The 121,896-nt window shown below is 49.0% G+C and overlaps 2 long non-coding RNA genes across 3 annotated transcripts; both read right to left on the bottom strand.

Annotated features, from left to right (window-relative positions):
• Window positions 1–2,617: 2,617 nt before the first annotated feature.
• On the bottom strand, window positions 2,618–37,535 carry LOC308185554. Its single transcript, XR_013943464.1, has 5 exons — window positions 35,904–37,535; window positions 18,886–19,822; window positions 18,623–18,762; window positions 2,928–14,282; window positions 2,618–2,739 (listed from the first exon to the last, which is right to left on the bottom strand). It is a non-coding gene; the product is annotated as an uncharacterized lncRNA (long non-coding RNA).
• Window positions 37,536–48,845: 11,310 nt separating this feature from the next.
• On the bottom strand, window positions 48,846–94,889 carry LOC308185268. 2 transcript variants are annotated; one of them, XR_013943243.1, is made up of 3 exons: window positions 94,758–94,889; window positions 75,863–89,569; window positions 48,846–49,043 (listed from the first exon to the last, which is right to left on the bottom strand). It is a non-coding gene; the product is annotated as an uncharacterized lncRNA (long non-coding RNA). The 2 variants fall into 2 exon arrangements; XR_013943244.1 differs by lacking the exon at window positions 48,846–49,043 and adding an exon at window positions 62,252–62,390.
• Window positions 94,890–121,896: the final 27,007 nt, after the last annotated feature.

Here is a 121,896-nt window from a genome sequence, read left to right as displayed (position 1 = left end):
TACTGGCTGAGCAAGCAACGAGAGCTGGGTCAGTGCCACCCAGGTCCATTGCCTTTTGAGACTGGCTGCTCTAGCTGTAGCTGTAACAGCATCTTTAGTTTGTCTGCCATGAACACCTCCAGAGCCAACCCTTTCAGTTTGTGTCCTGCCCCTATTCCTTCCCTTGACTGCTGCCGAAGTGCAGGGACATGACTAACCAGTAGGGAGAGAATCCTCACCCCGTCTTCAGCTGGCTGTGACCAGCAGTGACCACAGCAGATGAAACTGAGATTCTGTGCTGGACCACACCGCGTTCTTCATCTCCAAAGTGTCCTGAGTCCTTCGGAGCAACCGGTGCATCTTCTGTTATGGCATAAATATAGTGCATCCTGACATCATGGTTCAAAAAATGTTGGAGATTCTGCTTCTGCCTGGCTTCATGAAAGGCTTTCACTCAGCCTTTCTCCTGCTCATGGGCACTGAATAAATGCAGAGTTGCCACTTTTACATCAGGTCGGCGCCCCTCTGTCTTGCCATCAAAGAGGGCTCAGCGGCTTCCAGCTGACTCCATGCTAGCTGCATGCAAGGGCTGGAGCAGGAGAGGTCCTCTTTGGGGTATCTCCTCGCTGTGGGGACGAGAACACAAAGAGAAAGCTCTGCAGCAGCTGTGCTTGTGCTGCCATCAGGCACGGGGCAGGCAGTGCCGCGAGCAGGAGCTTCTGCACATCCCGCAGACCCCGGGAGTCGTGCTGCGTGTAGCTGGGTACCATCTGTTCCTGCCTCCCTCCCGACTGCTCATCCCTCTCACATCCATGGGGCTCTTGTTAACACAGCGCTCCGCTGATCGAACCCTGCCGTCATGCTGGCTTCAGCTTTCCTCTCCCTCCTCCTCCTCTGAGGAGTCTTCAGGGGGTTACTCCACCCCTGCTTTAATTAACACTGGGGAGAAAGTGACAACAGCTCTTAGCTGATCGTGGCGGGTAGGAGACCTAATAAACCCCAGGAGAGGAAGAGCGACTGCAGAAATCGGGGTAGTAAAATCCGAAGCCTCTGAAGCAAGGCTGGGCTCTGCAGCCGGTTAGTATTCAGCTGGAACACCGCGCTGTTACAGACAATGCATTAACATCAAAGCCGCTGGGTCAGCGGTTTTAGTTAAGTGATATATTTGGTATTGTGTTTTTATTGTGTGTGTTTTTTACACCGTGTTTTTATTTTTATGTTTTCATGTTCGAGTTTTTTGCAGGAATTTAGTGCTGCCGAATAGCACTCTATCGACAGAGCCGGAGATTGAAGACCTTTGTCTATATCCAGAGAAGGCATCACGTCAGCAGCATGCTGGCACCACGCTGGCTCTCTGCCCTGCTCTCAGGTTCCACCTGTAGAGTTGAGGCAGCAGTACCACCTTGTGCTGGCACAGCCAGCAGGGATGGAGCAGGATACATGTTTTTGGGGACCCGAGCTAGCTTAAGACACTCTGAAGCCCAGGCTTCCCAAAGTCCTCATTCTCCTATACCCCACTGTGCCAGAGGGAGTCAGGCACACCACGCTGGCATCTCAGGGCAGTGGGTGCCACGGATGCTTCATGGAGAGCAGCAAGTTTGTGGCATGCAAGCCAAAACCTCCTCTGATAGCAGGGTTTAGGAAATCCCATCTGCTAGGAAAAAGCGGAGACTTCAGTCCCCCTCCCGTAGGACCAAGATCTGTGCTGGGATCAGGCCTGGCTGGGCGATGAGCAGGTGGCATGATGAAGTCCCCTGTATCCTCCAGCACTGGTCAAGGGCGCAGGGTGAAGCAGGTCACTGGTGCTACTCAGTGTCCCTCCACTCTTGCTCCTCTCCTCCCCCAGCACATCACCTTCCCCCACGCTCATAAAAAGCTGAGCTGACAGCAGAGGAGAGGATTAACCTTTGCCACCTGTGTAGGCTGCAGCGTACAAATACTTCTCTCCAAAGCATCAAGTAGTAAATGAGTCTTCATCTTTGTCAAACACCTTGGAGTCCATTTGCCGTGCCTCCCCGAAGGCAGCACAGCGGGGCAAGGCAGTGTGTGAAATACGGGAGGACCATAAATTTCTCCAGCACTGTATGGGCATTTTACAGCTTGCAGTTTTCACTGAGAAGTGGCTGTAAATAATGGAGGGGGAAATCTGCCACCTGTCTCCAAGGGAGGATTTATTTGGGTGTAAGTGCCATAGATCTTCATGTGTATGCTGCCGCTGTAAATAAGCAAAGTTTAAGCAGTGACCGGAGTCTGTCTCCCTCTCTCTCGTACTCTCTGCTGTTTCACCTGTTTGTTCCCCTCAGTTTCCCTGCTGTTATAGACTACGGCTCGCTCCTGTGGTGGGCATATGCCTGGAGAGCCACTCGAGGAGGAAGGAAGTGGGTTACTGTGATTGATTATACATTTTGCTTTCACATTCAACCCATGCAAAGATTCAAGGGGAAGAGAAGCTGATAGTTAGGATTCAGGACCCGCTGCTGTGTACTCTTCAAATGCTCCTTTGAGTTCTTGGTTCAGTATTTTAATGATGCTGTTATTCTTGTGCAGAAGCATATGGTTTGCTCCAGCCTTTGCTGTGTTGCTGCACGCCGGCCCTGTTTCAAGTCTCTGTGCTCAGGAAGCTGCTGAGAGATCTGGAGGGAAGTTAACTCTTTGAAGACCTCTTGCAAGCATCGAAGCTGCCAGCCCATGGAGGGCGCTGGGGACATCTGAGGGTGCTGGGGACATCTTGCAATGCTAGGCCGGGGCTGTGCAGCTTTGCTTGTGGGGACAGCAAAGGACATAACGGAGTCACTGGCAGTGGACATAGCAAAGCAACATTTGAAGTAACAGCAGGTTTCCACCAGCAACCCACAACCCACCTTGAGTCCCGTGCAACCAAGACCCAAGCAGAATGTGACCTTTTCCTTAGCTATGTCTGGGAGTAGATAAGCAGATGTTGGACATACCTTGCTGAGAGTTCAGGAGGCTGCCCCATCCTGTGCACGCTGCATAGGAGGAGGAGCACACAGCCCTGTCACTAGGAGGTGGTGTCTGTTGCTGGCACTGCTGCAAGAAACCCACTCGCCATACGCTATCAGTCACTGTCAATTCAGAAGCATCCTTCTTCCACGCCTGGCTCCACATGTTCCTCCAGAGACTCCCTGGGCGCCTCTCAAACTCCAGAAGAGGAAATGCTGTTGTACGGCCAGAGTCTCCCAGACGTTCAGGGCCCCATCGGATCCATTTGCAGCTCTTGACAAGCCAGAAACCAGAAATCATGATTGTAAGTATGTCACCCCACTGACGGGGGGTGAGAGGAGATTCTCATCCCCATCCCCATCAGCTTGTCACTGCACACATCTGCAGTAAAAAGGCAAACCCAATTCAAAACAGCTCGTAGTAATCTTTGTGATTCAATATTAAGCTCTGCCCTTCCCTTGCCCTTCAGTATCTTTATAAATTCTACCCTCCCTTCCTGCCCATGCAGCATCTTATAGAAATCAGAAGAGAAACAAAGAGCCGAGGACAACAAGACCTGGCGTCCTGCAACAAAGGGCTCTGCGATTTCTTCTGGAGATCCCCATAGCGCGATTAGCATCTCTTTACAGCAACATCATCTCTCCTTCTTTTGTGTCCCCAGAGGAAGATGAAATTGTCACCAAGCGCCGGAGAATGGAACTTGATGAATAATGAAAAGATGCTCACCCGCGAACTGGATTGAGCTGGTCTCAGACGGGGACTGACGGGCAACTGCTCTTAATTAGAATTTTCATAAGCAGCCAAAGCATGCTGGAGAAGGCTAGAGCGAGAAGAGGGAATACTGGAGGTTAGAGGCAAAAGGGGAGGGCAAGCATACAAGGGTGTTTTTAAGGAGGAAATAGAAATGGCATGGTCTGAGGAGCTGGCACACGTCCTACTCTCTCTGCTGCCACAGCTGCAAAGCAAAAGTGGTCTCAGGCTGATGGACACGGGTGGTGGGACACAGCCCTGCCCCAAGGCTGTCCCTCTGGGCTCACACACCACAGGTTGCCCTAACCAGGAGCTTAGGTAAGGAGCTGTGGCTTTACCCTCTGCTTCCTTAGAGGCAAGGAGCTCTTCTTCATCTTTGCTTCATATTTCCTTCCACACGTCTCCATGAACCAGAAGACACCTTGCAAAGGAGAGGAGAAAATTGCTATTGCTAATTTTCTCCCTCCCTCCTCCCTTCTTTTTTTCAACCAGCAACTGTCAAAAATTTGTTAAAGGAGGTTGATCCTCATATGTGATTTTGTGAAATGCTGTTGTTCTGATGAAATTTGCAGTCAATTTACAGGCTGCTTAGACTCTGCCTTGTCCCTTCCCAGCGACTTCTCACATTGATGTTTCCCATAGTGACTCGTTGTCCTCCGTATAAGCATCCCTGGGCAACTGGAGTGAAAAGACTCAATTAGAGAAGGGTTCCTCTATGGGTCCCCTGAAATTGCAGTGGTTTAAATCGCTGCCCGGCAACGAGGAGCTAAATTACAGTGCTTCAGCACTTGTGGCAATTGCTCATTCTCCATTCATATGCCAACAACTGATGGGTCCAAACAAAGAGAGCTTCACCAATGGAAGGAGAGTGGGAGATGCGTAGGAGAGCCACAGACTTCCTTGGTAACAGCTTCCAGCCCTCTCACCACAAGGAGCAGTTGTGTAACCCTAACTACACCATGCTCGGAGTCTGTTAGAGCTGAATTTGGGCAGGTCCATCTCTGGCCCCAGAAGGAGAGGCAGTTTTATGGTTTTTGGCCATCTCTCATGGGTGAGGAGATACAGATCCAGAAGTCTACAGGGTCCATCTGGAGTCCCCCCCATGAAGGTGATCCTCCTGGTGGAACAACCTAGACTCAACATCTCAAAGCTGTTGGTCTATCAGTTCCGCAGTCACCTTCTCTCTGGTCTCCATGACCTCAAATTCATTTTCTGTACATATCTGGGGCCTATAAATTCATTCTGTGTGTCTTAAGTTGTTGTGGGCTGGGGCTTTTTGGTACTGTTGTGTTTAAATCCACGATGCTTCCTCAGTGTGAGCAGTTTTGGAAAGGATTTGAAGGGCAAAAATAGTAAGCAAAACACTAGAACTGCAGCTGCGTGAAGAATGACCAAATAGGCTAAGACTACAATCTGGCAAAGCAAACTGTGAGAACTGTCTGCAAAACTGTGAGTGGGAAGCAAGGTATGGAGAGGAGTTAGTCATTTGCTGTGCCTTACAATGGAAGAATTAGGAGGCATCAAATGAAAAGTGTAGGTGGCAGATTGGAAATAAATTAAGGTAGATTTCTTTAAACAACACATAATTTGCCCGTGGAACTCCTTAATGCATGATATTGTTGATACAAAACATTTACATGGGTTCAAGAATAAATGTCATGAAAGGTGCGTGGGGAAAATTTGTTGTGGTTGTTAGCTACAAGGATGCTGGCATTGGTTTGGGGTGTCTGCAGAGTTTTATTCTTTTCATCATCTTCCTTAGACTTCATTGTTGGCCACGGTCTGAGCTGGAAATGACATCAACACATCCCTGTGCAGATGTCAGCTTGTGCTCAGTGCTGAGCGGTGCTAGATCCTGGTGGGAACTAGCAGGTAAAAAGATGGGCTGGGGCAGAGCAGGAAGCCAGCTGCTGGTTTGGGGACATGAACCAGAGCCTCTGATAAGAGGGATGGTAAGAGGCTCTGATAAGAGCCTCCCTGATAAGAGGGATGTTGAGAAACTGGCAGAGAGGAGTTTGGTACAGAAACACAAGACAGTCCTTTCCATCACCAAGTTACCCCTGGTGGGACAGGGGTAGGATTTCCTGCACAAAGCTGGGTGACCCCTCCTCAAACCAGCAGGCACAACCTGCAATATGCTCCATTTGAAGGTGCCCCCTTTGAGCCCTCCGCTTGGTGACATTTCATCACATCCTCATTTCTCAACTTCTCCTGTCTGGACAGGACACCCCATGCTGTCACAGCACCGACAGGGAGGTGAGAGCTGGCTTTTCAACTTCTGTTTTCAACTCTTTAAAATATCTTGAAAAGTGCTCAAATACATTTTTCCAGCAACAGTTTATTTGCTTTTGCTCATAAAGCCATATTTATCTACAAAAAGAAGTCAAACCTCCCAAGTGCTTGAAACACAAGAACATGGGGCTGGCAGGGACTTCCAGACTTGCCAAATCCAATCCCTGCTGTTACAGCAACACATCACAACGCCCTTTTGGAGCTAGAGTCCGTGCTCTCTTAAAAGCTATTTGGATTTCTGCCCCCCTGGCTCCTGCTGGGCGGCTGCTCCAAACCTGATTTCTCTAATGGTTTGAAGCCCTCAACTAATTTCCAACCTAGTTTATTCATGGCCAGTTTATATCCATTTGTTCTCATGCCAGCACTGTCCTTTGGCTGAAATAGCTCTCCTCACTCCATGGTGCTTACTCCCCGGATGTATTTATAGAAAACCATCCCCAGCCTTTGTTAATACACCAGTTGTTTCTGCCTGAATTTGTGCGGAAGATATTGTCTCACAAACTTTCCCCATGCTTCAAATCCCCTGGTCATCATGCCACTGCAAGCTCACCCTCAGCATCTTCCCACCCTGGGTGGAAAGGACGATGGAGTTTGCAAGAGATCGTGTTTTCCCTGGGAGTAGGAGTTTTAGTGTGGTCCTAAGAGAAATCCCATACCCCTCCTGGGCCTGTCCCCCTTCTGGCATGTTCCTGGAAGAAGAAACAGTCTCTGAGTGAGCGTCTTTTATAAAACCTTACACCAAAAGAGCTCCAAGATCAGCTGCAGCTTATGGCAACGGCAATGGTATGAGAAGCAGTGGAAGGGGGAATTAAAAAATATTTGAAAATATGCAAATCTGCTCATTAAATAATTCACATGAATTGTCACACATGAAGGTGGAAAAAAATCTTGGCAGCTGTGTATACCCTTTCTCCATCAAAGCCACTCTGCACCAGCAGCTGCCGTCTTCTTTCATCCTCAGGTCTTTCTTTTTCCGCTCTCCACATTTGAACCTTCCTTTTCCACTCCATCACCTGATACTGGGACTTCCAGAGTGCCATCATCAGCAGCCAACATCTTCCCCCTACTCCTCTCCTTTATGTTTTGGATCATTCCCTACGTTTTTTCCATCCTCGGTGGGCCCTGTCTCAGGATCACCAGGAAATGAGATTCCCATGCAACTTGGCTTTTCTGCATCAGCAAGGAAAAAGCAAAAACCCCATGTTCTGAGGGTTATTTTGCAGCACTCTGCCCTTACTGGGTGAAGTGCCTGGTATAAACGTGCCTGGACAAACACCATCTCTGGCTGCAGCTGATGGGAAGGCTCCTGCAGGTTGCAGCTAAGGCTCACCCTGCACCTACCCTGTGGCATTCCCAGCACTGCCAGGACCGTGTCAGGATGGAGGGGCAGGGCACGTGCAAAAGCAAAAGCTTCACACTTCCCTTGAAAAAAAGAATTCCTCCAGCAAGAACTAAGAGTTGGGACTATAGGTCTTGAATCCCATCTTACTGCAGAGGAGCTCAGGGAAACTTGAAAGCAAACAAAGCACCAGCAAATATTGATTTTGGAAGCAAAGAGTTTAAGGGGAAAAGGGGTGTGAGAAGGCACTGGGTTCTCATTTCTGGATGATGGACATTTGACATCAATTCTCCTAAGCCACCCCACACAAATGCTTTATACTTATTGTCAAGTCAATAAATCCCAACTCAGTGCTGGACCACCCCAACAAGGACACACTTGGTTTAACACATACGTATTATTTCCATCTCTCCTGCTTCAGCAAGGGTTTTACCAAGTTTCCTGTTATTAGTTAGAGAACTTCTCTGTAATGAGGTGATCCTTTCTGTCTCGATCCTTTACCCTGGAGTGGTTTCCTACCAGGAGCATATCCTTGCAATGCCAGCACAGATCATAGGACTCCAACAGAACAGGAGCCTGGCCCACAGCTACTTTCCCATGCAGTATACGTTTTTAAGGTAGTAAAAAAAAAAAGAAAAAAAAAAGGAAAAAAAAAGAAAACAAACAAAATGTCTATTCCAGATTGGGCTAAAGCAGGAATAATAATCCTTCAAGACTGGTTTGGCACAGTCAAAGTATTTCACTCCTGTCCTTGCAGACTGTTCTGCTCTTGCCTCAAACATTTCTGTTACCCTGGGGTTGCATTTCTAAGTGAGCATTGAAAGAAGTCAGAGACCCGTAGTTTTACAATTCCAAAAGGTATTGGGAACGATTACCTTCTGAGTTGGGAAATCCATCAGACCCATCCATTTCCCAAGGCCAGTTTTCATTTTGAGAAATCAGAATTTATTTATTTATTGGACGGAAGAAAAAATCCTAAGATTTCCTGAACATCTCCACACCGATCCCCTTGAGCCAGCAGATTTCACAGTGCTGTTTCCTTGTCTTCTGGCAGTGAAAGGCAACCCTGGGTAATGAAATGGATAAGCAAAGTAAGAGACAGCTCTGGGATCTGATATCCCTTGTCTGGGCCACTCCAAACACACCAGATTTGTTTCTGTATGAGACCCAGTATAACCAGGCTATTCCTCTGCTGGCACCTGGCTCTGACAATATGTCATTTTCATACTCCAATCACCAAGGCATTGTTAACCTCATGGGGAATTGAGATAGATCTCTGTTTAGTAGATCTTCCTTCATTCTCAGCAGGTATTTTCCTATCTGCCCTTTTACCTGTCAGTTATGATGGCAGAGCCCAAAGTGAAGGGACTCAGGCACTTTTCTTTTCCTTTTTCTGGTGCCGTTTATAATTTTTACTGAGAAGAGGAAGACATGCTCCATAAATCAGCCTGCAAGTTAGAGAGTCACACTGCGGAGTATGCAGCGGGATGAGGCGCCAGCTGCTCTTTGCAGATGATAAAGCTGTAAATATAACACTGTTTTAAGGAGGCAGCCTGCTAGGTGGTGACACCGCCTGCCTTTGCAGCTCTTGCAGGTATTTCACAAGAGGTTCTCCAAATTGCTCGAACAGCCCTGCCGGGACAAGCCCATCACCTGCTTGGGTATGCAGGGTCTTGAAGTGCGCTCAGACCTTCCCGAAGGTCGGAGCAATCAGACATCGTGTCTGGATTCACTCAATATGCAGCAGGGAGCAGGAGGGGGCTCAGCTCCTCTCCTGTAGGACCTTGAGTTGTCTGTTGTAAGGCCGCATGCAAATCACTGCCCAAGGATGTGTTTGTCATATAATTAATATTAGCTCCCACCCCGGAGCACGCTTCTGTCAACACGGAATAAATATTCCCCATCAGACACAGGGCTAGGGAGATCAGGACTTCAAGCACCGGGATAGCAGTGTGCTAGCCACCACGGAAAGCATCCTCTTGTGCTTCAAGGCAACAAATAAGCCAGGAAATTGCTCATTTTTAGTTAAAAAAAAACTTTTTTTAATGATTTAACCCAATTTTTCTCTTGGAAGTGGTCTCTCCCTTCCCAAGGTGGTGGTTGAAAGTCTGTCACTTGGAGATCTCTTCACACTTATGGACAGGCAGGGGAACAGAGAGGCCGAGAGCAGGTCTGGCTCGGTACCCAAACAGGAGCACAGCAGTCTGGCATCGCAGTGGGAGACAGATCTGATTTTTTTTTTTTTTTTCATGGGGAGGCGGATAAATAGTTTATTCATTGGAAAACATACGTGGGGAGAAGGGGTAATGATCTTTCAGATGAAACTTGGCAAGTGTTTCCAAGCTAGAGCAGGGATGTTTAATCACATTTGCTTGCAGAGAAGACTGAACGTTGGGTTTCAGCAAAATTTCGAAATGAAATGTCTCCATTTTTTTTTTCAGCAGTGCTTTTGTGTTTCTCAGCCTGACGATGTGCCGAAGGGGCTTAGCGAGGGATCTCAATAGCTGGTTGAAACGCTCTGGCACAGCCTTCCCTCGCAGCGTCTCGGATTCAGCACTTTCTGATCAGGAGAAATACTGACTGAGCCAGAGCCCTGCAGATTTTGCTCTGCCCAGCACGTTTCCACCTGCACAACGTGGGACACATCCCCTGCCTGAACCCAGAACCCCCAGTTTTAAAACCAAAGAGACATTTGCTGGCCCTGCAGGGATGAGAGGAGCTGTGGATAAGTGCAAGAGGCTGCCCCAGGAGCTGGGGCTGGTGTTTGCCAGGCAGGATTTGCTCCATGGGGAGCATGGCTCCAGCTGGAGTGGGGACCTCCCTGTCCCCAGCTTGCCCCTCTTCTAAGACTTCGGTTGTAATTGTGCAGCAGGGCCCCCAGGCATGGGAGCACAATTTTTCTGATGACAGCAAACACAGAATATTTTGGTGTTGCTCAAACAGAGGCTGCCAAGGTAGCAAAGACAAGCAAGGTCTCATTAAAAAAAAAATACCTAAGAAAAATAAAATATAACAAAACCCCAGAAAAAGAAAGAAAGAACAAAAAGAGATTATGCAAATACTTCAGAGAAGATGAAAAATTAAGCAAATTGAGCATTCCAAAATAGGAAATAGTTTGGTCTTCCCAGTCTCTTTTTTTTTTTTTTATCTTCCCTTGCCTGCATGGGATCTGAAATTACATTTTACCACCTGCCTTGCTGAATTGTCCTTGTTCACTCACCTGCCATGTCCACCCTTCCAGGGGACACCAGCTCCCCGCCTCTGTTCACTCACTTTCCGTGCCTGGGGCTGCTGTGTCTCTCATCACTTCGGAGTGCTCAGACCAGTTCCAAACCAAAAAAAAAAAACAAACACAGGAAAGTGGGAAGGGGAAAAGTGAGAACTCTCTGGGATATTGCAGCACGCACTAGGTAGAGGAAATAAATCCTGCTGATGTTCCTGAGAACAGCAAGGTGGTGCCTTGCGAGCAGCAGGAGGGTCATCCCACCGAAATGCAGGACCCCTGGGTGTTGGTGTATCACTGACAGCACTGAGCTTACAAAGGCTGGGGAGGAGGAAGGACGACTGCGTGCTCCCATTTTGCAGAAGGGAGATGGAGTCCCAGGTGGAAGTGAAATGTCAAACAGTGGCGCACAGTTCGTAGCCTGCTAAACCCTCCATTGCCCTCTCCGAGCAGTAATTTTGGCTTAAGCACTTCTGCTACAGGACAGCTTTCAGAGCATGGACTGTCTGCACCAGCAGGTAGGAGGAAGCAGCTGTTTAGCTCTTGGCTGAGGTTTTAACCCCCGTGCTTGCAGCTGAGCAGCCACTTCTGGCTGCACTGCTGTGCTCCCTGTGGCTCAGCTGGCACAGGGAGCCCCGGCCAGGCATGGCACTGCCCCATGCTGAGCATGATAAAATGCACACAGGAGAGCTGTGAGCAGCAGGAACAAGAACACAGCATCCTTGCATCTTTGGCCAAAAAGCTCACCTACATCTGTCTCTTAGTAATGCTTTTGGCAATGGAAAAAGGTGTTTAAACTAGGCGACCTTCAACACCTCTTGGCGGTCCCTGTTGAATTTAGACTGCCGGTATAAAGCTTTGTTCCTTGCCTTTAGCATCACTTCCCAGTCTTGCTGCAGATCATTCTGCTGAGCTTTGCCTCCTGGCACTCCTTTGCCTCTACTCTTCACACATGTCTCCAGGGGTTCTCTCCAGTCTCCAGCTCGGCAGCCCAGCATGGGCTTCCCATCATCAGCCCCTGCCCCTGCAATGAGACAGTTTTGGCAACTGCTGTATTTAAGTCCGAGAGGATTTGTCTGAGAGAGCCGCTGCAAATAAAACACCCATTGTGTCCCAGCTCTCTTACACGAAGGGGGAATAAAAGCAGAGGGAGAAGTAAATTTATGCTGAAGATGAGGGAAGAGTGCTCTCAGGGAGAGATGTGTTTGGCTGTCGAATGCTCTCCATAGGAAAGTGCCAGAGGAGCCACTGCCTAAGCGATTTAAGGTCAGGCTAGGCAGATCAAGGTGGTTTTTCATGGAAAATGATGGAAATGATGGGAAAGCATCTCCTCGTTGTGATGCCTAACGATGAACCCATACAGGGAACTGACCAAAAGAAGGCTGCCTGGATAGGTGTATGCACAGAAATACAGAAACACACTTGGGCAACTATACATAAACCAGATCAGCCCCCTTACCAGTCCATCATTTGGCCTCACAACCAGCTGTGCAAACACATCTGGGGAAATGTTGCAGGGATGGGAGAAAGGACCACTGGAGGCAGAGAGTGGGTGAGAGATGTGTTCCCCCGTACGGCTGCGAGAGAAATGTTCGCAGCCTGCAGCCTGGCGCACTCCATGTACATCCCGGGGACTTTTGGGCTGCTAGGTGCTTTGTTTCCTTAAAGCCGCTGGCGACTGCAGGCTCGTGAAAAAATTTAACCCATTTGTTTTATTTATAGCCCCTGTGATTTCATGGCTGAGCTGGAAAGTGAGAACCACGCAGACTGAAAGGCCAGTTCCCTCCGCAAAGATGGGCTTCAGGGATGGGTAAGCAGGGGAAAGAAGGGAGGCTGCAGAAAACCCTCCGTGTTACATCTCCCTTTGAGCACCAGCAAACGTAATCATTTAAATGCAGCCTTGGTGCCTACCTCATGCCTACCTCAGCTGCAGAGGCTCAGTTTGACTCTGTTAAAAGCTTCATTGGCCTTTGCTGTTTTACACTGGTTTTCAGACCCCTCTGCTGGTGTTCACAGGAGACCAGGCCTCTAAAAGTGTGTGAAAACCCAGCTGCCGACCAGCCAGGCGAGGCAGCAGGGGGAAGTTTACAACTTGCAAATTCTTCAGGTACAGAGTGCTTCTGCATCTGTTTTATGTCAGCCCACACAGACCTGCAGGCCCCCAAAAAGCATCGCAGAACCCTGCTTCAGAGGCAGCCTAGAGAGGCAGGGGGAATAACACAGCGGCTGGGGGCTGAATTAAATGCAGCACTAAAGGAGAGGCACGCTGGGGCAGGGATGGAGCATCCCACACACAGCAGGGCCAGGGCAGTGCTGGTAGGTTTTGCTCTGAAGCTGGTGGCTACATCCTTGCCATCCTTTGTGCCACAGCAAGCTAAGGAAAGTCTCCTGCTTCCATCCTCCCAGCTGAAGCTCCTGCACACTGTGCCAGAGTTTGCTTTAGGCTCTTGAATACATACAGCCTTGCCTTAAGATGCTCACATCGCTAAATAATCTAGCTAGCAGCAGTAGCATGCAAAAGCAGTGGTGATGCAGCAGTGATAGCAGCTCGGGATTTTCAAGAAGGAGGTCTGGGCTGTGTTACCGCTGCAGAGCGGGGAATAAATACATTCTGCTACTGCAGCATCTCCCCAGGAGGTAAAAGCTATATATGGTGGCCAAGAGTATCTGCTGAGCTCTGGACTGCAGGGAGAGGGACGGCTGCACTGGCTCATGCAGCAGGACAGAAGGATGTCTGCAGACAGCCCAGTGGCACTGACATGGAGCAGGCTCCTTGCTGCAGTGCACACATGGAGCAGCAGCAGCACGCACCAAGCTGCCCCTTCCCATCGCAGGCTCCATGCAAACCTTCAGTGCTGCTCTCCCAGGCTAGGGAAGACAAAACCGTGCTGCTGGCTTCGGTGGAAAAACAGGAAAGAATACCCCAGCACAAGGAATGAGTGGGATGGGGGTGTTACAGGAGGCTTTGCCCCATAGTTAAAAGCAGAGCAGTGAAGATCAGAAATCACAGCGCTGCCTCCAGGGCTGGGCTGATCCTGGTCTCCCTGATTCTGGATCTGTTGGGAGCAAGCAAAGCTGTGTGAGGGCCTCTCAGCACCCACAGGAGGCAGGGCATCTTGCTTCATGCGTGGTGGAGGACAGGAGGAAAGAGTGGGGAAGGGCAGCCCAGAGCGTGTGGTCTTTGTCCGGAGTCCTCCCGCAGCACATCCCCAAGCTCCACACTGCCATCGCTGCCCTTAGCCTCCTGCCAGAGTTATCTCACACCATGCCCACCCAGCCAGCCCCATGGGTGAGGCTGGCAGGTCCAGGGGAAGTGCTTATCCCACCTAGGGAGATGCTGAGAGCCTCTGGTGAGGCAGGGAATAAACTCACATCCACCCCTGTGCTCCTTCCTTCATTGAAAGAGTTCCTAAGGGCAGAGGTGGGATTTACAGCATCTTCTACAAGGTAGTTTCTTCCTGGGGGTAATTCTTGGCTACTTCTTTTGGCCTTGTTTTTGCACAACACAGCAAGGACATTTCTGCCATCCCTCTTCAGAGTCTCTCTTGGTCTCCTCCTGCACCCCAGAGGAGGTGTCTCGTTTCACTCCATGCACACGGATTTCCTCAGCATGTTTCCCATTGGGAGCTCCTTGGGAAAGCAGCCCAGGTACGCCCAGGCTCCATTGTATCACCTCGCCAGCTCCCCTCCCAGGTTACACCACCATATGGGCAGACATCACTGGGTTTCTTTGCCAGCCTGGGAAGCAAACACAAAAGGCAAAGACAGAATATATTACAAATTCAAGCCCCTGGGAAGGGTTGTTTGTTTCTTTTTTTTTTTTTTTTTCACCACAGAATCCACCCACTTCTATGATTTTCAGTTTACTGTGCAATGCTGATCAGATATAAAAATACAAATACATTCTTACGTTCAGGGATCAGAAGAACTCGAGACTGCCAGAACAATTTTTATTAAGTCAGATCAAAGCCCAGATACCTCAGCTTTCTCACAAAAGTGTATGCACAGGGAAGACGTAATATCAGGGCAGGCAGGTATGATGTTTCTCCCCTGCACTCTTCCCACTCTAATATTAGAGACTTAGGGGCTTGATCCTTGGTGGATCTCACTTTCATGAACTCGTTCAGTCTTTCTTTGCACCCAGGTAGACTTTTAGCAGCCACAGCATCCGCTGACAAGAGCTCCCCAGCTAAATGAAGGCCCATCACCTCTGATTTGTTTTGAATCTGCTCCGTGCCAGCTTCAATTAATGCCCCACAGCTCTTGAGCTGTAAGAGCTCTGCAGATAGAGCCCATCTCCCAGTATTTTCTCCTATAGCCTCCTGTAAGTTCTGTCATTTCTGCTCTGTACAGAGCCTAGCACATTAGTGACCTCGGGCCATTCCCGTAATACAACAACCAAAGCAAAATTCTCTGCCTTTGTTCCTGTTCGCTGCAATAGACCCCATCTCTGCTGCTCATTGTTTTAAGACTCTTTTCTATTAATAGCAGAAACAGACATGCCATTTCAATAATTCTATTCAAATTAATGCCTTTCATTATACTCCAAACACAACATCAAAGGCTTAGATTGCACCCTGGCCCTTTGTGAGACAGAGAGTTCTGGTATAAAGATTTCCATCAGAATAGACGTTTGATGGGAGAAAGCTTTTTTGTCCATCAGGAAAGATAAGTTTCTTAATGGGATTAGAGTCTTTGGTGCTTGTGGATGAGTGACTGCAGCAGCCTAGGAGGTCCTTTCCAGTGGCAAATTTCATCCCACGATTTACTGTGAAGGAAACATTTAATTGTTGGACATGTTTTATTCTCACTCTGTCCTCTTCTGTGAGAGAAAGATCTCCTCTCCTGGCAGCACCGGGTGCTGATGTTGGCTGCCGTGGCCACAGATCTGCCTCTTGCAGGGAGCCGCTGCTGGGGGATGATTTGCACGGTCCCTTTGCTCCTTGGGTTAGGCACAGAGAGGCAGGGCTGGCTCAGTAGCTGTATGTACATCTCCTCCTGCAGCACCTACGGCTGGGAGGATGCCCACATTGGGCTCAGCTCTGGGAGCATCCAGATGCATAGCTCATTCTGCAGAGAGTCCAAAATGTGCACAGTGGGATCCCCACAGCATGGCCAAGGCTGGATCTTATCCCTTTGTAGCAGCACACTGCGTGTCCCTCGCCCTCCCAGACCCCATGCTCCAAGTGCACCCATCACACCAACCTCCCTGAGGGCTATAGGACAAGTGGGATGTGCTCCATCACCAGCCAGGACTGGTCCCTGGGTTTATGCCTCTTTATGCATGTTTTTGTTGTGCAAATTAGCACTAGATGTCCTTGGAGGCAGGAGAAGAAACTACATCTCAGTTCATTGCCAGAATGGGCTCACACATGATATGTATGGTATGCAGTAAACTGATTTTCCTGCTTTGTTGTTTTCTCCTCATCAGGAACCTTTGATTGGGTTACTCTTCCCCTTTTGGTCTATAAAGGCTCTTAATGAAGCTCTATTACTGAACTAAACAGAAACATTTACTCTTTAAAGGACTTCATTACACAATTGTAGCTAAGCAGAACCTGCTGAAATGCCTCTGCATGTTCCCACTTACAAAGTCTTGGCTGTGTTTGGAAAAGCAAAGGGGCCATGCAATCTCCCATTCTGGCACCCTGGTTACTGTCACCCAGGAGATGATCCCTCAGTCCACATCACCCATTTCCACCCTGCTTTGGATCCTTGTGGGATTGCTTACGGTGTCTCAGGCAGATCAGTATGTGAGCAGGGAAATGTGTCCCTGGGAAAGAAGCTACTGCTTCCTTCATTTTTCATTCCAGCGGTTAATCAGTCTCACAGTGAAACACGTGTGCTTTCCTTCTGAATTGAATTTTGCTTCCCTTTAAAGTCTACTTGCCGCTTCTGGCTGGTACCATCCGCTAGATGAAAGAGAAGGTATTTATTCCTCATGAAAGTGTTTACACAGTTCATTTCCCCATCTCTCCATCTCTTTTTCGATCACCTTCATCTGACCAGGCTCTTTTTTCTCCCAGCCCTCCAGCCTTGCTGTTCAAAACCTTTCCAAAAAGCACTTACTGGGTCCAGCTTCACACCGGGACCACCCTGGGAACCCCACTCACAGTCAGGGGTTTCATCCTGCAGCCTCCTACAACTTTGCCAGAAACCAAAGTAGTGAGTAGGAAATTTTTTATCCTTTCCTCATCTGAGGAACATTCATGAAAGCAAAGCTCGGTTAAAAGCTTACTGAAATAATGGAAAGATTCCTCCCGGTTTACATGGCCTTGAACATGGCCGTAATAGGAGGATCCTGTAGAAGCTGGCCTTTCTATTTTCTTGTTTTCCTTAACTTGAAATGAAGATGTTTTTTATCTGTTTTCTGGTCCATTTATTTTATTTTTTTTTCTCTAAAAGTCTTCCCATGGATCACCAAGAAACATTCCAGCAAACAGATAAGTCAAAGTTTAGTATTGTCTTTTAAAGAACAGATACTGTCCCTCGTTCCCAAACGGCGAATTCTCTGCTGTGCCGTTATCTCATACAGTAGTATGTGTGGAGGGCTTTATATCTAGTCTCACAGAGGTAATGCAATGTTTGTAGCCCTGGGAATCCAATTAAATAATCCAACACAACCAACAGCAGCCAGGAGAGCAAAGACCCACCCCACAAATTTCTGCACCGGTCACATAACATCTGTGTGCACCAGAGCACATCCCCAGTCTTGACTTAAAGATGAGTGAGGGACCCCTAAAAAAGCCCCCTTGATCATCCCCTTAGTTTTTGTGCTTTTTTTCCCAGTGTGACTGTATTTCTGTTTTTTACCACTGGATATTTATCTGCCTTTTCCCAACAGATCAAAGCACCATTTATTTCCCCAGACCTCTTTTCAATGCCCAGACCCATAGGCCATGACCAAATTGCCTCTTAATCTTCTCCTGGATAAATAACATAAGTGAATTTCTCACTAGAAGACAACCTTCCCCAAAATCAAGTCATTATAACGGCAATTTTCTCACCCTCTTCTAATTAATTAAAGCTCCTTTTTGAAAGTGGAAACCCAGAATTGAACACAATATTAAGTGAGAAGATAACAGCAATCTCCTAGTTCCTGCCTACCGTCTTGTTGCTGAAAGATTTGAAGATACCATTTATTCCCTTCCTTATAGCAGTGCAAAGACTCACTCAGTGAACTGAATATCTGTTATGAACCTTCAGTCATTTCAAGAGTCACTGCTTTCTGAGATATAGTTCCCTGCCTTCATTTTAAGGTTTGCTGGCCTGGATGTGAAATTCCTCAATAGAGCTTGCAATAGAAGAGGGCTTATTAATGGGAGCAGCAGTGATGCCCGAGGAAAGAGCATTTCATTGTGTGAAATTAATGTTACATCCTGACTATGGTGTAAGCCAGCTCCAAGCTGATGCAAATGAAAATTATTAAATACTTCTCAATGGACCTGTCCAACTGACACTCATTTTAGGTCTCAGAGCTGTCACTCAGGAAGATGACCTGGATATTGTGCATTCATTTATGCCAAGGCAGCGTGTTATTAGTGTCACTTGATACTGGGAGATGAGAGCAAACTGTTGCTGGCTTGCTCTTCCTACATTTATCTTGAACTGGTGGTTCACAGCCCTCTAGATTGATGGATCCTTCTCACATGTCAAGGTTGCTTATCATCAGACCTACAACTGGGAACATGAAAGGTAGGATTCATCTCCTCCCACTTTAGTTAGGTGTCTGGTCTGAACAAACCCTTTGGGCTTCTCTAATATCAGTGGAGAAAAGTGGGTGAGGTGACACACAGATCAGACACATCTATGAGGACGGGATGAACTGCTCTTCAGGATTTTTTGAGGGTTGTTAGATGACTGCCTTAGCTCAGACACATAGCTTTTACCTGCCTGAAGCTGAATAACGTTTTACCCCACTCTTCATGTTAATTTGATAACACAGTTAAACTGGTGGCCTGGATCCCCTGGCTTTGAACCATCCTAGCCCAGTTTTCCCAGTTCGGTTTGCTGTAGCCTTATTCTACGTCCCCAGACTTATGTCATGCCTGATCAGTAGCACAAAGCTCACACTGTACCTCCAGCTACTTCCTTCTGAGCCCATGAAGGAGATCCAGGTCTGTGCTTTTCCAGCAACCTGAGCCCACGGAGCCTTATGAGTTAAAGTAGATTCCGACCAGCAGCAGACGCTGCACCTCGCTCTTGCTGTCATCAGCATCTGGCAGAGAGAAAACGCCTTAAACTAGACTCTGGAACAATTAATTGCTGAAACCTTAGTGACAGAATAATAATTATTATAATTGCAATAATTGCAATAATAGATGGTAACAGTTCCTCTTACCATGCCCCCGAGGAACTTGCATTGCAGGCCGATTCTGCGGGCGCCCTATAAAGACACAACGAGGAGAGTTTCCCAGAAACCAGAGGCACCAGAAGCAAGTCCCCTTCTTGTTCTTACTCTTCGCATCCATTGTTGGCCACTGCCAGAGATGTGTTGCAGGAGTAAGAGGATCTTTGGTTTACCTCAACATGGCCGGTGGTGTTCATAGAAAAGCCTGCTTTCCTCATGCAAGACATGAAACACTAAAATGGGGCAGACATATGGGGGATGTGCATGAAACCAACAAGGCCACTTTCAGACAGTGGTCTTAGGGCACAGACAGCCATGGTTTGTCAGGATTTGGGCTGAGCAATATGGTAAAGGGAACTCACAACCCCATGCAGGGTGGCTGGTTTGGAAAAATCTTGGCTGGGGGCATGTTAGGATTGAGAGAAGACAGCTGATGGGAATCCACTCTTGGATCGCTGTGGGATCACCTTGGAAATGGAACATTTCCATGTTTGTGCAGTCAAGGCAAGAGCTGTGGGGAAAGGAGCCTTAGCTGATGGGCATCACTACAGTAGTCAGTGCTACCTCTGTGTTCCCAAAGGTGGAGCAGAAAGGAAAAGGACATGGTGGTTATTCTTCTTTTATGTCTATTTTCAACCTAAAAAAACTTTTCTGCTGTGTGGATGTTAACATGCATGTCTTAGAAGCACGGTGGAGAAAGGGCTGTGGAGATTCAGGGAATTTAAGTCAGACAGTGCAATTATGGTAATTGGTTTTGACCTCCTGCAGGATCTGATCCGTGGAATTACAGCAGTCCCGCATGGCACTCACAACTGGGCACTGACGTGGGATGTGCACTTCAGAAACCATCCAGTCTTGACTTCAGGACCTCAAGTGATGAATAATCTTTTCCATTCTTGTAAATTGCTGCAGTGGTTAATTGCTCTGCCTATTAAAAAAAAAAAAAAAAAAAAAGCTGCACCTTATTTCCACCTTTAATTTTTCCAGCTTCAGCTTCCAGCCATTGGACCTCATTTTGCTTTGTCTGGTCAATTAAAGAGCACTGTAATATCAAATACCATCATCCTGTATAGATACCTACAGGTCAAATTGCTTTTTACCCTTCACTCTGGTAAGCTAAATAGAATAACTTCCTTCACACTCATTTTGGAGAGGTTTTTTTTTTTTCCAGGCCTCCAATCATTTTTACTGCTCTTTTGTTCACATACTCAGTTTTTAACATCCTTCTAAAAGCTGAAATCCAGACTTTGAGATAATGTTCAAATAAGGGTCTTGCCAATATCTTACACACCAAGCAATTACAACGCCTTGTTTCAATTCTAACTGCAACTCGATCCCATGACAGCAAATGAAAAGATCAGCTGGTTTTCAAAATAATAATACATTTTTCCCTTATTCTTTAATTTATTTTATATTTGTTTTCAAATCTGTGATATTGAAAAAAGTTTAGTTTTTTTTTTTTCCTTTTTTTTTTATGATTGCCTAAAGGATCCCAGGATGAAGCCTAACAAAAACATGAACATAACACAGAAACTTAAAAAGGAAACAAAAACAGCTAACTGAAGATATAGAGAACTAATCAAAACCTGAAAATAATGAAAGAAAGTAATTTTCTTCTTCTCAATACACTTCCCATGATGAAGATTCAGGTTAATGAAAGTGAGAAACATCATCTGGACTCTACAGTTTTGCCCATTTTATAAAATCCTTCTCTGTGTTTTTACACCATGTTCTAGGGTCCTTTAGGTTTGATGGGATGCTGAGGGATTCAGCACTGGGTGAGGACAACAGAGCATCCCAGTCCTGCAGAAATCTGCTCAGGTCTGAAAGGATGGTGCACGGGGAAGAGCATGAACACGGCAGACCCAGAAAACTGAGATCCCTGAGCCTGTCAAAACCTGGGAAAGAGTTAATACAGCAAATGGGATAAAGGGCACTTCTGGACATAATTTACTTGGATTTTTCTAAAGGCTTTTTGATGGAGTCCCTCACAGGAGACTCTTAAGGAAAATAAATATCCACAGGGTAAGGGGCAGCATCCTGTTGTGGGTCAAAAACTGCTCAAGTGACAGGATACAAAGGGTTGGAATGAATGAATGGTTCTTGGAGCAGAGGGAGGTTAAATGGGAGGGACTTCAGGGAATGGCTTTGAGAGGGGTGTTACTGAAAATATTTGTTAATGGTTTGGAGAAGTGAGAAACGGAGCAAGAGGTGAAGTCTGTCCAAGTGGCATCAAACTATTTAGGGTTTTTGTTAATGGAAGAATGAAGGAATCCAATGAAAGGCATGAAGAAATACGAAGAATTACGTGAAACACTAGAAAGATTTAGTCAAACTGAGAGATGAAACAGCTGGAGAATTTTAAGTGAGATAAATGCAAAACTGAGCAGCCGTGGAAACCTGTCTGTACTTCACAGGGAAGAACTCAAGCTAGCAGAGTCCTCCTAGAAGAAAACAAGCTTTCTGCCATAGCACCCAGCAGAACAAAGAGCTGGCAGAACTCAGTAGCTGCGAGAGTTGGGAAAAGAAAAATTAAAAGCAATCTCCCAAAATCTAACATCCTGCTGGAAGATGAAGACCTTACCCCGGCTCCAGGAATGAGTCTCTTCTCTTTGCATCAGCAGAAGCAGGAGGGGATAGCAGGTGCCGAACACCTGGAGGGAAGTTGTGAGAGATGCTGATGTCATTCTGAGCATTCTGAGGGGATACCCTCAGAAGGATGGGAGATGAGCAGGTATGAGGCCCACAAGAGTTTTGGGTGCCTCATACTACCAAGGTTGAGGAGAGCTTGACCGAGGGGTATCACAGTGAGGACAGTTCTGCCTCCAGCTTGTGCAAGTTGTTGGAGAAGAGGTCACAGGCTGGGCTCATAAAACCCTTGGATACGTCATAGCATCTTGTCTGGGAAGAAAGAAGGGCTGTAACCCTCATTTTGCTGGATGTCCAGGGTTATTCAATGACTTTAGCAATTTATTGAACAAAGGGTGTTGACACTGATGAGATTACACCCCCACTGTCCTGAATGCTATGGTAAACCTCAGAGTCTGAACTGGCGTCTTTTGGCCAGTGAGGAAGAAGGCTGCAAAGTGAAAAAACATTAGAGACACTGAAAAAAAAACCAACACATTAGAGACACCGAAAAACTTAGTTTCAGTTGGTGTTACACGTTGTGCGTGCAGCTGTCTCCTGGCCATGGCATGTCTCCTGGCCACGGTGTGTCTTCTGGCCATGGCGTGTCTCCTGGCCATGGCGTGTCTCCTGGCTGTGGTGTGTCTCCTGGCTATGGTGTGCCTGTTGGCCAGGTGTATTGGCAGGCTGAAGCAAGGACAGGGAGCTGGCATTGCTGGACTAGCACTTTGCATGCCATTTTGCTGCATGCTGCATTTCCCCTCACTATCCATGAGGAAATGGTTGGTGACCTCCTACAGCACTTGGATGTATTCAAGTCAATGGGGCCAGATGGGATCCACCCAAGGGTACTGAGAGAGCTGGTGGAAGAGCTGGCCAAGCCACTTTCCATCATTTATCAGCAGTCCTGGCTATCAGGAGAGGTCCCAGTTGACTGGTGGCTAGCAAACGTGACGCCCATCTACAAGAAGGGCCGGAGGGTAGACCCAGGGAACTATAGGCCTGTTAGTTTGACCTCAGTGCCAGGGAAGCTCATGGAGCAGATTATCTTGAGTGTCATCACGCAGCACTTGCAGGGCAATCAGGTGATGAAGCCCAGTCAACATGGGTTTATGAAAGGCAGGTCCTGCTTGACTAACCTGATCTCCTTCTATGACAAAGTGACGCACTTGGTGGATGAGGGAAAGGTTGTGGATGTGGTCTACCTTGATTTCAGTGAGGCTTTTGACACCGTTTCCAACAACATTCTCCTCAAGAAACTGGCTGCTCGGGGCTTGGACTGGCGTACGCTTCGTTGGGTTAAAAACTGGCTGGATAGCCGGGCCCAGAAAGCTGTGGTGAATGGAGTTAAATCCAGTTGGAGGCCGGTCACTAGTGGAGTCCCCCAGGGCTCAGTACTAGGGCCATTTCTCTTTAATATCTTTATCGATGATCTGGACAAGGAGATCGAGTGCACCTTCAGTAAGTTTGCAGACGACACCAAGTTAGGTGCGTGTGTCGATCTGCTCAAGGGTAGGAAGGCTCTGCAGGAGGATCTGGATAGGCTGGAGCGATGGGCTGAGGCCAACTGTATGAAGTTCAACAAGGCCAAGTGCCGGGTCCTGCACCTGGGGCGCAACAACCCCAAGCAGCGCTACAGGCTGGGAGACGAGTGGTTAGAAAGCTGCCTGGCTGAGAAGGACCTGGGAGTATTGGTTGATAGTCGGCTGAATATGAGCCAGCAGTGTGCTCAGGTGGCCAAGAAGGCCAACAGCATCCTGGCTTGTATAAGAAGCAGTGTGGCCAGCAGGTCTAGGGAAGTGATTGTCCCCCTGTACTCGGCTCTGGTGAGGCCGCACCTTGAGTACTGTGTTCAGTTTTGGGCCCCTCGCTACAAGAAGGACATGGAGGTGCTCGAGCGAGTCCAGAGAAGGGCAACGAAGCTGGTGAGGGGTCTGGAGAACAAGTCTTACGAGGAGCGGCTGAGGGAGCTGGGATTGTTCAGCCTGGAGAAGAGGAGGCTCAGGGGAGACCTTATCGCACTCTACAGGTACCTTAAAGGAGGCTGTAGCGAGGTGGGGGTTCGTCTATTCTCCCATGTGCCTGGTGACAGGACGAGGGGGAATGGGCTAAAGTTGCACCAGGGGAGGTTTAGGTTGGATGTTAGGAAGAACTTCTTTACTGAAAGGGTTGTTAGGCATTGGAACAGGCTGCCCAGGGAAGTGGTTGAGTCACCATCCCTGGAGGTCTTTAAGAGACGTTTAGATGTTGAGCTTAGTCATATGGTTTAGTGAAGGACTTGTTAGTGTTAGGGCAGAGGTTGGCCTAGGTGATCTTGGAGGTCTCTTCCAACCTAGACTATTCTGTGATTCTGTGATATGTGCCATGCTCGTGCAAGGGCCAGCCTGCCCTGTCAGCAAACCAACAGCATTTTTGCTAAGACAAATTTTTCCTGAGTTGACCAGGGGATGTCCATGAAGCCCTGGTCCCCCTGGCTGGAGTCTCAGAGTAACAGCTTCAAAGCTTGCAACAGGAAGAAATCGAAGGCTGCACTGGCATTTTGTCTGCTACTGGGACCAAAGCAGTGAAGTTTTTCCTGAATTTCTTTCCCCCACTCAGCCTTTCCAAATTAATTTCCTCAATATTTAACATTTTGGGTTCTATACCACCTAAGAAAGTAACTACATTTTCTTGGTGATGCCTGGCTGGAAAGAAGCCAGCAGTTTCTTTTCAGTGTCAAGACTCTCTTGAACATGCAGAGCCTTTTCCTTATCCTTATGTTGTCAGGCGTGTTTTCTGCAACTGCTCATCATCCCTCACATTTTGCTGTTAGTTGAAATACATATTGAGAGAAACCAGCAAAAACGCTGCTCATTGCCATCTAGGCTGAAGATCTGTGCTGTCTCATGGCTGGAGCCTGCTTTCCAACAAATACATCACAAGTAGCAAGTAACCACCTCACCTTGGCCTTCGGAACTGCTCTTCATCCATCAGTATGACTAGCAACACTTGCTCTTTCACGAGCATTTTGAAACTTGCTGCTAGTGCTCCTTGCAGCATGGCATCCCTCACCTCCAGACCCATCGGTGCATCATTTACCATTGTTGCTGAGTTTGCTTCGACACAAAACCTCTCGATGCAGTGAGCTTCCAGCTGGCAAATGGCTGCCTCTGGGCAACAACGAGGCCATCTAATTCAAAGGTACGTGTGATTGCAATAGCATCTCAGCAGTTGCAAACACTTACCCTTGCAATGTGGACACGTATGTACAGCTGACCTCCTTTTATAGAAGGGGAACTTAGCCCCCTCTCAAACCTGAAGTGCATTGCTCACGGGCACCAGCAAAACTCCTGATGGAGCAGGGACTTGAATTCAAACCTCATCCTTCCTTACTTTCTAGCTCCTCTTCACCCAAGTTCCTTGCAGGGCTTGAAACACTTTAAATCTACTAATAAAAAAGTAAATACTCCAGCTGCTGCACTGGAAAGCATGTAATTAATTCTTCCGTTCTGCCTCTTGCTCTTCCCCATGTGACAACTTTCAGCCAGGGTGGGGGATGAAGGCAAACTTTCACCCAGCCACCGCGGTGCTTACAACATGTTGGCAGTCGGTTGTAAGCAGCTAGTTCGTATCTCCAGCAAGACACGGAGTTTGCCTTTGAACAGTTTTTCCTGCTGCACCACAGCTTCTTTAACAAGTTGCACGAGCCTTGCTCTTTATCCTCAGAAAGCCTTCAAAGTATCCTCAGAAGAAACCATTTCTTCCATGACATGCCGCAGCCAGCAGTGGCTTTCTGGGTTCAGCTGCCTTATCTGATAACTGAAAACAAGCAGTAACAAGATTATCTAAGCCATGGCCCCACTCTTCAGGTGTGCCACCAGGGACAGGAGCTCTCAAAACTCCTTTCTCTCCTCGATCTCTGGATTTCATGAGCGAGCAGAAATTCGGATTGCTTTTTTGGACGTGACCTCTAACAGCCAGGCTCAGCCCTCTGCAGCTTCCCACGTTGTACTGACCTTTTGGCCGTGGCAGAGCTGCCTTAAAGCACTGACATTAATTCTGAAATCTTAAGGCCAGATGGGAACACTGGATCGGTTCTGCTAGCCAGCAGTATAACACGTACAACAGTTTCATCCAATTATGCCAGCACGGAGCCTAGGAACATGTGATCGTTGCAGCTGGTTGAAAAAAATACTAATTACTTTTCAGAGGATATATATATTATATATCAAATACATATGCTAACATATGCAAATTTTCTCATGTGCAAAAAATAAAAATCCAGGGGGTTTCAAGATGTTTTTGCTGTCAGCATACACATCAGTTTAGAGCATTAGGAAAGAGTTCCCAAAATGAAAGGCACTTTTCCTTCCCTGGTGAAATTCCTGAAAAGGGCATCTAGGATGTATTTCCTTAGGAAAATGCCCACTTTATTGAAAAGGTGGGAATGTGAACCAGCTCCAGCTGCCTTTCTGCTCTGTGACCTGGGGGAGTGATTAGTGTATCTGTCCAGCCCCCGGGCAGATGTCCAGGGCATCCCAGCTGGCCTCCATCAGGGTGCTCGGGGCTGGGTTCTCTGTTGTGTCTGTCAGCCCTGTGCAGATGTTTCGGGTCCTTGGGGTGTCCCCAGGGGCGCCAGAGGCTATCCCTTCAGTTGTAATGCTGTGTACACATTACTGAAGAAAACACAGAACAGTTCAAGAAATGTGCTGTAAAGAGATACTTGCAGATAGATGTCTCCATCCTTGGCTCACAACTAATCTGGAGACGGTGATTTTAATTCCTGTGACACCTTCTATCCTCAGCCACGCCGCTCCCCACAAGTCATTCAGACAACAGCCTCTGCATGAGCCACATCATCATTTAGCACCCTCCCAAGGGAGCACAATTGCACACATCCTGCTTCTCCTCCCTGGGCGCCCAGGGGCAGGGTGCTGCAGCGGTGCCACTCTGCCTCGCATGGCAAACTCCCTCCTGGGGCTGCTGCACTGCAGGACAGTGGGCAACTGCAATTTCAAGCACGCATGGGGAAGAAAGGAACTCCATCATTTCCTACCCTTTGTGATGCAGAAGGCTGGGGCTTCTTCTTCCCTAAATCTGAAGCAGACTCCATTAGACACGTTTTTTTCCCAGTGAAAAATGTAGGAGTCTCCAATCCTATGTGGTCTCATCCCATGATCGTAATGCAAAGACTAAGGATACAATAAGAAAGAAGCTGGGAACGGAGCCATCCTGTGAAGGTAAGAGACTTGTCAGGTTATTGCAGCTATATCTTGTCATTTACAAGGGAAAAGTCTTCAGAGAAAGGCAGGGCTCCCAGCCTGCATGTTGGTGGGACACAGGAGAGGTGCTGGAACAGGGTGGCCTGTCAGTGCTCTGGCCAGAGGGCAAGAGAAAGGATCGCTCATTGTGGGGGGCACAATAGGATGCCCAGAACAAATATGACCCATCTCTCACAGAGCTGCCAACCCTGAGAGGCACTATGCCTCAAAAGACTAAAAAGCACATCGACATCATGCTGTGTGGTTTTAGTTCTTGGCCAAGGCGTTGGAAGCCAGGAGGGACACCACGCTCACCGTGCCAGGTCTCCTCTGCTGTATGAAACAGGGACTTTTGGCAGATTGTGCTGGTTGTGATCCATCAACCTGTGCTCATTATGGAAAGCTGATGTCTTCTCGGGCTAGCAGCAGGGCAGTGGCTCCTCCACATAAATCTTCAGACACCACCCCTTGAACCCTGCAGTGGTGCATTGGTGTGGCTGGGGGTCCGGAGAGCAACCAGTGCCCCTGGATGAGATGCCCGCACCTCCTCTGGACCTTCGTCCCTGGCAGCACAACGTTGGCACCTCGCATAACAATGCCACTGAGTAGATCAATTTCTGATGTACAGTCAGCTCTACCTGGAGCAGAGGTGAGATGCCCTGCAAAAACGTCCTCTCCCAGCTGCAGCCTGGTGTGGTCCTTCCTCCACCACACAACCCAGCGTGGTGCCTTCAGGGAAAGATGCACCTGCAGTGTCTGCGGAGGGACCAGGGTCACGGATGGACATGCTCTTTTGCAGCAGACGGAATGAGGCACATAACACCATCCAAAGCTCTTCCAGCCTCCCTCTAGCACTTCCAAACCTCACTTGCAGCACCACTGGGATTTTCTTGTACCTGCAGTCCTTCTGGCTGCATCTCAGGTGCACAACAATATGCTGGTGGTAAAGCAGGCAACCCAGAGAACTCCTTCTTCCAAGTCATGTTTTCTGGGTTTCATGTGCTTGGAGATTGTCTACAGCATTGCACTGCTCACCCAATTTCCCAGATACTCCAAGAAGTGGGCAGAGAGAGGCTCCTTGCTGGAGTCCTGGCCAAGAATACGGCCACCTCGGAACAGCACGGACCCAAGTGACTCCTCTCCTTCCAGGTCCCTGGGAATATCTCCTTTGATGGGAACAGCGGACAGCAAATGATTTTTTTTTTTCTTGGCTTGCAGTGCTGCTGGATGACATTATTTTTATTAATAACATATTCTGCCATGCTGGAGCCCACGGGTCACAGCCTGCTCCAGCAGAGAGTGGCTCAGAGCTGATGGCAGGTGTCAGCAGACAGGGAGCCGGTGTGAATGAAGTCATCAAAGACTAAGAGAGAGGAAAAGCAGACACAGCCAGGGCTGAAGGGGAAGGAAGGATTATTTTAGCAAGCAGGTGGGAGGGGAGGGAAGGGGGAAGCAGGACAGTCTCCATCCTAAAGCATCGCAGCCTCCTTCCTCCACACCCAGCTGCCTCTTCAACCTCAGCTGTTTGCAGATGAACAATTCCCTCATTTGCAGCTCCCATTCACATTTACAAGGGGTGGCTTCCCCCTCATCACCCTTTTTCACTTCCCTGGTGTCCTTTGGATGTTCTCCCACCACTACCCACCCCTCAGGTCCCCCACTTCTCCGCCTGCCCCGTGCCTCAGCTTCCCCAGCCGTGCAGCAGCAGCGGCCTCGCACCCTCGCAGCCAGCCACAGGGCTGGCCCAACCGATCCTTGCAAATTGCTTTCTAATCCCCGGAGAGAAAGGCAAAGTATGATTAATATGACTATTTATTTTGCAGGCGTGCGGGAGGTAAAGGTGGAAGTGCTGAGACATATATTTGATTTGGCAAATTAACACATCATAAGACATAACCATAAAAAATGCGCAGCCTCCTAAAATTGCTTTACTGCACCCCCATCCTTGCTGGATGAGCTGTAATGAGAGAATAAGGTAAGAGAGCTGTCAAGATAATCTTCCCTGTTATACTCCACGCAGTTGCAGGGATGGAAGCTGCAAAAAATAACACATTTTGCAGCCGTTTGGCCAGACCTCTCCATTAGCGAGCAAGGCTGTACATCCCCAGCGTTTCCAGGCACTTGCTCTGTGCAATAAGTGCCCCACGGTGGAGCGAGCTGTTTCCCTTCCTGCTCTGCTCCCTGTGATCACCACATCTGACAGAGATGTGCAGCAGGACAGGGACTCGGGGCAGGGCATCACCTCCCCGCTGAGCAAGGTTTGTCCTCGGAAGTCCCCCCAGCCAACGCGTGGGGCTGGTGGAAATCCTGGTTCAGCTGTGGATTTGGGACAGCTCTTCTCCCCAGAGGTTTGATGCCCTCCTTCTCATTGCTGTCGTTAGGTGGGAAGATGGTGAGTGGTTTTAGTGTTCAAGACACTTTGCTGGACATAGTGGTAGCCCTCAGAGGGGCAGCTCCAGCTCAGTGTCACAACAGGAGCATTCACACTTGCCAGCCAGGAGGTGCTGGGGTCACAACACTGGGACAAGTCCCACCTCCTTGGAGCTGGACACAGAAAAATGAGGAATTTAAACCAGAATCAGCCGCCCCCCACCTTGCATGGAGGGAAAGTCTTGCCTGAGCTTCCTGCTGTAGGGTGAGGTTGAGAATGGGACATGAGAAGTTTGTTTCTCTGCAAGGAAGAGGAAGGGGACCTGAGGTGATAGGTCAAGCTTTGGTGCTTATAAGCTGGAATTGCAGAGTTAGTGCGTACAGCAGGGGGAATTGCCAAAAGCAGGGCATCTCTCCATCCTGCTGGGCTGATGCCAGATAGTGGTTGGCACAAGGTGCTTCGGAGCCAGAAGGAGAAAGCTGAAAGCCGGCACCATGCCCCTGTCATGAGTTTTGGGACTCATCCCTAACAGGATGGCTTACATCCAGAAGCAACAGGGTTGCCATGGCTTTCTGAGGAAGCCCTTCACAACTGCAGACATCCTCTCAGAAACTTCCATGGCTTCCCACCTGCAGGTGGTCACAGCCCGCTGGGGCTGGCAGGGGTCCTGCAGCGGGACCAAAGTCTGGCTGTGGTGGGCGAGAGCTGAGGACATCTCTGGGTGAGCCTGCACCAGTCCAAACCCAGCGCGTGGCTTCACGCTGCAGTTATCAGTGATACCGCTGCCCGTTTTCTCGTGTTTCAAATCAGATTGCAGACATGGCTGTGCATTCGGGAGCTCAGCTGGCTCTCCCAGTTAACACTTGGCATTTCACATCCACCTTGCCGCTCACGGCTGGTGAGAACTGCCTTCAACCCCTATCAATTTTCCAAGTGCTGGTCAGGGCTGGGTGAGCAGCACCTTTCCTTAGTGATAACGTGGTATAAGCTTGGAATAAAATGTCAACTTAATTCTAAATCAAGGTTTTACCATTCACAGCCTGCTGCAGCTACACTAATAAATATATCCTACTGCATTTCAAGGCAGAGTGGGATGTGTTTTCCTTTGGATGCCCTATGTCCAAGCTTATCCTCCTAATGCTGGCACGCAGGAGGCAGCCAGATATAGTTTGCAGCCCTGGGAACACACAGGCGCCCAAAGGGGCTGGCTGGCTTGGCCACTGAGGAAGGATTTTGTAGGATCAGAGTAGGGCAGCAGGGGACTTTATGCAGCAAATGCTACATTTCCAACTGGATGGGCATGGCACCTTCCCCACCTAACACAGCACGGTCATTGTTGGAGAGGATGAGGTCCACTGGCATTCTGCTACCAGCTCCAGTTGTATGGATCCAAGAAATGATTATTTTTTTCCCATTCAGCCACAATGGGCTACGACAGCCCCAAACCAGAGAGAGGTCCCATCCTCATGCAAGCTGGGGACTAACCCTGGAACAAGGGAAAGGGAAACAGAATCAGAGTGAGATCTAGAGCCCGTCTGTAAGCACATGTGCTGCTGCCAGCAAGGAGGTGAAGCATTTTGAATTCAGTCAAGGCTTTCTCCAGCTCAGGGTGACCTTTAGAGCACCCACGTCTCTGTTTGCTGTTTCCAGCAGAGCTGGCGTTGCAGTCGGCTCTCCTTTCTCATCATAGCTTTTTTTTTTTTTTCAGCTGAAATATTTATGCAGGTTTTTGGGGATATATCTTTCATCACTCCAAACCAAGAGGAAATGGTCAGATCACAAAGCAGGCTACAGTATATGGCCCTGGGGATAGCCTGGCCTTTGGTAACGCTCCTTCCCATGGCCTTTCTCCTAGGAAACCTAAGAGCAGGGAGGTTTACGAAGCTGATCCCATCAGACCCCACGGAGAGACTTAGCCTAAACATCTGAAGGATGAGAGTTTCAGAGGAAAGGGAGTGGAGGGAGAGGGTTTGTAGCAACAGCTTGAAATAGGAGCAAAGATTAGGACAAGAACATAAAGGAAGCCAGAGAAATAACACCATCTCATTTACCACTCAAGCACGCAATGTTTGTCATATTGAAATAAAAGCAGTGGGGGATGATTTCCCAAGGAGGCCTTCTTATCTGGCTGCATTAATGCAAGTTGGGCCCTTGTGTGCACGCAGGCACTAAGGCAGAGGTGCTCGCACAGACACACAAAGGCTTGCCTTGAGAATGGCAGGGCAGCAAGGCACGAGAGATTAGTCCACACTAGTGAAACAAAAACCAAGTGCATCCACACCTCTGTGCTGCCCACGGGAGCGGACACCATCCACCCCACTGTAAGAAAGTGGCTCTGGGAGGGAAGGAAGCCTCACAGCCCGTCCTTGCACTAGCTGGAACTCAGCAGCATTTGGACTGGGAAAACACCTTGCAGGGTGGTGGCAAGAGAAACCTCTGGCAGAACTGGCCCTTGATGTGTCTGGCATCCTGGGAGAGCCCACAGGGCTGCTGCAGGTGCAACAAGTGCTGGTAAGGGAGATCCCCCTCTGAAATGCGAGGATGGAACCCAAGACAGGGGTTAGCAGCTCTGCCACCCCCGCAGCAGGACCTGCAGCTCTCGGATTTGGCTCTAAGCACCCTGAGCCGATGCCCTGCCTTCCATCACCCCCCAAAATCCACTGCTTTGCGCTAATTCTGCAGCCCTGGCTAGGCTCCAGCTGGCTCAGCCCAGGGCTTTTCCAAGCTGCCCCATCTCACCCTCAGCTGAAAGCTGGGGAGAAGAGCGAGGTGTTCTCCATGGCATGCAAATACAGGACCCTACAGGAAGGCTTGCCAAGGTTGCCTGCGTGCAGCACCTGGCACGGAGCAGCACAGGGCCCCACTGCTGATTTAACCCAATGTAAACACATAACTAGCAATAACCTTGATGATACAATGATGGATTTTTTTTTATTTTTTTTTAAACACAAGCCTTTAAAAAGCAACAGAGACCAAGCAAACTGGTGCCCTGAGAGTCTGACAAAAACTCAAATCCTCCTCAGGGGGAGATTAGCAAGCGCTGCTGCTGGCTGGATCCAATTTATTTAGGTCTCAGAGCAGGCAATCATGAAGAAAAGAGATAAATAATCTTCAGAGAGAACAATTGCAGATCAGTTGTGACACAATCAGGAGACCAGTTTCTCAGGGCTGGGGAGAGGGGATGTCAGGCCTTTTCCTCATTAATCAGAAATAAAAGCCAGAAATATGTGTCTATCTCCGCTCTACAGTGGCGCTGCAATTGATTGTTAATTGTTCTTTCTGAAGATTATTTATCTCTTTCCCTCAGGATCATTCCCTCCTCCCCTGGCTGCTCATTCCCATAAAAAAAGAATGACCCTAATGTGTCTTGAAAGGAGGATTTGCAGAGCAGGAGACGCTTTGCAGTGTCATTACCAGCTCCCAAGCAGCTGGGTGGGGAAAGGAGTCACCCATTACGGTCACAATTTTGTCTGTATAGTGGGAAAGGGCAGGTTGTAGCTTTAAGAGACGCATCAGAGAGTTGATAGATGGGAAATCAAGCTGCCTTTTCTTCTCTCCAGTTCTCGGTGCTCCTGGGTTAGGCACTGTGTGATGCATGGAGCAAAGTTTGGAGCCCTGAGATCACTGATACAGTAATGCTGGTAACAGCGGGGTCCTGGCAAAGACCTCCCCAAACCTCTTGCTGCTCAGCAAATTAAGCACAGCTGAGCCTGAGTGGGAGACTGGGGTGAGGGTATATGTATTCTAGGGTTATCTTATTTTTTTAAGATAAAATACTCAAGAGTATTTATTTCTAGAGCTTTATCATTCTGCAAAACTCTTATTTTGGCTGAAGCACATCATTACAGATGCCAATCCAGAAACTTTTAAACACTTTGCCGAGCAAGTGCTGGGAATGGGAAGATGCTGGATGTGAAATCACAGGTAGGCAGCGTGCAGGATGTTGTACCTGCAAGGGTAAACACCTGCCTGGTAGCCTGGGCTCCACAGCCTCACCGCTGCGTGGGGAGAGTGGGGTGACAGAATGTCACAAGGTGGTCCCCAAGAGATCTTGGGATGACATTCACACCCACGTGAGATGTGGGACTGAGCTGGGGAAGGGCACAGCCTGGCCAGAGGAAGGGGAAGGGACTGGAGAAGCTGCAGCTCTGCCTCATGCTGGGTCAGGAGGGCTTCATTGCCAATGCACAGCTCATTTCCAAGCACGGCTGCGTGATGTAGGGGAAATCACATTGGAGTGCATCAGCCGATGCTCACCTCACCATGAACAAGCTGGAGAGACCCAATTTGTCCCGGGGGGGACCTGGACAAGCCAGCAGTGGTGGGAAGAAAGACCCATCATTTTTACCCCGGCTCATCTTCCCTGTCTGTGAAATGGAGATCGTCTGCCTGCCTGCTCGGAGTTGGCAAGGCAAGATCTATTACTGGTTGGAGACCCAGAGGTCTCCAACTAGAAGCAGCTAGAGAAGGGCAAAGGATGGTAATTATTATTACAGAAGAAATTCCCAACTGTGGAATCAACGAGTCTCATTAGCCATTAAAAATGAGCACTCCCGAAAAGGAGAGAAGCCCTGGAAGAAGCCAGCTGTGAGGAGGGGCCTGGAAGAAGCCAGCTGTGAGGAGGGGCCTTCCCATCCCACCTGCTCCTAGCTGTGGAAAACTGCTTTCCCTGCCTTCAGCATCCACAGCCTAGGCCAGATTTGCTGGAAAAAAATAATAAAAAAAAATAACAAATAAAAATAAAAATAAAAAAATAAAAAATGCCACCTGCTCAGCACTCAGCATAGACACAACCTGTTGCATCCCTCTGAAAAATCTGCTTCCCTGCTCGGTGGCTAGCAGGAGCTGCTGGAAAGCATCCATGCTCCAGCTCTCCCGCTTCATGTGCTACATCCAGAAATGTCAGTTTGCAGGGTGCAGTGCTTGAGGGAAGGGCCTTCATCCTTCACTTCAAGCGCAGAGCACAGCCTGCTCACGGTAGTCTCTGCTGTTGAAAAAGGATGCTAACTTGATTTCTCTACTTGCTGCTTCCTGCCAAGATTTGGAAGAAGAGAAAACCCATTTAAAATGCCCCCCTTCTGCTTCTGTTTCCCTGCTTTAAAGGGTCATTAACTTCCTTTTTACTTGCAAAGGAAATTTTCCATTATTTTGCCTAAACAAACAAACAAACCAAAACAAACAAATAAATAAATGAAATGTATTGAAGCCAAAACACACAGTGGCAAAGTACCAATTCTGACAAAATTCACGACGAGAAGATTCAACAGATCTTTGTTCAGGTTTGTAATCAAAACCAGAGCCACAACGTGGGCAGCAGCAGAGAATTCAAAGTGCTCAGGGTGGACAAGAGAGAAGCAAACTTGCCGGGATTGAAATCAGCTCTCCTGCACCAAGAAGTGGTCACAGGACTTTGGACAACCTGGAGCACTGCTCTTCCCATTTCATTTCCCACAACCTAGAAATAGGTTAAAGATAAAATGAAGAATCCTGGTTTCATTCCAATTCAAGAGAAAAAATAATAATAATAATAATAATAAAGCCTTAACGAACTTATTTTCCCTATGAGATAAAACCAACTTTCCAGCTTTCTGACACAAGAGATGTCAGGGTCCTTGCGACTGAGTGAAAAGGCATGTCAGCCCTGCCGCACGTCTGCTGTGTGCAGAACATTTCCCTGTAACATCACCCAGAGTGCTCTGTACCAGCAAATATTTGTCTTCTGCACAGCAGTTAAAGGGATTCTTCGGTGGCTGTTGCTGCACTGGGGTCATTCGAGTGCCGGTACAACAAATACTGCGTCTAATGAGAGAGAGCCGTGCTTGATCTCTGGGTAAAGGCAATCACAATCCATTTGGCATGGCAAATTCAGAAAGGGAGGAGGAGAACAAGCAAGAGAAAAAAAAAAAAAGGAGCCTCAACAGCACATGGGTGCTGGAGAACAAATGCGGGTGAGACTTCAGAAAGCACTGCCAGGGAAGAGCTGAAAACATCACAAATAGCCAGCTCATAGCTCAGCTCATAGCTGAGGGTCGGGGGGACATTGGGGTGTCCCCTTGTCCCACCTGTTTGAAGGGAAAGCTGGAGCATGGGCAGGAGGCCTCCACACCCATCAAGCATCCCACGTCACCCACCACAGCTGCTTTTGCCCCACTGGGACCAGTCTCTAGGGCAAGAGACATGAGCAAGGCAAACCCCCAGCACACATCACATCAGGCTTTAGGGACCTGTTGCAGACCCCTGTTCTGGGAGCTTTTTTGGCTTCTTCTCTGCTGCAGACACAACTCTCTGCAGCTGCCCCTGGGTGAGCAAGCAGATACCAACCCTCTCCCACCCAGGAGATGCTCTCAAGACTTCAGTATGAGCAGCAAAACCATATTGGGATGCCTGGGAGGAAAAAAAGCTTCAGGAATGGCTGCGCTCCCCTCCAGCACAGGAGCTCTGACCACAGCTCGCCAAAAAGACACGGTGGTTGAATTTCTGCGGAGTGGAGCTGCAGGGAGAGAGAAAAATAAAAACAGCCCAAGCCCCAAACCTCCCGCCCCGAGTGCATTGCCCCAGAATAAACTTTGACACCAGCCCTGCTGGGAGTGCAACATCTCAGCACCCTGCAAGGGATGGCCAGGGAGGAAATAAATTCCTGTTAGAGCAAGGCATGGAGGCATTGCGTGTAAGGCATCGCAGGATCATTTGGTTTTGAAATGCCTTGAAGTTGCATTTCACAGCTTGCCCGAATTTAATAAATTCACACACACGGGTTTTATCGCACTCACACAGATCTTCTGGTGTGACTCCAGCCTGGGCACCTTCCAGTCAGTTAGCAAACATCTGCCTGACACGCTGCTTGCTTTTTCACCCTCTTGCGACGGGGACGGGCCTGCTCGGGGAGGCTGTGTTTTGTTCAGGTTTGGTTTGTTTTGGGGAGGAGAACGGCGCCGGGTCACTGCTTCTCCCTCTCTGCTGGGACGCTCACGCTGAGAAGTGACATCCCTGAGACGTGCCTCCCCTCTGAAGCTGTGCTTCCGCGGGCAGGGAGGGCTCCAGTCCGAGGGCCCTGATGTTCCTGCTGCTGTATGGGCGTGACGCTTCTCCATACAGCTTGACAGAGCCACTTCCATGCCTCTCCCACCCATCTGGGCCTGAATCCTGGACCAAACTGCGTGGGGCCTCAGCCCTGCAGGCGGCTGATTGCAGGGTACCAACTTGCCACATGGGTTCCCAGCCCGAGGTGGGTACGGCACCAGGGCACTTGGTGCACAGCTCTGCCCGCACAGACGAGGCTCAGCTGCATGGTGTCACTGTGGCACAGCTTGGCAAGCCCCAGGGACGTGGCTCTCAGTCAGAGTCCCTCTGGCCAAGAGCAAGCCCGCAGGCTGCTTGCTGGCTACAGCCCTGCATCCCGACCTCCATCCCGGCCAAGAGCTGTTTGCATCTGACAGGGGCATTTTAGACCCCATGGCTCCCTACTGATGAGACCCTCCACCTAACCCTGCTGGCCAGGGCAAGCATTGGATGTTGCCCCATCAGCTGGAAACCTGCAGGAGACCAACACTCCCTGCTGCTCTCCCCCTCTCTGGTCCCCAGCCAGCATCTGCCCTAACTTGTGTGCCCAGAAATTCGTGGTACACTGATAACCGAATGCAAACAGAGAAATCCCGGTATGAAAGGTGTCCCTGAACTCGTCAGGCATCCCCTCAGTGCTGTTTGTAATGAAGGAAGCAAACAATCCCACAATCCGTGCTGCCGAGGGCTCAGGGAAAGAGACCCACACTTCTTCCTGCACAGAGACAGACGCTCTGCTGATGGGGCACAGAAGGGCAGAGAAGGGGCTTTTCTCTCCTGCTCCTTCGTATTCAATTATCATGTTTCTAATTTAGCAGGCGGCGGGGCCAGGGACTTTCACAGCAGGCAGAGTTCTGTGTGCCTGGCCAGCCCTCCTGCCAGCGCAGGACAAGCCCAGGCGCCTTCAGCTGCTTTTTGCTTTGAAAATGAATTCATCCGTGTTGGAAGGTGGGAGGCAGACCAAGTGCAGATGCTTTGGCGCTGAAGCAGCAGGTACAGCGCTGTCCTGAGGTGCCTTTTTCCCTTCTGACCTGCTGATGCCAAGCCAGGAGGTAGGAAGGGAGCACAGGCCTGAGAATAATTTTGCATGAGCTCTCCAGATGCCCCCAGCCTGCATTTTCCTACACGACTCCAGCTCCGTCAGACCTTCTCACGGCATCAAAACATTTTGCTTCAGTCCAAACCTTCTGTTGTTTCTGATTTTGTTTGTTTGTTTGTTTAATTGTCATTCTGTGGAAACTTTCGAAACGGCGACTGTTCCAGCCCTTTTGGGGAAAAACAAGCAGAGGCTGAAATTTTGGGATTCCCCTTGGAGCGAAAATCCCACATCTCGGTGGGAGAGGTCAGCGCCTCGATGCAGAAGGGTGGCACGGGTCGGGGTCCTGCAATGGCATCGCTGGGCCCCTCAGCAAAGGCTGGGAGGGGATTTTTGGTGCCCTGGGCATATCCTGCCCTCGTCCCTCAGGAAATAGCTGCCTGGCACTGCAAGGCAGTCGGGTTGCTGGCTCCAGGCAGATCACTTGCAGAACAAGACCTGTATCCGGGTTGTTTCTCCGGGGCTCAGAAAGGAGCCCCCTGCTTCAGATGAAGCTTTTCTCACATCCGCCCTTTGCATGTCCTCCTGTTACTCCTGACTACACATCACCTAATTACAACACCTTTCTCTTCTTCCTTCATCCTTTCTGGGGTCCCAAATGATTTCTCCACTTTCTTGGCAGGGTTCTCTGCCCTTTCCTTGCTCCCAGGCTGCTTCTCCAGGCGTTGGGTGGGATGAAATAAGGAGGAACAGGAGTGCCTTCCTCTGCCACCTTTCTGCCACCTTTCTGAAGCAGGAGAGAGCGAAGCAGCAAGCCCCTTGCAGTGCACTGTGCTGATTTTCTATGCATCCTTGCCCTCCACCTAGCTCTGACCAGCAGCAATGGAGCTAGTGGTGCCCATTGCCACTCGACATGAGATGGGCTCTCAGGTGCTGCTCATAGATAAGAAAATGTGGTTGCAATCAAGGCTTCCTGTGGGAAATAGCACCAGGAACCAACCTCTTCAGGCTGCTTTTTTTCCTCTCAGCTTCACTGGGCTCCAGCATGCTGTCTTGCTTGGATGCTTTGAGACTCTCTCTTTCTCTAGACCATCTCCATCCCCATGGAAGCCCCATGTCCTTCTGCCATCCAGGGACAATTTTTTACCCCCTGCTCTAATCAGTGTCACTTAGGGCTGGCCCCGCTGCAGTTTCGGCATGCAGCTGCTAGCCTGTAGCTCCGTAACTGGCTGTCCTAGGACTCAGCAACTGCTCCTCCGAGAAGACAAATCGGTCATTATGCATCTGAACAAATAGATTTCATATTCCAAATGGAGAGATCTGTCAGCGGCCCCGTTCCTCTGGGAAGCTGAGAATGTCAAGCCATTTAAGAGCCCTTTCCTAATGATGCCCCTGGTGAGCAGCCATGAAGACGTATAGCCCCAGAGCTCAGCGAGAGTTTGCTGGAGACTATCAGGGGTAGAGGGGGAGATTAGGAGGCATTAGCGCAGCAGAGCAGCTCGTTCCAGCATGTCCTCCGGAGTCCTGTACAACAGAAAAGGAGCATGAGACATGGGCTCAGATTAATGGCTTCTTCACAAGCTGGTTTTGCCTTCTGACAGAGGAGAAAAATGATTTCACACACACACGCACATGAACGAGGGGAGATGGGCTGTTCTGCCTGACTTGTACATCTTGTAATGGAGAGCCTCGCTGGAAGAAGAAGGAGGAAAAGATGAAGTAGGGCAATGGGAATGCAGTCCCTCTCTGACCTGCCTTGGTATTTATCGACTGCAGATCCTGCCTGCAACACATCAACCTTTGTCCTGGTCTGAGAGCCTCTGCCAGCCTTGTCCCCCTAAAGGGCAGGTCTCTGCAGGGCAGGGGCAGGGTTACCAGGTCTGGAGACCTCTCCCAGGTCAGAAGAACCTCCCCCAACAGCACAGAGAGGGACAGAGCTGGCCAGGAGTTGGCCCTCGCAGCCAGGACCATGTCCAGGTGGTACTAGGCTCCTTGCTCCCAGCCCAAGGACGTGGACAGACAGCAAAATCTGGAGTCCGTCTGTTCACCCAGTCCATGGTTTGATGTTCTCCCTCTGCCCACATAGGTGCTCCGACCTGGAAATCCAACATTTCGTATTGGAAATAACCAGGATGCAAGTCCCCAAAGAGACATCCCCTCCCAAGCCCTTCTTTTATTTGGGCTAAATTTGTGAGTGGCATCAGTCACTCCAAACCAAAGTTTTTGGTCAAAATGGGGTTTGCCAAAAAATGCAGCTGTGCTGAGCATTTCCAAGCAGTTTGGGAACTTGTCCCAGAGGTGTGGGATAAGGCAAGTCCTTAAAAAATTATACCTGCATTTAAAACCAAACCAAAACAAAGCGAACCTAGTGAATCAAAGCATTCACACCAGGTAAAGGTGACCAGAATCAAACGCCCAGCTGCAAGGAAAAAAATCAGCATTCCCTGAACTTAAGCACCCACACTGATACCCACTCCCCGTACACAAAGTGGGACCCTATCTTCTTCTAAAAGTGTTTTCCAACCTGCGCGTTATCTCTCCAGATGAAGCCATTTATATTAAGAGAAGAAAAATGCAAGTGTCTAGAGGCCACCTTTAATAAAGTGCTTGATGCAGTGTCTTGCGAAATCTTACCTGGCAAATGAATTCAAATTGGAGCAGATACAAGCTGAGACACCTGACGGGAAATTGGCTTAAGGTGGGTAAACAACGAGCCATGATAAAGTACAGGGGACCAAGCAAGGAGGGAGGTGTCCGGAAGGTGCAACAGGGATCGATGTTAGAGCTGGTTTAGTTTAACATCTTTATTAATGATAGGGAGGGAGAGGTAAACAACACATTAATAATGTCCCGGGATGATACTAAACAGTGCAACTCCATAGAGAGCCAAGAGTAGGAATTTGCGGAGCAAGGGCTGCTTGAATTTTGTTATCAAGGTCAAGGGATAGGCTGGGGACAGCCAGTGGGGCAGCGGCTGTTGGAGAAAAGGGTTCTAGAAGAGGAACCCAGGCAGGAGACATGAGATGAATGCTCTGAGACACTGAGGGGAAGCCATTTTGGGGCAAATCCCATGCCATAGCCCTTGGAGAGCCTTTGTTTTAATGAAGGGGCACTATATGCACATCCAACAGGCAGTAGAAATCAGAAGCTGCACCAAGCTAGATGCTTCCTTCAAGACATCATGCTCTCCCAAGAAAGCTTTAGGCAAGTGTTTAAAATTAGAGACGCTGTCTCTCCTGACCCCAGGGGTACTGCACAGGGTCCAGGAAACGCTGTGCCAACAGGAGGGACAGATAAGTAAGCATGAAGCGATCAGCAAGATCACTGCTTTGGAAATTGGTGATTGCTTGATACCAGCAATCCTGGTTTGATGTCACTTGTGGTATCTTTCAGAGGACAGCCCTGGCTGAGGAAACACACACACACACAGTGCTTCAGAAAGACTAATTTTCCACATCTCAAGGAAATTATGAGCAAAACTGTTTGGGAGGAAGGTGAGGGCAGGTAAATGAGATATTGAATGTTGAATAAGCGGAGACGGTGCAGGAAAGAGCTGCAAAAATGACTGTGGAGCTGGAAGAAAAACAGCCTTGCAATGAGAGACTTAAAAACCTTGATCTGTTTAGCTCATCAAAAAGAAGATTGAGATATAACTGATTGCAGTGTGTAAGTACCTTCCCAGGAAGAAAATACAAGGTGCGAAAGGCTCTTCAATCACATGGGGAAAGGAATACAAGAGCCAGCAGCTGGAAATTAAGGTCAGACACATTCCAGTAAGATTTGCAGCATAAAATGTGACTGGCTGTTCAGTCAAAATCCCAGGGATGTGGTAACTTCTGGGACGTGTGATTTCTTCACATCTTTGAAGCAAGGGATGGTTTTCTGTAAGATGCTCTGGTCAGATCCATGCTTCTGGACTGCGTTCAGCAGAAACCAGATGCGACTCCTGACAAGAGGGCTGTGCTACAGAGGGGGTCGTGACAGACGACCTGTGGTTTATTTCCAGAATGATTTGCCTGCTTATTTGGAGGTTTAAATGCCTTATGCTGTGTCTCATTCCTTTCTGTTCCACAACTGCTGGCATATCCGCTAAGCAGTTTATTATATCCTCTCCACAGCCTTAATTCCCGGTCTTTGTTCGTCCTGTCCAGACACTGTGGGGTACTTGGGTTTGTGGTGCTTGCTATTCTGGTGTATGCATTTACCCTACACTGATGTCTGTCATTTCAAAGCACAGTCCCTTGCTCCCCATGCATTTTCCACACCTGTGGTTAAGATCTTTATGGGACAGCTCCTGTTTTATTCCCAGACCTGCAGGAGCCTCTTATTGAAGGAAGCTTATGCTGTGCTCCCTTTTAGGAAAGCTTTACACTCCTCTGTGCTTGTTAAATGTCTTTTCAGTCATGAAGCTAGCATCCTTTTTGGCAGAACAGCTTCATCTTCTCTTCAGCAGAGGCAACCTGATATCAGGAGGTGGGTAAGGGAGCTGGCTGAGTGTGCCTCCTGCTTGTACACAGGTATTGTGCAAGGAGACATCTGGATCAGCCCTCTCCTGGGGACAGTGCCTGTGGGTCTGCCCAGGCACCCTGACATTGCCAGAAACACGAAGGCACTTCAGAAATGGGCAGGAGTGACGAAAGGGAAGGCCCTAAAGGAGGGGTATCCGGGGGACTCGCCTGCCTGCAGGAATTTGGAAGGAGGGGGGAGGTTATTTAGGGTCCCCCTGTGGCTTCGCTGGGAGGAAAGGAATGAAATCAAGCAAGAAAAATTGCGTCTGAACATCAGGAAATGCTTTCTGTCACAGAGACGTATTAGGCTGGGGAATTGCCTCCGTGGGCATGGGCTGAGAACATGGTTGCTCAAGACAGACTTTGTGGGCCTGCGAACTCAAAGGGAAATGTCCTGCGGAGGTGTCAGCGTCTCGGAGCTGTGCCAGATGGAGACCATCTCAGCACTGCTGACATTCATGCATATCATGCTACTGGGTGCTCAGTGGGACCTCGAGGACCTCTCCCAGCATGGACTGGGGAGGGGACGAGCGCTCCTTGTGATATTCGACCTGTGGCCTGTCTCCACCTCTCCTCCTCCCATGGGTTGATCCCTGGGTGGCTCGTCCTACCTGCTCAGATGACACTAGTGGTGGAGATGGGCAGGAGGGAGAGGGCTCCCCAGGCATCCCAAACCTGATGTCCTCACCCGTGCCCCTGCATCACGGTGGGTACCAAGGAGGGGAGGTCACAGCTAGCTAGGTCACACCGTGGGTGCAAACTCACCTCCAGCAGTGGTCCCCTCTGCTTTCCCCACCAGCTTTCTCCTGCAGGATGTTGTCTGTAGGGCTTCGTGTCTTTCCTTTGCCTTCCCTCGCTCACCAACCCAGCCTCTTGGGTTTGCTTTGGCCAGGGGTGACCATGTCCCCCTGGGCAGATTGTCCCTACCAAACTGGCTGGCTCCCACAGAAACGCTGCCAGCACCATTTCTCTAGCAGATATATCTGTTTCCCAAAGAAGACCTATAGGTGGCCTGTCTCTTATCTACCTTTTCCTCCTTTGCAGTCGCTCCTCTCCTCCCTACTTCTCCCAGAGAGTTGTGTTGTTGCCATGGTTACCCCTTTATCTTTAAAGATACATTTTTTTCCCCAATGCAGACTGAAATTCCTGAGCTTCACCCTCCATAGAGAACTGCCTCCCTCTAAAGTGGCACTAATTGAGCATGAAATGCTATGCAGCTAAATTACACCATAATTTATTCGGCGTTAAATGATTTAAGCAGTTGCTCAGGAGTGCTGCGGACAAGAATCACACCCCTCTTCCCATCTTCTTCACCTTGTCAGTGCGTTGCTGGCATCCAAGCATTGCCTCCTTCGAGGAAAGGGGCAGCTGGCATTTAATTGCTGGATTTTTTGGGGAGCCAATATATTGTGGAAACTCATGGAAGCACCTGTAATCACAGCCCAATCGCTCCTAGGAGCACTTTGCCTGTGCTGGGCTGCTCTGCAACTCATCTCAGTGCCACAGTGTCCAGGGCATCACCAACATCCTGCAGGCAGCTGGGGGAGTTTCGCCTCTCAGACTGGGATCTGGGGGGCTTGGGTTCCCCCCTCCCAGTGGCTTTTCTTCCATGCAGAGAGACAACTTAAGTGCAGGCAGTTTGGCCAGTTTGAAACCAGCCACTGAATTATCTTACATTGGTGATTTCTTCACAGCCAGACTGCAGATTGTTCTCCCAGCCTGACAAGTGCCCTCCAGTGCCACGCAATAGCAGGTCCCTTACATTATTTCTTCTCTATGGGAAGGAGGTGCATGCTGTCCCTAAGCAAATAAGAAATATCTTTCTTCCCTTTCTATTTTTTTTTTTAATATAGTACAATATTGAGGAAAAATCCAAAAGTTTCACTTGGAACACATAAAGCTGACAAGTTCCAACCTTTCTGAAAGGTTTTCCGGTGTCTTGTCAGGCTGAAGCTATTTGGCAAAATTGATAAAAGTATCAGAACTACCCCCATCAGCCCAAGCGCTATTTTTGGAAGGAAAAGAGGGAAAAGTCACATTGAAAAAAAAAAAAATCACCTACTTAAGCTCAGAATGGAGGCAATTTTGGCATTGTGTAAGAGACTCCAGGAGACATGCATTCTCCTAAATAAGGAAGGAAGGAAGAAGTACCAGCATGATCAAAGGTACAGAGAGACAGAGAAGATTCCTTTTTTTTTTTTTTCCCAGTATTTGAGAACTATGGTTAACTGGGACTTCTTCAAGCTGAGGAGTAATTGGGGACAAGGAGCAGTCGCCCTGTAGAGCTGGAAGCATTGCTGCATGGACCAGCAGATTAGGGCACTTCAGACTGTGAAATGCCTAAGAGATGACTGAGGAGAGGTAGGTCAGGAGTCCAGCAAGCCTAAAACAGCATTGGCAAGATGTCTGGGGAAGGATGCTTTTATGCCTTTTCCAAGTCAGTAGAACCTTCTAGTAAAACTAGAAGGAAATGGTTTCAAGGGATTTGGCTCTTCATACATGTGGGTTAACTTGTGTAATTTCTCACCACAGGATGTTGTGGGTGGTTAAAGTTTATAAGAGTTATTTAAAAAAAAAAAAAAAAAAAAACTTTGCAGGGAGATAATTCATCAAAACCTGCCTAATCCTAGAGCTGTGTTTTGTTGTGAGCTTGAAGACTGTTCTGAGGAAAACTCATGACGCATTGGTTTTGGTTTGATACAGAAACTTGGGGACCTTTTGATGAGTAGTGCTGGCACAGATTATTTACAGAGATATTCGATATGACTCATTGTGGTCTCATGGTCCTGTCTCAGGGGTGATGCCCATCCTGTAAAAAGAGAGAGTGGAGGTGCCTGAGCCCCTTCCTCAGAGGTGCAGGCACCAACAGCATGCCGGACCTCCTTCCAAATCATGCAACTGCCTTCCCCATTTTTTTTCCATGGGAAAAGTTTGATTTATCAAAACCAAAGTGTTTCATTTAAAAGTCTTGCTTTTGGGACAAAACTTTTCTTGGAAAAAAAAAAAAAAGAGCACTGATAAAGGTGAAACGCTTCATTTGGCTCTTTCTGGATTGCAATCTTTCAGGACTTCTTCCCCTGTTTCAAAAAGGGAAATGCATTGTAAAACTAAATGCAAAATGTAAAAAGCAGAAACTGAAGCAGAACCGTTCAACTGATCCCCACATCTTCCCTTTTTCCCCTGCTGTTTTCCTTCAAGAACGTTGTTAATCTCTCTGGCTTTTGTTCCATTCCATAACAGAAAACCTTAAAATATCCCCAGGTTCCTGCACAACTGCTTCCTTTTTCCTGGGGACGACCTCTGCAGTGCAAAGCCAAGGCATCAAAGCCCAGGACACCTCTGACTCTCCAGCTGCCCCAGATAAACCTCCTAGCCCCAGTGAGCTGTGCTAAAGACAAGGCAGATCATCAGTTCTAAACTTGCACATCCCAAACTGGGCAGGAGCAGAAAACACCAGCTAAATGCCTTTCACTGCCCTGAATTTCACTGTGTTGCTCTTTCTGACAGATGCAGCGGGTGGTAGAAGTTGTGACAGCTCTGCCTGCTCAGGAGCAGCACGTGGACCATGCAGGGAGCCCAGGCCACACATGTCCACCCCACCAGGACACCTGCGCCCCCTGCAACCAGCTCTCCTTGGCTTCTGCTGTGGTCCTCAGACTTGCTTCTCCACCATCAACACCTGCGTGATGATAAGACACTTTTCCTAAGCCCTGGCTCAGATGGGTTGCATCTGCACTGGTGGCAGGCAGGTGAAGGACCACACTTTTTGCTACCAACCTTCCTTGTGAACTGAAGCAAGGTATTTCTCATGTCTTCTACTGCATTTGGGAGCCCTTCAAGGCCATGCTTTTCACTCCATCCCACCTTGTTTCTTGAGGACCTCTTTAGCACCTCTGCCATAGGGGCCGTGCTGCTGGTTATCATGCAAAGCCTCTGCCTGCATATAAATAATTACTTTAGAAGAGCTTGACTCAGAACTAGCTTTGGACAAACAAAACATTTTTTTCCTTTTTTTTTTTTTTAAAGCTTGCTTCATCAACATTGAAAAATGTCATGCAGGGGGATTCCCCCCCACAAAAAGGGGGGAAGAAGCAGCAGCAGGGGGGGCTGCAGCACTCTGGGGCTTTTTCAGGCAAAGGAACAATCCTGCAAGCATGTAAGTGCAGCTCTGGAAGACCAGATGTTGTAACTTATCACATTTATGGTGGAAACTTGAGGGCCAAGAGGGAATTGAAAGAGCAAATAGTTAGCAGCCTAAACCCAAATAACGGGAAATATATAACGTGTATCAGAAGGCTGCTGGGGCTGATTGGTCTGAGGGAGAGGCAGGGGGGTGGGAAAGAGCAATTAGAGAGCAGGAGGAAGAAGAGGAGGCGAAGAAGGGCACCGTGGAGGAGCCAAGGGATTCCTGAAAATCTACAGGGGCAAACCTTCAGGACATCTCATTAAAATCAGCTGCCAGCCTGGCGGACCAAAGTGTAACACATTATCCAACTTCTCAAAATGACATGACGAGCTGAGGGCAGGGTTACTGGTGCTGAGCTCTTCTGTAATTAACTGCCCCAAACTTTGTTAGCTCAGTGGGTTTGTCCTTGCACCCTTCCAGGGCACTGAAAAAGGCAGAAGCCAGAATCCTGAAGTGAGAGAGGTTGTCAGCTGGAGCAGAAACCCCGGGACACCCTGAAATAGGGTCCAATGCCTGCACCGCACAAGACCATGGGGAGAAGCACATCTCTTTGCAAACCCCCCGTGCTGCCTTACTAACAGCATATAGCAACTACACTCTCAAGTTTCGGCTCGCTGGCTGCCTCCCCTTTCTCCCCCTTGAACAATTTTGTTGACGTGAGAAATTGTTTGCCAGCTAAGCTATTACTTATCATACAGTTGGTTAGCCTCTTTATCAGTGGCGCTGCACGGGGGCTTGGTGATGTGAGGCTGAATTTTGTGAGAGGCTGCAGTGTGGGGCTGGGCAGAAGGGATGGGTATAGGAGGGGGTCAGGAGACGAAACCACTTCTGACAAGCAAAGTGCACAACTGCCAAACCAAGGGAGCCTGTAGTTAAGTGCTGGTACTATCCTGCCAGCCCCAGTCAGTGGCTCACTCAGATCTAGTATTCATTGCATGCTATGCCTTATGATAAGAGGAGAATGCATTGTGCAGCTTTAATAAAGGTTGTAGCTCATAACGCTGCTTACCGAAGTCTTTCATCTTCCCTCTAATTAATTCATGCTAATTTCCTTGCCGGTTGGATACATCAATTTGGAGTTTAAAATAGAATCCTGGTTTGTTTGTGGAGTTCAGCATGTTGCAAAATACAGGCCTCAAACTAGAAAAAAATGCTAAAATGAAAAAAAAATAAAAAAAAAAAAGAAAGGGAATCTTATGGGCTTCCCATGAGCTGCTGCACAGCCTGCATTGGGAGATGCCATTTCTTTGGGTTAGAATGTGGGTCATTTAAGTTTAACAAGTTTTTCTTACATCCAGCCCTGAGGGGCTGGGGATGCAGTGCAGTGGGGATGGCCTTCAGGTTGCACTAAGAAACTTTTCTTCAACACCACCAACTGCAACAATTCAGTTCCTGCTGTAGGCTGTGGTACATGGGGTCACAGCTCAGGGGACTGGAAAGGACCTGGAGCACCATCGGTCAACCCCTCCCCAAAACCTGCCTTTTGTAAAGCCCTTTCTGGCAGACCTGTAATTCTTGATGATTCCCCAAAATAGCAGGTCTATTTCTCTCCAGGCAGTCAGCAAACACTTAACTCTTGTCACTTCGATTTCCTTGTATCTTGCTTGACATCCCCTTCCTGCAGTTCAGACCCGCTCCTCCTTTCCTGCCCATGGGCCGTGGATCATTCCCACCCTCGCTGCAACCTTCTCCCTACAGGTCCTGATGGAGTGACATGGGTAGACTCTCAGACACAAACACGAGAGCAGCAGACACCCAAGAGACACTTTCCCATCCACTCACATACCCACACGTGTGTGCTTCCAAACCCATGCACACCAGCTCCAGCCTTTTTCCCTGCGAGCATCCTCACAGCGCCTGCAGCAACACGGGTTTCAGAGCTGATGGAGAATTAACCAGATCACCCAAAGCCGTGGTGCCATGGGCTGTTCAGATCTTGTGGGAAACTCTCTCGGCATTCGAGAGGGGAAATATTCGGTAAAAATGACTGTGATGTCTTCCTGCTCCTAACCTTCCTGCCCAGCAAAGGAACAGCAGCAAAACTGTCTGTGCGACTCCAGGCACGACAATGCCTCGGGTGGATTCCAGGCAATCGGAGGAAATCTTGCTAGAAACGTGGCGTGCAAAGAGGTACCGCGGGTTCCAGCTGGTTTGAATTTTCCCTGTATTTATAAAAAATAAATTGATACTTTATTAGCTAATCAAAGTAGCTACTCATGCGTTTTTGCCTCCCCCTCCCTCCTCAAATTTAGCACGGTTGTTTCAGATGCTAATATACAGCGTGCAAGAGAACAAGAGAGCCTTTCTGTGAGAGATTTTTAAGACATCTTAGAGGATGCTTAATAAAGAGGCAGTGTGGGGTGGTGTCTGGGTCAAGAGCACGACAATCAGGATCCTTGGATTCATTCCCAGCTCTGGCACAGCTCCAGAGCAAACACTGCTGCTCCATGACTCAGTTTCCCTCTCTACAGCATCATCTGCTTCCAAGGCCAGCTCTATTCTGGATTTCAGCAAACAAAGTGGTAAAAAAAGATTTTGGCCATGCTGGTGTTGCCAGCATGAAAAAAGGAAACGGTGAAAGTGGGTGACAAGGTCTGGTTTTGCTCACAGATCCCACTGGTGGCTGTGTGATACTGGTGTTGGGGTGAGTTGTGTTTTCTTCCCACGTGGGTAAATGTAGTTGAGAATAATATATATATATATTTTTGCCTTTGGCAGAATTTTCAGCAGACCATTCAGCTCCAAACCTGTTCGGAGCAGCTGTGCATTTTGCCTAGACAAAAACAAACAAACAAACAAACAAACACTGACAATAAATAAACCTTTATTTCCAGCAAGAATAAAAAATTTGGCCAGCATCAAAGAGTAAGATTGTGTAAAAGCAGACATAAACCCTGTGTTTTGTCTGGCTTCCCATGTAAAGCCAGCATGAGTGGGGACCCAGCAGCTGGCATTTTCGTCACCAGTTGTGTCCTTGTCCCCACGTCACAGGAGCAGGAGGTGGCGGTGCCAGCAAGCAATGCCCCCCTTTGCCAGCTTGGCGCACAGCACGGCATACACAGCTGCAGGCACAGTCCGGACCCAGCAAGTGTCAGTCCCCAGAAGACGTTTTAGCAGAGTTCTGTTTGGATTTTATAAAGAAAAAAAAGAAGTGAGTCATCCCTATGCAGAAGGAAAATCTGCAACAGTTCCGAAAGGAGCTTTGAGAGGAGCCAGACCAGGAGACTGTGGCATCTATCTGTTCATCCCCCACTGTAATATGGTGTTCAGCCAGCTGGATACCCCTCTGCATGCAGGGAAAGAGCAGTTCTCACAGCCTGTGATGTTGCTCTGACTGCATTTGATGGTCCGTAGGGAGGCCCCAATGCCATACGGGTTGTGCTCATGGGATGGAGCAAGCTTAAGGGAAAACTGGTTTTAACATTTATGGAACTGTGAAGGTGCTCACATATCCAAGCATTTTCAACCCTATAAAATATATGGGACCAGGGGACACCACTACAGACATTACATAAATAAGTAACAAGGACCAGGAGATTTGGGGAGGCCATGTGAGAAACTTGTGCCTCAACCAGAGACGTGTGCTGATGGCTGGACCTCAGCTCCATCCAGACCTTGAGCTTTCATGTCTTGGGACGACAGACCAGAGGTAGGCACAGAAAGACCCTTCCCTGAGGAGACAGGAAAAGGCCAGGGTCCATCAAATTAATAATAATAATAATAAAGACTTTCACCATTCCAGGTTTCTTTCCCTATCCTGTGAACTTACAAAGCAAGTTGAACACTTTCAACACTCAGATGAGCTTTGCGTTTCGTCTCAGGTTGGATCTGCTGTCTGGAGACATTTTCTTTGCTTTCATTTATTCCAAAGTCCTGGCCTAAACCTCAGAAGGGGATTTTTCCAGTAGGTGCCTGTGTGGCAGGGGAAGAGGAACGCAGCCAGTGACTCAGCTTCATACTAACAAGGAGAAATTAAAACCTAACGCAGCTTCATGCAACCAAATGCAGTGAAACAGGCCCTTGATCTAATCAGTGCTTTCTAAAGGAATTAAATGCCAATCTATTTTAAAATGCATTTCACTGCAACTTAATGAGGGCAACGGGGAAAAATCAATTGGTCGTGTAATTTGGAATTTCAATAATATAAACAATAAATGCTAATTAGGAACATTCTTATTAATGTCATAAAATTCTTGGACAGATTGTAGTCACGTAATTAAAGTTTGGTGAAGACGCTTGAAGAGTTTGAGGGCTGACAGCAGCAGTGAGCACGGGGTGGTGGCACCTAGAGCTTCTTTCCCACCTCCAGGACGGCGTGGTCCATGTTGACCCGGGATAGGAGTCTTCTCTCCTGACAAGCACCTAAAAATCACTGGTGTGAATGTGAGCTGTCACTTAAGTTTGGGGTCCAGCAGCTCCCCCAGGTGCAGTGCTGACTCTCCTGAGGTGGTGGGGTGTCCTCTCGCTAAGACATCTCTGCCCTCGCTGCCTAAGAGAGATAAGCTCTAAGACAATTCACTTTTAATGTCTAAAGGGAGGTGAGATTATCTAGCACTGCTAAGGAATAATTCATTTCCTTCTGAAATACTCTGATGAAATATTTCAGATGACTAGATACCTCTGCACCAAAATCATGTGTTCTTGCAGCAAAGCCCCATTTCTCGCGGAAGGGGGCCTGGGCCGATTTTCTCTCAGCAGATCCCAGCCCTGTGGCTCAAGGTGCAGAAATTTCTGCATGCAGCATCTGAAGAGGGCCTGTATCAGTCCATGCAGAGCAAGATGAACACATCTAGAGCAGAATCCTCATGCAACTGGCCCGAGACACAGTCTGCAGTGTCTCAGGGAAGCCGAGCAAACTGACTCCCTCTCATCTCATCATGGATTTTCCTGGTACCTATTTTTCTCTAATGCAAGTGGAAGAGTAAGTATAAACAGTGTGAGAATAAATAAATAAATAAATAAATAAAAAGCAGGATTTATTTTTTCAAAATTTCAAGCAACAGTGACTGTCTTCCCATCCACTCTCCTGGCTTTTATGCTCCCTTGAAAGTAGTGATTTTCCAAGTTTCAGAATCTCATTTCGTGACTGACCTTATGCTATTACTCTTTCACTTTTACTTTTTTTTTTTTTTACTTTTTTTTTCACAGTGAAAGAAAAAGAGATAGGAAAAACTGAAAAAAAATCAAGATTGACTAAACCAGATTTTATTATTATTATTATTAGTGAGGCATGAAAATAAACAAACAAACAAACAAGCAAATATTACAACAGGTTCTAGAAACTTCCAGGAAATAATTCATTGTTCAAAAGCCTGAATTTTACTTCCTCCCTCCATATATTTTCTGTGCTCAGGCAGATGTCCCAGTGCTGTCACCTCTGCAGCTCCCCTCTTGCCAGCAGGGATGTTTCTTTGCCTGTTCTCTAGCACAAGCTGCTCCTACACCCACATTCACAGTGGGCAACCTCCTGCTGAGAGTCAGCCTTCTCCCCTCAGACCTGCTTTTTCATTATTACACACGTCTTTGCCCATGCACTTGGGTTTGCAGGACCCAGCTTGTTCTGCGGTTGATTTGTTGTTTTGTTGCTGTTGCTCTCACCATCCCAGAAATTGGGAGGGATCAGCACGTTGTGTGGTGCAGCCTTTCCATCAGGGGCCATCCCCATCCCCGGGCATCACTCCCAAAAGCACTGCTGCTCACCTGTGAGGGGCAGGCACCCCTCTGAAAGGACAAATGGGTGACAGCAGGCGCCCGCCCCCGCCCCCAGCTCAGCTCCCTGCCTTCAGGACTGTGTTAAGGGACCAAAGTGTGCAGGAATTGGTACCATGTGCTCCCGCCGCCTTCCCGGAGATTAGCCCCATATGGGGAGAGGGCCGCATTCCCGTCCGCTTGGGATGGGGGTGGATCTGAATGTGCACCAGGCATTTTTCAAATGCATGTGACAACCCGGGAGATAGATTTCAAATGTCACCAAAATGTGCCCTTTCTCATTGATCTTTGAAATACATAGCATGGCTTATTACGCTGTAAATGTATTTTAATACACAGTGATGTAGTCTTAAAATATATTCGTACCTGACTGTAGACTCTGCATTTCCTGACAATGAGCCTCTTTGGCTGTATTTTAAATGTACAGTGTGTGGGTCCAGGTCAGTTCACCATTAACCCTGTGAATTGCCCCACAGATTTAGGAGTAGACACCGCATAAGCTGTAGGGCAGGACACAAAGCTATGCAGCTCCCTGCCTCAAGAAGACACGGACAGCAGCAGCTCAGCAGGATCCAAAGCCTGGTTGATGGGCTCCTGGTCTCACTCAGGGTTACTGGAACAGGTAATAAAACACCAGCTGTTCTCAGTCTGGGGGACAACATGTTTTGGGAAGGTCACAGTATCACACAGTATCACAGATTTCTAGGTTGGAAGAGACCTCAAGATCATCGAGTCCAACCTCCGACCTAACACTAAGTACTCCACTAAACCATATCGCTAAGCTCTACATCTAAACGTCTTTTAAAGACCTCCGGGGATGGTGACTCCACCACCCCCCTGGGCAGCCCGTTCCAATGCTTAATAACCCTTTCGGTAAAGAAGTACTTCCTAACATCCAACCTAAAACTCCCCTGTCGCAACTTTCGCCCATTCCCCCTCGTCCTGTCACCAGGCACGTAGGAGAACAGACCAACCCCCACCTCTTTACAGCCTCCTTTAAGGTAACTGTAGAGAGCGATAAGGTCGCCCCTGAGCCTCCTCTTCTCCAGGCTGAACAAGCCCAGCTCCCTCAGCCGCTCCTCGTAAGACTTGTTCTCCAGACCCCTCACCAGCTTGGTCGCCCTTCTCTGGACTCACTCGAGCACCTCCATGTCCTTCCTGTAACGAGGGGCCCAAAACTGAACACAGTACTCAAGGTGCGGCCTCACCAGAGCCGAGTACAGGGGGACAATCACCTCCCTAGACCTGCTGGCCACACTGCTTCTTATACAAGCCAGGATGCTGTTGGCCTTCTTGGCCACCTGGGCACACTGCTGGCTCATATTCAGCCGACTATCAACCAGTACTCCCAGGTCCTTCTCCGCCAGGCAGCTTTCCAGCCACTCATCTCCCAGCCTGTAGCTCGGCTTGGGGTTGTTGCGCCCCAGGTGCAGGACCCGGCACTTGGCCTTGTTGAACTTCATGCAGGTCTTTGCACTTCATGCTTTAGACATCAGTGGGAACACGGTAGGGCTTATCTGCCAGCTCTAGTCTCATGTCTTCCTCCAAAATGTCTACTAATGGCCATGTAAGCCCAAACAACCCTCTGCTGTGAGTCAGGGTAATATATGGTCTCAATGATGGAGGGGTTGACTGGCAGCCCATGAGCAATGCATCCCATAATCCTTTTAACGGCTTTTTCTGGACCAACCTTTGAAGCCAGTCAAGACTGTAGAGAACAGGCAGATGGCAGATTTTTCTCCCAAATGCCTGGAGATATTAGTGGCATGATGCTGTTTAAGATTTGTTTTTTGGTAAGTAATACTGATTGCAATAAAATAATAAATAATGATTGTAAAAGAACAAGTTGTAGAAAATAGGCTGAGGTCAAACAATTGTCAGATTTGGTTTAAATCCAGACAACGGTAGGCAAAAACAACACGTCTGCAATTAAAGTTTCAAAAGACAAACATTATGATGTGAAGTGATTTCTGTGGGGTAGGTGACTACCCTGATCAAGGCAATGCCTGGGTCTAGTTCTAGGAAACAGGAGACTCAGAGAGAAAAGCTCTGTGGTAGCAGGATGAATCCAATCTCCAAATGGATGCTCTGATCAGCAGAGCAAACTACTTTGCACAGTTCAGAAAGCAAGTCAATAGTCTGAGTTCAAATTTTTAAGTACTTTAAAAATTCCAGGAGTGGTGAGAAATTTGGTTTTCAGCTAAGATTCCTGAAGTTTTGCTGAAATTCTACAAGAACAAGATGACACTGTCAGCAAGAGACTGGAGGCAGACAGCACAACAAATAGGGGCTACAAATTAACGTGGCTGTGATGGGATCAAATTCTCAACCTTCTGCCATCCTTCATCCTATGAATGTATCATCCTTTTGTCACACTAACAGTCATTTCACATAACATTTTCTTACTGTTAGCAAGGGAAAATCAGGGTAGAAGAAAGCACTGTACAGATGTTTGCAGTTTTTGTGTATCCTGCTGCCCTTGGACAGGAGTGAGCTCACAGGTTTGGCGACGTCTTGTCCTCAAACACAAAAGTCAGGCCACATAGGCAACATGACACTGATTAAAAAATTGTTATTTATTGAAAACGCAAGGTTCTTTCATTCATCTCAATATTCTATGGGTCTTGCATGTGTTTTCTGCCCATTATACCTGATTCTACCCATCTTTCACGTTGGGTCAGGAACAACAGCAGCATGCCTGGTGCTCATGTCTTTGGTGGAGCAGATGCACGGGGTTGCAGCAGGGAAGGACCCTTCCTTACAGCCACTTGACCGGTGATTTAGCAACCACTTGCCTCTGTCATGGGCAGCCAGGAAAGGCCAACAAGGAAGGTGGGAACCAGTTCTCAGCATGTGAGAGATCTGAGAAACCCTGGAGTCTTGCCAAGCTGTGCTTTCACACTCTTCTACATAAAGGTGAAGTTGAGAAAGTGCTTTCCTTGCAATGATACATGAGATTCCCCTGTATCATTTGACTCTCAGAGCTTTTTAGAAGAAAAACAGAAAAAGTGGATGTCTTCAGAATCCAAATCACACAGCTTGGTGAGACTGCGAGTAGAGAGGCGCCTTCCTTTTGATTTGAGGAAGATTTGCCTGTCACTCAGCCACACGTCCCTGTCCTTAACCCAGTGACCAACCTAAATCAGCCCCAGGCTCAGCCATGTATTTTGTACATGATGTTGCCTTGACAGAAATAGATCCAAACACTTCTCTTACCCCCCAAAATCCCAGTCTATCTCAGCTAAGCGTGCTCAAAGGTGATCCTTCAATTGCTGTTTTTCTTGTAGATGATTTCCTCAGCCCACCCCAAGAAAAACTCAGCTTCCTTAGCAGGAAAATGCCAGGCAGGTTAGGAAAAGGGCTTTTCTAGCCTTGTTAGTTGCCAAGAAGAAAAATACATTTTAAAAAGCCATAAAAGTGTAATTCTCCCCTACACACATTCCAATAAATCAAAGATAGCTAAAAGGATTTTCTTCAGTGAAAGAAAAATCATCATTTCTTGCCCTATACAAAGTGTGAAAGTTTTAGGCTGAACAGAGAAATTTTTCAGAGAATTATGATCATGTGAAACCAAAGGGTTAGAAAGAAAAGCTCAATGTAACCCAAGCACTGGCTTTTGCTATTATGAGATCTATAATGTATGAAACACTACAGATCTATGGGAAATATATTCCTTTCCATGAGAGGAATAGTCAGAGCCCAGTGTCTCTGCACCAAGATTGATCACAGAGAAACTGTTTTTCCAGTTGACATTTATTTGCAGAGATATTAATGAGGAAACAATTTCTTTTCCTTACAGTTCAACCTGAGGTCATTCCCCAAGTCAGTTACCGGCCCAGGCAGCCCATCTGAATGGTTCTAACGCATGCATTGGAGACGTGAACTACAACAGGCATAGCTGGGGAATAGCGGTGAAGAAAACTTTCAACCTATTCTAAACTGCTGTAATTGAGTGAGAAAGTGCTTCCTGGGCAGTGACTTCATCTCCAGCCCACACTCCTACTAGCTGAAATGAGCCTGGGTGGGCAGTAACGAGATGTTAGGCTGTATGTTGCAGGGGGCGAGGGGTGATTACGACTCACATCCAGCCATCCCTGCCTGCATCAGGGCAGGTGTGGGGATTTGGATAACTCTGAGATCAGCTACAAATTTGGTAATCTTATGTCCTAAAAAGGTTACTGAAAAATCTCAGTTTTGTCTCCTCTTTCTCTGTCACTCGGGCACCTGGGAGTGTTTCTATGCTATAAATTCACCAGTACAACTCCTGGGTCTGACTGTACCAAACCTATCAAAAATTTCATTTTATAGAAAAACAGGTAGAAAGGGCATGCAGAAAGATACAGGGGTGACCTCCCATCAGACACAGAGAGTAGGACTCATCCCACCTATTTTTGGCTGTTTTAATGCTATGTTTCTACTCTGCAGTGCAGCTGTCATCTGTTCCTTTCACAGCCAGTGGAGAGAAATGAGAATCTCCAAGGAAAAACTCATCCCTTCTTCATACAAGGGTGTTAGACAGGTGAATCCGCATCGAGAGGTGTTCCACAAACAGGAGATATCCCAGATGACAAGTGCAAATTAGATGCTGAATTCACGTAGCTGAATGTGGTGGAGAGAAGTCTCACACAGTAGCTACTTGTTCTTGCAGCCCCCAGGGGGGCTGTACAAAGATGTGGCTGGCTTCCTGGACCAAAACGGGATTTGGCTTCTCAGCCCTGCATTGTCCTGTTCCAGCATCAGTGCGTGCTGTGGTGACCACCTATGTGAGGCAGATGTGAAGAAGTAGCTGGCTGTGAAGCAAGAACCCAAATACCCACAGCCGCTTTTCCTCCAAAGTCTCCTTTTCCCAGAGGTGATTTTTTTCAGATGAGATGGGGTTTATACCTCTACCCCATAGCTAGCATCCCATGCAGAGAGATGAGGGGTCAAGAATGAACATCCCAATGGACCTGCTCCACCACAGTGTCCCACTGCTAGGGTTTTTTGCCCCGTGTCCTGCTCCTGTGGACTGTCCTGTCAAACATGCTTAGTGGCTGGGAGCAGTCCTCGTGCACAGCACCTGCCCTGACCAGAGCCCTTGCTGTCTGCCCCAAGTCCCCAGGGCACATGGAAGAGTGTGGTCATCCAGCAGCTGGTGACAGACCTTGCTGGTTGGGATCTTACAAAAAATATCTTCTTTCCATCCATGGCTGAATTTGTCCTCAACGGGGAGGGAAGAGAAGGAAAAAGCCACAAACTGCACAAAGTACAGGGAAAATGGTGGGGAGATATCAGGTAAGTAAAGCTGGCAAGTCCCAGAGGAACTGGCTAACACCCAGCTCTCTTCAGCTGTAAGCAAGAGCCTGGAGGATGCTGTCCAGAATGAAGACCTCTGCCTGGAGACAGGCTGTGGGAGGCCACGGAGTGCCCAGGTCCCATCCCTGGTGCCCTATGAGGTATTCCTGGTCAGGGAGACGGGCTCAGAAAGAGACAAATGGGGAGAATTCAGGTCCCAGACATGCCAGAGAGAGGGGAATGGATCCAGCCTGTGATCCTTTGGCTGCAGACACTGCTTTGGAGCGAGAGGGTTGGGGAGTGCTCTCTGCTGTCTGTACAGAGGAGGCTCGAGGACGTTCAGCTGCTTATTGCTGCTGCTAGGCTGCATGGATAAGCAGCAGCCTCTAGCCCCCAGAGAGGCTAAGCCAGCCCTAAATCCACTTCAAAGCAGAAAAGAACATTATGGCCTGTGCGTGAGGGTCTTAGCTTCTCACACGGCTCTTCCAGCCTGGGTTTTATGGTGTGCAGCACACAGCCCTTCCGACGGCAGTTCAGCTGCATTTTTCTTGGCGCGCTTGTTCCCACCGGACATCATTCACGCGCTCTTTGGAGTGGAAACGAAAGGGAGCGAGAAGTGGCCCCCTTGAAGTTGCACTCAGCTGGGCTGCTCGCGTTCCTGAAAAACACATCTACCTTTTTATAACTCCCGGAGCTCGCATTCAGGGAGCCTGGCTGGCTGTTTTCGCAGGGGGTGCGCGGAGGGGGTGCACGCCCGCGTTTGATGGTAGGAAAGGTGTGTTTGCAGGCTGCGCTCCTGCAGGGACGTGGGGAAAGGTGAGGTGGGCGCAGGGGCTGCTTTACGATGTGCTTGCATGTGCTGGAAGGAGATGGAAAGCAGAGCTGCACGGAAGGAGGGAGATAGATGAAGACAGCATGTGAGGAGGAGAGTTAGCCCACAGCCAGATCCAGGGAGCACCCATTCCAGTCCCCACTGCCCCCTCCCTCTTCCAGACCCATCACACACAGCTTTTCCCCAGCTGAGCCTGCACTGGATGCCCATGGGGGCATACAGTGTCCCTGTCCCTTTCCGATGCCATGGCACGTTGCATGGGGAAGCCAGGCTCAGGGTAAAAATAAGTGTTAGATTACAGAGGAGACATTATTCTATTTTTATCATAGGCTTTGGGTATCAATTGCTCATTAGGTTGAGGCTTTGTTCCAAGAAGTGTTCCAGCCGGGCTGCCTCCCAGACACCCAAGCCATGAATGAAGCAACATCTGTATCCTTCCCCACGGTGAATGGTCCCCTGGATTACTGAAATAAGGCTGGATGAAGCCGAGAGAAATGCTCCCGCAGGGAACCATCCTGCCCCATTACTGGCAGCACGTGATCTAATGTACGTTTGCCAGGCACAATTTCTGTGGTTTTAAGATGATATCAATATCACCAGCAAATATTTGCCTTGCACTGAAGGGCTCGGATGAGAGAGATGCAAATGTCAACCCATTGCACTTCCCTGATTACCTTTCAGGCTGACCTACCAGGGCAGAGCTGCCTGGTTTTAGGGCTGCAACAGGGCAGCAGCACAAAGCAGGGACGTTCTGTGTTACCCCCGTGCCCAGTAGCACTCATTTTGACATCCCTCCCTGCTGAAGCCTAGCCAGCATTTCGGCCAGCCTGATGTGCACAGAGATCATTTGCCTGCAGCTGGAGCGCGGCCACCTCTGGAGACAGCACGAGGCAGCTGCTTCGCTGCCTAGATCCGTTCCCCACCATTGCTGAGGAGAGGCAGGGAGAAAAGACGCTGCATCCAAGTGGATTTCCAGCGAGAATTTATTGAGGCAGGATGCAATTATCCAGCTGGAAGGCTTCCATGACAGAGAGACCAAGCCAGCAGTCTGTACTCAGACCCCATCACCCAGCAGCCCCTTTTGACTTCAACAAGGCTATTGGCATGAGAGAGGATAGCTGGGGTCTAATCCTCTGATCTGCTGCAGCCTAGTGAGATGTGGGGGGAAAAAAAAGAACACAAACCATCCTGCTCACTTTCTCTGAAAGCTCCCACTTGCTAAATGCACACGCTGCCCATATGCCAGAGGTAAGACTACCAAACCCATCAGGTCTCCTGCACCCCTTCCCTCATCGGCATTAACGCCATCCCTAGGGGCAGTGGCCCTCACTGATGCACCAGTACCTGATAGCACTCCCAACAGGGAGCAAAAAGGGTGTGGGGAACACGAGGGCATGGGCTTGGGATCGGTCTCTGCTCACCAGCTGAGCAAGAACACCAGTTCGCCCTTCCCTGTTCCCAATGAGCCCAGGCGTGGTGGAAACCCCACGTCGCCATCGGATCCATAAGTCTCCATGGTTCACCTTCTCTCCCACGGGGTGGGAACAGCCTTCAGCTAAGCTGAAGCAAGACCTGATCTCCCCTGTGCCTGCTCGCATGAAATGTGAACATAATTGGCTGTAATTAAAAGAGATTTGCTCTAGGTTGCTAAGTGACCTGCTCTGAACACTGAGGTTGGGAGGCATCTCCGGAGATCGCCTCGTCCAAACCCCGGGTGCAGAGCAGAGTCAGCTGGAGCAGCTCGTCTCTGTACTGATGAGGGAAATGTGAGAAACTGGAGCAAAAAGACTGCTTTCCTGAATAAAGGTTAATTAATAGTAAAAAAGAAAAAAAAAAAAGCAGGGGAGTGGTGAGTTGGTACATTTGTCATTTTGGAGTAGAAAAGGGGGAGGTAAAACTTAGCATCACTTTTTCCAATACATTTTCAGGGATGGGAGTTACTTTTTACTTCAGAATTACTTTGCTATCTATGAAACTGAGCAAGCAAGAGGAAAATTGAAAAAAAAATAGTAAAATAAAAGGTTTCCTAAAATATTGTTAAAAAGGTCAATATGAAATATTTACTTTGCTCTAACTCAATTTTTTCTGAGGTCACGATGTCACTGCGTTTATCAAGGTCTTGACATCTCCTCAGTGCAGACAGGAAAACATGACAAAATCTTGACAGTTTTCCTGAGACGGGGAAAATGGCTTGTAGCCATTTGTAACTGAGCCTCTAGATCCCAGTTTTGATGCCCACGTTTTAAAAGGGACGTGGAAAATTTGAAAGAGAACAGAGAAAAAAAATGAAGAACAATTTAAGCAATGGACAAAGATGTCTTGTAGAGAGAGATTTAAATCACCAATCCTATTCAGTGGATCAAAAAGAAGATGAAGAGGTGACTGGATAATAGTGCCTAAGCACTTTCAGAAGTAGCTCCGAGTACCAAAGAGATCTTTAATCTACCACTGAAGGCTGTAAGAAAGCCGCTCTGTTGGAAGTGGAAGCAAGAGGAATTCATACAAGAAAGGCAGTGATCTATCAAACGCCGGCACAGACTGGTGAGGTGAAAGGTGGATCCTCTGCCCGTGACAGTCCCAGCACCTGCCCGGACAGATGTCCCCAGAATTAGGATAGGAGCGAGGGGATGACAAGCGGAGGGTGGCTCTTTAGCAGGGGACACATTGCATAGTAGAGCCCACTCGCACCCGAAATCTACCTGGCTCTGGGAGCTCTAATTAATGAAATGGGTGTCTGTAAATTAAGGTAGCCCAGATGGAGCAGGTAATCCTTCAAAAGAGTTCTCTGTACTCCTTCCCTACTTTGCTTCAGCCTTTGCTTTCTTCAGCTCCTGTTTGTGCAACTGAAGGCCTGGCAAATCTGAAGCATGATAAAGCCTGACAACCTGCAAATGGGCTGTGTGTGTGAGAAGAGAGGGTACGATTCTTCAAAGAAACGTGTGTTTAGCGTGGGGCTTTTAGACTGATTTCCTAAGGAAACAAGGCAGAGTCTCTTTGTCTGCCTTTTGAACCCTTTGGGTAATTTCACCCAAATCAGACACAGGTATAAAGCTCTCGGAGGTGCCAGGTACCTACAGGCTTAGTGGCCATCGACGACTCCCTAGGGAGGAGCAGCCCATACTGATGTCCCACAGGGGGGAAAAGTCATTTTGTGAATCATGAGGCAGTAGAGAACCCTTACACGAAAGAGCCCCAGGCAGCTTGGCACCGAGAGACCTGCCATCCACAGACCTGCTGGGGGTGATGGCTACATGGCAGCAGGACGTGGCTGATTCTTCCTATAAGCTCTGATCAAGTCTAGAGGCTCCTCTGATGAGCAGTGTGAGCTGTTCTGTGGATACATCAGTACAAAGCTCTCTCCAAAGATGTGAGAGCAAATCCCTCTGTCCTCCCTTGCTAACCTTTGTTCTTTCCCATTTCCAGAGATTGGCTTTCCCCCATCCAAGCACGGACATGAAAGCTGTGATGCTGGTAGCTAGCATGTGCAGAGCAGGTGTCTTCCTTGAGCTCGCACAGCATATGGGACAAGGGGACCATGACCCCCATTAAACTCATTTGGCTCTAGACACACACATCTAGCAAACACAAAGTGGGAGCAACGCTTGGTGATCGCAGAGCTGAGTCCCTCCCTTGCTCTGCTGCTGACTTGCTGCATGGCAATGAACAAAAGATTTTTTTTTCCCCCTTTGTGTCCTGTTTTCCCTCCCTTCCCTGTAAAACCAGGAGAGTGGAATCAATGGCTCCTTTGCAAAGAAAGCTGGGGTCTGAGATGTTAAAAACATGCTGTAAAGAAGCCTGCTGTTGTAATACAAGTAAGGGATCATTACAGCATCCCACATCATAGACCCATTTTCCTCTCAACCCAGGTCTTACTTCAGAGAGTAGGGACAACATAAGGACTGCTTGGGTGAGCAGGATTAGAAAATGAGCCTGGTGCGGGTGCAGAAAGAGGAACCACTTGATAAGAGGGGGGCAGGAGGGGCAATTCACACCTTGCTATTTCAGTACTTCCCCCGGCACAGAAACTCCACCTCGTCAGCCCCAGCCATGAGCCAGCACTTGCTACATCGAAGATCAACAGGCAGCTGGGCAGCAGTGGTGTGGACAATGAAGGAGACTGGCTCCAAAATCCAGATGGAATGAGATGCCTGCAGCCAAACCCTCCATCACCTGCTTTTATGCACCTCTGCTGGAAGTTACCCCCAAAAGCTCTTTCTGCAGCCTGAGTTTGTCACCCTCCCCAGTGATGCAGCCTTGGTAGGTCCTGCTGCCCTCCTGGAGGTGTTAGTCACATTGCACTGGCAGCTCTCCCCCTAATTTATCTGCTTCACTGAAATCTCTACAGCTTAGGTGGCATAAATCTAAGTCAAAGCATCTCCACTGCCTATTAGTAGATCATTAATCTGGTAGAGCAAGATACTTGTTAATGACGGAGCATAGGCAAGGGAGAGGAGAGCACACAGCCAGAGTTACGCAAACAAACTTAGTCCATTAGTGCACATGTTTAATCAAATGCACTTTTCAGACACACTTTAATTTAGAGTGGTAATTGCATTATTTTCCATGGGCTTAGCAACAGGAGCATGGAGACATCACGGAGGATGGGTCTTGGCACCACGCTGGCTCTTCTGCAGCTGTATGGCTTGCTTCCCTCTGCAGGTACACAGGATGTGAAAGGCTCAAAATCAGCAACAAATAGTGCCCAGTGTTGGACTGATTGCAGCCACATGAAACCCTCTGCAACCAGTGGAAAGTCTGGCACTGGCTAATGTTATTTTCCTGCAATGCAGTCTTCTGACAAAGGGGATTCAGCCCCTTATTTCCCCTGATAAATCCTACCCTGCAAGACAGTGATGCAGGAGAGACTTCTCTTGGGGGACGGGGTGAGCACTGACTCTGTCAGAAATAACTCTTTTAAGTATCAGATGTTTCATGCAATATTTTTCTTTCCAACTTGGCAATGTCCATTTAAGGCGGCTTAAATAAAACTTGACCTGACGCTGAAGCTGGGAGCTGATTTCAGAGGGAGATTTAGCTCTTCAAGTTACTGTTTAGTGGAAGAATGTTTTAAAAATAAGCCAAAATGTCCAACATAGTGTTGTTGATTTTCTAAAAAAATGATTATTATTATTCTGGCGGAAGAGATGAAATGTATCTAGAGGGATTCAATGCCATTCCCGTTTTCTATTTGACATCTCAACCTCAGGGCTTGCCAAGCCGTTTCCACCCAAGTTCCTCCCACATGAGTTTGGTGTAGATCTGAGCTAAGCCTGTTCCTCTTCTGGGTGTGAGCTGCATGACTTTGCTCTACCTTTCTGCAAGGAAGACTCTTTGAAGCTTACTGAAGCAGCCAGCCAAGGGTTGGCCACCCCAACCTTTCCCCTCCCTTGCTTTCCTGAGCCACCTTAGAATCACCAGTTAATACATGTTTGCCTGAGCACTGGACAGAAAATGGATATGCATTAATACCTGACTGCATTGCCAACTTGTCTGAGCATCTGTCACAGGAAAGCCCTGTCCAGATATATTTGCACACCAGCAGCCCAGGTCACACGCTGTCACAGCCTTTATATAAGTACCCAAATTAATTTGCATGAGTATCAAATATTGTTTTTCTCTCACTTCTTATTTGCCTTCTCAGTTGCTTTTGACTTGCTTTGCTCATCTATAAATGCACAAGCATTCCCTCACCCCGTTGTACATGTAGGGATTGTAGCTCCAGGATTTACACGGGAATTTGCAGCTAATGTATTTGTGGACAAGCCTGTGAACAAGTATTTCCCTGCTAGGGTATCTCTGAATAAGTGCTCACATGAGTATTCTTTTGCCAGCAAATTCTTAGATAAATCCTCATCAGTTCATATAAGTGCAAGTACTTGCTTTGGGATTTGCCTGTCAATACATATCTGAAGATACACTTGCCTGAAAATACATATCCACATGCGGCTCTGCATGCGAATGCAGGTTCAAAGCATCTCACCTCATGCTTTCCTTTTTTACCCACACCTTTTCAGCCCGGATGCTGTTGCAATGAGTATTCTCAAAAAGGCAAGCAATGGGGGAGGCAAAGGCCTTCAAAGGCTCTTATTCCGAAGAATAGTGCAGGAGTCTTTTTTTCTGATACTGCCCTTCCTGCTCTTGTGATATGCATATGACTCTATATGTTTCCATTTGAGGCCTGAGGAACTCTGCTGGTTCCCCCCTGCTGCCCACGAGCCAAAAAGACGATAAGGGAATATAATGAACACAAACAATGGTGGAGACTGAATTTGACTTTTTTTCTCCAGGGACAGGCAGGACTCACAGATGTAGGAATATTATTGAATTCCTTTGGATACATTTGATCTCTCAGCCAAAAAAGTATGTGGGACATTTCCGCTTATTTTTAAAACATTCTGCCACAAAACAGTAATTCAATTAACGAAAGCTCCCACTGATGTCAGCCCTGAGCTTCAGCCTGGCTGAGCATTTTGCTCTGCTGCAACACAAAAGCCACCTTAAAGGGGAGCGACCAATCTACATATGTTTGGAAAGGAAAAGCCTTCATGAAATCTTTTATGATTTAAAGCAAAGGCACGTAATGAGCAAAGCGTGTTGCTCATTAAATGCACCCGTGTGCAGACAGGCCATCACCAGCTGGGCTGGGGCATTTCAGCCCCACTCCAGGTGAGTCTGAAGCCATGAGAGATGCCTGCATCCTGTGCTCGGGTATCGTGCTACGCTCCCTTCTTCCCTCTGCTTCATTCCCTCCCAGCAGAGAAAGCAGGAGAGCCAATACCGCTCCTCCAAGAAGTCAGGTTCATTTCCATGCATTAACAGAGGGCTCCAAATTCTCCAGGACAGAGCTGTTTGAAAGACACGCTTTCCCTGGAATAACTCCCTCTTCCCCCCCTAAACCCAAACAATTACCTTGGCCATATGTTTTGCAAAAAGCACTTTTCACAAAAACAACATCTTCTGTGAAATAGAACCTGACAGTTCTCTTTTAATGCAACATTAAATGTGAGGTTTTAATCTCATAAACCTCAGGAAATTCAGAAGTTGATCTTCCCCCTGAAGCCTTCCCTCTGCCTCTCGTGCATTTTCCTTCCAATAGGCGCGCTCACCAGACGAGCACACAAAAATACCTTCCGCGCCGTAACCTAAACACTACGTGCCCAATTCTGATGCCTCTCGGGTTGCAGAGGAAAGTGCAATTTAAACGCAAATCAAAATCAGACAATTAAGGTTACTTAAAAAGTAATATTGGAGACACATTATTCAATACCATTTGGGAATATGCAATAGGATATGGAGCTAAGCTGACACGCAGACGCTGCACTGGCGATGCATGCGAAATACCTGGGTAGGTGGATTAGAAAATAAATCAGGCCTCCAGGACACTTGCTTAGATGCAGCCAGGCTGAGAGTGCTGGAAAGTTGTGCCTGCATCGCAGCTGTTTGGAGCCATCCACGAAATGAGTTTCACGGATCTCTGTCTGTTCTCCAAACACAAATCTCTATGCTGCAAAAAAAATGCTGATCCTATCTAAATGTCTCCCGTCTCTGGCCACAAGCACAGGTCCTGCAGCCCCTGCTCTGCCAGCTCCTGACCCTCTGCACACGCTGCAGGATGCTCGACTTGGTGGATCAGTGAGGAGGAAATGTGGAAATGCACCTCAAAGCCTCTGGGGACAACTTTGGGTGGTGGAAGAGAGGTCTGGGGCTCACCTGCTGCCCGGAGGAGCGTGCCATGGGAAAGAAGCAGGCTGCTCAGCTGAAGGAGAGTGGGTACAGCCTCCCAGTGCTTCTCTGTTTAGGGGCAGGCTGACAGCCTGGGGAATGTTGGAGTCTGAATAGACCTTGGGGGGTTTGTAAGGGGTTACAGTGGTTTTTACAGCCATGTGAAGTGAGGTCTGGAGGACAAAGGGAGAGCTAATGGGGAAGAATTGTTTAGACTGTCTTATTAGGGACCCCGTTGGCACACCTTTTCCTCCAGCTCTGGTGTCCCTGGGACCCATGGGGCTGCATGAGCTGTGGATCTGGGCACCCTTGTGCACCTCACTGTAGTAGAGATGGACGGAGAAACAGCACCCGCAGCCCTTCCCACTCAGCAGCCCCAGGACCTGAGGTCGCTGCTTGCAAGACTGGTGGGACACACATGTTCCTGTTGTAGTGCTTCTCAGCTCAAGCTGCGCAAAAGGACAAGGACTGGAGCTGCACGAGGCTGGAGCAATTCCCACCGTCTCCCTGCCAGGCAGCTCCTGGCCCTGGGGAAGGAGCAGATCGATGGCTGGTGAGCAAAAGGCATCTGCAGGTGTGAGGATGGGGCAAACGGACTTCTGCCTTCATTGCCTGGAGACACCAAATCCACCCAGGCTCTCAGCATCACTCAGCAACACCCTGTGGGTCACCACGGGCATGGAAGATAGGAATGTGAAGATGAATATTTTGGAGAACTGCCGGCTGCTGCAGGGCATTTGTGTATAAGCCGGGTCAGCATAGCCTCTATGCCATCCCCACCCACCAAAGCAGGGTGGCAGAGAGCCATCTGGGGAAGTACCAGCGTTTCCTGAGTTCTGTTCATTCTGCAGGGCCAGAGCCCTTTGCAGGGTGTAAGACAGCATCTGCAGGTCGGTACCCACTCCCCCTCCTGCCAGCACTGGAGCTGGTGACCCCAGGACTGTCTGAGCTCTTCCTGACCAGGAGCAAACGCCCAGCACTTGGCCCTCCGCTCGCCCAGGCAGCAGGAGGGGAAGGACATGCCTCACACACTGCGCTGGCTCCTTCCAGCCTCCAGCATTTCGTCCCTCCAAGCCGACACGGCAAAGCTGCATTTCAGAGGAAGGGATGGATGCTCATGCCAAGCGGCTTTGATCAAAGCCCTTGTTTAGTTATCCAAAGTAAGGGAAACAGCTGGACATACTCCTGCTGGGGAAAGGCTCTTTCCTCCCTTCTCCAAGCTCAGCCAACTCCAGCATGGCTGGGAGAGAGATCATTCTGAAAACTGAGGCTCGTTGGGGAGAGGAATCCTTCTCTCCAGGTTACTAAAGGTCTAGACCAGGCCCTGAGGTAGCCCCACGTGTTGGGCAATCACTGTGCGACCCTGGGAAACACTTAAATTTTTGCTCTGGGGGCAGAGGTGAGAGGTGCAGGTGCACGAGAGCACTTGGCACACCAGTGTCAGCCCCTGGCATGAGCAGCCCCATCTCTGGACCTCCAGGAGGCTGCCAAGGGCTGCCCAGCCATACCAAGGAGCGGGAGTTTCTCCCCACCAAAGCGGCTGGGAGGAATCATGTCCCAGCATTGAAACATCCAGAAACCTTTGTGCTGGGCTGAGCCCTCTCAGGAAAGACTCTACAGGATCCTCCAGTGGGGACAGGAAGGTAACAGGACACAAAATGGAATCAGAAAAGTATCAGCTTGAGGGGTGAGGTATTCCTGCGGCTGAGCAGAGGCTGAGAGTCGTTGGCTCAAGGAACAGGATGAAGCAGACACCGCCTGTTTTTCTGAAACCCAATCTCCCCCAGTTTCATGTCTCCCCACACTGAGGGCTCCTCTCCTCACCCTTTCCCTCCTCTTTTTTTCCCCTTCCTTTAAAAAATAAAAAAATAAAAAATGAAGAGAGAGAGGAAGGACAGAGCTGGTGCTGTTTTCCCAAAGTGTTTCCCCCAGGGCCCTTGTTGCAGCATCAAATTTCCTTTGAAATGGCTATGTGGGAAACACAGTTTCTTGGGTCACTTCCCAAATGAAAAAAAAAAAAAGAAAAAGAAAAAGAAAAAAAAAAAGAAAAAAAAAGACAATAAAAAAATCAAATAGGAAAATAAAATTCAACATGTGAAGAGCAGAAGCCAAATCACAGCAGCTCTCTGTCCCATTTAATCCTTGGTCCTAGGGAGGAGACTGAAAATGCTGTTGGGAACAGTATTTTGCATTAGCACGTTCCCGCATCTAAATGTCTTCCTGGCTCCCTCCCTGGATTAGCCTTTTTGCCCTTTTTCCATTTAAATTCCACTAAGATTTGGGGCATCATCTACTTGCAAGCTGAGCGTAGGAACAGACGGCCGACTGGATGCAGTTCCTGGAGCCTATTCCAGACCACCAGAGCAATGCGGAGAGGAGGACGAATTTCCCTTTAAACACTTGTGACTTGAAGAAGGACAAGGCTGATTATGGTTACAAGGACTGGTGTTTCTGTCTTGCCATCTGCCCCTGCTCCTCACCAGCCCTGAGTTGTCATCTCTACTCTGACCCCCTCGGGGAAAAACCGCTGCTCAGCCCCCATCCCACCCAGCTGCCTGCACCCTGACTCCTCGGCAGCTGCGCCTGGAGGTGCGGTGAACTCTTAAAAGCCGCAGCCTGAGATCTCCACGAAGACGTCAGCTGCCTGTAAATGCTTCCCGAACTTCTCCTAGTGCCTGTTGACATGTGAGAATCTTTCTGCCACCTGGCCTTCTTGGCAGCCGATGCACGGTGTCTGTCCGGCTTTGATCTGTTGTGCGCAGTTTTTGACCGGGAGGAGACCAAAGTGCCTCGGATAGGCTGTTTCTGCCAAATCTGATACAATAAAGCGAAGGATTGAGCTGGCTGTGGTCAACACTTCAGACCTGTACACATCTCTGCTCGAACTCTGCAGACAGACCTGCAAAGCGTGCGAGATCTGACCGGCACCAAGGGCAAAGAAATCTTTCTGCTGCCGAGATCAGCCTCGCTTTCCCCACAACCAGCCATTCCCTCGTGCAGTACCTGCATTCATACCCACATTGGCTGATACGACAAGAAGGCACTAAAAAGACACCAGATGGACTATTCAGGACAGTTTTCCTTGGGCTTTGTTATATCATGGTTGAAAAATCCGTTTTCTTTTTGGTTGTCCAGCCAAGGAAATGTGCAAAACACACAGCTGTAGTGAAACTTGGAAGTCAATAGCTCTGCTGAGCTGGGTTTTCATGCACATAAAGTCAGATCTGCTTGCTGTGCCTCACAGCTCCTTTGAGTGACTTTGTCACATCTGGGGACCTCATGGCTATCCTGCAGCTCGATTTTCTGGTCCGGCTGAACAGGGGCCCCCTTGACCTCGCTGAATCCATTGATAGTCATGTCAGAACGAGCTCACGGAGTCCCGATCCCAGATCACCTTGTGACCACTCACTCTGACTCAATTGATGTGCTGCAATCCCTTGGTATTGGCATCTTTGCTTGCAGTGCATGACCTCTGCGTTTCACAGAAATCCCATCAGTACAGGCACAGTTTGTCCAAAGTGGCCTTTTTTTTTTTTTTTTTTGTACACTCTGCTAATGTCATGGAAATAATTTGGTCACGCTGACCACACCCGTGTCCTGCAAACTGAAGTGAACCACTGCCCCAGACCTCCAAAAAAGGACCTGGATGAAAGCTACTTGTTCCTTTATTTCAACCTCAGCCTTTTGATATCTAAACACTCTGAATATTGAAGCCAGCACCTCGGTTGAAATAATTTACTGCTTCTCCAGACAAGATTTCAAGCCCTGCAGGAATACCTTGAAAAAAAAAGCCTAACAAAGAATTTCATTCACTCGTATATCTCCCTCTGGTACCTCAGTCTTGTTTGTAAAGAAAGGATGGATCTTTACGCCTCGTTGTTGACTGCATCAAATAGTGAAAAATAAATAATGATCAAAACCAAATGTCATCTGTCTTTAATTAATGAACTGTTGAAAAGGACAAAGAGTGCCAGCGTGTTTATGGAGTTGGGCTTACACAGAGCTTGCAGCTTGGTGTGTATTTATGAAGGTGTTGACTAGAAGGTTTTAGTCTAGGTAGAGCACATTTACTTTTAATATTTAGCTATGTTGCTTGGCCTATCACTGCTGGTGTCTTACATTAGCAACTTTGGTGTGGTTGTATCAGGATCAGTCCTGGCTCTCTGCTTGGAGAGTGCTGGTCTTCTCTATCTGGTGCTTGAGAGAATGGCCTGTAAATAAAACATGAAAAGTTCGCTGTGGTGCAACTCCTTGGATACGTCATCTCCTCAGAGGGAATAACCATAAAACCAAAGAGTTTCTGCCATTACTGGATGGGCTCCAAAAAAAAGTCTGGGAGCTTCACCAGCACCTTTGGGTTCACCAATTTTTATGGGCATTTTATCGAGAGCTTTTGCAAAAGTGATGTTTCTGATCATCCTTGTGGGGAAAAGCAGTGAATTCGTGCAGCCACAAGAGACCCAGCTGGTTGAACAGCTAAAAATACATTTGGCTTGGCGTCTTTCCTTGTGCACCAAGACTTTGCATAAACCTTCATACTTCAGAGAAACGCATGCAGCTATGAAATCAGAGCTGTTCTTTTGTGTCACTGTGGGCCCCCAAATGAAATCCATCCCTGTATGTGGTATTCTTGGAAGATCACAGGAATAAAATTATGAGATCATCAACAAGAAAGTCACTGGCTATCAGAAGTACTTTCTATCTGTGGCATCATTGTCTGGGAGGTACACAAGTGTCAGGTCATTTATTCAGAGATCATAAGAAACCAGCGTGTCCACACTCCATGAAGGCCATGAACCAATGCTAAATCCTTTAATTCTTGTTATTCTCCTGTTGCAACTTCCTTCTGACATCTTGTCTGGGCTCTAAAAATGGCAAGCCCGATCGATAAACCATCCTATAACAGTGAGTATCCTGACCCTGAAGGCAATATCAAAGAATGTGCCATTATTTTACCACCCTGTCATTTTGTCAATGTCAGCTTGAATAATGACTGCTATCTTGCATCAAATGCAGTCTACCCTGAAGTTCGCTCACCATTAAGACTGTGTCTGCCAAGGAGAGTGCAAGCTCAGCTATGAAATTCCAGATCAAGAAGGACATTTGTTTTGCTGTAGATGCAGTACTGCACTAAGTTATACATCAGCTCGTGTGACACTCTCAGATGAAGAGCTGCCATGACAAACTTTTAGGTATCCTCATCCCATTCCCAAGCCTGTTTTAATCATGGCCAGGTATTTCCACTGGATTTGATTAAGAATACAAGGATGGGTGCACTCAGTCAGACTGATGATCCATTATAACACTAACACATCTCTGGCAGTGGCCAGCAGCAGATGCCTACATGGAAAGTATAAGAGCATGGCAAGGACATAGTGATATTTCCCCTGGGTATTCTGCCTGGCTCCAGAAATCTCCATCTTACAGATATCCTGAGGTAGGTGAGGAAGTTGTGCTTAATAGCCAGTGCTAGCACACTCTTCCATGAATTCATCCAGTCACTTTTTAAACTCACAAAAACTCTTATCGTCCACAGCATCCTGAGGCAACGAGTTCAGCAGCTTAATTATATGTTGTGAGAGGAATTGCTCCCTTCTGTTTGTTTTGAACAAGTGAAGCTCTTTGAATCTTCAGTGTGATTGACAAGAGTTGGGTGCTATAGCTGGAACAAAATGGTTGTTGGAACAAAAATGTTCTACCTGTGTGAAAAGCGTGATTGCTTGGGAAGGAGTGCATTTGTGCTCCAGTCATTTATTTTCAAATGTCACAGGTCAATGTTCTGCATTATTACTAGTGGTGAAACTCAATTTGATGCATTTTTGTGCAAACTATTTAAAATGTTGAAGAGGGGTAGGCATATTTTACCTGTCTATCACACCAAGATGGAAAGCCAATTTGAATAAATTAACCATGACTTGAACCATCCATTCCAGACTCACAGAGTACTTCTGAGCTGACTGTGTTTTATTCCTTCCGTGTACTGAATTTTGCCTGTAACGATTCTTAGAGCGTGTCTATCAGCCACAAGCTGCTTTATGTCGGTTATTTCACCAACAATTTCATCTCACTTTGCCAAAGGTTTCTCATATTCCTGCAGTTTTAAGCCTGATAAACCATCTTCTGGCATCCTTATAGACTTTCAAGAACATACAGAGATTACGAACAAGCTAAACTGGTTGTCATTATTGAATAGTCCTCAGACTCACAACAGGGGTAAAGTCATATTAGCATTACAAGGTCTGAATTCACAGCAGCTCTCATAGGAGCTGGTATTACCAACACCTAGGGTCATTATGAATCTTTCAATAAACTGAATCAAGCAATCTTCAAGCAGGACTTAAACTAAGAAAATCCATCTTGTGTTTCTCGTATTGATAATATAAAAGAGCATTTTCCTCCAGCTATCTTGACTGTCTTGTCTCCTTGCAATGACATTACAACTTTCAGAGTTCCTGGTCAAACAGACCTGGGGTTCCAAATGAATCTTATGAAATGGATGTGTTCAGTAAAGAGCAAACGATACGTATCAGCAGAACTGTCCTGGGAACTGCTATAAAATATCTATGACCCTGATAGGAGCATTTTAGACTCAAGATTTACTGTAAGCCTGGAAGTCACTTTGAGGAAGGTGGAATAAGCAAGAAAACATGGGGATTTGTATGTCTGATTACCCTGTGGGGACACCTTTTCCTGCTCCTGACCAGGCATATTCAGCCACATCCATCTCTACAAAGTATAAAAGCCCTTGCAGGGCACAGAGCAGCGTCTGCTTGGGTGCATCAACCATCCAGGCAGTTCTGTTCTTTGGACACTTGTTCATGATGCCTAATAAAGAAAAAATCCCTCTGAGAGATGTACTCTGTGACTTCAGGAGACAATTTCCCAAACTCAAAGAAAGTATGAGCATTACTAAGCAGAGGAAAAACATGTATACATGTATATGTATACATATGTACAGCAAGGGACATTTATCAGGAGAGTTTTGAGGAGGGTTTACGGTGGCCTAAAAGCTATGATTTCATAAGAAAGAAAAAAAAAAAAGACAATTTTGGCCAAATGCCAATTTCAGTCCAGCATTGACATGAAGGCAGCAATTAGCACTAGAATTGTAAAGTAAAACAAGGACATGAAGCAGAAATGCAAATCACTATAAATTTTAAGATAGGAAGTACAGAAAATGGAAAGGAAAAGCTAAAGATCGCAAGGAAGGATCCAAATTATTGAACAGGAAGGAGTTTTGTAGGTTAATTAAGGAAAAAAGAAATGCCAGTGATGTCATGGGCCAAACATGTGGAGACAGGAAAAAAAAATGTGAATAATGATTTAGAGAGGGCAGAAATGTTCAATAAATATGTTTGCTCTGAGTTTGGAAAGAAAGAAGAGGATGTGTTTATATCACACAAGGATGTCGAAATACTTTCCACTCTACTAGAAACCAAGAAGGAAGTTAAGCAACTTCTTCTAGGGATAAACACATTTTATATGAATAGGATCTGCAAACTTGCAGCCAAGAGTCTTCCTAGAACTGGCTGAGGAAATTTATGACCTCTTGACATCAGCCTTGGATAACTCCTGGAGCACTAGGGAAATTCCAGAGGAGTCGGAGAGCTCTCATAGTGTGCCAGTACTAGAAAAGAGAAAGTGGTCTAACCCAAGCAGCTCCAGGGTGGCAAGTCTCACTTAATCTCATCACAATAATGAAAAAACTAATACAGAAGTCAATCAATACAGAATTAACGTGTGGGAACATAATTAGGGCCAGTTAACACAGACTAATAGGAATAGGACTTGTCGAACACTCTTTGATGAGATAAAAAGTTGGGATGATAAAGGTGACTAACCAGATATAATATATTTAGACTTTTATAAAGCTTTGACTTTGCAGCTCATGACAGTTTGATTTAAAAAATAATGTGATGCAATGCCCATGAAGCACTCCTTAAATGCATTAGGAAGTGCTTACTGATCTCCTAAGAAGTAGTTGTTTATGAGGCATCAAGGGCAGATGGGGGTGTTTCCTGAGGAGGCAAGGTCTGTAGGAGTTGGGAGGAAGTCTGGCATGACCGTGTCTTGTCATCCATAATCTGGGAGGAAAAACAGAATTGCTGCTAATGAAGTCCTTGGGTGACACAAAGATTAGCAAGATGGTTAGTCCTTACAAGGACAGAACATCTAGCCAGAGCTGAGCAGATGGACCTATTAAACTGAGTGTTTTCCAACAGGAAGGAACAAAGTTGGACATCTTGGGCCAGGGGGTGTAGGAAGTACTTAGAGTATAACATGTCTCAGAAAAGAGACTTGGAGAAAAACAACAACAACAACAAAACTGAGTTTGTGAAGGGCAAAAAACTCATCAACTCCCTCTTTTGATGGCAGATTTGTTGTGTGAGATTTGGACAGACAAACATGGCATGAGGTAGAAGTGAGAATAGAAGCAAGTAGCACAAACAGAAGCAAGAATAAAAGCAGGGTAGGTGTTTTAACTTTGGGAACGGGCTTAGTGAAACTGCTCCTGGAATGCTATACACAAAGATCACCCCACAATGGAAGAGAACAAATGTTCCTATGTGAGGAGCCTAGGGAGAGACACAGAAGATAATCTTCCTTTGATGAGTGCCTCCTTTGGGACATGGCTAGCAGGGTTTCTCTCTAATGGCGGGTGAAGCTGGAGAGAAAGTTTGCTGAATTACTGACTCCAGTTTAAGGACACAAATTCTGTTTACTTTCCTTATTGCCCACACATCAGGTGGCCTGAGTCTTGTCTTCAACGTCCTTAGATTAGAGAAAACAAGATGCTTGTTGCAACAGCACATGTACATCTTAACAGGGACAATATCACTGTTTGATATTTGATATTTGATATCAGTGATATTTGATCACTGTTAAAGGTTTCCAGGAGCTGTTCAATGTAGTGAGAAAGGCACAACAGGGACCAGCCTCAAGAACCTAAAGTCAAATTCAAGTTTGGAAATATATCCCAAGTTTTAATTCCAAAGATGATTGGAGAAAACATTAAAGAGATGTGTTTGAGATTCTGTCCTCTGATGTTTTCAGGTCATAAGATACCATCCTAGAAAGGGTATTTTAACCAAGCAAAATTTATTGAGATAAACTTAGTAAAGATAAGTGTATAAGACTTATTGCTTTTTGATAGAGAACTCCTTAAACCACGTGCATTTTTGAGTCTGCTTGTGCAAGAGAAGGTTCCTGGACTGTTATTACAGGGAACAACTCAGCTGTCCAGTCCTTCTGCAATTTCACTTCTTCAGCTGATTGCATATTTTGACACATGAATAAGGTTCCCCTTCATGAAGGTGAATAAGGGTGAAAGGAAGAAAAAGGAAAGAAAGAAAGAAGGATCAAAGGGTGGAGAGACTCAGTGGCTCAAAGAATGGATTATGAGTTTTTTAAAAAATCAGCTATAAGAGGGAGAAGGAGAGCAGTCAATGGCCTTTAAGTTGTCCTTGCTCAGTTGGACCATATTTACTCATGTGGTACAAAACACAGCCTGCCATATGGCTTGGCTCCCTGATGAGCAGTGTTATCTTCCTTCTCCAAAACAGCATGAAATTAGTAAATGGAAGATGCTCGGGGCTTGGAAGGTGCTTACAGTCTCATTGCTTCCCTTGAGCGTTCGCTTCTAGCTCCATTTGGTAGTGAGACTTGTAGCTGTTATCTTGTAGCCTATATGAAATTTGTTGATGGGTTTTGGGGAATAGTTTGTCTGCATCCCACAGACAGACTTCCCCCCCCCAGTCTTCCACAAAATGCAGTTTTTGTTAATAATGACAAGCCTGAATAGACCAGAGAGCCTGAACTGCCCTCCCTGTTCTTCACGTGGAGATTCAGTTAGGGATGCAAAGTGCCTTGGGTGGGTGTCAGCCACCTGAGTTCAGCTGTCTGCATGCGGCCACCCGCCTTGGCCACTTGTGCTCCTAGGGAACAGAAGCTCAGCTCACTTCCTAACCATAGAAATTCAGTGCTGTATAAGATATATCAGGGTACCCAAAATATCCACACAAGGCTTGCAAATGCAGTGCAGGTCCTATAGGATGCCCTTCTTCCTGGGCCAGCAGGAAGCCCAAAGAGATCCTGCATGTCTTACACGGGTCTAGATTCCTGTGTGTGTGCAAACTGAGCCACGGTCAATATAGTCACTGGAAATGTGGGTGCAAGGGGAGCTTCATTCCCACAAAGGATGAGTATGCACCCAGCTCACATGCAGACACCTACACTACAGATGTTTATATGTAGGCAATGGAGTAGAGAGTAATCCAGCTGACCAAATGTCGGTGTCTAAGTCCAGGTAGGAGAAATAGCTCTCTGGACTGCCACACGAGCACAGATGCCTAGTTCCTGTTTACATAAAAGATTTGGCTGTCTCATGTTGGAGTTTTACTTACCCTTTATGAGCTCGATCCCTGCTCTGCTGTCCCACTCTGGTCAGTGTCCTTGCTTTCCTGGGAAGATGCTGGCCTGTGAAGGGAGCCGTGAAGCTCAAATCAGTGCACCAATTTGTCGCACATAACAGGAATGAGAGAGAACAAATAGCCATCAGAGCCCTCCTGTGCCACTTCCCCATGTCAGCCTGGGAGGGGAGGCCCTAAATGCCACTAATACTAAAAAAAAAAAAAAAGAAAATGGATAGAGGAGAGTGGAGAGAAGGGGGGGGGAGCTAGAAGGATGAGCAGTGATAAAAACTCCATTAGATATTCATTCCTCCCCAGCACACGCCTTAAGTGCTTTATTTACCTCTGGCGCAGAGGCACAAGTGTCAGAGAGCCACTGCGCCTCTTCAGGCTGGGACCAAGTATTTTAATGCATATGAACGGTGAGCTGACTTCATTAAAGCATTCGATTAATGCCAGAAAGGACCCACTCCAGCAGCCGCATTTATCACTGGGGCGACGGCATATTTAGAGAGAGTGATTTGGTAGGCCGTTAGCATAATCAGAATAGAGGAACATACCTCGGGAAAAAAAAAAAAGTAAAAGAAGAAATTGTAGCTTTTAATAGACCCATAAGTGCAAGCACGATGAATATTTATTGTGCCCGTCCTTTCTGTGGGGGGACAATGAGGTAGCCAGCAGAAGTGGGAAAGGAGCATTCAGCCCTTGTCCATAAGGTGATTGCTGTTGATGTCAGTGAACGGGCGCTGGCACGTCGGGCTCTCCATCAGCCCTGCAGACCCCAAACAGACCATCCTCAAAAGAGTGATGCATAGTGTTTACTCCTAGGAAGCCCAGTGGGGAGCCTGAAGCAGTACTCTCCTTGCTAACCTTCCTTCCAGCACCATGGGGCTGTGGATCCACAGGCACTCCCTCTCTCCCTGTAGCTGGTAGATCATGGTCCTGGTGCGTTCTCCGGCACCAGGATCCCACAGGTAGGTGTCATGACCAGGCACAAGCAGTCCTGCTGGGCTCGGCAACATGGGTCCAGCTCTTGTCACACCTAGGTCAGACCGAAGTGCCCTGTCCCATCCCCAGGGATGGCCAAGAGCAGGTATCCAGATAAGGTTATCAGAACTAGGCAGACCTACCGTGCCAGACCTCAGCAATTTGTGAAGCAGGGACAGCCTGAGCCACAAATGATATATCGGCGATTAATGATTCTCCACAGAACCATTCTTCCATGAATTTGCTCCATCCTTCTGTTTCATCCCCATCCTTCTTCTCTCCCCTGGCTCACCACCACTCTCCAAAGCAGTGAGGAGTTTTCTTTCTTTTACTTTTATTTTTTAATGCCTTTGAGTTTTGGAACCTTCAAATTAATGGTCCTAAAAATAAGTGATTACTGGAAGGAGACTGAGAGAAGGGGAGAAGGGAAGAAAGAAAAAGAGAATTAGAGGCAAGAGGTTGCCCTTTTGGGAACTGAAGAACTCAGTACAGATGATCTTAGGGCCAGTTTAACAGCTGAGACATTAGTGTGTGCATCTGTGTGTGAAGCTGTGAGTTTACTGGAAACTAGGACAGTTGTGGTTTAGTTAGAAAATCCCTAATAAAGGAGGAATAACCAAGACCATATTTCCAAAAAAGGTATTTTTTTAACAACCTCCTTAGGGAAGTGGGGGGTGAAATATTACTTCACTTGAAAAAAAAATAATAAAATAAAATATAAAATCTCTACATGGAAATCTTCATTCATCTCCAGAGGCTGCTCGGTCAAATTAGGAGATGAAACCTGATCACTAAAGTGTGAAGCTGAGGGATTTTATCCCTGTTCTAAGAGCAAATCGCAGTTCAGCTTGGATGTTGAAGCTTTCTACCAAAAGTTTCTGCATGTACATGTCACTGCAACAAACACAACTTTGGATAGGTCTTTCTGCCCGTGTACAGAGGCAAATGTGTAGATGCAGGCAAAGATCAATTTTTTTTTATTTAGTTGCACCACTAAAGATGTCAGTTTCTGTAATTCTCCCTGCCTCATTCTCTAATATGCATGACCTTTAATAAGCAGGACTTACAGTTTGACAGCAAGGACTATTGAAAAACACAAGGAAATCCTGGCTGGATTAAATTTTTAGTCCATTTCATTTCCATCCGCTGCTTACAGCCAAGTCGTACGTGGATCTCAAACTAAAGATGGCAATTTGGGAGGCAATTTTCTTGAATTGCAGGTACAGCAGGATGCAGAGGAAAGTAATGGCAGGATCAGGCAGTTAGACACGACATAAACATTTAAGCTACTGGGTAGGTTTAATGGATTTTCATTCATTCACTTTCTTTCCCTCTCTCATTTTTTTAAAGCATCTATGAATGAGGGGAACAAATAAAAAACAAAACCACAGGGCAACACCTTATCGATAAAGGGCAAAATCACTGCCTTTGCACTTCCCAGCTGAACTGGTTTCCTCCCCTTGAAAGAAACATCTCATTCAAGCATCTGCTAGCAGCATGTGAGAGCTCCCAGGGATGCTGAAGCCAGGTCACCCTGCTCCCCAACAGGAGGATGCACCCCAAGGGCAGCAGGGGAAGCAATGCACCAGGGGTGTGCAGGACTGCTCGTTACTGTGGCATTTCTGCTCTGGCTGGAGTCTGTGGTGCAGAGGAATAAATGCAGGGGTTTATTTTTTTTTCCTCATCTTTCATGCTGCAAAAGAAAAGAGTACAAGCTGCTCTTCTTTATACTTAACAAGGATTTCATGGCTTCTTTGTTCTCCTGCTGAGGGTATGGTGTGAAAATGGGTCTTGCAGGAAGTGGAGAGTGTTGCCTCCCTTGAAAATCACATCCCTGATTTCTCACCTCAGCATCACAGATCCCTTCCCCAGAGCAGGCACTCAACACATTTCAGAATACCCACAGGATAGCAGGGTTACACCCTCACCTGGGTTTGCTGACCAGCTGCCAGCGTGGCATTCAGTCCTGAACCATCCTGAGGCCATGGGTGGCTCAGCTGTGCAGGTACCTGGAGCAGGAGATGCAGTGCCCCTCTGCCTGCGGGGAGGCTGGGGACTTGCCAGGCAGGATGCCATGCACACAGAGGATGCTCTGACCAAGGTGATGCACAGGGAATGAAATTCAGCAGTACTCAGAGCAGGTCTGCATGCCCAGGAACCAGCAGCACGCTTCATGAATAGTTCCCATCTGTTGAGCTCTCATCCTGGGCTGGGAGGAGAAAAACACCCAGGTGCCACAGGCTCAGGATCTCCCAGAGGACATTTCTCTGCTCACCTCTACCAGTCATTTCTGCAAACCTCAACCACTGTGAACGTGACCTGAATTTGAAACAGATGCAATGGTCCAGAAACCTGGACTTCCAGATAGAGGCAAAATTGTGTCCAAGGTGTGTGTGGTTTTTCAGGAGACAGATGGACCTTTTGGCTGCAGTCCAGAGGAAAGCATTGAAAACAATGTAAGAAAAGATCAAAGGCACTGGGGCTTTTTAGTCTTGTAAAGAGAAGCCCAAGACATGAGCATAGCTTTTAAACGTTTTAAAAAGCTGTTTCAAATAAGAAAGGAATTCTCCATGGACGCTGGGGACAGGACATGCACTCCTCTAGGAGGGAGGTTCAGGTTAGATGTCAGCAAACTTCCAACACTGGGAATAATGAAGTCCTAGGACAAGTTGTGTAGGGAAGAGGTGGAGTCTCCATTTTCTGAGGCATCTTCAACAAGGTTGAACCCATACCTGTGTAAGAAGCAGACAGTCCTGCCTCGTGGCAGGGGATGAACATTCAGTATCTCCTCTTGGAGGAGAGGCTGAACACTCAGCCTTCTCCCCTTGGCATTTGACTTCTCTTGGCATTTTGACTTCTGCAAAGGAATGGGGAAGTGTGCCTTCCTGAAAGACACATCTGGGCCAAGGAGCAGCACTAGTATTGGCACTCCTCTTCCTCGGATGACTTCAACAGTAATGACTTTTCCACACAGGGCTGGTTCCTTCTGTCATGCACACGAGCAGGGATCGCACCACTCACCGCACAGCTTAGTGGCTTGGCAAAAAAAAAAAAATAAAAAATCTTGGCTCCTCAGGATGCTGCTGACTTGCAGTCCCCTGCTTCCAGTCTCACACAAGGCACCAACAGCCCGTGGTGGGTGCTGCACCCCCAGCCGAGCCCCAGCCCCCAGGTTGCAGCCTGTGCAGCAGCCGTCACTGCTGTAGCCAGCAGAAGCACAAAAAACCCTGCAGAGCCCCTTCCAGCCAACGAATTGCTGGGTGCTTGCACCATTTATTCAACGCACAGAGCAGCAGAGGCTGGAAATGAGAGGGAGACGGAAGGAGGTCTGAGCAGCCAGCAGGGAAACCCACAGCATGCAGGGAAAGGCAGGTAGGTCTGCCTGAGTGCGCAGACAGAGCACAGCACATGCAAACACCCCTCTGGTGGGCAGCAGGCACACGCAGGCAGGATGCCTGTACATCCCAGGAACACACACACAGACACACATCCCAAGCATACAGAATCAGTTGCTCACTTGTACACCCAGATGCAGCACCCCATTGCTGACCATGAGCAGAGGCGAGTCGCATGCATCAACACAGGGGGTATATAAGCAGGCAAAGTGCAGGCACGTGCTCACACCCACCCTCATAACCTGGCTAACCACATTCAGCACATTGTAGACCTGCAGTGAAGATACCACAGCCTTACAGACATATCATAGACATATGTGTACACACAAGCAAACACACACATGCACTGTAGCCATGTGTGGGTGCACGAAGCATCCCCTCTTCCCCAGCGCAGTGTATTACGGATCTGCAGACAAAATTGAGTATGCGCAAAGACATTTTCCCTGCCCTGCCCTCGATGGACATCTCTGCAAGACCCTCATACATGATGGACACGCATCAACCTCTGCAGTGCTGGGAAGAGGAGGATCAGGGTCTTGTCCCCACTTGCCCACATGGCATCCCATGTGCATCCAAAATGCCCGCCTGGAGTTGCAGCCTGCGGCTGGCAGCCTGATCTGGAACCGTCTTCCCTGTGACTTTAACAGGTTTGTAAGAAGTCCTGACATGTCAGATACAAGAAGAGTCAGGAAATTCCCAGGTGAGGCTTACAAGGGACAGCCCAAACTCTGCCTGCACATGAGCCCAGCACAAGCAGGCAAAGGTGCTGGAGGTCACCAAATCTCTGACCTTGCCAAGCAGCCCAATCCCCCCCAGTGCTCCCAGGCTGAGCAGGGACACCCCGCACCAGCATGAGCACCATTTGTTTTGGCTGCACAACAGCCCCACGGGCCCAGCTGCACCGGGAGAGGGACCACGCACTGCACCCATGTCCCCTGCCAGGTGGCTGGGGACAGCCACCCCGAGGGTGCTCTGTGGAGGAGGAGATCGCTGCAAAGGTGGGTTTTATCCTTGTCAGTATGAGTCCTTCTTCATTAGCCATGCAACGTCCAGCCTGCGTGAGGCAGAGCCAAACAGCAATTTGCCACTGCAGCTCCCCTTGGCTTCCAATCAGACCATTTACCTGGGGCCAGAGCTGGCGTTTAAGTGCTCACTTCAGAAACCCTGCTTCCAGCGCTCTGCCGAAGCACTTCCATCACAGCCCTCTCCACAAGCTGCAGCCTCAGCAGTGGGGCCGAGGGCTGGATGAGTCACAGAGGCTCAATTTCCCTGCCGCCCTCCTGGGGAATAACATTTGCTTATCGACCCCTACCTGGGGCTTTGCAAGGATTAGTCATAAACACAGCCTGGCTGGGGACGGGATGCAGAGCCGCTGCAAGCTGACCCACTCCCCTGCTCTCGGGGAAGTTTGTTTTAAGCTTTGACCACAGTATTTATTTTTTTTTCCAGGTTTGCTTTCTGCAGCTCCATACAAGCAGCAGGCATTAGTACTTTTGTGTTAAGAAGGAGCATCCAGGTCAGGGAGGGATGGATTTTGCAGAAAGGATTTGTCTTTGCTGCTGCGTCCGCTGCAGAGCAAGAGGCTCTGATTCCCCGGGGCTGGCTGTCAGTCTGTCTTCTTTCACCAGAACTGAAGTCAATCACGAGCATGTATGAGGAATAAACCTGCCAAGACAGGAGAAAACTAACAAAAAACAATCAGTGTTTGCTGAAAGGGAGAGCAGCTGAGCAGCGCCACATTAATTCCCACTTTCTAACACGGTGTCATGAGATTATGGGAAGCTTTATGAAAAATAACCAAAGAATAATTATTCTTGAACGGCTGGCATTTGGCGGGTGCATCACCTTTGCAAAATTCACCCTTCATTTAGATGTGGGTTAAGTCTGACACGCTTGGGGGATAATCAGAGGTGCCATTAGTTACTGTTATGGGGAGTGGAGAGGTGCTTAAAAGAGAGGATACTAAAACAAGAGTAAAGTGCCCCATTCTGTCCGGGTTTGGGTGTGCATGCCAGCACACACCCCTCCTCTAAGGCCTCAGACACGCTGTGAGAGCTCTCCCCTCCGAGCCAGCTACCCCAGGCACGGTGACCGAGGATGCTGCCAGGACAATTTGCCTCCATTTGCCCTTGCTATGTGTGCAGTCAGCTGTGGTGACCCTGTGCTGCATGTCCCTGAGCAGAGGCATCGGGCACGATGTTCTGGCACCCAGCAGAGCTGGCACAACCAACTCCCAGGGCACGGGAGAGCTTACGGACACCCCCAGGATGGCCCAAGCCTGCCAAGATGCTCCTATCAACGTAAGAGGCTTCATGAGCCATCGAGGACTTTATCTTCAGCTTTCCACATTGGTGGCCCGAAGTGGGTTAGTTTAATTATTCTGGAAAAAAATGCAAAGAATGGGATCTCAGGGGAGACTCGCTCAGCCTCAGGGAATTTACCCCAAAATCATGCACTGAGCTCTCAGCCCTCTTCCTTGGCAGGTCCCACCTCACTTCTCTGGGGACTGAGGCTTACCTGGTATGGCAGCAAACCACGCACAGCATCTCTCCTACGCACAGCTGACACAGCACCCCTGCTCCTGGGGCACCCGTTGACTCCACAACGCTGTCACTGTTCTGCAGCAGCTCTCTGCCAAGAAGCACTTCTCTTAGTGCAGGTGGTGCAGCATATCCCTCTTCCAGAGAGGCACCAGAGACCTCAAATGACCTGAGCTTCCACCAGAGGCCTTAAAAGCAAGGGCTAAGCACGGGCTGCAACTCCTGCCGCCGTGGACGTGTTGATGTGGTTGTGGCGAGGGGTGACCTCCAACCAGCGCTGTCCTACGGGACATTCCTCCTGCACGGATGTAATCTGAGGAGCAGCGCTGCGCTCTGCATGTGGAGCTTGTTTTGTAACAAAATCACCAGTTATTCTGGCTGGAGCTGAAACCTTGCTTGAGGTCAGCACTGCCTAAGGCCGGCCTGTCTGTGAGCTCTTATTCTGCAGATGTTGAGTCCCTGCACGGATCAGAGCCCCACTCGTAAATAGAGCCTCTGTTACCTACCCCTCCTCTGCTTGCTTTGGTACCTTCGCAGGAAGGCCATTAAGCTCTTGGAGATGAGCCAGCAACTCAGAGCCAGCTCGAAGCCAGCAGCCCCAGACTGCAGCCACACCGTCTTCCAGCGTAACAGGCTGCCTGCGGGCAAGTTCAAACAAATGCTGCTACGGTGCCAATCTTTCAGTGCAGGTACAAAACAGACATCGCGGTTCAATGCCGCCGTACCGTTCCCTGACACACAAAATAACTGGTTTGCGACATGAAGGAACAAGCCCAAATAAATCCTTCGGATGGAAAAATCAGGCTGATTTGGAGAAGGAAGCTGCTTCAAAGTTTCAGTGCAACTTTGCATGGAGCTGGGCTGGGCTGCCCAGGAAGGGGAAAGACATCAGAAGAGGAATTTGTGTGGCTATAAACAGCAACACAAGTGTGATGCTCATGTCTACTCCTATTAACTAGTACAAGAGCTAAGTGATAACGACATAGACCATTTAAATGTGTTTTGGCTGATAAAAGCTAAGTACATCCATGTGAGACAAGGCAGAAACACGGGGTCTTAGCCCCAAAGGCCAAATATTCTTGTCCGTGTTTTGCCAGTGAGGGTGAGTCAGTGCAGCTGGGACAAAGGTGACGTTTTGGGAGCAGCGATCACATTTATAGCTGGTGCTCGAGCTTGCATGGCTTGGGACTGACCCTGGAGGAGCTCAGCAGGAGGAAGGTGGGGATTTTCCTCTGTGTGCTGCAGGCCTGTGCACACCAGATCTGTATCACTGTGCTAACAAAGCCATCCGGAGCAGACTGCTTTGTGGGGATGGGATAGGAGGAAGCATAACTGTGGCATTATCTGGTGGCTAGGGGGAACACAGGGGATGTCACTCTACTGCCAGGTCCCTGCCAGGAGGCTATTTCTGTCTCTGCTCTTTCTTCCCGTGCTTTGTCTGTCTCCTCTATGTAGCCTGGGAGCTGTGCGAAGTAAGGGCTATCAAGCGCCGTGTGTATAAACAAGAGCCACAACGCAGCTTTGTATTTAACTGGGTGCTTCACAGCCTACCTGTTAAAATAGTTAAATATTTATATTATTCCCCAAAACAAACAAACAAACAAAACCCAACATAATAGCAATGTAGGCTTACAGGTGCATGTCTGAGCGCTCCCAGCTGGACTGATCCATCCACACGCTGAGCACAAATAACTCAGACAGATAAGGAGCAGCCACTGTGGAGCAGGGATTATTAGTGGACAGGGTGCTCAGGAGACCCTTAACGTGCAGGAGGATAAGAGTCTTCATGTTTTTTACAGACACCGGTGCCCCAGTTGGGAATGCTCACGTGCTCGGAAGAGAAAGCACCACACCAGGCACAGCACCCAAGGCGTTTATACTGCAACAGCCAGCAGCCAGGAGAGCCCCTGGCTGAAGGAAAGCTACAGCACTGAGTTCTGGGGATGTCACAAATCCAAGGACCAGGTGGGAGGACAAATCCCCTGAACAATTTTGGTAACGGAGCTGATTGGCACTGATTTCCTAAACTCTCTTGAAGACGTGCATGGGTGTCCAGCCCTGGTGTGGGCACAGCAGCTTCCTTGAAGTATTGAAAGATGCATGTGGGAGCCCAGGGAAGAGTGCTGCAAAGACAGAGCTTAGATATCAGTTCAGTTCCTTCCTGACATAGTAAAATCTACCAGGGAAAGGTTTGCCTGCTTACCCCATCCAGCCAGACCAAGGCATTGAAGAAACATCTCAGCATCTTGCGGTGGCTGCTAAGCCGCAGGGATGTTCCCTTTGGGTGTGGGGCTGACAACTAACTTGAATCTCACAATTCTCCTAAACAATGATTGGGTTTGGTGGTGCCCGGTTTCCTGGAGGGAGCAAAGAGCCCGCTCAGGATGACCCCAATCTAAAACCGCTCTGGCCGGGGTGTCCCAGCCCAGCACGCAGGTATCCAGAGACCCCCACACCCAGTGCAGAGCGCACAGAGCCACACAAAGGGAGTAGCAAAGCGGTGATATCCAAGGGGGATGATAAAGCCTCGCCGTCTGAGATGATAAACACCATCAGTGGCTGCTTAATAGGTAGTGTGGGATTGGCACAGGCCCAGGGCAGAAGTAACACGCCTGCGAGTATGTATATGTGTGACTTCCCATAAATCCACGTCTGACACAAGGACCTTTGTGAACCGGGCTATAAATAATTAACTGGACGTGTCTGTATTTCTTTTTGCAGCACCACCATCACTGGGAGAGGAGCTCAGGTCCCCAGTTCTTACAATGCCTGTGGCCAGCGGGGGCAGGCGGTGGTTCGGGTGGCATAACCCTTCTGCAGCCTGCCCGGGCATCCTGCAATGACTCTGTCGGTTCATCCTCAGCCAAGAAAAGCAGCTTCACATCTTATGTGAAGAAATCCCTAGAAGGTGAATGCAATATAACCCTTGGCAGCTTCTTCCTGGGATAAATAAGGTCTTATTTTAGGGAATTTATGATTAAAGTGAATCAAGAACAGTCACCTTTCTGAATATAAGCTAAGGTAGCCCCTGATTTATTTCTCATGATGCATTTGGTCATGTTCTGTTGTCTTTGCAAATCTGTATTTTTGTCACAATGACATGTTTCTCAGGTTTGTGTTACATTTCTAATAAATATCCGATGCCGTGTTGATTTCCTGTATTATATTTCATTAGTCTTAGAGAAGAAAGGAGTAACATTTTTATAAAAAGCAGAAGGCTTAACTGGAGTTTCTAGCACAGGGCTCGCCTGCACTTAGCAAGTGATAGCTAGCTCTCCAACAGTGCTGGTATTGTTTAATGTGGTACAACCTGCCTTTGCATGGACTTGGTTATCTCAGGATAAAGGCGCCTTATTCCCATATAACTATTTCCATGTGTGAAGAGGAATAATTCCAAAACTATAAATCTAATTCACATCAAGGCTTTTCGTGGCACAGCTTTAACTGGTAAAAATCACACTGGTAATGGAGCCACAGCTGAAATGGGGAGAGAAATCTCAGTCTAGAGAGAGAAAATCCCAGTATGGAAGCCATCTGTGCAGGTAAAGAGCTTTTGGATGCTTCTGTGCAGTCCTAAGGCGCAGCAATATTGAATACTGGTGTGATCTGGTCTGCTTTGGTCACCAGGTTGAAGTATGGAGAAAATATTCTGCCTCAGGACCAAACATGGGACAGTGAAGGAAAATGAACTTATTTATCCTTATTTATCCTTAGTGCTGGGGTGCCAGAAGAGGGCTCAGGAGTGGGTCCCCTGCGTCTGGCTCAGGGCACAGCCTCCATGTTGGAGGGATGGGGCAGTGTGTGATGGGAAAGATGAGAAGGGAAAAGGCAGTGGTGGTGGCAGCCCCCGCAGTGGAATAATTCCCTGCAGAATGCACTCAGCTCAAGGCCTGAGGGTGTGTTTCTCTCACCACTGCGTCTCCATCAATACACTACAATGAGGGACTGAAATCTTTGTTATTCAAATATTCTCCTCATGATAAACTCCATTATCCTCAGTATTTTCAAGGATCCCTCTCACAGACATCTCTCTTGTTTCATTAACTCAGTTGCTTGAGATGAAATCCCTGCTTCCTTAATTGCGCTGCACCAACCATCCCTGTTACTCTTCATGAAAGAAGCAGACAATAATCCTAATATCCTTCCCTTTTTGTCACTGTTGCTTAACAAGAAGAGCCTTGAAATCATTGCCCCTTATTTCCCAGCCCTAGCTGGCCGATAGGAAATAATTAACTCCTATCTGTGCTGACGGAGTGGTGGCTGGTGTGTTGCCAGCTCCAGGTAGTTTGTTATTCCTGCTTTATCACCTGCTGCAGAAGTAAGGCTGCAAGATTATTTAGCAGAGCTTTGTCTGCGTGTTTATCACTACAAGTTTGAAGAAACCATGCTGGTAATGGTTCCATTCTATTTTATTATTTTCTTAAATAAAAGGTTTTGTTTAGTCTCGGCAATGCGAATGACAAATGCTCTTGGACTCGTTTCATATAGCGAAGGGGATTGTCTTCGCTGCAGACGGCGCTACAGCAGAGGATCACACAGGGACTCCCAGGGGAGGCAGGCAGCTAGGAGCTGCTCGGCTGGAGCCACACGGGCTGCCCCACTGCTCCTCTTGGGGACAGGGCAATGGGACACCTGGACTTCCACCAGCCTTCCCATCAGCTGCTGCAGGAAAGCAGCTCTGTCTGATCATCCTAAAAGGCCCCTTAGCTCGGCATCCGAGCGGCCAACAGATGCCAAGAGAGGAGCAAGAGCATGAGCCAGCATATCTAATCGATGTTTCTCCCTGCCTTGTGACTTGCATCTCGGGGATTTTCTGCTGGAAGAGTGGCTTTCACCGACGTATCTAGCTGCTTCTCTGAACCTATTCGAGCCTTAGCACCCATAACACCCCATAGCAAGGAGTCCACAGCTGAATCAGGTGTTGTTTTGAATCAGCTACCTGCTAACCTCACGTGGTGCTCCCAGTACTTGTGTAGGAAAGGACAGAAAGCAACTTTTCCCTGCATTCGCTCCCCCTGCCACTCAGGATTTATTATCTTCCTTCCCTCCAGCTGTGACTGGGAAATAATGTAGCTAAATCTCAGCTGAGGTAAAAATGCATTAATCACTTCCTTGATTAATTACTGAAGGATCATTTCCTCTCAGTGATACATGGAAACCCCCAAACTTCTTGAATCTGAAGTACACTCAAGGTGTTCGGTGTCACATCCATCATCTCTACGAACGTCACTGCTGACAGAGGCACATGTGGCAGCTCAGACATCCTCCTCGAGGTGATAAGAGAGTCATATGCAACCTTCTGCCGTGCTGTGCAGGGTGTGCAAGCAATGTGGCAGCAGCAAAACGTTTTGGGGAGATGTGTCTGCTTCTCGTAGCCGATACTAAACTGATCTCCACACCCGCAGCTTCCCTGCCAGGTGCTCTTGGCAGGAACTGTGTTTCCCTTTCTCTGTAGGGTGGTGGGAGGACAACCCAGTTCCTAGTGTTTCCTGGAAATTTCAGCTACCAAATCACCTGCTTTTTCAAGAAGTAGGGAATTTCTATCTCCTGCATTCCCCTTCAGACGTAGTTGAAGTTTTTGGTCTTAGGTGCAATGTTTGTTATGATGCAGCCCGTGCACAGAATAGCCCACTGGGTTGGACTCACAGCCATCACACATGGCAGCAGTGCACAGCCTGAGTACAGGCTTTGGAGACCTCTTATCCCATCTTACATGACAGTGGAAAAGAGATTTTTCCCAGGCTTTCAGCAGCACAGAAATGCAATGGAAACACACCTCTGTTTAGGAATGACTAACTCATTCCCTGCCCCATGGTTAGAGTCCCATCCCTGCTTATTTATAGCAATGACACCCCTGACATCCTCTGTCACACAGGGCTGAATGCACACCAGAAACTGTCCTAGTAAGTGTCCGCTGTCCTCAGACATGTAGCACTCAGTTAGGGTTAGGTTTGCTCCTGAAGGAGATGAGACTGCTTGCACATCATCCCACTGAACACAGCCTGGAGCCTGGGCTCTGACCCATTGCATCTCTTTCCCCCTTTCTGGACATGGCTGAAGCATCTCAGGATGGCAAGCTGTTGCCCTTTCCCCTCCTCTGCAGAGCAAGACAGAGGATCTCTCTCTCCAAGCCTGTCAGACATCCGCTGACATAAAATTCACTCCAACGGGGGAGAGGAAGAGGAGAGTGGTAAAGCAGCTGTCAGCATGATGCTTGCAGCTGCAGAGGAAGAGCTATGTTGTGTCAAGGGGAGGATTCATCTTTTATCTCCGACTACTTCACGCAGCTTCTGACTCTATCCCCTGCAGTTTCCCAGCTTATCAGCTCCTCTGCCTGCTGGTCAGCCAAGTAGTATTTAGGGTGGGGGAGTGTGGAGGCAGTACAACGTTTGAGCAGCAGCTCGGAAAGACACCCTTGGCCAGAAGAAGTTGGCCTGGAGTAATTATCCTGCAGGGCTCAGCTCCTCTGCCCCATGCTGACATTGCAGAGGGCCCTTGGCTCGCTCTTTGTTTTGCCCTCTTGCTGCCAGGCAAATGCAGAAACTGATCCTCGGGACATGTGAAGTACGAAAGCCATGTCCTGGTGCAAAATCCTTGTAGATCCGGGAGTAGCAGCTTGTAAAAGGTGGCACAGCAGCTGCGTGGATGTTAATGGGGTAAATATCTCCTTCACAGTCACCTCGTTGGGAGCAGAACCCAGTGGAGCAGATACTGGTGTCTCTGGGCTGCAGTCCCTGTGTTGTCTCGGTGGTCAACCACTGGGATTGACACTGGTCACACTGGGGAGAGGGAGGCAGAGGGTGAGCTGCCTGGAAAGTCAATGCCTGGCAAGGTTTCCATTCCCAAAAACTAGAGGTGGGCTTCAGGCACTGCTCTGGTTTGTCTGTGCCCAGCACAGCACTAGGCATGACCAGCAAATCTGGGCAGAGCAGAGACAGGAAACAAGTGAAACCTTCAGAGATGGAGCATGGTCACTGCCAGCTCCATTTCTAGGGCACAAACAAGGGAAACATGAGAAACCCTTTCAGCTCATCCCCCAGAAAACAGACCACAGCAATTTTGGGGCAGAACCCTTCCCTACTGGGGTTGCAGCCTTTTCCCTGCCAATTTCTGAGCCTGAAGCTCCCAGGCTCGTGGCTGCCGGTGGCCCACCAGGAGCTGCTCTGACAGCTAAGCCCAGAGGTGCTGCCTGGCTGCCAGACACGGCTTGGACACAGCGAGCACTTCGCCGTCCCTGGGGCTGTTTGGGGATGCTCTGCCTCTCCAGCAGGCAGGAGGGAGGAGCAGAGCATTTCCAACCGGAGCCAAGAACGCTAATGGATACATTTCTTTTCCCAAGGCAAGCAAATTATTTCTGCTCCCAGCTGACCCCTCAACCACAAAAAAACACCATAAAACAGCAAGAGTGTGTAAAAAATAAACATAGGCACGCATCGGCCTTCCGGATTCCCGTCCCCCGAGCCAGAGGAGCTCGGGCCGCGGGCAGGAGGAATGTGGTGCTGCGTCGGGGCAGGATCGGGGACGGGAACATTTTATAACCGGCTTCGGGACCCCACCGAGGAGCAGAGGAAAGCAAGAAGAGCGTGAGTGATGACTACTCAAATTGCAAAGGGGGGAAGGATTTGAATCTCGCCTGCCTGTTTTACGGGGACTGGGATTTACAGCGTGAGCTGCTCGCTCTGCTCCCTTGCCTCTCGCTGCTTTGGCTCGCCCAGCTGAGTTTACATCAGGGCTGTCCTCACCAGCCAGGAGCTCTGCGGAGGAGATGTAGCACATGGGGCAAGATTCATGCCACAGGGCTTCAAGGATCTGTAGGGAAGCATGTGACAATTGGAAGCAGATTTTTTGTCCCTCCCCATCATCTTGCAGCCTGGCAGAGCTAGAGACAAGGGGAGGGCAGAGGCCAAGTGGTTTTCCACCCTGCAAGAGGAGTCTGAAGGGATGCCAGGGTCAGGCTGTAGATTTCCACTGCAAGATGAGAAACACTGAAGTGCCCACCACAACAAGACATCCTGCACTGAGACTGGAGACCAGAAACATCTGAATCTAGAGAGATGCACACAGTCTGCTTAGCTCCCTGACAGCTGGGTTTGGGATTCACCAACTGGGGCAAGGGACTGTGAGGGCCATCCTTGCAAAAGCCAAAGGTTTTGCTTCATCAGAGTGGGAGCAGGAGGTGCCACGGGGCTTTGGCCTCCACCTGGATACAGGAATATGAATGTCAAACCAACCAGCTTCAGTATGGGAAGGGGCCAAATCTCCCCAGCTCTGCTCCTGGACTCTCAGAGAAATATATCCCATAAAGCTTGCAGGCGTTGAGATGACACAGGAAGACCTGCCCTACAACATCAGCCCCCAGTTAGCCTCCACCAGAGTCTGCAACTCCCTTGCTTTCCAAGGATGCATTTTACCTTCAATAATTGGAGCTCTTGCTGATGCAGACAGCCAGCACAGAAAGTTGCTGACGGTCTCGTGATGACCTCAACTTTCCCTCTTACAGCCCACAGAGTAACACAATCCTTCTATACCCAGTTTTCATACCCTGTCAGTAATACTTTTATTAAAATTCCTTTTTGGGAAAAATAATATTGCTTGTGCCTTGTTGTGGAGGGGACGCCAGCAGCAGCCTGAGGTAAATCATTCTGAGAAATTCCCTTCAGAAAGTAACCTACATTTTTTTCCACCACTGTATTTCTAATTGCACAGCTTCAATGCATTTATTTTTCAAAAGGCCCAAAACAGGCAAACAAAAGCAACAAGTTCCTTTCAAGCTCCAGCTCAGCTAGCTGGGATCAGGCATTAAATCTGGAAATGATACAGATAAGCGTGGTGGTTTGTTTGCTGTCCCTTTTGTGAAGCACAGCTGCCTCCAGTAGCATGCCCAGGCCCATCCCAGTGTCTGGGTCCCTCCTCTGTCTCCTGGCCCCCCTGGGTCCCACAGGACCCCTGGCCAAGCACGGTGGCACTTATGGTACCGTGGTGTGTTTTGGAATCTGAGCCCACACCGTGCCCTCCCTCCCTTGTCCTCTGGGGTGACTTCAGACCAGACGCATCTGTTTGCAAACTCTGATATAAAAAAGGAAGTTTCCAATCCAAATGGGCTGCTCTCATGATGAGCAGCTTGCAACAAGCCATTCTACATGCCATCTTTTGATATTGCTTTCCTCTTCTTAACCATTTAGCTGCAAAACTCATGCTGATTTACACTGAGGTTTTAAAATCAGCTAAGAGCTTTACAGTCAGCTAGTCACAGCCCCCAGCAAGCCAGACACTCCATGTCCCCGGCCAATGACTTGTGCTATGTGCACCACATTTTGAAATATTTTAAGCACTGCATTTCTTCGTTCGAAATGCGAAGTGCTAAAGGCCATGGGGCCTGCCACAGAACCCAGGCTGTTCTGCAGAAAAAGGCTCTCCAAGCAAGAAGCTAAGCCCAGGTTTATGAAAAGCACTTGGAAGGAGCTCAGCGGCCCAAATCCCAGTGCTAACAGAGCAGTTCTGCGTCGGCTGCAAATAACAGGCTCTTACTGTCCAGCCGCAGCATGATCCCGCTGAGCTTTGGCATGGGGTAATTCCGGTGTCAGATATTTTCACGAGACCCTACTTGACATTTTGGCCGGAAATCCTGTGGCATGTTTTGATATTCCATGACACACTGTGTTAACCACATGGTTTTCCTCTGCTGCTTTGACTGACACTGCTCCCCGCTCGGGCGGAGAGGAGAGCCCCTGGGTGAGCCCTTCCCCCTGGGCCCCCTCCCAGCACACAACGCATCAGGCTGCTGAAAGCATGCTGCTAGATCCAAAATCCCCTGGGAGGAATAACCACTGTTCTGGAGCCTGCACGGCTGCGTCTCCCAGACAGATGCACATGCAGTTAACTAAGGCAAGGCAGACATTAAATACAATACTTCTGGGGAGGCTTTTCCGGGGGGGCAGACACTTTTACCCCGCTCTTGGCATCCCTCCACCACCTTAGTTTTCCTCTATCATGGCTCAAGGCACTGGGGTTGCTGTGGGTTGGCGATGTGCTGCCAGCCCAGCAGGGTGACGCCTCCTGCCTGGTCGGGATCTCAGGCAAGTAAATCTCCGGTGCTGACTCTCTCTAGCTTGACTGCCTCTCAGCTGGACAGCCACGTCTGGAGAAAGCATCCTTGGGATGGGAGAGGAGATCTCCCTGGAGAGAAGCCCAAGTCCCAGCCACCACCCCTGTCCTAGGACCTGTCACGCTCCATCACCTGTTATGACACAGGGATGTGGCATATGAGTCACAAACGTGGGGCTCTGCTTATGGGTTTGAGGATGCTGAGGGGAAGCCTGTAAAGAAGGAGGAGCACAGCGCATGTATTGGGATGGATGCAGCTGATTGCTTAGACACAAGTTCTGTCTGCTTGCCATCTACCCCGCACACCATGTGCTACCCGCCAGCTCCTACCTGTTGCATGCACTGCTCCACATCCACATAACCTACTCCACAACAAGACCAGGGCCAAGTGAAGCTAAGAGTTCCCAGGTCCCATAGCAATGGCTGTTACCCCACTCCCTATACCGGTTCCCCTCTGGGGTGACAGAAGAGCCTTAATGACAGCAGGCAGGCTGCAGCTGACTGTCACCTTCAGAGCCAGCCACGGGCAAAGGAGGTGTCTGCATGAACCAGGAGAGCACCACTGAGGCCTTGGACCCTGGCAGCACCTGGTCTGCAGTAATCCAGATGGCTGCAGAGCCATTTCCCAATAGGGGTGGCAGATCTTCTCTGGGATTTGTCACATGTGGGTGGATTCCAGCAAGCTGAGGATGCTGAAAGCATTCAGGAAAACATACCTGAGACAGGTCACTGCTGTTGCATTCATCTAGGGATGAGGCTTGAAATCCTAAAGCATGAAAATCACCTACCTTCATCCATAACCCCGTAGCTTCATAACCCCACACGCTCTCTTGAAGCAGGCATCTTTTATGGTCTCTGGGCATGAAGCTGTTTCAAAGGTGGCCCAACACCACTTCAGTGCCCTGATGACCAGTTCAGACCCATTTGCTCCTGCAGTGGGAGCATGAGCATTTCCAGGGAGAGAGGACGGTAAAGGGAGGGAAGGGATGCAACATTCAACATGCTCCATGCCAATGCAATAAACCCCATCAGATCTGTGAGGAAGGTGGCCCAGGCAGCACCAGAGGCAGCAGGATGAGAAGCAGAGGGCAGAATCCCAGGGACAGGAGGCAGAGGATTCGTCATCAGCTGTTGAGTAGGGTAGCGGGGAGCAGGCAGCCGCAAGGAGGCATGGAAAGACCAGACTGGGAGGCTGCCAAGGAAGAGAGAGAGTCGCATTAAATCTTATTTGTCTTTAAACAAAGTGTTCTAATTGCTAACAAAGGGATTTCAAGCAAATTGTAGTAAAACTGAGTTATTCTGATCAATTACACAGTCAAGCAAATTACAGAAGGAGTCTGAAATATTGCCAGACACAAAAGAGAGATGGAGAAAGAGGAGGAGGAGTCCAAGAGAGGGTGGGGGAGGCAGTAATTTGAGGGAGGAAAATTACTTGATGGCTTGATAAGGAGAATTATTAAGCATAAATTTGAGATGCAGGTTGCTAAATCTGAATACAAAATCAAGGCAAGAAATTGAAATTGTGTTTTAAGGATGGCAAAATCTAAGCAGGGGCAAAGAGGGAAAAAAAAATGTGCAGAGAAGAATTAGAGACAGATGCTGTATAGGTGTCTGCAAAGATCATTGCTAACCACAGCAAGCTGAAAGCAAGGCGTGACCCAGAAAAGGATGGCTTTGTGGTGAGAACACTGGACTGGTGCTGAGCTGGCATCAAGCCACGTTCCTGCCACGGACCTCCTACTTGACCCACAGCTCCTTCAAAGCACTTAGCCGTGACACGGTTTTGTCTCTGGCAGAGACAAACCTGCTGTAATTAGAGGAGAGACAGACCAGTGCTGACTCCTTAGCCTTGTCATGCCTTACCTGGAAACTGTGCTTGGTGCTTCTGCTGTCTGCCGTGCAGATTTAAACTGGAATCATTCGACGTGCATCCATATAGCACCCAGAGCACAGGCAGGGATGTTGCAGGGAGGACAAGCCAAGCCAAACCACCGCCTTAAAGAATGAAGAGTGCAATCCCACCATTGCACACTGTCCTGCTCAGTTCCTGGGGGTTTCCAGCAGCACTGCTGGGGACTTCACAGAGCTCGTGAAACTGCCACCAGTTTGCAGCTGCTACTTTTTGCAGCCTAGCACATTGGGGCAAGTCACTCTAATCTCATTTTTCCTTAAAATATGATGGAATAGACTAGTAGTGGATCAGTCCTGCTGTCTGAGCCGCTGCCTGTCCCATGTGGCATGCACAGAGCAGGCAGCAGGGCTAGGGAACACATCCTCACTGTTTTTGCATGGGATGGACAAGGACAACTAATACGACGGTTTGGAAAAGAAGGGCTTGGAAAAAGTGGCTTGCTGGCTCTTAGGCTCTAGCCTGCTGCTAGAGCTGAGCTCCAGGGGTGGAAAATCCAGTGCCTCCACTGAGCCTGAGGGTCACAAGGATGAGGTCCTTGTGTGGAGTACCTGCAAAAAGCTGCTGCAGAGGTATCCCAGAGAGCTCCAGCCCAAAACCACCGTTCTCTTCAAGCCAATTACACTATGCGGTGCATAACCCTGCAGCTGAGAGGGTTAATGGATTATTGGCATGGAGGGCTGTGGAGAGGTGTTTTCAGAAGAGGGAGAAGTGAAAGACCAGATATTATTTTTAATGGTGTTTATTTGTTAGAGAACTCCAGAGCTTGTGGGCTTCTGTCGGGCTGGAAGTTCTGAGCCCAAAGAGGAGATAAGAGAAAGGATTTAGGGTATTACTGTGGCGGTGGAGTTCATGTGTGTTGTATTATTAATGTTTGTAAAGCACTTTGAAAATGAAAAGCACCATAAAGGCTCTAAGTGCTGTATTTAGCAGGAGCTGCAGAAGAGGATCTTAAGTCTGAAAGAACACTTCTCAGTTATCAGTGCACAGAGAGCTTGCTTTTTTGAGAGGATCCCACAGTCAGATGCAGTCTGAAGTGGCAGACGAGTTGTTCAAAAGCCGGTACAAGGAGGGCACAAGAACCAGGGTGCAAGGAAGGCTACTGTGCCGTGCATCAAAAGAAAAAAAAAAAAAAGCCACTTTGCATTTTTAGTACAGGAAAGGCCTGTCAGATTAGCTGGCCCATTTATCTAAACCCAGCATCGGAGTGTTCTCTGAAAGGCACATGCTTCACCTAATTTTTCTAAGAAACACTCCTGGACAAGAGACTTCCCCTGCGTTGTTTAGGACACTTTCTGCAATGGAGGAAGGATCCCGACCAAGGCTGCGTAAGGAAGTCAGCACTGAGGAGCCTCAGGTGGACCCATCCCTCCCAACCTGCACCAGCCAGGTTACATGGTCTCAAGCTGCCTATAAGCTACTACAAGGGCTCAGAGCCAGGATTTGTGTTCCTGACGCTCTGTTTTTGATTCCATTGTTTCAACAAGGCAGTGACTCACGGACAGAACTCAGATGAAGCTCCTCTTCGCGCTGCTTATGTCCTGGCTCCAGAGCCCTCCACCCACACTGGTTGGTGGACTACAGCCAAGATCATTTGTTCCTAGTAAATCCATAAATACGGATGTAATGTCCCCCCTGACAACCCTGAGGAGCTTTCTGAGCCACTGCTGTCAAAGCAGAAGAACTTAAGGGCCGGTAGAGGCTGTGGACAGGTATTGATGGCAGACAACATAGCCCCCCAGTGACAGACGTGCTTGTTTCCCCACTGCTGGCCACTGTCTCTGACAAATCACAGCCTCTGGGGTTTTACACAAGTCTTTCCTCTCACATCAGTCCCTGTGTCACAGCTTTTATTTGTCCCCAAATTGCCTTTTTTCACCCCAAAGTTAAAAATGTGTGTTTGACACGGAGAGAGGCACCAGCCAGGTCTGTGCAACCATTTCCTTCGTTCAGCCTCTGTTTGCAGTCTATTTGACCTTCCCAATCTCAGCTCCTAGAGGTATCAGAGGTAAGCAGGGCATTTCCATTTTGGAGGTCCCAGCCTGCTCCAGGACTCTCCAGGGCCCTTCCCTGCTTCCCAGCTCCCTTCCCATGCTCCAGCCTCCAGGGGGGAACTCAGAAACTTTTCCCCCTCCTCACAACTTTACAAGCACCCCGTTCAGTCTCCAATGAAGAGAAGGATGGAGATCTTGCAGCATCTAGTTGTGCTAGATTTTATGGAAAATTATTTTATAGAAAAATAAAACTGGGGGTCACTTGCCCAAACGTGCCAGGCTGCAAACTGCAGCAGTCCAGTGACTGTTTGATGGGTACCCTGAAGACCAGAGCAATGCTGCTGGGAACATCCAGCAATAATAACCGTAAGTCACGGTGATAAATGTGGGTATTTCACCTTCCACCCTTCCCTCCTGTCTCTCAAAGCCTAGTGCTGAGGAGCAGCCACACGAGCCCTGTTGCCTCCCTGACCTGCGATGTGACAGCTGTTACGTGTACCCAAAACGACACCCACACCTCACATGATGTCCCATCTCGTATTTATAGCCCACTATCTGCTAGATTTATGTCCTTCAAGTATTTGTCCCGCCTCCCCTGCACATCATTTCACGGAGCCTGAAGTAGCTAGGCACATTTTATCTTTCCTAGCGAAGCAATTCCCCTCTCCCCAGGGCCTCTGATCATTTCTGTAGCTCTTCTTTGCAACCGTGTCAGCTCATCATTGCCTCTGGCACCACAGCTCAGCACTCCTGCGTGCCACCCCTCCTAAAAGCACCTTCACGTCTCTGTCTGAGCTAAAACCTCTCTCTTCTGTGCTGCCCACTGGTCTTTTCCAAAACTGGCTCACTGTTCCTGCCACACACCCCAGCCCTGGATTATTTTGCAGTTTGCCTGAGCCCAGGAGGGGTTTCGTTGTCTTTCCTTCCCGTCTCTCTAACATCTCTGGTGTCTCTTTCTATTATTACCCAATCTGCGCTGGCATTCGCAACACCTCCCAACTGAGGCAGGAGAATGTAATTAACAAGCTGTTTACCTCTCCTTTCAGATCATTAATAAATATGTTACACGAGACCGCTACCTCGCCGAGCAATGCAAAAACCAGATGAGGCACGAAGCTTGCTTTTTAACTTTGTGCTGCTTTCAACCCATGCTGGTGCCACTGAGACTCCTCCGGAGCAAATTCCCCCCCAAAGCTGCAGCTGAACCGAAATTAATTTCCCCTCGCCTTGGCACATGCACTCCTTTGTGTCAGATCTCATGAATCTGGTGATGAGATGACAAAGCTGATGCCTGAAGGAGCTACAGGAGTTGGACATCTTGCCACTGGTGATGCAGTGCTAATTTGGGCAAAAGTCTGGGGGTTAAAGGGGCAATCTGGGGTGCTCAGATGGAAACGGACCCGAGCTGCCCTCTCGGTGCCCAGGTGCAGCAGGAGGCCCTGCTGGAAGGACTTCGCTGCATTTGTCAGCAGAAGCTGCAGAAGGCCACGGGGCAATGGATGACCTGCACAGATGAGGGATTTCAGATGGATAGGAGGCGTTCCTTTGGTAAACCTACTTTTTATCTTGCTTTTAAATTTCTCTCTAACACAAAGGAGACTTTGATGAGGCTTAAAGAGAAAAGCTTTTTGCTGAGGGTTGCCTGAGGTCTGTAAGGACAACGTGAGAAGCACACACTTGGTTTCAGAAGAGCTGCTTCTGCCCCAAGACAGGGAACAGCCTAAAAAAGCCCTGACGGTGCCTTCCTGTTCCCTGGTTACACGTTGCCCACAAATAGTCCTTCCAGGATCAGCCAAGACAGCTGCAGTCAGTGTTACCTGCTTTTATCCCAGCTGCACACCTTTCCCTTTGCCTCACCTGCTGGAGGGAGATGGAGGGTCTGCTCTCCAGAGCCCAGGGACAAAGATGCACTGGTCTTCAATCAGCTTTCTTGGGGACTGCTGTCATAAGCTACAGTGACACAACTAAATACAGCTGCAGCACTGGTTTCCACTTGACATAATGCTTGGTTGGGTGGAAGACAAGAACTCTACTCCTCATTGACAGGTTTGGGTAATTCAACCTTGTCCTGGTGCAGAAATAAAAAATAAACCACTCTTAGAGGACTCTGCAGGGGAGGGGATGGAGCCTGGACAACCCCATGGGTGGTCTGCCCTGGCAGCCTGGTGCCAGGCGGCTGCGGGGTCTCAGTTGACATTACCCACCCCAACGGCATGTCTACAGCTCACATATATCCAGGGAAAGGTGGGGGACAGGCGACAAAACCATGGAGGTCGTGGCAAGCACAGCCTGCCTCCTGCTGCTCTCTGCCATCATGGAAGGGTGTCTGCAAAATGCTGTGACATCCACGAGGTGGCAAGTGCAGCTGAATGACGTTGTGTTAGCATCTGATTTTTCTGTTGGGCTCTAATGAGGGTGAGGGTGAAGAGGAAGAGGGCAAAAGTAAGGACAAATAGAAGGATCCAAGATGTCCAAAAAGCCTCAGAATGTCTCAAGTTAAAAGAAGAGCAGAGCCGGAAAGTTCATCCTTTGGATGATTTTTGCTCGTATATTTGAATTTATTGTGCAATTCTTGTCAGTGATGGTGTGGGCATGGGCCAGGTTTATGTCCTCTTCCCTCCGCCAGACCCAGCAGAGCAAGTAAGAAGTGCTCTCCCAGCCTCCTCCTACCCTCCGAAGTCACCTTGGGCAGGGAGATGGGTTTGCTTGTTTGTTTTCCTAATGGGTAATTAACATTGCAGGCAGCAAGGGACCAGGGAGAGGAGAGGAGGTTTGCACACAGCTCAGCCTCCCAGATGGTCCCCTTGGGCCACAGCAGCAGCTTGGGCCCTTTGGTGACCTTGGCAGGCGAGGGTCTTTCAAGTGACTTCTGCTTTGCTAGTGCTTACTTTGCTGTTGGATGGTGCCCGCTGGATGCCAGAGACGTGTCGCAGTGTTTCCCCACCACCCGTCTTTAAAGGCCAATTAGTGGGTGCTGGTTTTGTTTTGCAGCCAGCAAGTTAGCCACCCCAGCGATTTAACAACTGCAATTTTCATTTACAGTTGACTTTGAACAGCCAGTTTTATACACGCACAGTGAAATAATGGTATAATCAACCTAGGAAAATCCATTAAAAGGGTGCAGAAACATGGAGCTCACAATTAGAAAACCCCAGGACTGAGATTAGTGCTGCAATTTAATTCCTCCTTAGATGGGTCATCTTTACACAGATGGGAGAGAGGAGCGATTTTCTCTCCAAGGCTTTCCCACCAAAATTCTAGCCATTTTTCTAAATTTTACTTTTCTAAAGGAAAAAAAAAAAAAAAAAGAGTGGAAAATTAACAACAACAAAAAAATGCTTTGAGTTCATGGGAATATTTGGAAATACCTCATTTTTATCCTTCTGGAAACATATTTAAATTGTTTCAGAATGGTTTAGGCTTTTCCTTTCTGGTTTCTTTTTAACTTCCAGTTAATTCGTTCTTCAAAAGGAGGAGCCATTTTGAAGCTTGGAATCTTTTCTGTCTGTCTTGGAAAAGACCAAAACCTTCCTCCCAGTTTCCAAACTCTTTTATGCATCTGTTTCTCAAATGAGGAAGTTTCTCAAGCAATTTGCGCCCAGGAAAAAAAAAAAAAAAAAAAAAAAAAGGAGGACAAAAGCAACAAACGAAACAACAAAAACACACAAATCTGCATTGCCTCCTGCAAAACTGATTCTCAACTGGTTATCATAAACACTGTTTAATCAGGTGCCCACAGACTGCTTGCTCCACAGGGCTGTTTGCAGAGGATGTATAATATTCACTGAGTCAATAGTCAATATTCCTTTTTATGCTCACCAGTTAGTTTTCTCAGACCTCTCCCTTGGACCCTGCTCACCCCTTAGGTGAATATTTGAATTTGTGAACTTCACTTTTTCACGGTGTTCAGCACTGCAGTCCTGCCTGCTGGGAGGGGAGGAGGTGCCACCCATGTTTCCCATATGAAAAACAACGAATGCCCTTTGTACAGGTGGGTATCACTGTGTCTTTGAAATGTGGCCTTTGGGTCACTTCTTCAGCTGGTGTAAACCAGTCCTACTGACTTACAGGGATGTGTATTTTCTCCATTTTGGTGTTGTTACCACCTGGACCTTATCGTTTGCCCCTGCACTGGACGTGAGCTGTCTCCCATTGCCCTGGCTCTGCTGGCAGAGATGTGGGCACTGCCATTCAGGCCCTCTGCACATCCCACAGGTGGTTACCAGCTCAGACAGCACCCCCAGTGCTGGCTGCATCACCCACCGGCCGCCCCCTCCCACCCCACAACCAGCACCACAGGGCTCCTGCTGCACCTCGCCCCCATCCACCTTCACCGGGACCCATGGCAGTAACACCCACACTGGTCCCTTCCCATAAATAAATGTTCATAAATATACCAAACCACTCAGGCCCTCGGGTGACCTCGGGGCTCTCCACTATTAACCTTTCCCCCTGCTGAGAATTGGCCATTTGCTCCTTCCCTTCCATCCCCACCTTATCTTGGTTTTAATCCATGCCTAGGCTTTTCCTCTCATCCTGTGGTTACCAAGTTTCCTTAATAGCCTCCTATGAGGGACTTTATCAAAAGCCTTTTGAAAGCTTAAATAAATTATAGCCCTGGCTCCACCGTTCCCTGTTATCTTGTTAACCCTTCTGGAGTGTTCCCGGCTCGGCAGAGCCCCTGCCTTTCTCCACACACCGCATCTGCAGAAAGCTCCTGGGGCTTACCCGTGCATTCCCCCCAGCCCAAGAGGACTTCTTGAGATGCTGATACATCTCCCAGTCCCACCGCAGGACAAAAAGCTATGCCTGGCAACTGAAAACCCACCGTCAGCCCCCCTCACTTGAAAATATATCACCTCAGTTGGTGAATTTGTGAGTATTTGATGTGATTTCCATTGCAATTTTGATTTGCAATTGTGATTATAAGTTGACAGGTATTGTATAGCGAAGGTATTTCCAAGCAAATAAAATGTCCTGTTCCAAGCAGATATTAAAAGAGAAATTTTGAGCAGTTTTTAAAGTCTTTTTAGAAAAATTGTTGAAGCAGAAAGAGTCCAGGTGAGATAAATCCAAACATCCGCTGGAAAAGCCCGTTCAGCAATCAGGAACATAACTCTTCCCCAGCTCCACAGCCTGAGCAGACCATTCACACGTTCACCTCCTTCTCCACGTAGCCCCTTGGACGAGCTGTGGTGGAGAACACTCCCTCTCAACAAGATGCGTCTCTGCCCTCTGCTTTTCCTTGCAAACCTCTCGTAGAGGTCATGCCTGGGTTGTTTAACACCCTGGAGAGCAGGGTGCTCGGTTTCTCTCGTCTCCTCGCCTCTCTTCACCTCTTGCCAGTTTTAAGAGCCATGCTCCATCCTTCTGGATTTCTTCCCTTCCCCTTGCACATCAAATCGCGTCTGAATCAGGGCAGCTCAATTACACTTTTGCTGAGATCTCCTGGGTAATTTCAGCGAGATTGGCTCAGCAGGAAGCGATGTGCTGGCTCCGGCTCTGCTCAGACACTGCGTGCCGCCTCCGTGGCCACGCCAGAGCCCCATAACCACCCCCTGAGACATCAGGAGAGCAGGAAAATAGGTGCTACCCCCTACACAGAGACCGGGGCTGTGACATTGCCAAACCCTCCACATTATCCAGAACTGCCCCAGGGACCTGACCTGATCTCCTTTCCCCCTGGCTGCTTGGTGCAGGGCAGGCTCTCTGTCATTCATACGTGCCCACGAGCAAGACAAGCTTTGCTGCATGGTCTATATCTATATCCATATCTATATCCATATCTGATTTAACAACATCATGCTGGGTACAAGGTTAATGTCTCGCTCCATTTGCATACACGTGCTGCGGATCTTGGAGGTTTGCAGTTAATAACAAACAATGAGAGGAGCTGTGCCGTGTGTACGTACTTTCATGTCCCAGGTAGCCCGAGTGTGAATGCCTAATGCTCGCCTGATTATTATTCGCTTGGTATTCAATAGTTTGAAAAAATAAAAAGTCCTATAGTTAGAGAGTGAGATAGGACTGTTTAATTTCAGGCCATTATCTCCCGGTAATTGCTGGAAGAATTTCATTCTGTGCCAGTGCAATGGAAAAAAAAAAAAATCAATTTTTTCCCCCTTTATGGAAAAAAAAAAATAGAGCCTGCTTTTCTCCAAGGGGTTCAGGGCTTTCAGGCCATGGCTGGGAGCAAGAGCCATGGCTGCTTTATCAAATTCACATTTCATTTCCAGCATGCACCCAAGCTGCATGTAAATTATAATGAGAAAAGGGGAAAAAACAAAGAGATAGGGCTCAAGAGATGGGAAATGATAATGAAATCAAATGAACTCAGGGCCTTTGAAGACTAACAGAGCCACAGACAGACAGATATGTACACACTGACAAAGATAGAGACGAGCGAGGGACATGGATGAGGACACAGCCAGAAAAGCAGGCAGATGGAGAGGGGGGGAATGGGAGATGTGCACCACAACGTGCACAGGGACACGATGAGTGAGTGAGCTTGGAGGGGTCCCTGCTCTGTGCAGACCCCTCAAGCACACATAGGGATGTGCATCTTGCAGGTAGCTGGTTTTCCCAGCATCTCCCAGCCCTGCCATGCTGCTTTTAAAGTCCTATGGGTGTATGATAAGACCTGGCAGCGTTTTCCCCTCTGGAAAGGATCCCTTTCAACATATGTCCTGGCACCTCCACTCTTCCCAGTGCAGCCAAGCCATCGAGCACAGCACGCTGGATCTATATACTGCATGACCAGATTCGGGGATAATTCACCCCATAAATGGGGGAGAAGCAAACAAGGAGAAGTCCCAGGAATGTCTGCTGCTTCCCAGTCACCTGCTTGAAGGCAAAAGGGTTCAGACCTCCACTGAGCCTGGGTTGTGGAAGGCAACCGAGCCCAGGGACCCAACCCCACCTGCCTGGCTGGGGACCTGCACCTGGGTTTGGGGAGCAGGAGCTGTTCTTCTGCTGGGTGCCAGATAAACCTCTAGATATCATTTCACTTCTGCCGGGCACTGAGATTTGGGTTGCCTCTCATTAATTAGAGCTCTGGCAGGGACCTCAGAGGGCTCCTGTGGTGAGGGTCAGGGAAAGGCTTGGTGCTCTGTGACACAGGGCCAGATTCTGCACCCAAGGAGCATGAAGCCTGGCTGCCCTGTTTGCCTTGATCCACCAGGGTCAGCGAGAATCCCTGAGGGCAATTTTCCCGAATTTTAGGTAGCTTCAATTCGTGGGCTACCTCCTGGGTCAGTTACTCCAGCAGTGTACCCCCCATTTCTGGCAGCCTGTGGATTGTTTCTAGGCACAAAGGGAAACAGAAGGAAAAAAAAAGAGAAGCCTGAGCCTTCAAACAGTCTTACCACCTAACCCCAAATCTCTTGAAAACAGCCAGGCAAATACCAGCACAGTGAAATCCCACAGTGCACCCAAGCCCTGGCGCCGCAGGCAAGGTAATTTACCAGCTACCCATGAAAAGCACCTGTGCTTGTTTGAGTAACCTCTGAATCACTCGTGATGAATCACAACTTATTATAAATTGTCACAGATTAATTTAGTCACGCATAATTATTGTCTTTGCAATTACAGGAACGACTAACAACCAGTGCCACTGGGCAAAGGGGGGGGGGGGGGGGGGCGGTGTGCTGGGAGCTGACAGGGCACAAGACACCTCCAGAAGATGCTGCCTGCATCTGACAGCAGGACATGGGGGTGCCAGGGCTCACTTCTCTCTGCCCCCAGCATCTCCAGTGCTCATCAGGTCCAGGCCAGCAGCGAGCATCCCCTGGGGAGGCAGGTAAGGAGCCTGCTGTGGGGATGCAAAGTTATCTGAAGGAGCCCAGGGGTGCCGGGGGCTGCCCTGCTGGGACCCCACACTGCTGCAAATGGAGTGTGAAATTCACTCTTTGCACTCTGGCAGGAATGGCTTTGGGATGACAGGAAACGGCGCCAGCAGCAGCTTTCAGGAGCATGCTGCTGAAATCCCAGGGCAAGGCAGAGCACGCCTTGCGTCGGGCCTCTTGGTGCTCTGCAGATCCCCTGAGCAGCCAGCTGGCTCCTACAGGGTCCACATTTGCACAAGAATAATTTGAAAATCCTTCAGAACTTGCTAAACTCTCTCAGCTCTAACGAAAGCAATGCAGGAAAAGCAGGATGAAGAAAAAAAAAAGAAAAAAGAAAAAAAAGGAAAGAAAGAAAAAAGGAAGAAGAAGCCAGAGATTGATTCTTACCTCATATCATTAAAAAATAAATTGCTGTAGCGCTATAACATAAAGTAAGAATCAATCTTATTTTTTAACACCAGAAATAACCTAATGAAATACAAGATTGATTCTGAATATGGGCTTCTTGGTGGAGCCCCTGTGGGAATTGATTACAAAATTGAATGTCTCAGAGCTGATAAGATGAATTTGGAATAAATCTTACTTTTAACTACTCCCTTTTTATGCTCATAAAAAAAAAGAAAGATTGATTCCAATCAAAACTTCTTCTAAAAAGTGAGACAGTTTCGATTTGTCGAGGCAGTTTTTCAACAGAACAGCACTGAACTTCAGAGCCAATCTCACCCCTAGTTATACATTCCGCGGGGAGGAAAAATACGAGGCACAATATTTCTGATTTACAGCTCGAAATGAGACAGTAATGATCATAATAATCAGGACAAGAAGAAGGAGAGAGCCTCAAGTGGATGGCAGCTCTCTCGACTGATGATGCCAAGGGAGGCAGAGGTTTGGAAAGCAGGGGTGGAGGAGCAGGGACTGCTGAGGACACCTCCTGCTCTGCAAGCCCCAGGGTCTGGTTACACTGCAAAAAAAGCCTGCTGGGGGTCCCACCAGCTTTCCAGGGCTGCACCTCCATCCCTACCAACATCATCCCCATCACCCCTTGCCCTAGGAAATGCTGGATTTCCCGCTAGCCGATGCACTTTTCCCCCAGCATGGAGGCTTCCCGGACCCATCAAGCTCGGAGCATTGGGCTCTGCGGTCCTCAATTCCAGATGGGCTGTGACAATTTCCATATCTTCATTTCTAATCACTCTTCCTGCCTTTGCTCCCATGGACAGCGGCACTGGTCTTATCAAAAAAAAATGAGGCAAAGTGCTCAAAGTCTTGGAGCCCTTTCCGTATTTTCTTTAATCTCTCTCTCCCCACTGCTGCTTTGCAGAAGGCCGTTTCAGGACTCTTGTTGGTTGGATGGTTTCTTCTCGTCTCCAGCTTATATTTATTCATGGCTCATTTATACACGTTTGTTCTAGTGCTAGCGTTTTATTTCAGCTTCAACTACTCTTGCACCTGGGCACCTCTGCAAGATGGTGGTTTGTTCCCATCGCTCCCACCAAATGCTGCTACACCAGAGATGTCTCATAAGGGATTTTTTTTTTCACTTTCTGGAAGAAATGCTATTCTGATACCTAACTTGTGTCTGTTTTTCTGCTGTTTTTCAGCGGCTGAAGACAATGTGAAGACTAATTTTTTCTTTTTCTATTTCTCTTTTTCTTTCTCCTTCTCTCTCTTTTCTTTTTCTGTCTCTCTTTTTCTCTCTCTCTCTCTTTTTCTTTTTCCTTTTCCTTCCTCCCATCTAATCCCCCAGAAGGACGTCCAAAAGAAGCACCACCCAGAAGACCTTCAGCACCGACCAGGACAATTCTCTTCCACAGAACCCACGTTACGTGGTAGAAACATGACCGGCTTCCCACTGGGATGGAGCGAACCACAAAAACGGGCTGTGCCTGACTTTCCCACAGCTGCACAGCCGAGACTGCTTGGACACAGCCCCGTCCCCGCAATGTGGGAGTCTCATCCAGCTCCTTTCCTCCTCCGTCAGCATCTCGCCACCTCTCCCCTCTCCAAGACCGGCACACCAGCCCCGGCCGGGTGGGGAGCCGGGACGAGACGCCTTCCTTCTGTGCCTCTGCCATATGGGGTCCCGGGTGTTCAAAGGCTCCTGGAGCAGACGCACAGCCCAGCTGTGCCGAGCGTGGGGGCTCCTTCCCCGTCACGCGCCCGGCCGCGCCAGATGTGCTCCTGACGTCCTCCCGTGCCATGACGCACGAGGATGCTCGGCGTGCTCCCCAGCGTGCCACCGCGCTCCCCAGGGTGAGCCGTGCTGCCGGGGGGACAAGGGGACTCGTCATCCCTCTGCCCACCTCTGGATGGGGTTTTGGAGGGGTTCCTGTGGCTGGGGGAGGCAGCTCGTCGCTGCGGATGGAGAGCCGCTTCGTTCTCCTACCCCAGCAAAATCTGGTCCGCATTAAAAATAGCAGAAACTCTCCCAAACCCACTGTGTTTAAATAATGTTAAAGATCTGACTGAAAGCATCGAGAGCAAATTCCAAGGCCTAATGAAGAAGGATTGTCTGGCATGGTAATAATAATAAACTCGGTGCACATATGTATGTATGCATGTACGTATAGAGACAATTTTGTCTGAGGAGCTGAAAGCCCCATAATTAGCAAGGTCTCACGGCTGCTCTGGGGAGCACAGCAGGTAAGTGCTCTTGACTGGCTGTTTACAGCTTGGTAAAAGCAGGTGCTGAGTAAAGGGTCTTTCTGGGAGCCAGAGGAGAAAGGGAAAGACATGTCTCCTCCCAGTCTGTCCTGGTCCCTGCTGCAGCCCTGGGACGCTTGTTGACCCTGCTTTTCAGCCCTGGTTTCATAGCAGAGCCAAGGAGACCTGTGGTGCTGATTTACTGCAAAGTCCTGGTCCCATGCAGACGTGATGACCCAAGTCCAGAGGCTGCTTTGCAGCCACGAGACCAAGGTGAGGTACCAGGAGTCACCAGTACGGGTCTGAGGCACACAGGAGACACTGGACTTGTGGACAAGGAGGTGGCAGGGGGAGTATGTCGAGGCTGAACCTCTGCTGATCACCCCAGGCCCCAGCTCCTGCAGCGAGGAACTGTACTTTTCCCATCGGGTGGCTGCAAGACTATCATTCCCTGCTGCAGGTGTGCTCAGCAGCTTTTTCACTGACTCAGGTGATGATGCTCCCGGTCCTCCCTGGGGAACTGTGTTCAGCAGTTCCTGTCATCCTCCTCCACTTCATTATGCTTAGCAGCTCTCCTCCTCTGCCTTCCCGTTCACGTCCTTCAGATACCTCTGTGCTGATGAGAGGGGAAGGAAGAAAGAAAAGGGCACCTTCTGGTTCCTACCTGTGCAGGTGGGTGCACGGTGAGAGCTGGAAGAGCAGCACCAATGAACCACATGTCATAGGAGCACACAAAGCTTAGCGGGTGCCCAGACGTGGGTGCCCAGACCACGAGGGCACAGGATGGATGCTGAAATGACCAGGGATGCTGCATGGTAGGGGAACCTTTCAGTCCAGGACATCAGCTGTGAGAAATCAGACTTCGGTTTGTCCCATGCTAGAGGTCCTCAGAGCAGAGCCTGCCCCAGACCTGCTGGCCAGCCTGGAGCCAGCTCTCTCCTGATTTCTCTTCTTCTCTCCTCAAAGCTGAGCTCACTTTGCATCTCCTGAGCAAGTGCAAATCTGGACAGACAACTAAGCAAGCAGAGATATGTACTTGCAGTCACCTCAGTCTGCTCCCAAGGCCCCCATGGCCCCGTTAATCACCTGGGCTTGCTTACGCGGTGCAATTTGCATGGTAATTACATTTAACAAGAACAGCAATAAAGGAAATAGAAAGTGTAATGTTGTTATCAAGACATAATTATTCCTGAACAATTCGGTGATTACAGTTTGTTGTGGTTAGAACTAATTGTCACCAGCCCTCGTTGGTGTGGCCTGCTCCCTCTGGCTCCAGCAGCTGTCCCAGCAGCAGCTCCTGGGTGTCTCCTGGACTTCTCCAGCCACCATGAGGCTTTAGACACTCAGATGTGATGCTTCGAGCTGTCTGAATCCGCACCTAGCAGAGCAGAGCTGTGGAAATGAGAGTGATGAGCATATACTTCAGCCTCCTCGCTCCTCTACTTGCACAGATTTCAGGGCTGTGTGGTGCTGGAAAGGTTTGGGCAAAGCAGCAGGGATGGCAGGGAGGGGATGGCTCCCTTAAGCAGACACGGACAGGAGGGATGCAGATGGGCATCCTTGGTCCAGCCGTGGGGGGACAGGAGGTGCAGAATCTCCCTGGGAGCCCCAGCTGCCAAACCTTCCTCTCACCACCCTGGAGAGGTGAGTGATGCTTGCTGCTGGTTAAAATGTGAGGTGCCTGCACGGTTCTTCCCCTCAGGAGTTTGTGTGCCCGCTGAGATCGCATCCACACCTGAGGGTCTGCCTGGTCCTGCAGAGCAAACCCTCTGCCCTTCTCTTTTCCTGCAAGAAAGGAGCAGAGACCCATCTGGATAAAAGCCAGCCCCCTCCTCTCCCATAGCACTGCACAGAGAGCTGTGCTCCCAGCCTTCCCCTTCCAGACCTTGGGAAATGAGGAAAATGCTTCCCTGTCCTTCTCCGAGCTGAGGGAGAGGTCACTGAGCCACCAAGGGGAAGAGAGTAGCCAAAGGACAATGCCAAAATGCCTGGAGCTGGGACTGAGCTTCTCCTACACAGAGACCTCATATTCAGGGCTCCGAGTCCAGCCCATCTTCTCAGCTCAAAACACTTGCAGCTGGTTTGAGGAGCTCGCAGAAATCCTTCGGCCCTCTGAAACCTGAAAAGGAGGAGAAAAAGGCAACCTCTCTGTGATGTGCAGTTGCTTTGCTCCCCAGAAGGTCTCTGAAAGCATCAGACGAGAAAATCACTGGGGGCAGCGTGCTCTATAAATCACTGCGCACACCAACCTTCAGGTGTTTGGTGGTGGCTAAACTGGATCGCTCTGAGGCTGGTAAAGAAGGAAGATGTGGAGTGGGAGGCAAGAAGGGCTGCAAGAAGCTGCCTGGAAAGCAGGGAGGGGGGGTGAGAAGAAAGTGTTTCCATGGGGAATGTGTGGGAAGAGGTGAATGCAGAAGAGGCCGTGCTCCACTGAACATCATGCAGGACCCTTCAGGTTCCATTTAGGAGACCCTCCACAAGGGAAGCGACCGCAGGGAGCACTAGCAAAGGGCTGGATCCTCTTCATGCAGCCCGGAGGGATCAGGCATGGAAGGGATCATGGTTCTGGAGCCCAGAATCAACAGATATCCCAACCCAGGTACCCTTCAGTCACCTCGTTCCTGGACGGTGAGCAAGCAAAGTTACTCAGGTGTTTGTCAGGAGGGGACCCTTCCACAACTTTGATCACCCTTCGTGATGACTTTTGCTGTCCTGCAATATCCCTCTGAGATGAAGGATCGGTGAGAGCTCTGTGCAGCACGGAAAAGCTGAACAAGCAGTGGGTTTTCACAGTGACTGCTCCTGACCTTGAAGCTGAGCTGAGACCAGAGAGCAGAAAGGAGATGAAGGTGGCTTACAGATAGTCTTCCAGCCCAAAGCAAGACTTGCTCATATGACAGGACTCCTTGGGGATAAAAAGCCTTGTTGAGAGGCATGGAGAAAGGCAGAGCAGTGCCTTGGCACTGTGATACCTCTGTAACATACTCCTCCTGTGCAGGAGGACAGGGCACCCTGTGTCACCCCCCTGGTGATGCTGGTTAACCCCCCTGCTCCAGCCCTGTCCTCTCTCAGTGCTTTGGGCTGGACAGGGGAGACCCAGGAATGACTGAGACACAAAGACAAGACGCAGGAGAGGTCCCTCCACCGGTGCCCTTCTATCCTCCTTGCTGAAGCAGAGCTGCTTTGTTAATCACCCCCATGGATTAGCACCGCTTTTCGAGCTCCACCAGGAATCACAAATTGCATTTGCACCGCTTAGCCCAGGAGCATCACTGGGGCTCGGTAGACAGATGCGAAAGGAAACCTTTAGAGAGAACAAGGGGAATAACAAAGAGATTATCAGGACCGAGCCTGAAAATTAATAGACCAAATCACAATTAATTAATAGACTGAATTCAATTAATAGCCTAAATCCTCTTTGAACACGCGGTCACCTCCGTCGCTGATCGTCTTTGCACCCTCCCACGAAGACAGTTTGGCTTCTCTGATAAACGGGTTTAAGGAACACAGGGTTGGGGGGGAATACTGGGAATACTGGGGGGATATGAGGGTGAGGAGAGATCAGTGCTAGGGGAGGGCAGGGGGGGAGCCCAGGGTGCATCTGGCAGCAGGCACAGGGAACCCCGAGGCCACCAAAACGCTGACATCTCCTCTCTTTGATGAAAGTTGTGACGCTGGAAACACGGTGAGTATTAAGAGCAGTTGTGGTCCTGCTGTTTGGCTTGTATCTGGATTAGATTTGTGTTAAGGATGGAATATGAGTCTGGCTAAGTATTACTTTCCACAAATATTTGGCTTTAAAAAAAAAAAAAAAAAGGCCCAAATGTGGAGTTTATCACATTCAGACCCAAATAAATTGCAGTGGATGTGAAGAGCAATAAAAAGTAACAGGAGAGGCAAAGGAAGGGGCATGGGGTGGGCATCGCCTGCCGAGGAGGGGGATGTCCAAGATGCGACTGGTGCCTGGGGGGGCTGGGGCTGGGAGGGAGCCGGGAGCAGCCCTGTAAGAGAAAACACTGGTGGAGGAAGGCTCGAGGACTTCAGAGGGTTGGCACAGGGAGTGCTCCTGAAGGAGTGTGCTGTCACCCTGTCAATGACGGTTTAGCTACTGTAAGTAAGGTCGTGATTTTGAGAGTTGAGGACATTTCCAGCTGCCTGGTGAAGAGGAGGTTCCTCTCTTTGGTGACTGAAGGATCCTTTTGGGACACAAGGATCTCCAGTTGCTCTCGAAATGGGTGGGAGAGGACTTTTTCCCTGTGTCCTCCAGCGTGTGAAGGCAGCACATCCTCAGGCAGTGCTTCGTGAAGGCACAGCTGCAGCTTCCTGCACCCCATCCATGGAGCATCCCGTGAGCAGCAGGTTTTTGGTGCTCGCATCCCTCCTCTCGACCAACCTGCCCCAGGACCCCAACACAGCCAGCCCAAGGGCAGGTGACACTATTTACAGGACTGTGTGAAATGAGATTTTCATACAGAGTGTTTACCAGCCCAAAAATACAGCTAAGAGACAACTGCAACTATTCACAAATCCATGCTAAAGATGGCAAACAGTTTAATCAGGGTGGGGGGAAGCAATAAAAGAAAAAAAAAATGAAAGTCACATTTGCAAGGCTCAAGTTTCCATTTCACAATGACACTTTGAAAGCCCATTTGCCTAAATGTATTCATTGCCATGCTCAAACAGCAAACAGAAGAGAGCTCACAATGAGGAAACAGAAAGCAGCGTTTCTTTTAATGTAAAGCAAATTAATGAGTAATTAATCATAAAAAGCCAGCCTATCTTCCCTTGGCTGTGCTCAGAGATAGTCACTCGTTATCTCTGATTTACTCCAGACTTGCAAGCAGCGCATATCAAAGGAGCCTGGAGATGAACATGGTTTCATGCCCACCCTTGGAAGTGCCACCAGCGCCATGGATGTGTGCTTTCAGAAAACAGCCCCTGAACCGCAGCGATGAGCTGGAGCTGCCACCAATGAGCAGGGCAAGGAGGCGGTTTTGCCCTGCTAGAAGACCCTGGCACGTTTTGGTCTCCCCAAACCACAGATGTGCTTTGCACCAGCTGGTTTCCAGTGGGAGCCACTGCTCATCGGGATGCCACCAGCTAGTCCAGCACATACAGGTCCTAGGAGGATGCATTTTGGGTGCACACCACTCAACCCACCCAGCCTGCCTCAGCCTCTCACCCTTCTCCCAGGGCAGATCTCTGCTGGGCCGCAGGTAGGTCCCACGCCTGCTTTCCCTGCAGGAATTCACCTCGTCCTCTGCCCAGTTTCCTTCTGGACACCCCCAGGCCAATCTTTTTCCTGGGAGGAAGCACAGCGTTCGCTCCTGGGGACAGTCCAGACGGTCAAAACAATCCTCAATCCCAAACGGAGCAAAACAAAGGCAGAGCTTTCCCTGTGAACTGGAATTGAATCATTTTGAGTCACTCAGCACAGTTGGATAAAATCAAAATGTTTTGTCCTGATTTTAATTACCCATTACTATTAAATTATTTTATATACATTACAGTATATTATGCACAAGCATTTTGATGTTTTGACCACTTCCTCCCCTTTTTCTTTCTGTGAGAATGAAGTTTCCTCACAATCCACGCATTTTCACAAGCTGTTTTGCTTTCAACAGTTTGGCATTTTCAACAGGGGAAAAAAAAAAATTGTCTGAAAACCAGCTGCACTTGCAAATGCTGCGGAAGGAGCTTCATTCATTCAAAATGCAATTTCCACTGGATCCCTTCCCTTGGTTTTAGGTCAACAACCCAGGGCTGCTTTCAAACGCTACCATGGGGCTCCACATTAATTGCTTCCCCGTGACTTCGTATCCATTACCAAACCCCGGGAAGGGTTTCTCTTCCAAGCCTCCCGTTCTGGAGGCTTGCCCATGGGTCAAGAGGTGGTTTTCCTTCCTAGGCAACATTGCCAATGCCAGCAGCCAGAGCATCCTCCTTATTTCCGTAGTGTGGGTTTTGGAGGTGGCTGGCTGGGTTTGGATGGTGCAGACCAAGGTGCTGCCCTGCCTCTGCCTCCTGCTCTGCGGAGCAAGTTTTGCACCAAGCCCTCACCCAGGTGGTGCAGGACAAGCCAACACACAGCCCCTGGTGCAGCATCCTCTGCCCAGGCTGACTTGAAGGACCTTGCAGACACCAGATTTCCAAAAATACCCACCCCGTCCCTCAGGATTTATCCTCGGGATTGCCTCCCTTGCAGCATCATTCACTTCCCCAAGGGAAGAAGTCCTTGTTGCTTCCCTCCCTTCGCACAGCACTGACCATGGAGGCTGTGAGCTCTTGCAGCTCCACAAGATGTTTTTCATCTCAATATTATTTTTAGGGGCGGAGGGGATAAAATATGCCTTCTTGACAACCAAAAAAAAAAAGAGATTATTTCCCTGGGAAAAATTTGGTTTTGTTTAAAAATTTCCATTGGAGGAGAGCTACAAGTAAAAATGCTTGATTTTTTTTTTTTAATGGAACAAAATGGATATTTTTACCAAAGAGTGTTCTCTGAAAAATCTGTCCCGTGTCTCCCTTTTCATCTTGAAAAAAAAATTTATTATTTTTTTTAAAGAAGAAATTTTTGTACGATTTGGGAAATAGAGGGATGTATGTGTTTTAACTAGCAGAGTGGTAAAAATTCTCCTTTTGGCCAATGAAGCCAGCAGGTCTGTCGGGGAACGGCGCTTGTCCCCGCGCCAGCCCGGCTTGATGTATGGCTGCGGTGGTGGTTGCTGTGTGACTCATTTAGCACCTCACTCCCTTGGAGCTGTGCAAATTGCTCTCATTGTTTATGCATCTGTGTCACTCAAATAACTTCATGGGTGGTAATTAATCTGCACGGCCACTCTCTGAAGCTTGCACGCACCTGTATAGCCCTGCCCAGGGAAACTGAGGCACGGATAACGTGGCATGTGAGACCAAAACCACCCCGATACCTCTCATCGGTGACCCTGAGCTGCTTTGCTGCCTGCTTTTGAGGGTAAAGCGGTGCACCTTTGGGTGGTGGGACGGGGCTGGGGAGGCAGGGATGCTCAGAGAGATGCTCACACCGGTGCACACCCCCAAACCCCGACAACATCTTGCCCAAATCACAACCACTGGGAAAGAGTCGTGCATCCAGATGGGGAACCGGCAGCGGGAGCTGGCACAGGCGCCAGAAACAAAAATCCCTCTTTCTATGCAAATGTCCCTCAGAAATAAAGCTCGGGAAGGGGGGGGGCGGGGGGCGAGAGCAGAAAGTGGGAGGTGGCGTCACGGCCTCGGCTGCTTCCTTCTCCCCCGAGCCCCCCGCCAGGCGTGAGCGGGTGGCACAGGCAGATGTTCGCCCATCAGATATGCTGATGATCGCGCCCGGGGGGAGCGGGGCTGGAAGCAATGCATTTTAGCCCAAATGAAATAATAACGCTTTCCAATTTCTGCCTCGGCTTTGGTTTCTAAAACAGCCAAAGGAACGAGAGATAATGATTAGAAGCGTCAAGAGGGTGAGCAAAGGCTTCGGAAGCTGCTTCTGCAGAAACAGGGGTTAGGTGGAGAGTTTTTCAATTCATTAAAAATTAATTGTCAGGAAACTCCCTGGTGGGGTTGATGAACAATGAGCCTTTCAGGTCCTCCAAACAAGGGCTGCCTTGCTTGGGCACTGGGGACCCAGTGGGTGCAAGGAGGGAGCAACTTCTCTGCTTTCTGCCAAAATGCTCCTGAAAAGGAGGTGAGATGGGAATGGCAAGTCTTGCAGAGCAGCAAGAGCCCTGGAGAGGCTGATTCCCACACGGCGACGGAGAGGGCAGGATATTCTCTCTGACAGCAGGGGGAGAGAGGAGGCACCATAGCATGGGTGTTTTGGAGTATCCCAACACGATGCATGGCCACATGAAGCCAAGGTCCCTGAGCTCCACGTGTCCTGCTGATGCTGCTTGCGAGCAGGTTTCCAGCCCCAAGAGGGACAGAGAGCCACCTGATTTCCAGCTCTGAAGCACCCCAAATCCTGGCATGGAGCAGGAAGAGCCTCCAGACACCCAGCCAGCACATGGGGTGCACATGCCTGTGCGTGCATCTCTGCGTTCATGCATGGGAGCGTGTGGGCACATGGGGTACCCCCAAACCCACCCCCAGGCATTCCTGTCCCCATGGAGGGTCCCGGTGCTCAGGGAGGGAGCGGAGGGAAGCAGCAGGCAGCGATGGGGGCAGGAAGGAGGGGGGACCGTGGGGTCCAGCGGGAAGGGGTGACACTTAAGCTGGTGGCAGGCGAAACGTGAGACGGGGTCGGTCTGGAAATAATGCTGCTCCTGCCAAATTTACAGCCCTCCAGGGGAGGGCTGTGAGAGCAGGGGAAGGAAAGCCGGGGGATATTACCAGGGCCTGGCTTTCTGTAGACATATGCTCCTGTGTTACGAGTGTTGGGAGGGCACCTCAGGAGCCCCCATAATGAGCCTGAGGGGCTGGGGGGGCTGCTCCATAGCTCCAGGACGCTCTGAGCTCACGGGCTCGGTGCAGGAGCTGTAACAGGTCAGCAGGAGTGCTGGCACTCAGGACAATGTCCTCAACTTCTGCTCCCTGCAGGGAGGCCACCATCTGGGGTGTGACATCCCCAGCAGCGGGGTTCATCACTCGGCTGCAAGACAGAGCGGGGAGAAGAGCAGGACGGAGAAAGGAGCAGCCACCTTGTCATTCACACGCACTTACCTGCCGTATCAGCGGCGGGGAGGAGGGAAAATGAGCTACCGGGGAAATTGCTTTGGGTAGAAACGATCTGCTTCTTGCTCCCAGGTTGCAGCTGCGGAAGTCTGCCTTTTAACCCCTTCCCAGGCTCCGTCTTCCCGAAGATAAAGCAGCGCCCACGTGCAATGTCCTCAGGAGGTGACAACAGGGAGCGTGTCTCCATGGGAAGGCTGCGAACCCTCTCCCGACCGACCCTTCACGCCCGTGCACTTCGTGCTGCAGCAGCAGCGTGGGGCTGGTGGGGTGCGGGGGATTTTTTTCCAGCGCTGCCCTCCAGAAGGCTGCGGGCTGGGAAGTCAGGCCGGTAGCACATTGCCTTCCCCGAGGAGGCTGTTGCGAGGATTAATTAGGAAATGCTCGCAAGCTGCCTCAGAGCTGGGAAGCGCTAAGTGTTATTAATCAGCACTGCAGAAAATACGAGGGGACGGTGAGGAGAGGTGAACCACCTCGTGGCTTGGATGGGGTTGGGGAGACCAGGAGGTGCAGGCCATCCTCTCCAGCAGGTGTGGGGCTGCCCCAAAGTGGTGTCTGTCCGTCCATCCGTCCATCCCCCCAGTTCCAAAATCGGCAAAGTGAAAAAGTGGGGAAAAAGCAAAACCTCGTATCCCCTCCTCTGGACAGAAACCCCCTGCTCCAGGACGGTCTGCTCTGTCCCACCCAGCTGGAGCCAGAGGAAAAGGAGACCTCTGCTCCCATCTATGGGGAACTGGGAGAAGTACGGCTGGGACAGACCCCCCTCTGTCCCCACCGCCTCCTGGGGTCACCAGGAGCATGGAGACACTGCAGTGCCACAGCGGGTGGCACCAGCAGGACAGCGCCAGCCCTGCAGGGCTAAATGACAGCTCCTGCCCTGCCCTGTGCCACACGGTGACATCCACACCGAGCCTGGGGTTGGGATGGGAGCCTGCCTGGGCTCAATGGGAAGGGGCTTGCAGCTCCGGGGCTGCAAACAGAGTCAGCGAGAGCAGCTCAGGGGCAGAGTGGAAGGGCTGAGCAGATGCAGACCCCACCTGGCCCCACAGCCGGCCACAGCTGGGCAGAGGTTTCCCTCTAGAGCAGCCCAGAGGGCTACAAAGGACCCTGCTGACCTTATAAAACCCTACACTGGGTCAGAGCACATGCAGGGAGCCTTGAATACACACAGAGCTCTGCATGCCTGCCTCCAGATCTGCCTGCACACCAACACACACCCCTACACCAAACGCTTCTCACACCCCTATGCGGAGGAGCAGAGTCAAGAACTCCCCACAAAGAAAACCTATCCTCCCATTTTCCCGCCTCGGGCATGTCTGGAAGTGGCTTGCAGGCCCCTCAGATGCAGATGGCAAGTTGTAATTATTTAACATGCTGTTAAAATCTGCGATTTTTCTAAAAACAGCCACCGCGAGGCCGGTCCCGGCAGCCCATGGCAACAGGACGGCTGCTCAGGGCAGTTAGGAAGCAGCTAATTCATCTCGCTGCTAATTTGTGTGCACAGACCTGTGCTGCAACAGGCTCTGCCCGAGCGTCTGCGCAGGTACAACCCGAGGGTTGGGTATTTGCAGAAAGCAAACACGGGAGAGGGCGCAACCCAGACCAAGCAAATTCATTCTTCTAGATAAGCAAATACTCAGGGAACTTTTTTTCCCCCGTGTTTGCTCATTTCTGTTTCAATGGTTTTTAGCATGTGGTAGGTCAGATCAGCTCTTCAGAAGTCTTCCTTCCAGACTAGGAAGCCAGAGTCTTCCCCCTTTTTCCTTTTCCTTTTCCTTTCCCTTTCCCTTTTCCTTTCCCCTTCCATTTTTCTTTCCCTTTCCCTTTCCCTTTCCTTTTCCTTTCCCCTTCCCTTTCCTTTTCCTTTCCCCTTCCCTTTCCTTTTCCTTTCCCCTTCCCTTTCCTTTTCCTTTCTCTTTCCCTCCCTTCCCTTTCTCCCTCCCTTCCCTTTCTCCTTCTCTTCTCTTCTCTTCTCTTCTCTTCTCTTCTCTTCTCTTCTCTTCTCTTCTCTTCTCTTCTCTTCTCTTCTCTTCTCTTCTCTTCTCTTCTCTTCTCTTCTCTTCTCTTCTCTTCTCTTCTCTTCTCTTCTCTTCTCTTCTCTTCTCTTCTCTTCTCTTCTCTTCTCTTCTCTTCTCTTCTCTTCTCTTCTCTTCTCTTCTCTTCTCTTCTCTTCTCTTCTCTTCTCCTCCCCTTCCTACCACCTTTCTTCCTTTCTTGTTTTCTTTCACTTTCTTCCTCATAGTTCTTTATTCCCTTCATTCTCTCTCTCAATTCCTCTCTCTTTCATTCTCTCTTTCCCTTTTTCCTCTCTTTCTCTCTTAAGCCTGCCCAGCACAGACCTCCCTGGGGTTTTCCAGCTCCCTGGACAGGATGAGCCCCATGCCCAGCCCTGCCTCTCGCCTCCTCCCTGCCTGCCCACATCTGCAGCCGTGCTCACCCCACTGCCCAGCCTCACACAGAGCCACCGGATCAAGAGTTCACTTGAATTTGAGCTGACAAGCTCCAGGCATACCCCATCTGAGCAGGCAGGACTTAAAGGCCCCTGTGCTACGCTTCCAGCAGCAAGGGGGGAATGCAAGAGCTGCCAGGGCCAGCGCTCCGCAGCCTGCCACAAGCTGCAGGTGCAGAGCGAGCCCCTGCAAGTGCTTCAGCACCTGTGAACGAAGAGGAAAAGCTGGCAGGAGCTCATCTCTTTGCACCCCATGGCCGTGCTGTTTCCAACCCCGTGCTCGGTGCCTCCAGCTGGCCATCGTGGGCTGCCAACACACAGCCTGCAGTCACACCGAGCCTGGCCAGGGCAGCTGGGTGCTGCAGCAGGTCGGGGCCCTGGCAGCCGCCCTGCACACAGGCACCACCACCCTCTCCTCTACCTGCAATCTCCCTCTGATTTCCAGCCTTGTACCCCCGCTGCTGCTCTGACATTTCTCTCTCAAAGATGGCACTTCCAGCTGATGTTGATTTTTCTTTCTCTGCAAGTGTTTTTAAGCACCAGCAAGGCAGCTGGAATAAAATTAGCATTATTTAGCATTACCCAGCACCAAAGGCACTTGACAGATGCAGAAGAACAAAGATTTGGGCTGGATGTTGGGAGAAAGCTTTCTAACGCTTCCAGCACCGAAACGTGGGAAGAGGCGAGCGGGGAGAGGCTGGGCCCCCCTGGGGGCTGCACGGCCCCAGCCAGGCTCTCCACTCCTCCAGCCTCATCCTGCAATTCTCTACAGAGCCTCACCGACCTTATCAGAAGGGAAAAAGGTGTCAGGAGCTGCAGGTGGACTGTGGTTGTAATGCCAGCACTGCTGCCCCATCACTTGTTGCACCAGCCTGGGGCATCCCCAGCAGTCAGCAGCGCACAGACCCCTCGGTCCCCGTGCCAAAATAGACCCCTCCGGCATCCCGGTCACTAGATCCTGCTGCCTGTGACGAAGGGGAGAGCAAGGATGTGAAATAGGATGTCTTTTGCCCAGCTGTTTTCCCCTCCAGCTGCACCTCCCGCCTGCTGGGTGCGGATGGGAACCGAGCCCCTCTGCCACTAATGACTGTAACGAGGCTTCAGCCAGGCACGATGCTGTGGGAGGCGCAGCCTGTCACCTTCCCCGTGGCTGCAGGCGATGTCAGGTTTTTCAGAAGCTCTAATGGCAAACTGTCAAACAAACCCGTCCCCCCCGGAGCCGCTCCGCTCAGCCCCGTGTTTGCACAGCCCCTTCCTAGCAGCGCGCGGAATTAGGAGCGGGATAAACAACCGCTCCCCGAAACCTCCCTCATTTGTGTGCTTGCTCTCCCGAGAACTTCGGTAATTGCATCTTTGCCTTTAAATACCACGCTGCTCCTTTGGCATTTCACTGTTTAAATGTCTCCCGCTTGGAAGATGACATTGTCGGGCAGATCGGCGCAGCGTCTCTGTGTCTCAGAGCAGGGACATTTTGGGCTGCTCCCCTGTGCTGGCTTCTCCAGCCACAGAAACCTGGGTTCAGGCTGACAGTAAGGATGTCCTTGCTGAGCCCCTGTGCCCCAGGTCCATCCCGCATCTCCCCATCTTGTATCCCAAACCCACAGCCTCCCCATTGCCTGCAAACCCCCATGGATGGACACGGAGCATCCCGTACCACAATGCTCACACATCGTGGGCAAACACGCACAGAAATGCTGCCGGAGATCAAATTTTGCCTCCCAAAGGCTAGGCTTGATTGCCCCCCGTCCCCACAAACCTAACAGAATATTCTCAGGACCTGATACTCACACGTTTTGTTTCCAATTTTGCACGGAATGGGTGAGTTGAAATATTTTTGCAATTAGCATAACAGTACGAGGGACTGCAGCTGGGAGACGTTGGGAAGTTAGGGAAAGGGGGAGCAGCAGAAGTAATGTCTTTTCTTTTTTTTTTTTTTTTGGGGGGGTGGGGAGAAGTGTAATTATTACCCCTTCATCCTCTCTGCAAAAGGGATTAATAATGTCCAGCTTCACAGCTGTCAAAGCCCTGATTAATTGAGCTTGCTCTACTGAAACCTCATCTGTTTGTCTCGTGTCGATGTGCGAATTGAAAACACAACACAATAAATCTTCCCGGGCATCCTGCACCTCTCTGCTTATCGGCTGCCCCCCTCCCGCCTCCCTTGCTTCCGAGCAGCCTGCAGGGGCTGAGCAGAGCCCTGGCAGCCGCGTTCAGCCTGCAGACGGTGGCACAGCAGGGTTAAAATCACCGGGATCCTAAAATCCCCGGGGATCCCAGCGGGAGAACCTGCAGGGACTGGGCTGCAGTAGGGCAGGGTTTGGCCCCCCCAGCAGAGGTGGGACAGCAGAGTGTGGGCAGCACCCTGGCGGGAGAGATCCCTCACCGGTGTGCAAGGCAGGGGGAAGGATGCTGCGGGGTTTGCGTGGGTTTACGTGTGATGCTTTGCACAAAACTGTGAGATTCACCTCACTCTCCGTCCATCCGAAAAGCAGGACGTGCCTGAGCATCCCTGGCTGCACCCTCGGGAGGGGGGCTCCCCACTACTCCAGACACAAGGCAAAACCCTGAAGGGTTTTGGCACAGATGCAAAACAGGAGCAGAGCAGCAGGTGGCAAAGGGGATTAGGAGCCCCTCTGCTCAGCCCCGCTGCAGGATGAGGCCCTGGCTGCAGCCTCGGCACTGGCTCCTTGCTCAAGCTCTGGGCCACGATCCTGGTTTCAAAATCTCTCAGCTTCCACCAGCACCACTGTGAGGACAGGGTGATATTTTTGTCTGTGAGGCAGCACGTCTGCCCCGTAGTGCTGAATAAATAAATTACTGTGATGATAAGGAAGATCATTATTAATTAGAGTGCGTAAAGAGCCTGAGAACCCTCCAGGGGAAGATGCTGCAATGCACTGAGAGAAAATCATAGGTAATTTTTCAGGGACATGCTGCTAAAGAGGGACAAGGTTATGAGGCAGGATTGTCTCAGAGGGGGAATCCGCTGGGATCAGACAGACCTTGGCGGGCTCTGTCCCGACATCTGGCTCCTGCCCAGAAACAGCCCTGGGATGGGTTTGGGATTTCCCTGTCCTCTTCCAGGTGTCCCAGCCCTGGCTGAGTGATAACCCCAGGGCACAGCTGGGCTGGGCAGGGTCAAGACACCTTGGTGAGGTGTCCCCATCACTTTTTCAGTAAAGTCTGAAACTCACCAGGACGCGATCCCCCCGAAAGGACCCTACCGAGCCTAAAGGCAGGTGAAAGACAATGCTTTAATTAAATACCCCTTCACGGTGGCTTTAGCTGATGCTCACAGAAAAAATAAAAAAATAAAAAAATAAAAAAACAAGCGGAAAACTAGCAAGAAACCTATGTTTACCATTTCTCATCCTATGATATGCAGTGTTTTCTCTGTGTGCCTGCAGGAGACAAGCAGCTAGGAGCACAGGCAGAACGAAAAGAAACAAAACACGGTGTCGACATGGCAGGGAGAGGGGAG

The sequence above is a fragment of the Anser brachyrhynchus genome (genome assembly GCF_964034855.1).
Source record: "Anser brachyrhynchus genome assembly, chromosome: Z".
Taxonomy (NCBI): Eukaryota; Metazoa; Chordata; class Aves; order Anseriformes; family Anatidae; genus Anser; species Anser brachyrhynchus.
The sequence above is the reverse complement of the archived record's forward strand: the minus strand, read 5'-3'. Positions and strand labels throughout refer to the sequence as shown.